This window comes from Silurus meridionalis, chromosome 10 (genome assembly GCF_014805685.1).
Source record: "Silurus meridionalis isolate SWU-2019-XX chromosome 10, ASM1480568v1, whole genome shotgun sequence".
Classification (NCBI taxonomy): Eukaryota; Metazoa; Chordata; class Actinopteri; order Siluriformes; family Siluridae; genus Silurus; species Silurus meridionalis.
In genome coordinates this window covers 12,956,889-13,101,067 of record NC_060893.1, presented here as the reverse complement: position 1 = coordinate 13,101,067, position 144,179 = coordinate 12,956,889, and positions in this window count along the sequence as shown.

The following is a 144,179-nucleotide window of genomic DNA, read 5'->3' as shown; positions in this document are numbered from 1 at the left end:
AACACAAATGCATCACACCAGTAAGTCTAGCACAGTAATGATACAATTTTGTTTTAAGAGCCCAGCACACAAGTGCTTGAAAGAACTGATGTTAAATCTGTCTCTTCTCAAGTTGTCTGACTGCATCAATATGCCCTCTAGTTCAATTACTAACAGAATGTAATTGAATAATGATTCACATGCAGTTGTGCATCTGTGTAGAATGTTTTCTTTAACCTTCCTTCATATATTTTCCTGTCAGTACATGTTGTTATTCTGTCTTATCTATCCTGCTTGAATAGACAGGTGAAATGTGTAGAGCATATGGTTCTAAAACAGAAACAACACACAATCTCTTTCATGCTTAAATGCAGAAAGTCTATATAGAATATTTACAATCCCCAGTTTAAAATTATACAGCCTTCTTCATCGAGAAGGATAAGAGTGATACGTCTGTTCTCTCGGGGCTCCTCCTCATTCTCCTAGGAGCATTTTTGAAGAGTAGAAATTGAAAATGGCTGAATCATCCATCATGATAAGGAGAGATGACATGAGAGAAAAGGGAGGGTGTGTGTTTGTGTGTGCGGATGACCGTGAGTGCGAGAGTGAAAAAGAGAGATGGTTGAGTGAGAGTAGGTGGAAATAGATATTATAAGAAAAGGCAGTTTGGCTGTGAGGTGACAGTATGTGATGGATGATGAGGAGGGTCTGGCCTATTCAAACTAAGGTGTAGGGGCTACTGTCTCCACAGCCACTGAGGCTTAATCAAGCTTGACATCGACTTGTCACAATCACCTGCACATACCATCGTATGCTCACGGCTTCTACCATGTTCATGTTTAAGCCTCAGATCCTCTTGTTTTTAATGATGGAAATTCAAAAGGAACCAGTCAAAGCTTAAGCTCAAATATGTATCGATATCTATCCATTCTCTCTAAAAGCAGTTAGAGGTAGCTCAGTGGTTAAAGTTCTGCACTAGTGATCAGAATGTTGTTATTCCAAATCTGAGAAAGTCTTCTAGGAAATTACGCTTTGCCCTTGAGCAGTGCACTTAGGTGGCATTCCATGTGTTGCCAGTTGTCAGTTGTAAGCAGTTTTGGATAAATTAATATATAAAGACCTTTATTGTCTTGTCTGACAAAATAAAACAAACAAAAAAATTTATTTTAATGTAATTAATGTTCACCAAGTTTGTCTTGAAATAATAAAGGATAATAAATAAACTACTATTTTCATGCACCCAGGGCATTTCCTTTTGTACTATTGGGTTTTTTCATTTGATTCCTTCACGACTACCACTAGCAAAGTCTTCACATCACAACGTCAGCTCAACCAACAGTTGAGGAAGTAAATTATTTTTTAAAAAGACCATGAGAGCAAGATATTGAATATAGTCAAATTAACTTTAATTAAAAATCATTAACTGTATAGTAAAAAACAACAGCTTTGGCACCAGAATAAAGAATAAAATGGTAAATTCCTTTTCTGCGTTGTAAAGAAATCTCCACTGATCAGTCTCATGGAAGAGGATCAATGAATGCCTTTACCACAGTGGAACAAAAGAAGAGCTGGGAGCAGGTATGGGCCAAATGCATTAGCTCTTAGCAGAAATGCAACAGCACAATAAAATAGAGAGCTTGACAGTTCTCGCATAAACAAACAATCACTGAGGTGCTTTCAATCCCCATGGAGTGCTGGAAGCTCATCATTGGAGGGGTTTGATTATCAGAGTGTAAAGCAGAAGCACAGCACAGCAATAGTACTGATTATGCTGCAGAGTGGTGTTAACATTGCTTTGTATCCTCAATACAGCTGGACAAGTGCCTAACCAATTTCATAGCAGATACACTGAAGTGACTGGGCTATGCCACAATGTCATGATTTCATTAATAAGCACCTAAACAATTCATATGGCAACTCTAAAAATACACGTTTAAGCTCAGTGCCACTAGCAAAGAGACCACTCATCACTCTTCTAATACAGATTGCATTTCAAGCCACACTGTGCTGATTTGCAAACCATATAAAACTACATACTTACAAACATATTCGTTCTTGTTGCTCTTGCCTGCAGAAAGACATACTATAGCTAGAAATCTAAAGTGACAGCACTTGGAACCTATAGCACCAAGGTGTTGCAAATCACTGGGGCTGAGAATGCTGATGAGGAGATAAGTTTGCTGGCTCAAATGCCATTTTCAGAGACTGGTAAAAATATGGTGCACAAGCTGCTGCTGGTAACTTTTATAGGTGGTTTCTTGTCGGAATTGAGAATTGTGATCGATCAACTAAAGCATGATTTCACAAAACTGCTTGGGGATCTTGACATTGGTTCTAAAATCATTCAGGTGATATTGGGGTGCTTCTCCATTCATGCTTTTCTATTCTTGATTATTGACATTTTATAACAGAAGATCTAAGACTACTCAACAGACTGAGAATGATTTCATTAATAAGCACCTAAACAATTCATATGGCAACTCTAAAAATACACGTTTAAGCTCAGTGCCACTAGCAAAGAGCAAAGACCCTGTACACAGGGTCGGCATGGCTTTAAGTAGGGAATGTGGAAGGGCAGATGGTGGTAGATTTTGCTAAAATAATGGAAATGGAAGTGGTAAATACTTATTTAAAAAATAATGAGGAGCATAGGGTGACGTATAAGAGTGGAGGAAGGTGCACACAGGTGGACTACATTCTATTCAGGAGATGCAACCTGAAGAAGATTGGAGACTGTAATGTGTTGGCAGGGGACAGTGTAGCTAAACAGCATTAGATGGTGGTCTGTAGGATGGTTTTGGAGGTGAAGAGAAAGAGGAGGAGTGTGAGGACTAAAAAAAGAATAAGATGGTGGAAACTAAATTAAGAATACTGTAGTGTGAAATTCGGGAAAGAGGTCAGACAGGTGCTCGGTTTTGTTGAAGAGGTGCTGGATGATTGGGCTACTTTATTCTTTTTAAGATTTTTAAGAATAAGGAAGATGTGCAGACCTGCAGTAACTACAGGGAAATAATGTTGATAAGTCACACCATGAATTTATGGGAAAGAATATTGGAAGCCAGGCTGAGAGAACAGCTAGCCATCTGTGAGCAACCGTATGGTTTCATGCCGAGGAAGGCACTACAGATGCAATATTTGCATTGGAAATATTGATGTAAAAATATAGAAAAGGTAAAAAGGAGTTGTTTTGTGTGTTTGTGGATCTTGAGAAAGTGTACGGCACGGTGCCGACAGAAGAGTTGTGGTATTGTATGAGGAAGTCAGGTATGGCAGTAAAGTATATGAGGGTGGTGCAGGACATGTATAAGGACAGTGTAACAGCAGCGAAGTGTGCAGTAGAAACGACAGACTGGCTCAGGGTGGAGGTGGTACTGCATCAAGGATCAGCTCTGAGCCCTTTACTGTTTGCAGTGGTGATGGACAGGTTGACAAAGTCAGACAGGAGTCTCCATTAACTATGATGTTTGTGAATGATATTGTTATTTGTGGTGAGAGTAGGGAGCAGGTTGAGAAGAGCCTGGAGAGGTGGAGGTACATGCTGGAGAGAAGGGGAATGTAAGTCAGAAGTAGTAAGACAGAGAACATGTGTGTGAATGAGAGGAAGGGCAGTGAAGTGGTGCGGTTGCATGCAGAAGAGGTGGTGAAGGTGGATGAGTTTAAGTATCTGGTTTCAACGATACAAAGTAATGGAGTTTGTTAAAAAAAGTGAAGAAAAGAGTGCAGGCAGGCTGGAGTGGGTGGAGAAGAGTGGCAGGAGTGATTTGTGATAGAGGGGTATCTGCAGGAATGAAAGAGAAAGTTTATAAGACTGTGGTGAGGCCTGCTATGTTGGAGACAGTGGCATTGAGTAAAAGACAGTAGGTGGAGCTGGAGGTAGCAGAGCTGAAGATGCTGAGATTTAAATTGGGTGTGACGAGGATGGACAGATTTAGAAATGAGTTTATGTAAGGGACTGCTCATGTAGGACGTTTTGGAGACAAGGTGAGGGAGGTGAGATTGAGATGGTTTGGTCATGTGCAGAGGAGGGACATGGGGTATATCGGTAGGAGAATACAGCCAAAAAGGAGCTGCCAGGAAGAAGGAAAAGAGGAAGGCCAAGTAGGAGATTAATAGGTGTGTTGAGGGAAGACATGCAGGTAGTTGGTTTGAAAGAGGCGGATGTAGAGGACAGAGTATTATGGAGACAGATGGTTTGCTGTGGTGACCCCGAATGGGAGCAGCCAAAAGAAGAAGAAGAAAGCTATAGGATTAAAACTTATTTAGTAGAAATGTCAGTTGACAACTGCACACAATGCAGTTTAGGGCTGTGGAGCTCGAGTCACAGACAATGCGAGCCTCTAACACTGAAGTCAGAGTTGTCCTGATAATAAAGGCATACAAAAAAAAAAAAAAATCAATTAGCCACACACAATCTATATGTAGAATTTTTATGCTTAGCAAATGTAGGAAAATCTTTTAAGAATGCCTAAAATGTTTGCATGTATTAGTGCAGAATGCAATGGATACAAGTGGTATTGTACCTCAAACACAAGAATGGCACACAAGCATAATGCTAAAGTTATAAAGCAATTTCTGGATGTGGGTAGATGCACACCCTCTGCTCTGCACATAACCACAGAGGCCTTTTCAGCCCACACTGAGTACTGTATGTTGCTCCACTCAGTCTCCAACAAGGATGTGACTTTACCCTCTGGCACTGCCAAGGTTGTTGCTCCACCACCTGAAATTAGCAAGGTCATCCCTCATCTCTTTTCCTCCTGACTTTATTGATGCCTTCACTTGACTTTGTTAATGATGCCATCTTTCTGTCTCAAGAGAAACATCTGTTGACATCTTTCTATGTCCAAGCTTTGACAACAGCATCTTGACAACATGTTGCCTTTCTGCCACCTGACCAGGACAGCCTTTTTAATATGATAGTGTTTGCCATTGTTTTTGCTAGAGTAAAACCTTAGAGCACACATTTTGTATAATTTTCTCATAAGATTGATTTTGTTGGTTATGTGCATAATGGTGCTGAAAACAGAATTTCTCCATATTAATTTGTACACACTTCCACATTGAATTTTAGCTTTTCTCTTTGTTAACCTGATACCAAAAGTGACTAGTTAAACAAAATAGCTTAACATTTAAATAATGAATTTGCAGGCTTGTATGTGTTTTAAAAAAAACAAACTGAAAAGCTTTTTTGTGTTTTCAAATATGCATTCTGTTCCTTTTGTGCTTGGTTGCTTTTTCTGTTTCTGTGTGGTTTGTTTGCACAGAGCCTGGCTCCAAAATAAAGCCATTGGTTAATCCTCTTCTATTGAGGGAGCAAAAGGATGGAAACAATAAGTAGGGTAAGTGGCATAACCTGCCTTCAGTATTCAGCTCTGTATCCACTCTCAAAACAGCTTATCCATGGCAGGTTTTGCTGCCATGATCTCTTGGACTGAGTTTAGAAAGTATCTGTTCAACTCTAATTATTCTCATATAATAAGTAATAATAAGTAAATAATAAACCATACATATAGAATTTGCGATTAATTAATTTTATATTAAAAATAAAAGTTACTCAGGTTGCCAATCACACACACATAGTTCTGTGTCGCTGGCGCCAGCCAACTAGGAGTCATTTGGATAACGAGATAGTATAAGGGAAAAAAAATCTCTGCTGCTGTGTATATAATATTAATAGACTATGCAGTTAGTCACCTGTGGAAGCAAATTATCCTTGTATTCCTTCATCATACCAAGTTCACCATAATGCTAATGACCCTGCATTCAAGAACATATTGCATCTGCCACTTTTTTGCTTAATGGTAACTCAGCAGAATTTCTTCTGTGTTTACACATTTACAAAGAAAGCTCTGGGGATAATATAAATGTCAGGTAAAATATGGCATACAAGTACTTACATGTTCCCAATTACATTTCCAGTAAGTAAATTTAAAAGAGTAGACACATTAAGGTAGAGTTTGTGTGTGTGTGTGTGTGTGTGTGTGTGTGTGTGTGTGTGTGTGTGTGTGTGTGTGTGTGGTTGGGTTGGGGGGTGATGGGGGGTGTCTTCACAAAACTAAGTGTGTGTAAGAAAGTAAACACAAAAAGTTCTCTATGTGATTAAAAATCACAAAAGTTCAAAACTTGTTTAAAGAGTTGAATAACACGAGAGAAATGCATCTTCATTATGTATTCATCAAGTGAGATGGGAATGAACATGTCCTTCACTAAGAAAAAAAAATTGAAGTGAATGTGTGTTTCTTTTTTAGCAAAATTTTATGAAGGAAACACCTAGGATCAGCAATGAATTGCTGCTGAAAAGTGTTCAAAACTTTCAAAACCTCAAAAACAAGAATTTCAGTATGCTGTCTGTTACTGTACTGCTTCTCTGAAGTGAATGGCAATTATGAATATTGCCAGACAGATATCAGTACTGTTTGTTTTTATGCGCAGTTAATAGATAAGTAGGATTAACAACCAAAGAAAGAAAATAATCCTCACTCACTCCTAACTGAATTTGCCAAAAAAATGTCATTTGTTTGTATTTAAAGTAATGAATTCATGGTAGTGTGACAAACATCAATATTATAAGCAAATCAGGTATTACTTATTCTGAATCTCACTTCACGCAGTGAACAAGACACAATCTGCAACACAATCAAATCATTTTCATAACATGTAGGTTTTTTTAAATGTGTTGGTTGGTGATTATTAATATAGCACTAACAACACTGGCATTTACCATTTGCATATTTAATTACTGTATTTACAATATCTGCTTGTTTGCATGCGTACGTGCATACAGTATGTGTGTTCTGTTCTATTTGCTAGCTACATTGTGCTGCAAAAGGTTTTGACATGATTATTGTTTTAATGACTTAAATGCTGTTCTATGTACCATATAGAGAAGGCATGCATCCACTTTGGACAAGCAAATAATGTTCCATTCAATAGATTTTTTTTCTACTTAAAACCCACCCTGCCCACACTCCCATATACAATCAGAGATACACAGAATGTAGATGGGACTCAATTTATATGAAAAGCCTATTGTCCAATTTGTGTCAATCATTTCTTCCATCCAAATAGTGTACTTGAATCTGCCATAGAAGCCCATAGAATGCCTGAATGAATTACTTTTGGATGTTTGTTGGGGCATTAAAGAGATGTTTGCACAGTTCACATCCTGCAAAAACCCTGAATTAAATAAGCAGACTGCAGTGAGATGTCTGATCATTTGATTTTCTAAAATGTTGAGGAGTAATAAATAATACAGAGACATTAAATTACCACATTATATTACATTTTAGGGGACGCAAGGCTTCCCATGTAGAATTAAAGCAATCACCTGTAGGGAAAACACTGCTGAGGCTAAGCAAAATACAGTCGAATGCAAAGCTGTGATTTAGCTCAGCATGCCGTCACCTTGTTGTTTAAAAGCCCGCAAGGAAAGTAAAACTCCCATAATTTCTATTAAATGCCTAAAGCTAATATATAATGATGGCTTACAATTTAGTGACTGTTTCCCCTGAGGCCCAAGCATATGCATTATCACATATTCTGTCATTTTACTTAGTCAGTATTAATTCACTTAGCTAGTTAACTAGCTTCTTATACATAATTACATTATGTTCTCTGACACTTATCAGCCTGGTCAATTATGTTTCCAGGCAACCAAAGCATGAGCCTGGGCAAGCACTTGCCTGACTAAATTGTGAATTAATAGCCATGTGCACACCTGGATCGAAATAAAAGTTACTCTTCAAAATGAATCGTGTATTAAATGTGATTGCATTCAGGTAGAAACACCAAAAATAATCAATGTAGTAGTTCATTGAAATTCTGTGACTTGATCTGACTGCTGAAATGGCCAGCACATGCTGACTGAAAGAAGCAGATGGTGAAATGCAGTAGGCAGGGAACAGTTTGTCTTAATTAACCTTTCTTTTTGAAGAAGTCTTTAACGTCAGTGGAGCAGTGTTACTTCAGATTGAGAGAAGAAAAGCAAAGCATCCCAGGGTAAAAGAAACAGCAGAGAGATACTGGTGCAGAAAAAAAGATGGGGAAGAGAGTGGCTCAAGCTGCTCATGAGCTGTTTTGTATGTATCATCTGGTGGAGTCAGGATCAAAGTTTACGATCATAATAAAATTTGTGCAATATACAGCCGCAAATCCAGAAAAGTTCGGAAGCTATGTAAAATGTAAATAAAAATTGAATGTAATCTCATAATTCCATATTTTACTCCCAGTAGTACATAGAAAACATATCAAAAGTTCAAACTGAAGAAATGTAGCATTTTACAGAAAACATAAGGTCATTTTGAATTTGATGATGCAACATGTCTCTAAAGAAGTTGTAACACGTTTACCATTGTGTACAGTAGCATCCTCTCTTTATTTAACAACAGTAAACAACATATGTCTGAGAACTGATGAGACCATTTACTGTTGTTAGCATTGTCTTACTGAAATATGTAGGATCTTCCCTAAAAAAAAGACTTTATCTAGATAGAGACATTCATGTTGCTCTAAAACCTGTATATACTTTTCAGCATGAATAGCTTATTTCCAGATATAAAACCAGCACATTCCAAAGACACTGAAGAACCCTCATACCTCATACATTGTAACTCTCTTCTGCAGGGACATGGTTTCCAGAAGTTCACTCCTCGATTTTGATTTGACTGAACACAGAACAGTTTTTCACTTTGCCTCAGTCCATTTTAAGTGACCTTTGGTCCAGACAAGATGGCAGCATTTCTGGATCATGGTCACATATGGCTTTATGTTTGCATGATAGCGCTTGAACCTCCATTTATGGTAGTGGTGCTTTATACTTGTCACTTGTCAATGTACTTTACAACACAGTGAAATTCTTTCTTTGCATATCCCAGCAATATAAGGAGCTAATGTCAGAGCAAGCCTGACATTAGATACAGCCAAGATACAGTGCCCTTGGAGCACTGAGGTTTAAGTGCCTTGCTCAGGGGCCCCAAGAGTAGCAGCTTGGCAATACAGAGGCTTGAACCCTGACCTTCAGATCAGTATTTCAGAGCCTTACCCACTGAGCCACCACCTCCTGGTTGACACAATGTTCACATGATTTTTTGAGTGCATGCAATGATTGATTTTTATTACAGAATAATGCCTGTTTTTTAACCAGTGCCACTTGAGGAGCTGACGATCACAGGCATCCAATGATTTTAATCATTAACTGATTTTGACAAATTTCTTTTCCGCAGACTGGTGAACTTCTGCCCATCATTACTTCTGAGAGACTCTGCTTATCTAAGATAAAACTTTTTATACCCAATCATGTTACTAACTTGTTGTCATTTAACCAAATTAGTTGTAAAATGTTCCTCCAGCTGATTCTTTAGTAATACTTTTGTTGCCCTTCCCAACTTTATTGAGATCAGCTAATGCCATCAAATTTGAAATGACCTTTTTCTACCTTTCTATGTTCTATTGTGATTAAAATATAGGTTTATTAGAATTGCAAATCATTGTGTTCTGTTTTTATTTACAGTTTACACAGTGTACCAACTATACTGTGGTTATTCCCCAAAGTATTGCCAAAAAGTTGGAAATGCACCACTGTATATGAATATATCGATGTGTGATATTAGCTTCCTTCCATTCCTTTCCAGTGGTGCACACTATTAACACACACCATGAATAAAATGCTGCATATGCTTTTGGTGAATAGACTATCACTGAGACGGTATAGTGGAGCAGTACCCCCCTACAAACCCTATAGTCAGTGGATAAACATTATCTCCATACTGGTGTATCATTATCATTGTCATCATCGTCATCATCTTTATTGTAATCATCATCATCATTTGTCATTCCATACTGATCTCTTTAAACAACCAAAATGTGAGCTTAATTGACCATGATGTGGCTGACTGGAGGATAGCATTGCCTAAAGATTAGAGATAATTATTTAGTTAAGCGAAGCATGAATTTAATAACTTAGTGTGAAAGATACAAATGCATAGCAAATAACTGTCAATAATAATAATAATAATGATAATAATAATAATAATAATAATAATAATAATAATAATAATAATAATCATCATCATCATCATCATCATCATCATCATCACCATCATCATCATCATCAACAAAGTGAATTTACGTATACGTTTGTGTGACACATTAGTTGAAATTTAAAAAAAAGGTAACGTTAACCTTATCATTTAATGTACGGTTACCACATTAAAAAAGTGAAGAATAGATAAAAACAGGTTAAAAACTTATTATATCAAATGAACTGGCAAACAAACAATACATAATCCAATCCAATAGACATAAACTTACGTTAATGGTCATAAACCCAAGTATTTTTGTCAACATACAACAATACGTGGGCAAAACAAGAACATGAAACCATGAACATTTTGGTAAATGACAGTGAGCTGAGCAAGTTATCTACTGGAATCATATGGGTTTAAATATACAAATTAATAAACACAGAAGTGGGAAAAACTGTGCATTAAAAGATAAATGATCACAGTGACCAATGAAGAGACAGGGGTATGGAGACATGACACAAATGCTCACGTATGCACGTGGCCATGAATACAGAAGCAGGAATGTGGAAGTCAATAGCAATGTGAGCTGATATGCACTTGTGGCTAGTGTGATGTAAACTCCAGCTGGTCGCACATCATGGGAAGAGTATTTCCTGAAAGGCATAACAAACATTTAGCAAAATGCATCTCTCGGCCAACTAAGTGTACTTGAAACTTTTGACTATTTTGCAATTTCAAGAAAACATTAAAAAGTCAAATAAGAATAATGACCTGGTTATTTGATTTATGACTTCATCGATTATGCCAGTGTTTGCCTGCCATCCTAATTAATTAATGATTTTTGTTGCTTGTATTTTATATTAAACATTGTGTCCCAAGGACACATGTTTTGCCTAATTTGCAATCAACTGAAGTGTGTGATGTTTGAATGATATTAATATGAGCTCCTAGATACAACGATTGAAATTCAGTGGATAAATGATGATCTTTACAGAACACAGTGTAACCTAAGATGCTTAGACCTCCAAGGAAGAACTGTAGAACAGTCTGCTATCAGTTTGATAGATGACCCTATTTACAGAGAAGAACAATAATAAGAGCAAAAAAAAAAAAAAAAAGATCAGAAGCCTCACCTATGATTTATATTTACATAATTGCAAAAGAATGAAGCCTTCATTAGACCTGCAGGTTTAGCTACTCCGACTTTGAAGGCAAATTGAAGAGAACTGGGGCAGATGGGCTGTGTGTGAACTATAAGACCATTTGACAGTAGTAAGCATGTTTAAGATGTGAGAATGATTTGATTTAAATTCAAACAAGCAGACAAAAGTACATTCAAAAAGAAATGAGGCCCTTATGTGTTGAAAAAAGCATCACTTAGAGCATGAATGTACTAATGAATTTCATAATCTTGTCAATACTGTTCAATGTTTCTATGTTAGATTCTTTGGCATATACTGTAGATATGAAGATGCATAGACCAGACCTTCAGAACCAGTGTGTTTAATAAAAACATAAAAACTTCTAGACTACACATTTCTTTTATTGTGAAAATCAGATCACAGTTTATAAGTACCTAATGATAAAACCCAAATAAGACCTCTTCTTCTTCTTTCGGTTGCTCCCATTAGGGGTCGCCACAGCGGATCATCCGTCTCCACACCACCCTGTCCTCTACATCTGCCTCTTTCACACCAACTACCTGCATGTCTTCCCTCACCACATCCATGAACCTCCTCCTTGGCCTTCCTCTTTTCCTCCTACCTGGTGGCTCCATCCTCAGCATTCTAATACCAATATAACTCATGTCCCTCCTCTGCACATGTCCAAACCATCTCAATCTCGCCTCCCTCACCTTGTCACCAAAACATCCTACATGCGCTGTCCCTCTAATAAACTCATTTCTAATCTTGTCCATCCTTGTCACTCCCAACGAAAACCTTAACATCTTCAGCTCTGCTACCTCCAGCTCCTCTTCCTGTCTTTTACTCAATGCCACTGTCTCTAAACCATACAACATCGCAGGTCTCACCACAGTCCTATAAACTTTCCCTTTCATTCTTGCAGATACCCTACTATCACAAATTACTCCTGTCACTCTTCTCCACCCACTCCACCCTGCCTGCACTCTTTTCTTTACTTCTCTAACACAATCTCCATTACTTTGCACTGTTGACCCCAGGTACCTGAACTCCTCCACCTTCTCCAGCTCTTATCCCTGCAACCGCATCACTCCACTGCCCTCCCTCTCATTCACACACATGTATTGTGTCTTACTCCTACTGAGTTTCATTCCCCTTCTCTCCAGCGCATATCTCCACCTCTCCAGGCTCTTCTCAACCTGCTCCTACTCTCACCACAAATCACAATATCATCCAAACATCATAGTCAGGAGACTCCTGTCTGACCTCGTCCGTCAACCTGTCCATCACCACTGCAAACAGGAAAGGACTCAGGGCCGATCCTTGATGCAGTCCAACCTTCACCCTGAACCAGTCTGTCGTACCTACTGCACACTTCACTGCCGTCACACTGTCCTCATACATGTCCTGCACCACCCTCACATACTTCTCTGACACACCTGACTTCCTCATACAATACCACAACTCCTCTCTTGGCACTCTGTCGTACGCTTTCTCTAAATCCACAAATACACAATGCAATTCCTTCTGTCCTTCTCTATACTTCTCCATCAACATCCTCAAAGCAAATAATGCGTCTGTGGTGCTCTTCCTCGGCATGAAACCATACTGTTGCTCACAGATGGTCACCTCTTCTCTCAGCCTGGCTTCCACTACTCTTTCCCATAACTTCATGGTGTGACTGATCAACTTAATTCCCCTGTAGTTACTGCAAGACTGCACATCTCCTTTATGCTTAAAGACCAGTACCAGCACACTTCTTCTCCATTCCTCAGGCATCTTCTCACCTTCCAAAATCCTGTTAAACAATCTGGTCAAAAACTCCACTGCCATCTCTCCTAAACATCTCCACGCTTCCACCGGTATGTCATCTGGTCCAACCGACTTTCCACTCTTCATCCTCTTAATCGCTGCTCTCACTTCCTCCTTACTAATCCTATCTACATCCTGCTTCACCAACTCCACATCATCTAACCTTCTCTCTCTCTGATTTTCCTCATTCATCAGCTGCTCAAAATACTCCCTCCACCTTCTCAACACACTCTCCTCACTAGTCAACACATTTCCCTCTCCATCCTTTACTGCTCTAACTTGCAGCACATCCTTCCCAGCTCGGTCCCTCTGCCTGGCCAATCGGTATAAATCCTTTTCTCCTTCCTTAGTGTCCAACCTCTCATACAGCTCCTCATATGCCTTTTCCTTGGCTTTCGCCACATCCCTCTTTACCTGCTGCTGCATCTCCTTGTACTCCTGCCTACTTTTCTCATCACTCTGTCTATCCCACTTCTGTTTTGCCAACCTCTTTCTCCTTATGCTCTCCTGCACTTCCTCATTCCACCACCACGTCTCCTTGTCTTGCTTTCTATTTCCAGATGTCACACCAAGTACTTTTCTAGCTGCCTCCTCATCACTCCTGCAGTAGTTGCCCAATCATCCAACACCTCTTCAACACCACTGAGCCTCTGTCTGACCTCTTCCCTGAACCTCACACTACACTCTTCCTCCTTCAGTTTCCACCATCTTATTCTTCTTTCAGTCCTCACTCTCCTACTCTTCTTCTTCGCCTCCAAAACCATCCTACAGACCACCATCCGATGCTGTCTAGCTACACTGTCCCCTGCCAACACCTTACAGTCTCCAATCTCCTTCAGGTTGCATCTCCTGCATAGCACATAGTCCACCTGTGTGCACCTTCCTCCACTCTTATACGTCACCCTATGATCCTCCTTCTTCTTAAAATAAGTGTTCACCACTGCCATTTCCATCCTTTTAGCAAAATCTACCACCATCTGCCCTTCCACATTCCTCTCCTTAAAACCATACCTACCCATCACCTCCTCATCACCTCTGTTCCCTTCACCTACATGCCCATTAAAGTCTGCCCCAATCACCAACCGTTCTTTCCTAGGTACACCATCTACCACTTCATCTAATTCACTCCAGAATCTTTCCTTCTCCTCCATCTCACAGCCAACTTGTGGAGCATAGGCACTGATGACATTTATCATCATCCCTTCAACTTCCACCTTCACGATCATCACCCTATCAGAAACTCTTCACCTCCACTACACTCTTACTGTACTCTTCCTTCAGAATCACCCCTACACCATTTCTCTTCCATCCACACCATGATAAAACAGTTTAAACCCACCTCCAATGTTCCTGGCCTTACTCCCTTTCCACTTGGTCTCCTGAACACACAACATATCTACCTTTCTCCTCTCCATCATATCAGCTATCTCTCTCCCTTTACCCGTCATAGTACCAACATTTAAAGTACCAACCCGAACCTCCACTCTCCTGCACTGCTCCTTTTCCTGCCGTCTCTGTAGATGTCTTCCTCCTCTCCTTCTCCTCCTTCGGCCAACAGTAGCCCAATTTCCACCGGTACCCTGTTGGCTAACGATACCTGTGGCGGTCGTTGTTAACCCGGGCCTCGACCGATCCGGTATGAAATTCTTATTTGTGATCCGCATATTTGATTTGGCACATGTTTTTACGCTGGATGCCCTTCCTAACGCAACCCTCCCCATTTACCCGGGCTTGGGACCGGCACTAAGAGTGCACTGGCTTGTGCATCCATAATGGCTGGGTTAAAACCCAAATAAGACCAAAGGGTTTAAATATTTGTATGATCACATGGCTATTGATGTTATTTGTTCACATCTACCTACTACAATGAACACTATATAGGCAATTGTTTGTGGACATCATTTTTAAATTCATGATACACTGAAATTTAATCTGATTCTAATTATTTTGCTTCCAAGTACAATTAACCTCATCCAACACCTTTATTATTAGTTAGAAAGTAAACAGACATTAATCCCTTGTTGTGTTTGTTTAATTTCACCCCAGTAGCATTTATTATAGTTAGTAAGTACACACACACACACACACACACACACACACACACACACACACACATATATATATATATATATATATATATATATATATATATATATATATATATATGTGTGTGTGATATATGATTAGCATCCAAGCTAATCAACAAGGTCAAATACTGTTAAAATTATGTTTCTTGATTGCTACATATCATTGACATTAAACATTTTGTATGTGGGGATTAATGCAACTTGCCTTGGGTAAGATATTAATGTGGGAGTAAATGTTAGGTAGGCTATAGCAACACTTTCTTCTATCTATGAAATTTCAAACATTTTAATTTTATAAATATATTTTTTAGATATATTTAGACATATTGTTTGTTTTCTGAAACTTACTTATATTCAAGTTGAATTATATTTTCTTGTATATATGAGATCTTAAAGTACACATGAAGTGTGTTACACACAATACCATAAGGACTATGTGGGCATGGGTAAATTATGTGCCGTGTATGAGGGGATGTTTTCAGCGTACATAAGGATGTAGAAATAAATTATGTACGCAAATCATTTCTTAACCAGGATGAATGATTTACATATAAGAGCGAACCCAATTATGAAGATTATAGTAGATGTGCATGATAATTGATTCTATTTATTATGTGAACCCTATCGAAACACTATAATTGCTGCTATGAAATGACACCCATCCTAACGGGGTAAGTGGTTATTTTTCCTGGAAATCATTTTAGTTATACTAATTGAAAATGAGGATGGTGATTTAGCTTTGTTCAGTCTTGTTTAATTAAGGAACATATCAATAGACCAAAGGTTGTCTTATCCTATTTTATTTAATAAGTATTTAATTGAATAAAAAAAGACTTAACATTGCTATATTAAATAATGTTGCTTCAGAAATCATGCATACAAAAGCTGATGATGAGAGAATCAAGAATTGGCGCACTCTATATCAACACCTCCATCTTCCTGAAAGGCTTGCGTAAGCTGAATAACAATGACAGGCAACATTCTCACCTCCCACACTTGGTCATGCTGTGCCACACGGAGGTCTCGGACTCACAGCGGTTGATCAGTCCACAGAGCACCACATTCATCTACCGTGACACACTGATTCTCCCTTCAGAGGACAGTGAAGAATCTGGGACAGCATCCAAATAAGAGAAGGAGTGACGATGATGCAAGAGGGAGGTCAGATGGGTTGGGGTTTGTGTCAATGTCTTATATGGATCATAAGCATCGAAACCTGTGTTCACAGAGTATATTTATATACTGTGCCCCTAACTCTGTGAATATTATATATAAATATATATGTATATTGAATGCAGGTTATATTTCACATGACCCAGCTACTGATGTACTCAAGCCAAAAAATATAATAGAGCATACTGCATTCAGCTGTTTAATGGCTGGTAAATAATTATCCAGTTAGGAGCTGCTGTATTTAGGATTTTATGGAGTTGTCTTTTGTTTAATATTATTATAGGTGAAGAATATTCTTAATATTTTATATTTCAAGTATGATTTAGCAAAAATGCTTTTTATTGAACTCTTTTTGGGAGTGAACAGAAATAGAAATTCAGTGTTTTGCAAAGGGAAACAGAAACAGTTGAAATTGCTCTCAAAAACATTGCAAAATGTGTAATTATATAATTTCATGAAATATGTATTGATGTAATAAATATCTGCTTCTGTACCTGCTACATAGGAATACATTGTTTTTTCCTATGCAGTTCAATAGGGTAAGTGTCAGGAATAATACACATGTGGTATGGATTTTCTAGTTTAAGAAATGCTAAATTTGTAGGAGGTTTATACTCACATATGACAGTTATATCTTTGCCTTCCTTGTGCTCAGACATCATTTCATGTCAGTGTGACAGCAGCAGAGCGACAGAGCAAAGCATTCTCTGGAGAGCCTGAACATGCTTTATTCAGCATCAGGTGAGGGGTGGATTTACTACATGTCAAATACTGTCCTGACTCTAACTGCCCCCATGAAATCTTTTGGCTGTGCAAATCATTCTGAAAATGTCTAAGGGATAGTCTATTGGGTTAGGTTAAGTAGTGATTTTGTGGGGTCAGAATGTGTGCTACAGGAACATACTGTAGACTGCAACAATTGGTAAAGTAGCAACATAATTCTATGTAAAAGAGCTGATGGGGATAAATAAGTATAATACTGGAGGGCAGTTGGTAATAGCTAAGCTGAGAAAGTAAGCATAGGTATTGTTTGCAATGTCAGATGTCATATATAACAAATGATTGTTCTTTATAAATTTTATGCTATGCTTTACCATAAGTGGTGACAACAGCTTCACACTCTAGCTCAATGGTTAAGATGTTGGACTTCTGAACTGAAGGTCATGAGTTCAAATCCCACCACCACCACCAAGCTGCCACTGCAGGGCTCTATAGCAAGGCCTTTGACCCTCATCTGCTCAGGTGTATGAATGAGACAATTGTAAATCGCTCTAGATAAGGGTGTCTGCCAAATGCTGTAAATGTAAAAAGAAAAAAGAAAAACTATGAATGCATTATTATTGTTGTTGTTTTTGTTGATATTATTGTTATGGCTTTGTATATATTTAATTATCTCCTTCATTAATGCATCATCCGTGTCTTGAGTGTAAAACAAGATACATGGGAACAATTATCCATTAGCCGGTTTCTTCTTATTATTCACAGCTTGCATTTCATTTTTAGCCCTAACTAATGTCTTTGAAGTTGGAAAGATGCCATCATTTAAATGCATTTTATTTTTGCATAGACAGATGCATGGCTAGTCCATAGATCTAAGGTACTCAGTACATTATCCTTGATGTTTGGCTCAAAGGGAATGCATGTACTTAAGGGCTGCTCTTTTCCCTTTTCCATTACGTGAGTAGCCACAGTAGTGAAACATCTAGAAATAACCTTAAACTGAGACTGTGTCTATATATGGTATACTGCTCATGCATAACACTGCTGACCTTAAAGGCCTCACATGGCCACGGATGCCGAATGGTGCCAATTGGCGGGATAGGAAGGTGTCTAAAATTAGAGTCATTATGTCTTTACAGAACTATCAGCTTAATTGAGCCAGCAGTAAGCTAATGCTTTTTCCAGAACAACGCTGGGAGCATGGTGCTAATAGGTGGAATGCTTGTGTGATTCTGTGCTTTGTGAATGAGCACAGAGGGAAGAACAGTGGAGTCACTTAATGGTCCTGTTTACACCTGCCAAACTGCTTGTTCATCTTTTCCCTCTAAATGTCACTCTGACAGCCATAGAGGTTGAAGCTGCAAATTCTGAATGCCCGGGTGGAGTAGACTACACAAGATTAATAAAGCATGTCCAGTGTCTGAACTGCTAAATGTGTAATGCATCAAGTGAAAAGATATTTGGCAATTTTTGCATAGAGAGCAAAGAAGGCAATATTAGGTATGCAGATGACTAAAGAAAATGGCAATGCACGGTGTGCATGTTGTAATTAAACATACAATGCAAGCGTAATGTTTACTATTTAACAAAAGAATGTAAGATTCGGATGTGCTTTTTGAACATCCAATTCCACATTCAGTCCCCGTTTGCTGTTATACTGTAATAACCTCCACTCTTCTTGGAAGATGCTCCACTAGATTTTGGAGTGTACTTGTGGAGATTTGTGCTCATTCAGCCACAAGACTGAAGGGTGAGGAGGTCTGTTGTGCAGAGAGTGTTCCAGTACTTCCAAAAGGTGTTCAATAGGGTTGAGGTTAGAGCTCTTTATGAGGCCAGTCAAGACCGTTCACTCCAACGTTTGGGTCTCCTAGTTCAAGTTAAGGGAATAATTTTAATAATAATTTTCTCTATCGAAAGACTATGCAGTAACAGTCTGTGGAAGAAACGCATATGGCTGGAGAATTCAGTTGGAGTGTAGTTTTCTTAGGCCTTTTTTCAAGTATTATGTAAGATGTAATTCATTATATATACATTAGAATTTAGGAATATCCAATGCTAAGAAATTCTATTGTAGGTATGAAATAAATTAGTTTAATGACTATACCTGTATTTCAATAATGTTATATATGCAGGTAGCATTTCAATTTTTTTATTATTATTTTTATGTTATTTACAATGAATTATATTTAGATGTAATATTAGCTAATATCTAATCTAACAGTGTATCTAACATCTAATAACTGTTACCAATCAGAATAAATTGTGCTCTCTTGATGTGTCCTTTACTTTAAACTACCTCTGTTTTCTCAATTTTGCATGTAGTGCTGAGTAAGTCTGTGTTAAATAATTTCATCCCCATGGTGAAGTCCCACTGAGTCTGCAGCTCTGACTGAGTGGTAGCTGCTCTTCCATAAAAGAGCAATTAAACGCCAGGCAGCTTATTAATAAACACATCTGTGGGAGGGGTACATTGTGGCAAGGAGCTCTGCCTCCTCACTGCACATCTTGAGGTGCAGAGGGCCTGTCACAAACCGCTGAGACATAAATACACTTAGCTGTCTCTATTATTCACTTGTGCTTGCTGGAAGTTGACCTAATGAATGTGGTTATATTAATTAGCTTAGGTTAGAGCTTGGGAAAAAAATAGACACTGCACCCTGAAGCGCTGTCCACTATATTGTTGCAATATTTATACAAAACGGTCACTGATCTATTCATTTGTAGCATTAAAATCCAATACACCCTTATGTGTTGTTTTTAACTCTTAATTTGGCTAATTTAATTGTCTAGTCATAGTCAATTAGAGTAAACAATAATGTCATCTATTTTAATTTTTTTTTTTTTTTCATTCCACCTTAAATGAATAAATGATCCTTCGCTTGACAAAACATAGGCTTGAAAGGTTTGTCTTTCCTAATTAAATAAGGATTAGTAGCTCTGTGATCCCACTAGCAGTCATAGACAACATTTTTTGGGAATGGTCAAAAAAAAGTTTAATGATAAGTCATCAATCAGGAGGCATGGAGGGGTGTTTTGTCTGACCCAGAAATGTCAAACTCTTTCTCACCTCATAAGTATCAGTAGGGAGTTGAGGCTTTAAAATGTACTGCTGAGGTAATGGGTCTTAATGAGGTGCAGTGTGAACATGTCACTAAATGGATGTAGTACATTGCTTGGGAGAGTGATAAATAATCGCTCACTATTTTGGCTGAGAAAATATCTGACCGGCAAAATAATGAAGGTAGTAATAATGAAAAATAATCGTAGGGCTCTGAACTGGTTCAACGAGTGGGAAAGTAAATTGGAGACAGTAGTCTTTAGGTAGAAAAAAAAGAAGTGTTGAAACTTTTAAAACTGAAGTCTGTTCAACCTGGTTAATCTTTTCATTTCTTTTAGTCTAATAGGTATTTAACATCAACCAAGCTTGTGTCTGAGTGTTAGATTGGCTTTAAGGGCCCAGATAGGACTCCTTAATGGGACCCATAAAAATTGTCCATGGGCACTTTATAAGATCCAGGTATTTTTGCCCAGATCAGTCTCTAGTGAGGCACAGGTTGGCAACAAGCAGTGCCTATGTGGACCACAATTCCGATGTGCATGTATGTAAGACCACTAGTGGGGCCTAGGCAAACTATATGTAAGGCATGGGAAAAGGGTGGAGCCTACATTGGCCTCGTATGAGTCCCATTATGAGGCTCAACAATGTAGCTAAATTAGTAAGTTCTAATTTTCATAAATTTGAAACAATTATTAGATATACTGACTTGAATTGATTAATGAGCTCATGAACTTCTTGTATTCCATCAGGCTTGCAAGTTAAGTGGTAATGCAGCTTGGTAATATGGGTATTTTTAGCACATGATTGTGTTTGCAGAGAGGTTTACAATCAATTACAGTAATATAGTGGTGTAGGTCGCATAGTTAAAACGTGTTGGTTTCATATACAATATCCAAGTGAAAGTTGGATATCCAATGCAATGCTATCACAGAACACCATGTACTCACATTTTCACACACATTTGTTAACACCTACTTATATCTTTTCTTAGTAAATCTACCTACTGGCTTGATTTTTGGAGATGGGTAAAAAATTCAGAATTCAGGGGACAGGAATAAAAATAAACAAATAAATAAACATTAAACAAAATGACCCAAAACAGAGCTTACCAGTACTGTAAGTTATTTTACTCTATGTGGAATCCAGTTGCTCATAATCTCAGTATCCTTAAAGTGGGTTCTCCAAACCAAATATATCTGAAAAAAACAAAATCATCTTTTCAGATTAATTCCAAATCTGCAAACCAGGTGATCCAAGAGTGCAACACGCAGTGCACAGATTTTGATGCGAAGCGGATTGGATCCTAGATAAAAACAGTCCTTTCCAGCTGGCACTTTTATGCACTGTTGGTTTTTATCCAGACTTGTACGTCTCATTTCCCCGTCTGCACATAGCTAACCGTTTTCAATGACTTCTCTGCTATGACAATACTGGGCATGGTAAGTCTGGTATTGGAATGGCTCCAGGCAGTATCAGGAACAAAAACAAGCTGAGAAACCAGTGATGACTAAGAGCTGCCTTCGTGCCATGGAAATGCTCCCTGACCTAAGGCCAGTAGGAATGAGGACCAAATAGTGTTTGGAGTCACATAGGTCTGTGAATGATTAATGGATTTAATCTGTACATGACATGGTACATTTTCAACTACAGGAAATGCTTTGAGGTGTATGATGAGATATTGGGGTTCATTTTTGATACTGGCTTTATAATAAAAGAATGCTGTCTTTATTTTTAAATATTTCATTAAACACGAGTGCTCCTATATAACGCAGCAAGTTTCCAAGTTATTCTTGCAAGTACAGAGATAATTGTGAAACATATCCAATAGCAAATACAATAGCAACTGAGAATCTTTACAATAAGCTTAGCATTCACTTAATTCATAACAGTCAATTTTCCAAGTTTGACACTTTCAAATTTCCTTCTAATGTAAGTAGCATTTTATTTATTTATTTATTTATTTATCTATTTATATTATTAATAAAGCTCAGCTTTTTTTGTCGAGTTTTTAATCCCATACAAATTTAGATCCAATTCAATTGCCTTTTTTTTAAAGGTATATAATTATTTAGTCAAGAAGAAACAAATAAATCTAAAATAATTCCAATCTAATGTTTTCATAGCAGGCCAACACTGCCTCCCAGGGCATGCACTGTAACTACAAGTTGTCTATCACTATGTCTGTTTGTTTGTATCAATATAATCTCTCTGTCTATGCTCAGAGTGTAAGTACAAACACTTAGCTTCTCTAAAATTATGTGAGGATAACAGGAAATTGAGAAAAAGAGGAGAGAGAGAGAGAGAGAGAGAGAGAGAGAGAGAGAGAGAGAGAGAGAGAGAGAGAGCTTAGGCATGAATAAGCATCCATGGCACTCATACAGTACATGTACTTCAGGAAGGGTTCAAAGACACACCACAGGGGAAGCTTCCTAGTTTTCACTGAATCTATGATGTGCTGTGGTGTACTAAATCATATGAAGCTCTGAAACAGTGGGTGTAAACATTGACACTGATAAAGAGATAAAAATAAATAAGTGAAAGACACCCCACTGGCTTCTTCTATGCTTGTTTGTTGACATTTCAAATTAGATATAGAGCAGCATGAAACCTACGGAACTCTTGTCTTTGATTTTTTACAAATAAAAACCCATCAAACTGGAAGCAGCCCTTTCATGTTGGAGAACTGGAAATGTTTCAGTGAACAACTCCGTTAACTACTAAGATATAATGAGGGAAGATTTTGCTGTTGAGAATCAAACCTCCTCGCATTGAACATTATGTGCATATCAATCGGGTTTGAATTTTTCAAAATGTACAAAATTTTATTTTTTTCGTGTACAGCAAGTATAACTTTGCTATAATTGGACAGTTATTATACTGCAAAGCTTAAACAGAATAAATACTGTTGTGGAATAGTCCACATATCACATACCGTGTATGTGAAAAGTATAAAGAGCCTACATTTAATGTGTAAAAAAATTAAGGGGCAGGACACCTATTAGAAAACCATCGAGAACTCATAGTCATTATCCTTAGTGAGGGTTGTAATACAGGCACACGCGGTCACTACAACATCCATAATCAGTAATAGACTAAACAGACAAAGGGGGAAAAAAACGAACACAGGAATACAAGATAGATGAAACAAGGCTCGAGGGTAGTGACACAAAGATGCACGATAAGAATTCACAACATAGAAAGGATACACTGAAGGTAGAAAATACTGAAACTAATTAAGAGATAACAAGAAAAAGGTGTAAACAATGTAGAAAATGATTGGAAACAGGACTATAACAGAATCTACAACAATAATACAAGCACATGGCATTTATCACCATGGGAACCATGAGGCAATCACGAGGGAAGAAACAGTCATGGAGTCTAAGTGGTGAATACTGTTAGACAGGGTTTCTTTAGGCATCATTATCAGAGAAAAAAACATAATAAAGCAACCTTTATACGTGTATATATATACAAATATTTGGACTGTGTGGTACGTATTTATCCCAAAGTTTTTTCAATTGCAATTCTTTTTACAGTATGTGCGAAAAATAAAATCTGAGTTTCTCAGGAACGCATTAAGTGGTGGACTGCAAGCTTTTCTTTAGTTTACACCTCACACTTTGAGAGCATTTTAAATCATTATTATTAAACTTGAAAAAATACACAACAATGCAAGGGGTCTAAAAAAGAAACTAGATTTAGCACAGTGTCACTGTGGCGACTCACTCTGTAACGGAAATACAATTTGTTTTGCGCATGCATAAAAACAGTAAAGAATCTGAAGTACTAGCATTATTTGCTAACACACTTACTGTAACATACACATCTGTGTTACCCAAATGGGGTCTAACCAATGTAAACTATTTAATTTGATTTTAATCAATTAGTTTAATGTGCCTATTAAATTGAGTAATCAATTTATCGGTGACCATCAAAATGTGAACTGTGAATTTTTGTAACCATTTTAAATAAAATGTCTGCTTGTTTAAATAATCTAAAATTATATTTTGTACTAAATTGTATTAAAAATACAAAATATTATTTTAGATTATTTAAACAAGCAGACATTTTATTTAAAATGGTTACAAAAATGTAAACAGTTCACATTTTGATAATCACAAATGTTAATAATAATAAATTGTGTAAATAAAAAGACGTCAAGTAATTTTAGATTTTGCATTTCTTCCCCCTAACCAAGCCGAAATTAACCCAAACCTTGTATTTGGTGTACCGTTACACCCCTACTGTATATATTAGACATCATCTCTAATGTTTATATTTGAGATGAAATCCTCCAGTTTTTTTATGTGTTTGCATTTGTATATACAGTATGTGCATAAATGTGTGTGTTTGCTTCTATATCATGTGAGGGCTTAATTCCTGTTCCAGCTTCTCTTGCTATCTCTGACCTTTAACAATAATCTTTTATCAGAGCTCTGTTTGTCAAAGCTCGCTTTAGGGAGGAATGAAATCAAATTCATTTCCTATAAAATGGCTAAATCTTTTTGCATGTGACAGTGGGGGATTCAACAAATGTCTATATTAGACTCTGTGTAGACAAGTGTCTTTTTTAATTCTAAAATACTAGTAATTCAGAGAAAATCTTATGCAGATGATATATCTCACCTCCCCTACCCAATGTATAAGTTAGTAAAGCAATTATAATAGTACATACAGTATGCTGTATTCAATGTATGTGTACTCCTAGTCCTTAAGGCTGTAATAATGCAACCTCAATCATTTATCTATTCTCCAAGCACGCCACTGCCAGGTCTCTGTTTTCATAGGACATTTTAGAAAGAGTGATTGAGAGGAAAATATATTAAATATAATAAAAAAAAAGGCTTCAGGATTTTGCTTACCTAAATGTGCACATGTACAGATATGTGTACACACATTTTCCAAACCACCTCCCCACCTTCTCACTCACACACATTAGTAGCAGGCAGCAATCTAAGTAAAGGAGGCATGTCAGTCAGACTCTTCAGCCTCCAGTAAAAAGTGCTAAAACCTTCCTCTTTTTCTACCTACATCTCTGTCTGTCTGTTTGTCTGTCTTTCTCCCTAGCTCTCCCTGCTACTCTCTCTTTCTCGCTCTCCCCAACTCCCTCACTTTCACTCTCTCTCTTTCATCTGTCAGTGCTAATGAACAGATGTTACAAGGCTGTTGAACGTGGGATGATGGAGTGTGCCTCTGGCAGTCTGAGCCAAATGGGAAGAGGTTTGGTATGCATGTGTGTGTGTGTGTGTGTGTGTGTGTGTGTGTGTGTATGTGTGTGTGTGTGTGCGTGATATGCCTTTCCAGCCAGCCATTCTGCCTCACATTGCACTTTGATGCTGAGCTTGTAACACACACACACACACACACACACACACACACACACACACACACACGATTTGTGGTGATCGCACCTTATAGGAACATGTGTACACCAGCTTTTTCATGTGGTTATACATTCAGCCAATCATATAGTAGTAGCACAGTGGGGAAATTATAATTTCTTGTGACTGGCCTCATTGATGTGGTTTAAGTATTTTGGAAACTGCTTTTTTTTGGAATCTTTAACACAATGATGTGAAAAACAAAACTCTTCCACTGAGCGACAGTCCTGTGGTAGAACAAGTAGATATACTCTGATTTAGAAGGTCAGGGGAGAAAACCACACTGGTTCCCACTGACAGGGTAAATCAAATAACCATTTTTAACCATGGTAAGCAAAACAGCACCTCAGGACACACATGTCAAATCCTGAGTTTGATAGGCTACAACAGCAGAGGACCAAATTTTATTTTTTTTATTCCTGTCAGCTGAGAATATAAATCTTCGGTGGGCACATGATCAGAAACTATACATTACAAGATTATAGATAGATAGATAGATAGATAGATAGATAGATAGATAGATAGATAGATAGATAGATAGATAGATAGATAGATAGATAGATAGATAGATAGACAGACAGACAGACATCAGTGGCGGGCGGTCAAAGCCTTCATTGCTGGCCCAAACATTATCAGAGGCACTGACCTATATTTATTTAAATTCTAATATTTGTTCTATGAAATTGTATTAATTTATTCCCAACAGTTTATTATCTTCAATTGAAAGTGTTTCTCTTGGCTGCACTGCTTCCAGTACGTGTATGTGGATGTTAGATTTTTTTGTGCAAGCAGATTTCAGCCTCTATGTACTGCCATGTGAATCTAATCTGCCCAGGGCCTTCAAAGTCTGTTCTGCGGGCTTTTTACCATAGTCTCTTTAATAAATAGTTCTGTTTCTTTAACCAGTCAGATTTCATATTCGCCCGGGAAAGGGTTTTTTTTGCCACTTCCAGACCAGTTAATACGAATGGTACCACTGGATTACAGCCTCTAAGGAGCGGTGCAATTTATGAGTACGCATCTCTGGTGAGTAGCTTGTATTTTATTTACATTTGTAATGTTTTTGTCATGTTATTAGACAAATATTGATATTAAATGAATATTGAACTGCTCCAGATAATGGAGGTGGCACAGTTGCATTTGTAGTGTAGAGGTTTGGTGCTTGCTTTAGTAAAATGGTATTCACCCTCCATATGCTAAACACCCCTCTCTTCGTGATGCCACGCATTGTTATATTGCATTTTTGTATTTTATTGATGATTTCTATAATTGCGACGTGATAGTGGTGGTATTAGGAGGTGGATTAAGTCAGGTAATGCTTTACTGAAGGCTCAAATATCAAATGCATGGCCCACCACTGATATACACACACACACACACACACACATAAATACATTATTGGTGAAACCATACATAACATAGAGCATGAAGCCAAAATATTCATGTAAATCATTTAAAGTAATTATGGTATTTTAAATTACGTAAATCATCAGGACACCAAATGGAACTTTTGCTATGTTTTCACACGAACGGTTTTAATTGCTGGATGTGAGCATCATAGTGGAATTTGGTGCTTGATTTAAGACTTGATAAATGATGTTTAATGATTGAAAATTATAATATTTATTAATATTTAATATTTAGAGAAAGGAATCTCTAATCTAAAAGTTTAAATTTGGACTCTTTTATTTTTATTTATATTTTTTTGCACGTTGAAATGCACGTTGCATTAATTGAATTTTGCATTACGCGTTTATTTTTACATATTTTTTATATATAAATCGGCAATGATGTTACATTGAAAGAAATGATAGTAGGAATGATACTCCTTTCTAGTTTGATATGCATGTCACATATTTAATTAAGTGAGACAAAGAAATAAATTCTCTAATTTGCTGCCAGCACACTTTTATTTACCGTAACAACTGAGACGACAAAAGTGTTTGTCATTTTTATGCTTATTTGTTTTCTTTGATCAGTGGAACATTGTTTATGTACTGTAAACAGTTCAGGTCTTTGTGGGTCTTGTAATGAGATGAAATGGTTACAGATTTATCAAATGCATGTGTAGGCCTTCATGTTTAGTGTCATGTATGTATGTATGTGTACACTTTCAAGAGGGTTTTTACAAGATTATAAAGGTTATTTGTACTTAGGTTTGGATTAATAGCCCTGTTTTAAATCATAGGGAACACACATGTAAGAAGTCTAGTAAGACAAAAATAACTTTTCATTCCTACAAAGATGCAATTATCTACCTTTTTATTATAAATTTCTATTATATCCTCATTGTTAAAGAGGTTTTATGAAAATATTAATAGAGTGCCATAATAACTGAATTCTTGTTAAACATTTCAGGCTAGGGTCTTTCACACTTGGTTAGACCACATCTGTGAATACCCACAATTAATTCTAGGCTCATCTGGGTAGAGTGGGTCATCATTGTAAGTCTGGTTCCACACAGACTACTTGCTTCTTAACTGTGGAACAAGTACACCATTTTATGTAACTACATCTGGAAACTGAGAGACCGACTTTTTTGTTTTTAACCCTTATACGAGTAGTGTTAAGAACACATATTAAAGACATATATAAGACATATATGACATGTTCACATCCTCTGAATCACACACAGAATTTTCTCCAGATAAACTGGAAAGATGCTTTGGAAGATGTTTGGAAAACCATCAACCATTCTCAGGTGCAAAAAAGCATCAACCATCTCTCAATATAATGTTCATTATTAACATGGCTGGCTGAGCATGGCCAAATACTTCTAATAATTCAGCTTTAGCCCTAGCTTCTAGACCAGCCTTCCATATGTCATGTGGTTTTCAAGACATATCTGTTTTACTGTGGAAAATAGTATTGAAGTGGTAGTAACTTCAACTTCTTTATAACTTACATTTTTAAGGGGGTTGTTCTTGTTTTTTGTTGATTTTCAACCACCTGAAATAAATACAGGAAGAAAACGAGTTGTTCATCGTGTAAGAATGAGAATAGAATGAGAAAAAAAGAGTACAATCACCAGTGCAAAACTAATTATATAAAAAATAGACACATTTTTCTACACCAGAAGTTTGATGTTATGACATCGATTTACTAAAAGCCTATATAAAAGACAACATGTTTCATATCTTCTGTATCTGTAAAACAATTCTTCTTCTCTGGGTAAAAGGATTGCAACATTAGTAGGGTAATCTACCTGAACTGATATAGTATCTAAATCTTCAAGCTTTTCATCTATTTCCTGCTCTTTTTTCCTTTTAACCATATACTACTTAGCAAGATAGAAGGTATACGACTAGGATAGTTTTTTTTTTCTGTCCCTTATTCCCAATTCAATATGAAATACGATTGCTTTGTTTCACAGCTGAATCCCAATCCACCATAGTTTTCCCCACCTTCTCATCTGAAAGTCTTATCTCAGGCAGATCTCCCACACAACTGGAACAGAGAGAAGAGGAGACAAGGGAATAGAGGGCATCAATGGGGCGCCTTAAGCTAGAGTATGGGTCAGGTGTGTGTAATATACACTGTGTCTCATTGCAACATGGCTTACTCATAAGGGACACCCTGACTCCTGGGAGCTAAGCATATTTGGGCATCTGTTCCACTGCTAGACACAGAGCTGTTGAAGCACATCTTCTTTGACATCAACACATCCATTTAAGCATCTTTGCTTCTGGGAGCCATGTACACTAAGGACACTTGCTCTGAGTTAACACACATTCAAGGCCTTTTTACTTGGAAACCACACAAACTGAGGTGGGATTGAACTCAAACAGCACTTCATGTTCTTGGCATGGCAGGGATACATTTAAATTATTCAGGAACAAAACTGTAATGTGATATAAATTGATACAAATACACACATAAATATGAGGTATGCTGTCCAATTATGGTTGCAGTATTTGTAAGTTAGGCTTCTAGCAGTATTGCAATGTTTAATACATTGGACATATGAATGAAAGATTGTAAGTTTAAATTCCAGCACCACAAAGCTGCTGCTCCGGGGCCCTTGAGCAAGACCCTTAACCTTCAATTGCTCATTTGTATAAATATTTGTACATCACTCTAAGTAAGGGCATCTGCCAAATGCTGTATAGACATTCTAGTTTGTTTATATTTGGGGAAATAAGCACCAAGTAAAAAACTTGCAGACCCTTGAGAAAAATTCTCAGCTATGCTGCTGTATAAATGTGATAAAAGTCTCTTTGCTGAAGCATCTCTGCCATATGCTGTAAATGTTACTTGAGATCCAAATGTTGTCAGGTGCAAAAGAAAAAAAAAAAAGAAAAAATAACTGATCAATAAAATGTAAACATAAGGCTAATTAAAGGCTTGATGTTTGTTTAAATTAAAGTTTAAATTAGACATCTGTAGAGAGTTTATTTAGTATTAATTAGACAGTATTCATAAACACTTGAATAGGTTCATAATTGGTGATCTGTAATGTCAAAAAGAGTGGGCAACTGCGATTAAAAAAACAACAGCAAAAAAAAAACAAAAAAAAAAAACAGCCCTGGGCACATCCGTAATTGGGGCCAATTATGTACTCAAGTGAAGAGGTGAGGGGAATTAAGTGAGCAGAATTCACAGTGACAGTACTGGCATGTGTACCGTTGGGACCTTCTTTCAGCATTTTCTGCTGTTTCTGAGGATATAGTGTAATATTTCTTTTTTTTTTCCATTATGAAAATAACTTCTGGTTTAATTCAGAATACAGAAAGAGATGCATAGCACTAATTAGATGCATACAGCAGCATATGGTGAAAACTCATTTGTAGTCTACATTTTCCTTCACCTTCTCAGTTAATTGATGCTTTACATTGTTTTTTTCCATCCCACTATGATGACACTCATTTTTTATTTTTTTTTTTTTTATTTTTCAAAGACTTACCATATGAAGAAAATTAGGGTTGTACCTTCTCTGCATTTTACTTCCTTTAGTGTGGTGCATAAGACTAAGATTGAGATAATTCATACATTTTTCCAACACACTAAACATTTATATGGATGGTTTCTATATTTGCACTGTTTCCATGGAGAAATCCTGGGAGAAACAAAGAGAAGCTTTGCCATGCATAGCTGTCATTTTCACCTCTATTTCTGCAGGTATGGAGAGCTGTTTGTTTTAGAATGGAACCTGGCCCAGTGCTTGATGACTCTCACTTTTGTTGAGGAGAGTTAAACCAAACTTTAAAGCTCAGAGAGCTCAAAAAAGCTAAATTAACATAAAATATGAACTCACTTTAAGTGGTATATTAACCATGTGGATATACTGTATAGTTCTACACAATTGTTTTTAAACATAAAAAAGTTCTGTATACATTCTAGGCACTGAATCCATGTTGCTGCAAATGGTGATAAATTCAGATGCATTGTTAAGGTCATTATCTTTCTTCATCTTGGGCAGTGAGAAAGGCATAGGCAAATAAATTATAGACAGAAATAGTTTGGCATTTAATTTGCATACTCCTTTTTGTTTGATTACTCTGAAAGGAAAGGCACATTCTTTCTTCAGTTGTTTGTTTAACACGGTCATATATGTAATATATATTTTGGACAATGTTTTTACCCATTTTCTGAAAGGGTGCCAATAATTCTGGAGCTGTATATATATAATTTGCAGACAGATAAGGCCAAGATATAACAGTGTTGAAGTCTTCACAGAGGCTTTATTCACCAACATCTTCATTCCTTGACGGTCTCTTTGATCGCATACTGTGTGGTAGAACTAAGTTCCTAGTTCCTTTTTGTCTTTGTTGGAGAGTGAGTGAGAATTTTTAGCAGCAGCTAGAAGAAGTCCCTGGTGTGTGTATGTGTGTGATGGTCAAAATGAACAAATTAAGTTTCAAGGTCAGACAGCTGGAACTTTAGATTGCTTTCTTATTACTTGTCCCAAAAAATTTGGCACACAATTCAGTAAAATTGATAAAAATCATGTTCGAATTTAAATGGCAAAAAAGTGCTATTAGACTGTTTGAAAACTATGATATGATTCCAATGTTTAAATTGTGGTTGCTTCATTTAAATAAAACTGCAAATCACTGCCGATTGTCCACATTTTATATTAATACTAACTCACTCTCCAGCACTGCATCCAATACTGTTCTTCACATTTTATTTGTCATACTTCCAAAGGGCAAATCAGACAGATAAAAATTTTATGATTTCTAATCCTGAACAAGACTATTCGCAACCCATATATCTATTTTAGACTTGTACCTGATTACCATCAGAACTGCCCATGCAATTGACAATAGGACCTTAAGAGACAGCATTTCCTATTAAAAGACATCTAAGGTTAATTACTGATAAATGCCACACATGTCATTAGAGCTTAGCACAGTGGAAGTGGATAACACTGGAGGGCATTGCATTTTATTCTACAGTAGAGGAAAAGTCACACATGCAATGCATGACATGAAATCACTATAAAAAAAAAACAGAATAAAATATTAAAAAGCCCATACATAATTTGCATGTGAGTGTTTAAACCCTTGCCATAGTCCAGTCTAGTTTTAGATTGCATTATATAACACATAAAAACACAGTTCCTTATTCAGTACATTGTACATATATGTACTCGTGTCCCCTTCTTTGCAAAGACCCAAGTCAAAATAAAAATTTTCTGACCACAAATAAAGGCTTGAATGTCATGTCCTCGTTCCAAAGCTTAATGTTTTGTATGTAAACAATTTATGCCATTCCATTTCAATATGTGCTTTTTCTCTTAAATACTAAAAAAATGACCAGCTTAAACGGCTTAATTCATGACTTAATTAGTGACTAAGTGTGACTGCTAAATGTAAAAAAAAGTAGTTGATGCAGACTAGATGCTGGAAGAATATGCATGTATTAAACAGAATAAACATAAGAGCTGACAAATCTAATTCTATTTCACCAAATGTATTGCATTAAGGTGGATGCCCATGAATACCCACAAAACAACACTAAAAATTGCACAGAAAGGAATTATCTGCAGGCCATCTGCTTATTTCTAGACATGAAATCTATCGGTGAAACCTTATTGTATGCCTTTAGCGGAACACTGCACTGAGCTGCTGTCACAGCAGGTGAGTCGAGACACATACAAATGCAGTGAAAAGTTTTATTGAAATCAAAGCTGCAGACAGATCCAAGACAAAAATCTAAAATCGTAATCAAAACTCATGAAGGGTCAGATGAGGTGCAAGACCACAGAACTGGCAAAAAAAAAAAAAAAAAAAAAACAGGAACAAAAAGATTTTTAATAGCATAGTCAAAACCAGAGTCAGTAACATAGAACTCAAGACCAAGTACAAGTGAGTCTTTTACATATACATAGTGAGTAGTGATTGCTTAAGCAATTAGTGAACAGGAGTGGACAATTTGTAATTGAACATAGAGTCTGTTGCTGGTAAGTAAGGTCTATAGCAGCAATGCATGTATGCTATAATATTTTCTAAAAAAACAGAGTTTTTGGAGGCTGTTGCAAATTATCTGACAGCTGCCAGTCAACAGATGTATTTTAATTGGTATAGAAGGAAATCACTGGATATAACCTTCATTTTATTAGTTTAAGTCATATTTCCTTTAACACATTTGCTGCTCGTTGTCAACAAAGCAACTAGATGAAAATCACTAAAATCATTAGGAATACTTTTATTCATATAAAGTATAACTTCATTTTAAATTTTGTCTTGAATTATTATTACCAATATATGGTCCTATGTTTCCAGTTCAAGCAGTTCCCTGGCTTGTATTGATTTAAACTCAAACAGGGGCACAAAAGCTGACTGATTAATGCTACTAGGTCAGTGTTAAATTTCCTGCACCTACTAAATCCAAATGGTTGTGTGAAAAATAAATTAGTGTAATACATTTAGAACTTCAAATGGTAGGGTTCTAGTGGCACTGCTATTAAGATTTAAATGAGGAAGTACATTTTTATTGTATCCAGCCTCAACTGCATGTTTTTTTTTTTTTTTATTATTATTATAATGACCATTAACACAACATTGGGTTTGCAAACCCATATCAAGCTAGTTATCAAGACTGATGCTTGCTAGCATCTGTTGGTGACTCTATAATTCTGTTGTGGTCTTGTTACATTCTTTATAATTAACAACGTACCAAAGCAAACTCAATGTTTTTAGATCTTCACTCTACGTGTTGTGTTTTTTTTTTAAACACGTTTAACCCAATTCAGTCAGAACAATTAATCTGTCATGTTGTTAAGCTCAGATTCCTAATTAATTATCGTCATGGGAAAAAGAAAATGCTGTGACAGGATCTAAAGAACGTTGTATATAAACAAATCCTTTGAAACATCAATGAACTCAAACAATGCTATAAAAAAGAGTGGGTCGACAGTGACTCCAAAACAATATAAGACGCTGATAAAACCTACAAAAAATAGGTAATGTTGTAAAAAGTGGTTTACAGGACTTTATAAGGTGTACTTATTTTTTTGAGACCTGGTTTCTGAATGTTAATTGTTTGTGAAGGGAAAAACATTTTTTTTCCCATGTGTGTGTAGTAGAATAATAGATGGTCTAAATTTGCAAATAGAGCCCGCTATATATATATATATATATATATATATATATATATATATATATATATATATATATATATATATATATATATATATATATAATGACATAATAACACTTGCCTCAAATCTTTTTAAGTAGCAAAACCAAACCACTGCTATGACAGATTTCCATTTTAACCAAAATGTATGTTGAATACATGTATCAGACTAATCTAACTTAACAATGACATGGAGTGAGTGGGATCATTTCTCTGGGCACTTGCTATTATTATCTTTCCGACTTTTGTAGAATGTTAGGAGCTTGCTGCCTATTGCATCAGATCAGTGCCATCAGAGCGCCAGTGGTCCACTTCACAACAAATTCTGTTTGAAATGGACATTGTACTGTCTCTTCTCTGTGTTATGTTGATTAAAATATTTAAATAGACAAGAAACTATTACATCAAGCAATATTTACGATCACATGCATAGTTGGTAGCTCATGTTTTAGTAGCCACTTGCAAATTAAAATAGTTAAAACTAAAGTTGAAGTTCTATAGAAGTAATTCACAATAATAAGAACCGATTTAATGTATATGGATAAAATGGCTCATGTGCCATTCTATCAGAATTAAGTTCAGATTATGTGTGTTTTGAAATTTAAGGGGAATTGCTTTTGAATAACAAAAGCATTTGATATTCTTATAACAACAACTATGCAAATAATCACAGCAATACATGTGGATATTTCCTAATGTGGCACATGATGTACAATCATTTATGAACAGGTCAAAGTGGATTATAAGTAACAAGACTAATAATATCACATTGATTTTCTAAGTAGTCTTAAATCTGTTAACTGAAACTATTTCAACAATTGGTCTAAGAGGACAATTCGGAAATCTGAATGGGGTTTTAAACTAGTCTTTAACAAAGCAAGAACATTTTAGTGGTATAATCAATATCTATTATGGACATTTAAGCATAATATATAATATTATATATATATATATATATATATATATATATATATATATATATATATATATATATATATATATATATATATATATAAAAGTTTTGTTATACAGTGTACACTAGATGAACACACTTTATTTTATATTCCTAATTAATTGTTATTTATTTGAGAGAAACCTCTGTGGCAAAAGCTGCACAAACAATTTCCTATCTATTTTAGTGTTTCTATTTTAACATACACTTATTTTTTTTTTAGCTAATAAAGATACTTGTTATTTAAAAGAATTATTAAAATCAGGTGTATTATAAACTGGAAAAAAGGCAAATTAAACATTTCAAGACTCGATTGTGTTTTGTATTCCTATGGATACATTGTTACCTATTCACTTGATCTGTAATTTACAATCACTAGTGTGTTTTCCAGACAGTGTAATTTTAATGATGATTTTTTAAATAATACAAATGCTATACGTGAAGATTTTTTGTTGTTATTGATCTAAACAAAACAAAACAGCCAAAAACTAGTAGGTATAAATAGTAGTTAAAAATAAGTAGTTATTACCAGAGTAATTCCTGTTGGTTACCATTGCACGGATTTCTGGACTCTTTTCAATCACAAATAGTACAATCAGTAGTCCTCTGATGAAGCTGAGAACCTTTATTGCCTCCCCTGTAACTACATCATTAAAAGGAGAATTGCTGCCCAGCAACTGAGTAGAACTGCGCCCAAGAATATGGCTTCAATCCAGCACTCCGGGGGCTGGGCAGGATTGATCCACTTCCTCATTATATGCTTGCCAGCTTTGAGGTTTTAGAAACAGGAAGCTTTTCCAAACCCTAGCAGGCCTGCCCCATCATAGAAAATACTTATAGAGTTCTTTTATTGTGGAGAAAAAAAAAATGCTAAAATATAATGTTCTTTCAGATTATAATATGTGCAGGGGTCGTAAATATCTGAGTATTGTATGAGTGTAATCCTAATAATATTTTTAATTATAAAACGTATGTTTTTAAAATTAATTAGCATAAAATATTTGTGCCAATTCATCACCACCGATGGGCTACTCATGTCACACAAAGAAGAGCTATACATTTGCATTTTGGTGTGTTGCTTATTTCTCATCATTGTAGGAAAATAATTTTACTGACAAAATTATGTCAATGACAATGATGGATTAGATTGATAGATTAGGGTCAGGTCTGTATTTTCTAAATGTTTGCTTCGTATCTAAATGATAATTTACTGCATAGGCATTTCACTTTTGTAGTTGTTTCACACAGAAACACACACACACACACACACACACACACACACACACACACACACACACACACACACACACACACACACTATTTTTTCTGCTATTTCTTTATAGAAAAGAAAATTCATCACCACCCATTGGCTTCTAAATCTAAATAAACAAAAAAACTGCAGTGTGAAACCTAAGATTGAATACTCCTGGCCCTTTCAGTGCAATACAGTGAAATGTTTCAATATGCTAGAGTAACTGAAGGCTTCTTTCCCTTCCCTGAAAGCATGAACTGTGATAGGGTAGGTTTTAATAATCTGGAAAATTTATATAAACTAATTATATTTCATTGAATCATCTTAATTTATTTAATTTGTTTTCAATTCAGAATAGTTGCAAAATGTATTTTCAAATGACTGCATAATATTGATGCAATTTCATTATGTAATAATATTAATCCATGTAGGAGACACTCAGTAGCTAGAAAACTAATTTATTAATATTATGTATTACTAATATAATGACACAATGTAATAATAGAAAGCAATAACAATATTATGTAAATGTATTAATATAATCTATTCCAAGTATTTCTGCTAAATAGACAGCAATGTTAGTTGCAACATTTGATGTGCTCTACAACATACTTATTGCTGTTTCCATGGATGTACAGTATATAATATCAATAGTGTTCTTATACTCACGGGGTCAAAAACTTAAGCACTGGTCTAACATTACCCGTCTAGAAACCCCATGTTGTTTTTAAAAAAATAAAACTTCTGGATTCTGTAATGCTTTTACTGACAAAATGATTGGCCTACAATGAAGAAAAATAAAAAGCACACCTTTTTAAAGAGCACAGAACAGAACAATGATGGATTAAACGATTGATAGATTGAGATTAGGGTCAGGTCTGTATTTTGTAAATGTTTGCTTTGTATGAAAACAATAATTTACTGCATAGGCATTCAGTTCTTGTTATTGTTACACACACACACACACACACGATACAGTGTACACAGTACACAATGCAGGCAAATAATTTCAGTGATAGCTGAATGCCTTCAATAGCATGTTGCTGTGGAAGCAGCTGAAAAAGCAGCCAGATTTGTGTAGCAGATAGATGAGTGATGAGACTAATCAGAGGTCAACATCCAGGCCACACAGCTTGACAGCTGGACTCAGTACTCTGCTTGGAAGGATAACAGGGTGAGGGTTTTGATCATCAAATGCACAAGCTGTTGATGCTCTCGATTTCCTGCAATCCACTGTGTGAAATCCTTAAATTAGCTCTCAAAGCTGTCGGGATTTTCTCCTTCATTTCTGATGTCCGAGTTTAGAGTTAGGATTCTTCTGCTGCTGCTTAATATGCAGGTCCATAGTTTCTGACTCAAGAGAATTTATATGGTATGGACAAATATCCAGTTTTGTTGTTTTACTCGGCCTCATTCTGTAGAAAGCACTGGATGACCCTCTGACATAAGTAAAAAAATAACAAACTGAACACTAGGCACACATATTTAGAGACTAAAAGTTCAGGTTTAAGCTCAACCTTGATCCCACCCAATCTTACTGTATTACTATAGCTAGTTATTTCATTTACTATTCATTCCTCCAAAACAATTGTAGTACTCACCATTATTATTTTTTTATACAGTGCCATGATAAATAGTTTTGACTACTTAGAAATGATCAGTGTTACAGTGTCAGTATCAGTTATCCAGTTAATTAAAAGATCTATGACATTATTAATTATTATATATTTTTTAATTAGCTTAGGTAGATGTAGCTTAGCTAACAGTAGACAATTAAGATTACATTTGTAGGTTTTCCTGTATAACAAAGAATGTAATTAAAAGTACCGTAGCCTGCTGTTGATGATGATTAGCTCGTTGAATTGTTGAATAGGGCAATGTTGTACTTGTAGCTGATTAACAAGCAGATTTTATTGATAAAACTACTCAAGATAATGTTATTTTATGTCTGATTTCACTATTAAACAGTTCAAAATTACACATTAGAAAGGGATCAGTGATATACTGTACTGTACTAATCACTCAAAGCCACACACTGTGTCTCTATAAACATATGCCAACTTCATGCCTTAGCATCCCAGAGTGATGCTGAATGCCTCACTGTAGTGGATCCTGAACATTTTCCAGTCGCCAGGGAAAAATAAACTCTATTCTGAACATTGAATATTGTAAAATACAATATTTGTACATGGCAGCAAACACAGCAATTCTATAGTTTGAGATTGCCTCGGGTATATCTGCCATTTTGTCTGCAGGAAGACATAGCCAACTTGAAAACCTGTTAACAAAACTCAACAAGCCATCATCTAGCTTGCCTTCTTCAGTCAGTCACATATTAAGTGAATAAGTGAATCTAAAAGCCTTTAATATTATACAAATATATGCTAATGGTAATAAAAGTACTAGTATACATCTATTATAGTGAAAAATGTAAACTATATTTTAGAAATCTAATTATACAGATCTCTGAAGGCCTGGTTTGTCTGGCCATTTCAGCAGCCTGACACACAAATTGTTGCATGCTGTCCTCTGTCAATGAAAGCAGGGTCATTTTGTTTGTGCTGCAGTTATTCAGCTGCGGAAATATTAGCATATACACTGTATATAGTCAAGCAGAACAAAAGAGAAAAATAAAGGTAAGGGGAAGTGGAAGGGGGGGTCCTTCCAAAAACCATGTGTCCTTTCAGATAGAAAAGAGTGTTGTGTTTGTGCCATGTCAGCATCTTACACTCTGGGTGTTATTCTGTGTAGCTCTGTTCAAGCATGCATTGAAAAACTGGTTAATGTTGTTATTTGAAACTATAAATATACCCCTACTTCTTGTTCCAATTATTGTTTTTTATATCACTCCAGTATTTTGCATGTTTCCACCTTTAAAATATTTCTCACTATTCTACTTTAGTTTCAGCTGAATCTGTGACCCAGGTAGGATATTAATAATATAACTTTAAATCAATGCAATGACTACAACTGTACTGTGTTTTTTCTGCACATGTGCTTTTGTATTCATAATTTTTTTGCTTGCCCAGTTGCATTAGGTTGAAATGTTGAATACCGAAGCGTCTCCAAGTAGAACTGTGTGTTATTACAGCAGAGAAATAAATACAATGCTCCATGTATTTTAATTAATGAATGCGAAGCTTTGAGTCATGTGATCCTTATCTCTACCTTGTAATGCAATGATGCAGGGGATATAAAAAAAATTACCCACTTATTTCGATCAGATTAAACAGGAATTAAAGCCCCAAACTTAACATGCTAGTTACAACATTCAAGAATATTTTATTTAGTTTGCATACAGATGATGCAATAGTAAATAATAAATGTTTTTTTAACAGTAAAATTGACACATCCAAAATTGCTTTTAAAAAGAAACTAGAAAAAGATAATTAATTGTCACACTCCTCCAAAAGTTTTCAGTAAATAACAAAATCCAAATTTAATTTTTAAAGACGTGTTTTAGATATGAAAACAAATAGATCATGAGGCACTCATAATAAATCCATTCACAATTTTTTAAGGACTTAATCAGATACAGTGCAATCTTTATTAACCAACATTTAATGAATCTTATCAACATTGGAGTGTTTCTACAGTGGCAAATTTTATATTTTAACATCAACACCTCTGGATATTACCATCAGGTGAAAGTCTATTGTACCTGCAGCTTTTGTCCAAAATGCACTTCTGTTTTTTCATGTGTAGTTCAATCCATTAAGATGGTGTAAATATCAGATAAATATAAGAAACCACAAATAATAGACATAATTCTTAAAAATAATTTAATATAATAATAATAATAATAATAATAATAATAATAATAATAAACCTTTTTGAAAAAAAAAAAAAAAATATATATATATATATATATATATATATATATATATATATATATATATATATATATATATATATATAATATATATAATATAATAAAGCTGTTCAAACATATATACAGGAGGTAAAATAGTCATTATCACCTATTCTGGCACAGGTTGAGTTATTATTTGATCCATCTCCTGCACTTTAATTACAGTATCTGTGACTCTCTCTTCTCTCAGGGTGTCTCTCCTCTCAGGCTGAATAATATTAAATGCAACCAAATATAAGCAGCCACATGGAACCAAACATTAATTTCTGAACTCGCTCTATGTATAACACTAAAGGCACATGCAATTCACTTGCACTAAAATACTGGTATAAACAATTATAGCAGATTCTGCATTTAAAATATCTGTTGCTCCTCTCTTTCTCTGTCTATCACTTCACACTCTTTATCTTTGTTTTTCTCTTGTTGTCATTCCTCTCATACCTCTCAGTGTCTATTGAACACTTGTGTAAAGATTCTCAGCAGGATGGATGGCACCCAGCCACTATAATGGCAACCTCTACTTGTACCATTCTATCCACACTAAGCATCGCAAAAAGTGGGACAAAAAGAAAGTGAAAAGGTGATACAGCTAAGAGGAAGAATGAAGGAAGGAAAAGGGTCATAGAAATGAAAACCTGCTATATTACTGGCATGAGTCCACTCTCCGGTGGCTGTTGAAAATGTTTTCACAGTTTTTTGGACAACTGACATTAAATGTAGTAAGTTTGAAAGCTTGGTGAAACCTCTGAGTAGTCCAGAAAATTGATCTCTGATGCAGCCTGGCATGAAGGGACTAGGGTTTGCTTTAAATGAATAAAGATTTTACTCAATTGAAAGGCATCAGTGTTTTAATGTTTTATTTATTTTATTTAATGTTTTAAAATAGAAACATTTATAGAAATAGAGAAAATAAATGTAATATGGTTCTGGGTAAAAACAAAGCTGCAACAACGATATCTTCTTACAAAGAGGCTCAGAACTAAAAATAGTTATTTAGGCCCAGTGTGAGAAATCGCTAGTGATCAGGGGACATGTTAGCAGTCTTTGAAATTACACAAAAGCAAAATAAAAAGATGTCTATAGAAGCAGTTTAATGTAAGGGTTTAATGTAAGTTCATATAGAAAGCAGGGTCAATTGTAGGGAAAGTATAGAAAGAAATATTACCGGCAACAGTTAAATTAACTCTCCGAAATTCCTTAAAATACTATCATATATGATGCCTGATAAACCTAGCGTTCAGTCACAAATGCTTAACATATGATAATTAAGATAGTAAAGGACTAGAAAAATAAACCACCTTAAAGAACTAAAGAATCTCATTTTGAAGGCTTGCTTATTTTCAGGTGTTTTTATTTACATAACCTTATATGTTTTTGCATTCTTTATGCTTTACATTTTGCATAGTCTCTAAATTTCTGGCTATATCTCACTATGTTGTATATAGACCATGACTTTGATACTTACTGTTGTATCAAAGTATGTTACAAAAGCAGCATTATGCTAATATTTATGTGTATTGCCTAATTATATCTAGGTTCCCCTTCAGGAACTCGAGCTGCGTCGAAACGCTATGGGAACGCCCCTGCGTGACCGCGCTCTGAACCACGTGTGTAATCTGACCAATAGGCGTTTGGAACGTGACGTCATCAGCGGGCGACGTCGCGTAAACAGGAAGCTACAAATGGCTGCGAGATGGACCAGACGCTAGCTTTCTGCTCGTTCAGGTAAGCGCTGTTTCGCTGTGTTTTTCTGGTCGAGTGATGGCTGGCAGACAGGGTTTCCGTGGCGCGTGCATCCGTGTCCGCGTTTTATTACCGGTAAGGATTCGCATGATCGGTGCGTTGTTTGCCTAGGAGTGGAGCATGCACAATCGGCTCTCGAGGGAGTCGATTGCTCTCATTGTAGCCGCATGGCTATGCGCACGCTTCGCTCCCGGAGAGCGCTCTTTGAGAGGAGCTCTCTCCCTCGCGGCTCCGGTCCCGCTCTCGCCGAGGCAAAGCGGCGCCGGCGCTCGTGGGGCTCGCAGGCCGATTTAGCGGCCGAGTTGGAGTCGGATGAGTCCGCTTCAGCTTCGTCGGCTGAATTGAGCTTCGGCTCTATTGGGGAAGCAGGCCCGATGGCTGCTTCTTCTCCCGGTACGAGCAGCGCGGCATTACATGTCTCTCTCCGAGGAGGGTGAGCTGATGGATGCTAGCGAGCCCGTGGAGCCCTCTCAGCCTGTGCTGTACGAGGAGCTCCTCGAGGTCGTGACACGAGCCGTTGCTAAGCTGGATCTAGCTTGGCCGGTGGAGCAGCAGAGACAGCGCACCCAGTAAGCTGGATGAGCGTTTTCTGCGTCCTGTGTCGCTTCCTCGGCGCCGGGGCCTGCCGTTTTTTCCTGATCTGCACGCCGAGGTGTCCAGTTCTTGGGAAACCCCATACTCAGCGCGTGCTTCGCCACACCACTCCTCGATTTATGCGAATGTGGTTGGGGCTAAGGCATGCGGCTATGGGGTGATGCCGCGTGTCGAAGAGACGCTAGCTAGCTACCTCTCTCCTAGCGTGGCATCGTCGCTAAAGGCTCGGTGTTCCCTACTAAACCGCCACGTGCTACATCGGCTTTAGTGGGGAAGGCTTACGCGGCAGCGGTCAGGCTGCGGGATGTCTCCACACCATGGGTGTGTTGCAGGCATACCAGGCTGACCTGCTGCGTGACTTGGATGAGGGACTTAGCTCCGGGGCCACCGACATTAAGGAGTTACGCCGCTGCCGACCTAACCCTTCGGGCCACGAAGCACACGGCGCGGGCCGTTGGTCGGTCCATGGCGGCCCTGGTAGCCACAGAGCGGCATCTGTGGCTCACCCTGTCCGACCTCCCGGACAAGGATCGAGCTGTGCTCTTGAACGCACCGATGGCTCCTCCTGGTCTGTTTGGTGACGCGTGACGGCGGTCGTGAACAGGTTTCAGGAGTCTAAGAAGCAGTCGGCGTTTCAGCAGTACCTCCTCGCCGGTCACGTGGGGCTGGTCGGCGGCAGCCCCAGCCTGGTCCTTCCGGCACCGCCAAGCTCAGAAACAGAGCGTCGCCACCCGGTCTCCGGGCGGGTCCTAAGGGTCCCAGGCGCCGCCTGGGCCCAAGAAGGAGCGGGCTGACCTGAGGGTCACCCTCGGCTCCAGCAAACGGGCCGTGGTGCGGAAATCCTGACGATTTTCGGTCGAGGGGGCGGAGTTCGCCTCACGCTACGGTGCCCGTCCCTCCCCCGCACCACCAGGAGGCCGGGCCGTGGACTCTGCCACAGGATGTGCTTCAGAGCGCGGCCGCCCTCCAGCGGGTGCCTCCCTCCACCCAAAGTCTCGCACGGATGGGGAGCCCGCGCCTCTTCGAGGTGTCTTCAGCTGCAGGGCCCCGCCCAGCTGCTCTGAGTGGGTCAGAGGCCAGTCCCGAGGGGCTGGTTCCCCTGAGGAACTTTCTGGCAGCTTGGGAGGTGCTGCCAGGAGTCTCCCAGTGGGTCCTGCGGACCGTAGAAGGGGGTTACGCACTGCAGTTCGCGTCCTCTCCTCCCCGTTTCAACGGGGTGTGTCCCACCCTGGTGGGTCCCGAGCAGGCTCTGGTCCTGGAACAGGAAGTGCGCACGCTCCTGGGGAAAGGGGCCATCGAGGTGGTTCCCCCCTCGGTTCGGGAGTCAGGCTTCTACAGCCCGTACTTCGTTGTTCCGAAGAAGGATGGGGGGTTGCGTCCCATTCTGGATCTTCGCTCCTTGAACCGCTCTCAGGAGACTCAGGTTCAGGATGCTCACCCTCAAGGGGGTCGTGACGCTTATCAGGTCCGGGGACTGGTTCGTCACTGTAGATCTGAAGGACGCGTACTTTCACATCTCCATCCTTCCTGCACACAGGAGGTTCCTGAGGTTTGCTTTCGGGGGCGTAGCATACCAATATCGGGTCCTCCCGTTCGGTCTGGCACTCTCTCCCCGCACCTTCACGTTGTGCGTCGATGCTGCACTGGCCCCGCTGCGGCTTCAGGGCATCCGCATTGTGAATTACATCGACGATTGGTTGATCGTGGCTCCCTCGGAGCACCAGGCGGTTCGGCATCGAGATGTCGTCCTCTCCTGCATGAAGGTGCTTGGGTTTCGGCTAAACGCCAGGAAGAGCGTGCTTTCTCCTGCACAGAGAACCACCTTTTTGGGCGTGGTATGGGGCGGCCAGGATGCAGGCACAGTTGTCGCCTGCTCGGGTCAAGTCATCCTTACGGCCGTCAGGAGGGTGCGGGAAGGCCAGCCACTCACTGTACGGCAGTTCCAGAGGCTGCTGGGGCTCATGGCGGCGGCATCCAGCATAGTTCCGCTCGGGCTCCTGCACATGAGGCCCCTCCAGTGGTGGCTCCGGGCAGGGGTTCTCCCTCAGGAAACCCGCATCGCACTATCAAGGTCTCGCGCGTGCCCTTCGAGCCTTGGATGTCTGGAGACCGGACATTCCTGTCCCGTGGCCCGGTGTTGGGGGTTCCGTGTCGTCGCATGACGCTTACGACGGACGCCTCCCTCACAGGGTGGGGAGCGGTCATGGGTGGCCACTCCGCCCAGGGTTTGTGGAGCGCCCACGCCTCGTGGCACATAAATTGCCTGGAGATGATGGCGGTGTTTTTGGGGTTACAACACTTTCTCCCGGACCTGCGAGATCGCCATGTGTTGGTCCGTACGGACAACACAGCGGTAGTCTCCTACATCAACCACCAGGGGGGTCTCCGATCTCGCCCCTTGTACAAGCTAGCACGGGCGGTCCTCTTGTGGTCTCAGGACAGGTTCCTGTCCCTGAGAGCCATTTACATCCCGGGTCGGTTGAATGTCAGAGCAGACGCCCTGTCGAGGCAGGGGCCGAGGCCTGGGAATGGCGTCTCCACCGAGGTGGTGGAGCTGGTATGGCGGAGGTTCTACAGAGCCCAAGTGGATCTTTTTGCGACCCAGGAGACCTCGCACTGTCCCCTCTGGTTCTCTCTCTCACCCAGCCCGTTAGGGCTGGATGCCATGGTGCAGTCGTGGCCGAGGCTACGTCTGTACGCCTTCCCCCCGATCGCTCTGCTCCCAGGAGTTCTGGAAAGGGTTCGCCGGGAGGGAGTCCGTCTCCTCCTGGTGGCGCCTCGATGGCCGAGCAAGCCGTGGTTTGCGGATCTGGTGCCCTACTCGAGGGCCCTCCGTGGGAGATTCCACCCAGGAGGATCTTCTCTCTCAGGCGGGCGGGACCCTGGTTCACCCCGCCCAGAGTTGTGGAGGCTGTGGCTGTGGCCCCTGAAGGCGCGGTTCGTGGCAGCCGGTCTCTCCACCGAGGTGGTAGAGACCCTTCTCCACTCCAGAGCTCCCTCCACGAGGAGGTCGTACGCCACACGCTGGCGACTGTTCACGCCTTGGTGCGAGCACCGTGGCCTGGATCCTGTTAACTGCCGGTTGGGTCCGTTCTGGGGTTCCTACAGGAACAGTTTTCAGCAGGGTTAACCCCCTCGACCCTGAAGGTTTACGTGTCGGCCATCGCGGCATATGGCTCCCCGCCTGCGGGGCAGTCGCTGGGTAGACACCCACTGGTAACACGTTTCCTCCGTGGCACCCGGAGGCTGCGGCCCGGGACGCGACCCAGAGTGCCTGTCTGGGATCTGGCTGTTGTGCTGGCGGCTCTTTCTGAGCCCCCCTTCGAGCCGTTGGCCGATGTGGCCCTTAGGTTTCTGTCGGTTAAGACCACCTTTCTGTTGGCGATTTCCTCCCTGAAGAGGATTGGGGATCTGCAGGCTCTGTCCATGGCCCCGTCTCGCCTGGAGTTTGCCCCTGGCATGGCCAAGGTGTTTCTCTACCGAAACCTGGAGTGCGTGCCTAAGGTGCCTACGGCCCCTCACGCCCTGTCGTGTTGCAGGCATTCTGCCCTCCTCCGTTTACTGCCCCGACCAGGGCGACAGCACCGACTGTGTCCGGTGCGAGCACTGGATACTTACCTCCGCAGGACGAGTCCTTGGAGGAAGTCGAGCAGCTGCTTGTCTGCTATGGCCCTAATAAGAAAGGTTTCCGGCCAATAAGCAGACATTGAGCAGATGGGTTGTGGATGCGATTGTGTCGGCTCACGAGTCCTCTGGCCTCCCCGCACCGCTTGGGGTTCGAGCTCACTCCACCCGGAGTGTGGCGGCCTCTACGGCCTGGTCTGCTGGGGTCCCACTCCAGGACATCTGTGTGTGGCGGGTTGGTCCACCCGCTGACCTTCGTCAGGTTCTCGACCTTGACCTCAGAGCCACCCGGGCTCCTCTGTTTTGCGTGCTGGTGCCGAGGCCCTCACTCTCTAGGCAGGGTCTGGTCAGTGTGGCGTGATTGGACACTCGTTCCCATAGCGTTCGACGCAGCTCGAGTTCCTGAAGGGGCGTCTCTGGGTTCGACCGTAACCCTAGTTCCCCGAGGGCAGGCGCTGCGTCTCCGTGCCACACTTCCTGCATCCCTGCGGCGCTTACCTTCTCTCGCAGGAGCTAGCGTCTGGTCCATCTCGCAGCCATTTGTAGCTTCCTGTTTACGCGGCGTCGCCCGCTGATGGCGTCACGTTCCAAACGCCTATTGGTCAGATTACACACGTGGTTCAGGCGGCGGTCACGCGGGGCGTTCCATAGCGTTTCGACGCAGCGTCTCGTTCCCTCGGGGAACTAGGGTTACGGTCGTAACCTAGAGACGTTCTCCCAGGGTGCAGCTTTCTGTGTAATGATTTGCTGTGGTGTCTAATACTTGCACATTCCTACAACCTTAAGTATATCGTTGTAACCTTGTTGTACTCTCTTGTTGTGTAGGGCTTATTAAATCCTTAATTTCTCAATGCAGTTACTTGTTAGTCCTGTCATTGTCATAGCAACATACTTTAATGAAATGAATTGGTTTATAATTAGAATTGTGCATTTGGCAAACATATATCACAGTTTTAGATTTGCTGTAAATGCATAATCATAGGCATCTATAGGCCTTACAGTAATGCTGAGAGATACGGATTGCTTTATTAACAGATTTTTTCTGGAAACCAATATGTTTTGTTCAGGGTCATGGTAAATCCTAGATCTATCCTGTAAACACTGGTTTTCAGTGGTAACACCTAGTCTATTGCAGTCCATGGCTTCATACATCAGGTCAGATCAGATCAGATTGATTTTTCCTGTAAATGTATAGTGTACATATCAGATGTAAACATAATATGGTAATGTGGCAAAATTCAGTAGTCTAAAGAATTTACACAGTAACATTTATCTGCATTTATTACATGACTTACAAGCCTAAATGTGTGTCAGATGCTGCACACAATACACTGCTGGCAGTTGTTATGATATTCACTGCTGTTTAACAGACTACATTTCACCAAGAGTAAAGTATAAAAAACTTATTTGGATGAAAGACAAATGAAGGGCAAAAACTTTTTTGAACTTGTATGTCAAACAGGAAAACCAATAAAGAATATTTATAAACCGATCAAAAAATAGGTGAAACAAAAAGAGACACATTACACATCCTACCCTGTAGTCTTATTATTCACTGAATGTCTGTTAGTATAGTAATTTAAAATCCTATTTACTTATTTCTTCATTTTTTTAATTTGCTGTATAAAACAACAGTAACACAACATAAAGGCAAGCACCTTATTTAATAACTAAAGCAGCTCCTCTATTTTCTCTTCAACCAAGAACCACAGTCCTGCGTTCATACTATTGACTGGCTCATAAGACCTAATTTTTTGACTATAAAGGTCAAATTCTCCTTTCAGTAAGCACATGCTTACCTAAAGCACTAGACTACTACACATCCCATAGGGTTTCCCATTCAGAAAACAGACTTGTTCTCTGGGTCTATATAATATTTATTATATTTATTATAAGCCCAGCTTGTATATACAGTATAACTGATAAAGCAGAAAATCACTGTTTCTTCTGCACTGGCTAAATGGTAGTTGGCACCATTGCGTACATCATGCATGTGGAGGTGTGAAAAGTTAACAAAAATCTCAGGGGCATTTAAAGATAAGCAGAGAGCACCAGGATTATACATCTGGCTAAGCTGCACGTTTTTAGAAACATGACACTAGTAGGTAGTTTCAGGCAGACTCTGAATTGTATGTGTGTGTGTGTGTGTGTGTGTGTGTGTGTGTGTGTGTGTGTGTGTGTGTGTGTGTGTGTGTGTGTTTGTGTGTGTGTGTGTGTGTGTGTGTGTAGGTGTGTAGGTGGGTGTGTGCAAGCAGCTCATAGAATAGTGACACTGAAGGCAAAACTCGTCCACGCACTTCCAGCAATGTTTGTAAACCAAGGTCAAAGCCGGCATGCATACAACACTGGACAGAAATGATTTATAATCTCACTGTGGGTTAGACTGGAAATGAGAAGACGAGAGCGTGGTTTTCTTTTCTACCTTCACTTTTCAATGGTTTTTTTTTCCCCACACACAAATACACAAGTTCAGTTTTGTGCTTCCCAGCATTTATACACTGGTAATGGCAGCACAAAGAGATAGATATAAGTAAACTGGAATTAATATGACACAGGTGAAAATCATCACGTGTTACCTGTTGCGTTGACATGCCTACTATGTTTGTTTTTTTGTGGTTTAAGCCAGGCTTTTCATGCCTGTGTGCAGTATTACATATCTGAAAATGAATGCTTTGAAGCAATTTATTCTTTCTCAGCATGATTGTCTATACCATATAATTACATATAAGTCTTTTGCAAGTCTTTAAGGCCCTTAGTAGTGTAATAGTGTGTAGTGTAAAAATTACATGATGCATTTGGCTTGGTGTTCACACACTCAGCAGTGTGTTGATCTAATACTTGTTTGAAGGAGAGTTATCGTATCCTGATCTATATGTTTCCATAGAGGAGCACAAAAGAGTCATTATGCATCCAGACTCTGGACATAATGATTCATCTAGTAAGATCAGCAACAACATGATACAGGCAATAATGGCAGGCATATGGCTCAGCACAACCTGTTTGTGATCCATCATATAATCTAGAATGTGTGCGACAGTGACTGGGCATGGTTGAGCTGTGCATTCAAATCTGCTTTTAAAGATGTCATATAAAATCCTTTCAGTGAATTCCATTGCGACTAGCACTGTATAAAAAGGAGCATTTTGTATTAGGTAATGCTATCAAACCTTCCTCAGGCTGTTATTTTTTTCCTCACAATTTTAGAGTGTTTGCCATAGTTTAAAACATTTTAGAGTTGTCTACAAGCTTACAGTATAGAGGCCAACTTATTATTTGCTCTCAAGCTCTCATGAGGCCAAATTTTAACATGGTTCTAGTAGATTATTATCAGACCAGAAGAATCTCTTGGGTATACTGTATAATGTAGCAGAAGTATTTTTACATTGTTCTGATAATTAGATTTAAAGAAAAGCCAGGTCAAAAGCATTCAGAAGAGGTAGACACTTTGTTACAGACACACACCTTGAAGCATAGCTTCATTAACCACTCAGTGTATCAGGTAAGACTGCGGGGTCTATTGTGAACAAAAAACTTCAGATCCCTATCTATAGAAAACAGATGTGTAGTAGTTAAAATTCTGTATAAAGTATATGCACTCTGTCTCTGTCTTGTTCATAAATTACATTGGGTATTGAGTTTACTGTGCTATTTGATCATATATGTATATAGCTTTCAAAGACAAAAAGAATACATTGCCTGCTTCAAGAGCTTAACATAACTTGCAGTGTAATTCTGACTTTAATTTGATATAAAACACTTCTAAGGTCTTGGTGTTGACATTTTTTTGTTGTTGTTTTCTATATCCTATTGCTTTGTTTGAAGGAATCTGCTACTATTTTTGTCTTCTGCATGCATGCTCTTTTCACAAGTGCAGAAACATAAAAAAAAATATATGCAGTATAGCTTATAGTTATTGGAAATTCAGTCAAGACTGGGCCAAATGTGCAGCATTCCCAATTTTGCTACTAGCTTCGCTTCTGATATGATACCTGTCACACTAATTTTATGTCTGCCTTTATGACCATGGGAGCTCTGTCTGGCTTTGAAAGCAACATGTTTTTGGTATTTACAGTTTTTTTTGTTGTTGTTGTTGTTTGCTTTTTTCTAGTTCATAGTCAGTATAGCCATAGTCAGGCTGGCCCTTGTGTTTAGCAATAAACAATGGTACAACTGAAAACAGTACCCTGTGGACAGTGTGCACATTCACCACTGATCTATTGTTATCTCCAAAGCTGTAGTATACAGAAGAGAACCATCCTTGATTTGTTCTGGGTAGGACTGCTTTGAAAAAAAAATGTGTCCTGGTTTGCAGCAATGTGATCATTCCTGCATATATGTCTCTGTATGTGAGGAGGCTGTTCTTCAGTGACATTTTTCCACTTCTGTGTAACAGCTCACTGAAGTCTTTTGCCTGTTTTTTTCTTTTGTTTGCCTTGAATGTTATACTCACTAGACATTGTATTTGGAACACCTATTGTACTCATTCATACAATCATCATATTAGCCTATCTTGTGGCAGCAGTCTAATGCAAATTATTATGCAAATACAGGCAAATGTTAAAAAAACTTCAGATAATGTTCACATGGGCCATCAGAATATATATCAGATGATGTCACAAAAAATTATATAACACAAACTACATTTGGGATTTCTCTAGAGTGTACTTTTAAAGAGGTACAATTAAAAATCATAAACATCCATCAAAAATTTCTGTGCAGAACAACACATTGTTGATGAGAATGGTGAGTCGAGAGTGCAAAATGCCAAGCTGCATTAAGTTGAATGCCAAACTGCATTAAGTTGACAAAAAGACTACAGTAACTTGAGCAGAAAACATCTCAGAGTGCAAGCACAAAACGACCTAGAGGCAGACGGGATGCAACAGCAAAAGACCATGCCGAGATCCACTTCTTTCAACCAAGAATATAAAGCTGAGGCTGCTGTGGGCACAGGATCAACATAACTAGATACTGGAAGATTGGGATAATAATAGCAGTGTCTGATGAATCTTAATTTCTGCTGAGGCACACAAATTATATTGTCATAGTTTGGCAGCAACAAGCTACAGACCCAACCTACCTTGTGTCAACAGCCAATGCTGGTGGAGGTGGTGTAAATGATATATGAAATGTTTTGGCACTCTTTGGGCCTGATCATTCAATCATTTATTGCTTGGAAAGCCTATTTAAATGTTGTTGCTGATCATGTGCATCCTTTCATGGCCACAACACAACACTTGTGGTAGAACAGGAGAGCCTCAGCATGCAACTGCACCTGAAAGATTTGCAGAAATTGTCTGATGCAATCATATCAACATGGAGCAGATTCTGGGAAATAATGTTTCCAACATCTTGAAGAATCCATGCAATAAAGAATTAAAGTTTTGAGAGCAAAAAGAAACTCAACCCAGTGAATTATAGTATTCGTAATAAAGTGCTCAGTGAGTGTATACAGTATCTGCTGTTCTTGTCATTCCTCACTGTGAAAAGTGATGAATAGACAAGACAGTCAAGGGCAATGACATCACAAGTTAGGCTTACTTCTTAGTGTGCAATATGCGTTTTTTGTCATAATCTTCATCTTGTATGAATGTTGATTTTGCACTTATGGCTGTTAAATTACAAGCTATGCTACGGTATAAAGTGTTCTATCAGAATATTAAAGCTTTATGTAGTTTTAAATTATACAATTTTACAGATCATAAGAATGTTGGAATTTATGTACAGATCTATAATCTGCCACATACACTGAACAAAATTCTAATTAATTAGCAAAGCCCCAAATGCCAATATATTTCTAAACCAGCTAAAGTCAAATTAATTCTTTAATATAGTCATTCCTACTGTTGATTGACAAGAAAGTGTTTGGCAGAAACAGCCTTAATAATGGATGTGTGTTGTGCATATTTTATTTCCAGTCAGCAGTAAAATCGCTAGCTAGGCAGAGGTAAACTGAGCGGTGGTAATGCTGTGGGTGATGGATGACTGCTAAGGCTGTTGGGGCACAGCAAGCTACTCTGAGGTGTCATACAGTCTGATAAGCTTAGGCTCATAGGGCCTCTACAGTCAGTTTCAGAGTAATTGGCACCCTTCATAAAAAAGAGCTACACGGACTAACATACACATTAATTACAAAAATGTATTTCGCACACACACACACACACACACACACACACACACATTGTATGTAAATGTGTGCAGCCTTATATGTTTACCCCAAGGAATCAAGAAAAAGTCATAGGCAGCACTACACTTTTAGGAGATTGAGAGCAATTTAAAAGACATTTCTCAAGTATTTCCCTTGAATTTTTTTATACAAACATTTCTGCTGATTATTTCATAATTTTGCCAATATTTCTGAAATTGCCTGTATGCATACATGTTGGATTAAATATATACAGTATGACCACTTACCAATATTATATAATACTCCTACAGGTATGGCATAAGGTAAAATAATAATAATGAAACTAACTTTCTCAACAGCATCTTTTCAGCATTATTATCTGTAACATTGTATTTTCCCCCATTTGTTGGTTTTCTGTTGCAGCTACAGTTAGTATTGGCCAATTTCTTTGTTTTATTCTCTATTTATATGTAGTATGTGTATTTTTTATTACGTCCTCTTAAAGCCTGGCTTCCTTGGCGAGTTCTACAGCATCTGGTTTCACCTTGATAGTAGCTTTAAACTCCAGAATAGCCTAGTACAATGTCCTTCATCAATTACTACCCTGTGTCTCTATAAGACATCAGCCTTGACACTAGCAGCAACAACCCCATCGGCTGCTCCTACAGGAAAAAAAAAAAAAAAAGCTTGTTCTTTTTATTGCTTGATTTTTTTTTAACCTATTCCAGTACTGCAGTCCTACTCCATCACCCGACTCAATCACATATTGCCTGTCAAGCTTTTATTTTATTTGATTTAATTTTGTCAAGAAACATGGAATATAGTTTCTCATATACTGTACAACCTCGATTCTAGACACCTAGCAGCCTCCTTATGTAGCTGAATTTCCACTTTACTTAAAGTTTTAAGTGTTTAAAACTTGTTTAATTTTTTACTCTCTACAGGTCCTTTTTCTTTTTAGTAAACTCAACCCAGTAATACAGTGCCGTATACTTTGTTCAAAATTATTTCTTAATTTATTTTTCTTTATATATTTTTTTTGACAGGACCATTTCCTAAATTGCTTGCAATCTTATTCCAATATAAGTGCTTAATGCTTTTTACATTACTTTCTAAAACAGTCCAAACCAAACAAAGTCTTAAAATGTCTCTGAGGTCAGACATTTGACCCATGTGAAATGGTAGTTTTTTCAGCATCACAATGTAATGCCTTTTGTCATGGTTCTGACTCATCCATTAATTGGTTACTTTTCTGAAAGGAAACTTTTTTTATGGTACAGCAATAGTGTCTCATAATAAGCAAATTTTTAATATTTTGTTTGGCTTTTCTGGGCAATCAATGGGCTTTTGAATGAATAACTAAAGACTTAGCATCTACTTTGATTTCTACTGCTCTAAACATTTCAGGAAAGAGCAAAAGTAATCTTCTTATTCTTTTGTTGCCAGTATGTGGTTGTTATTTTGAATATGTCTTTGTGCAACATTTGTTTTCTCCCTTATCTTTGCTTACTTAAACTCGCATAAACACCTGTTATATAATTATTGGCACCTTTCCAGGCATCTATGGGCAATAACAGTTTATATAATAATTGGAACAAACAATGATGCAAGATTTCTAGAACAGTTCTCTACAAAAAGGTATTACTCATAATAAAACGATTGACATAAACCAAAATGTACATAACTATTTATTTAAAAATCATGCAATATTGTAATGACAAATTCCAAAGCTTCTGGAAAAAAAGACTGGCATAACACGTTTTAATGCATGTTATCTGTTCATATAGAGTTTATATATAAATAATAATAAGTATTTCGTTTTTAAAACATCTTTTTTTATTTTACATAATGCTTTTTATAAACTCTAAAGACCTAAAGGAATGCCACATTTTAACTTGCTTATAATATCCTTCATCAAGTATCATCACTCATACACTCATTAATTATGGAAACCTGATTCATAAAAAATCATGGTACAGAAACCTTTTAAATCAGACAAATTTAAAATACTAGCATTATCTTTGAAAAATATGAAGGGCAATAGTACATTACTTAAAAAATTATAAGAAGATTTTATATCTTCTTCTTCTTCTTTTGGCTGCTCCCATTGGGGGTCGCCACAGCAGATAATCCGTCTCTATACTACTCTGTCCTCTACATCTGCCTCTTTTAAAACAACTACCTGCATGTCTTCCCTCACCACATCCTTAAACCTCCTCCTTGGCCTTCCTTTTTTCCTCCTTCCTAGTTGCTCCATCCTCAGCATTCTCCTACCGATGTATCCCATGTTCCTCCTCTGCACATGTCAAAAGCATCTCAATCATGCCTTCCTCATCTTCTCCAAAACGTCCTACATACATCGTTCCTCTAATAAACTCGTATCTAATCCTGTCCATCCTCATCACTCTCAATAAAAATCATAACATCTTCAGCTCTGCTACCTTCGGCACCACCTCCTGTCTTTAAGTCAATGCCACTGTCTCTAATCCATACAACATAGCAGGTCTTAATTTCTCTTTCATTCTTGCAGGTACTCTTTTATCACAAATCACTCCTGCCACTCTTCTTTACCCCCTACACCCTACCTGCACTCTTTTATTCACTTCTCTAACACACTCTCCATTACTGTGCACTGTTGACCCCAGATACTTAAACTCATCCACCTTTACCACCTCTTCTCCCTGCAACTGCACCACTTCACTGCCCCTTCCTCTCATTCCTACACACATGTACTCTGTTTTACTTCTGAAGACTTTTACTCCCCTTCTCTCCAGCACGTACCTGCACCTCTAGAGGCTCATCTCAACCTGCTCCCTACTTTTGCCATATATCACAATATCTTCCACAAACATCATAGTCCAAGGAGACTCCTGTCTGTCTGTCACCCTGTCCCTCACCACTGCAAGCAGGAAAGGGCTCAGAGCTGATTTTTGATGTAGTCCCACCTCCACCTTGCACCAGTCTGTTGTTCCTACTTTACACTTCTGCTGCCACACTGTCCTCATACATGTCCTGCACCACCCTCACATACTTTTCTGCCAGACATGATTCCTCATACAATACCACAACTCCTCTCTCTGAACCCTGTCTTACGCTTTTCTAGATCTACAAACACACAATGCAACTCCTTCTGCTAATCTCTATACTTCTCCATTAACATTCTCGAAGCAAATATTGCAACTGTAGTGCTCTTCCTTGGCAAGAAACCATACTGTTGCTTACAGATGGTCACCTCTTCTCTCAGCCTGGCTTCCACTACATTTTCCCATAACTTTATGGTGTGACTGATCAACTTAATTCCCCCATAGTTACTGAGACCTGACACATTTCTCTTATTCTTAAAAATCATTACCAGCACACCTTCTCCATTCCTCAGGCATCCTCTCACCTTCCAGAATCTTGTTAAACAATTTTGTTAAAGCTCCACTGCCGTCTCTCCTAAACATTTCCATGCTTCTACTGAAATTTCATTTGGGCCAACCAACTTTCCAATCTTCATCCTCTTAATAGCTGCTCTCACTTCCTTCTTACTCTTAAGTTTCTCTCAAGGTTTCTTCCTCAAAACATCTAAGGGAGTTTTTATGTGCCACAGTCGCCATGGCTTGCTCATCAGGGATAAATGCACACCATTCACCTTAACTCTTAAAATTCTGTAAAGCTGCTTTAAAACAATGTCTGTTGTGAAAATCGCTATAGAAATAAACTTGACTTGACTGGACTTCTTACTAATCCTATCCACCTCCTGCTTTACCATATTCACATCATCCAACCTCTTCTCACTTTCATTAACATTTTCCTCATTCATCAGCTGCTCACTCCCTCCACCTTCTCAACACACTCTCCTTACTTGTCAACACATTTCCATCTCCATCGTTTATTGCTCTAACTTGCAGCACATCCTTCCCAGCTCGGTCCCTCTGCCTGGCCAATCGGTACAAATCCATTTTTCCAACTTCTCATACAGCTCCTCATATGCCTTTTCTTTTTATTTGCCACATCCCTTTTAACCTGCTGCCATATCACCTTGTACTCCTACCTACTTCTCTCATCTCTCTACCAATATGTCTCTTTGTCATCCCTACTCTTTCTAGATGTCTAACTAAGTACCTTTTTAGCTGTCTCCCTTATTATTCTGCAGTAGTTGCTTAATCATCCTGCACCTCCAAGCTTTTGTTTGTCCTTTTCCTTGAATCTCACACTACAGTCTTCCTCCTTCAGTTTCCACCATGATATAATTTTTTTAGTTCCCGCCCTACTCCTCATCTTCTTCAACTCTATAGTCATCCTACAGACCACCATCTGATGCTGTCTAGCTACACTGTCCACTGCCAACACCTTACAGTCTGCAATCTCTTTCAAGTTGCATCCCATAAATAAAATATAATCCACCTGTGTGCACCTTCCTCCACTCTTATACGTCACCTTATGCTCCTCCTTCTTTGTAAAATAAGTATTCACCACTGTAATTTCCATCCTTTCAGCAAAATCTACCACCATCTGCCCTTTCACATTCCTCTCCTTAAAGCCAAACTCATCAGCTCCTCATCACCTTTGTTCCTTTCACCAACATGGTCACTGAAATCTGCTCCAATCACCAATCTTTCATTCTTAGGTACACCTACTACCTCACTCCAGAATAAATCGATTTTTATATATATATTACATATGTAAAGTCATTGCACATTTTAATTTTATTTATTTATTTAATTCCTCACTAATTCAGCAAATCATCATGGTAACAATCTGTGATATTTCCTTGATATTTTCACCCACGTTTCCAGATCGTTTTGCCTTTAAGGCTATGGACACTGCAGAAAGAATCCAATTCGACTTCCCTTCAGTTTGCACTCTGGCATTTTCTTATTAGGAGTGGCAAGGTAACTGAATTGTGCTTGAACCTAAAGTTACACCTGAGCCTCATTTTCCCCTTTCCTCCTCCCAAGCTTTACTTATTACCTGGGCCACATTGTCTCCTGTGAACTTCAATCAGATTTTTAAAAAAAAGTCTCCAGGGGTCAGATCTGAAATATAGCCTAGATTGATACTGTAGGACTGAGCTCATTTGGTATTTTGAAAGCCAACCACAGATTGACATTTATTTGAGAGAAGACTTGATTAAAGCTTTGTGTGTGTGGCCTATGTTGCATTGTCTATGTATTCGCTATTTTTTTAATGCTGTGCATTACTGTATATTCCATTAGCCTTATATGAGTCAAAGGGGTGAGCCTGACATTTCAACACACTGTAAGAAAAGATTAAATAATATATGATAAAAACACCACAAACAGTCTGTTGTTGTTTGTTTAAAAGCATGTACAGCTGTAGCTGTGGGATAGGATATTGGAATTTGAAATTGAAATTGCTGTGTGTTTATATCCTGTGGGGGATTTTAGAGCCTGGCTGAAGGTCTTTGTACATATGCACTCAGAGAGAGGAAGCAATATAATAGCATATAAAGTCACCACATGCCAATGAAGCCCCTCGGGGATAAAGCTGAGGCAGGAAAGCCCACTATGCTTATAGCTTATTTCATCTACTGCTGATCATCCCTCCATCTCTCTCTCTCTCTCTCTCTCTCTCTCTCTCTCTCTCTCTCCTTTTCCGATTTTCATCCCAACACTTCCCTCTGCACAAATAATTTAGAACCAAGCCCTAACCCCCACCTCACCTTCCACCTCTACCACATACACATACATGCCAGCACTATCACCGTCATCAAAATCCTCTATTTCATCTGCACTGCACGCAGGTGCCTGAACTCATTCCACACAGAGGAGATGCAGTACATTCCCTGCTTCTCCATGTCAGTCTCACCGTGATAGGCTTTAAGACGAGGGCTTATCACCACACCTATTTTCTCATCTCCACCCTCCCTGTACAGCGATTTCTGCAGGCACTACCTATAATGAAGTACCTCTTTTTAAACTGCAGTATGCCTGGAAATCTTTAGGAAAAGTGATTGGAAGTTGAAACAAAGGAATTAGAATTTTAATTAACAGAATACAAAGACATGTACTGTACATACTTCAATCATGCTTTGTGCATCATTATCATTATTGTGGTCAGATTTCAGGATGAATTTTACAAGTGGTAACAAGGATCCTGGTTGAGTTCACCTGAGCGTAGTAAGGGTAAGGGGATTTTGATTTCCTATTGTTTATAGAATATTGTTACTATTCAAAGAAAACCGAATGGAATTGAAGTTGAATAACAGCGTTTGACACCAGCATCATCTCAACACTGAAATCAGAATGAGATTCCAATTCCCAGAATACAGTGCAGCCTACAAACACAAACAATACTCACAATAACACACACTTGTGAAGTATACATTCTTTGTGTTTCATTTTTTGTTTCCAATAAGTATTGCAAAGCTGGCATTCTGGTTTTGATCTCTGTTCTGTTTTTTCCTATAGATAATGTTGTTTTTGATCATCAGACCTTTGCTCGCAACATGACCTTGTTCTTGGATTACATCTCTGTTTTGATTGCTAAGCAGAAGTCTATTAGACCTGCACTTGTGTCCATAACTGCCTGCAATAATGGCAATAATTTGTTTTCATTTGATGTCTCATCACCTCATCTAAAACAGATTACTACATTGAGCACAGGTATAGAATCTGCATATGGGAATCTCTCTCAATTGAGAATGATCATACATGAACAGTAACAAACTCCAAACAGATTTTTTTTTACATTTGTACTGCAGTACCCTCATTGTAGGATGTGTAACACTATAATAAAATAATCAACTTACAATGTGATCCTGAATTGAAATACACAGATCTTAATTGCCTTAACATTCCTCAAGCTCAGGAAAATGCAACAGTTTGAACATTCAGCATACAATGACATGAAAATAAAAATATTACATAGCCAACCACTTCAAATATTGTCTTATTTCTAAATATCTAAAAATACAGTATCTTTAATAAATTGTTCACCTACAGTGAAACTAACAGGAGCATATCTAATTTCAAGAGTGGAAATCTGCAAAAAATATATATTCTTTGAAGTGGAAAAAGTTTGTTTCTGCTTTAAAACTTTAAAAACATGCATAAAAACAAAGAGAAGTGAGTTTAATACTCATCAATGCCAATTTTAGACAAACTCTAAACAAGTTGGGTAAGTTTAGTGTTAATACTGTTATAAGTCTTAGACTTTGTTTTTTTAACTAATGGGACTGAATTAGGAATAAAAACATTATGTCAGGGGTGCGAGAGGTAGGACGCAGGACGCAGGAGAAATTCAAAAGGGAGTCTTTAATTAGGGAAAAAACAAAGAGGCAATACAAACTGTCCGAAAACTAACGCGCTTTCCTTAAAAGAGCATAAAAAAAAAAACAAAGAGCAGAAAAAGGGCAAAAAAAACAAAAACAACAAACCAGGAGCAGGGCAGAAGAGACCGGAAGAACTCAGAAAACAATAACAAACAAACATCCAAAAACAGGCAGAAAATCAAAAACTGCCGGCAGAAAAACGGGGGGAAAAAGAGAGATTCAAAGTGAAAGCAAAAATAATCCACAGAGAAAAAAAAACGGCAAGAAAGTCCCAAAAAACTTACACGGAGCCAAAAGACAATCTGGCAAGGGATAACAGGAGCCGGCATCTATTTAAACACACAAAAGATGGCCGCCGCTTCGTTGTGCCGGCACCGCACCGGAAGCGGAAGTTGGACTACCGGAAGTTGGAAGTGCGTGCGCCGTCGGCTGACAGTACCCCCCTCCCTTCAGATGACCCTCCAGGCTGCTTAGGATGGTCCCGATGAAACTGAGAAATAAAGCGTCAGGAGCGCTCCTCCGGGCCATAACCTTCCCAGTCCAATAGATATTGGAGGCCTCTACCCCGACGGTGGGAGCGGAGCAAACGACGCACTGTATAGGCGGGGCCCCCATCAATGACCCGGGCGGGCGGTGGGGCCCTGACAGGTCGGAGTGGGAAACGTGAAATGTAGGAAGGATCTGAAGGGCACTGGGCAGTCTGAGGCGCACAGCAACCGAGTTAATGACCTTGGAGATGGGGAACGGTCCCAGAAATCGTGGGGGCGAGCTTGCGACACACAGCTTTGAGAGGAAGGTCCCGAGTGGAAAGCCACGCCTTTTGACCAACCCGGTAATGGGGTGCAGGACGGCGCCTCCGGTTGGCCCAGCGAGTAAGCTCTGGGAAGCTCTAAGAAGTGCTGTGCGGGCCCTCCTCCAACTGAGTCTACAGCGCCAAAACTGAGCCAATGCAGATGGGACGGAAGCCTCAGCCTCCTGGGTAGAAAACAGAGGGAGTTGATAACCATAAACAGTCTGAAAGGGAGGTAATCCAGTGGCAGCAGTAGGTAATGAATTATTGGCGTACTCCACCCACAACAGCTTGGAGGACCATGAGGAGTCATCTTGGGCGCAAAGGACACATTGAGCCTCTCAGTTTGGCCATTGGTTTGTGGGTGGAACCCAAAGGAGAGGCTGATCGAGACCCCTAGGAGGCGAAAAAAATCTGGCTGTGAATTGAGGGCCCCGGTCAGAGAGGATGTTACAAGGAAGACCGTGCAGGCGGAAAACGTGCAGGAGAAGGAGCGCAGTGGTCTCCTTAGCAGAAGGCAGTTTGGCCAGGGGAATAAAATGTACCATTTTCAAGAAGCGGTCCACCACGGTAAGAATGACTGTGCTTCCGGCGGAGGGGGGGAGACCGGTAACAAAATCACAAAATCCAGGGCAATGTGAGACCAGGGGCGTTTAGGCACAGGAAGCGGACGTAGCAACCCCACTGAACGGCTCTTCGGATTCTTGTGTTGCATGCAGGCGGGACAGGCGGCAACAAATTCACGAACATCTTTCCGGACAGTGGGCCACCAGAACCGCTGCCGGAGGACAGACAGAGTTCGGGGAAACCCGGGATGGCAAAACAGAGGTGAGCCGTGACACCACTGGAGGACTTGGGACCACAGCTGCTCGGGAACAAAGAGTCTGTCAGTAGGGCAACCCTCGGGAACCGGCTGGTCCATAGTGGCAAGTTTAACCCTAGCCTCGAGGTCAAGGTCCAGGGCACGCACGGTAACTGAAGAAGGAAATATGGACGTGAAGGTGGGATCTTCTTCCTCCACAGGGGAGTGTAACCTGGGAAGAGCATCAGGCTTTCCATTCTTAGATCCCGGGCAGTAGGAGAGAGAGAAATTGAACCTGCCGAAAAAAAGTCCCCAGTGAGCCTGGCAAGGATTGGGGCGCTTGGTGGTGCATAGATACTCCAGGTTGCGGTGATCAGTCCAGACCAAGAAAGGGGTCTCAGCCCCCTCTAACCAGTGACACCATTCTTCCAGGGCAAGCTTGACGGCAAGGAGCTCCCGCTCACCAATGGGGTAATTACGTTGAGCTTGGTTAAGACGGCGGGAGAAGAAGGCGTGAAGGGTGCAACTTGTTATCAGTAGCGCCCCTCTGGGACAGTACCTTCCACGATGAACTGGCAAGAGGGATCGGGAAAAACCAGGACTGGGGCAGAGGTGAAGAGGTCTTTGAGTCTGATGAAAGCTCGCTACGCCTCGGGAGGCCATGAAAAGGACCGGCGGGAGGAGGTCAGTTGGTGAAGAGGGGCAGCAACCGAACTGTAGCCTCTAATAAACCTCCGGAAAAAGTTGGAGAACCCCAGGAACCTCTGCAGCTGCTTCCTAGAGGAGGGTGTGGGACATTCCTTGACAGCTCTAATCCTGGCAGGATACATACTTATGCTCCCCGCGGCAAGAGTGAATCCAAGGAAGGAGGTGCTAGAGACATGGAACTCACATTTCTCCGCTTTGACGTACAGACCATTCTGGAGGAGGCGCTGGAGTACCAAACAAACGTGGCCAACATGCTCATCCAGAGATCAGGAGAACACCAAGATGTCATCCAGATATACAAAAACGTAACGGTTCAACGGTTCAACGCTGGCGCGTTGGCCAAACAGCATGACCAAATACTCATAGTGACCCGACAGGGTGTTGAAAGCCGTCTTCCACTCATCCCCTTCCCGGATGTGAATCAGATGGTACGCTTTCCTAAGGTTTCCAGTTTAGTGAAAATGGAAGCTCCTTGGAGCTGTTCGAACGCCGTGTCCATTAAGGGTTCTTGATAGTGATGCTATTGAGACCACGATAATCGATGCAGGGGCGTAAAGTCCCATCCTTCTTCTTAACGAAAAAGAACCCCGCACCGGCAGGGGAGGAGGAAGGGCGAATAAGGCCAGTAGCAAGTGAGTCCTGAATGTACTGCATCATGGCTTTTTGCTTGGGGCCCAACAGGTGATACAAATGGCCCCGGGGGGGCGAGGACCCGGGTAGGAGGTCGATGGCGCAGTCATATGGCCGATGAGCAGGTAAGGAGAAAGCTCGGGCCTTACTAAATACCTGACCTAGGTCATGATACACAGAGGGAATTGAGTCAAGGTCCAAGGTCTCAAAAGAACCAGAGGCTGATGGCTGAACTAAACAGTGGGAATGGCAGAAGGTTCCCCACTCTAAGACTTCACCCGTGGACCAATCCAGGCGGGGGTTGTGTTAAGCCCATGGGTAGAAAAGAAAGGTGAGACAGTGAGACTTTCATTGTCAACTAGAAGCCCAGCTAGTCTGAACACCCTGAAACACATTGGAATCAATGCATCGGCACAAGTTCTTGTACAGATGTTTATTGCGTCTTAGTATTTTTGTTTTAATGTGTTTATTCTCTTAAATGAAGGAGTTAAAAATGTATATTACCAAATATGAGCTCTACAGGCAAAAAAAAAAAACAGGCATGCTTTAAAAGTAAATAACATTTCTGTATGATTTTGAAAGTAAAATATGTTTTTTAAAATGCACATAAAAGAATTGTTAATATAATCCATAAATAATAGGCCACTGCTACTTAAAATAATAAGTATAAACTATATAAAATATAAAATATATAAAGATATATGTGAAAAAAGTGTATATACAAGGATGTGTATAACAGTAAGCAGTTAAATTTAGGGTGATTGTCCTTAAATTGTCTGTGTGCAGTATGGTGTAGTATAAAGTGCACTGTGCTTTGCAAGTCCAGAGTGAAAATGACTGTCCAGAGATTAAAGTGTCATAGTGCAAAAAGAAAAACTGTGCAGAAAAAGTGTGAAGATGAAGAGCTTGGTGTTGTTCCCGAACCAGGAAGTGATGCTACCCGTCAGAATGCTCTTAATGGTGCAAGTGTCTTTAGCACCTGAGAGGGAAGTTTAAAGTCCCTTAAGCGTCTCAGATGGTACAGACGCTGCCGGGCCTTCTTCACCAGGGTGTTGATGTGACAGGACCAAGACAGGTCCTGTGTGATGTGAACACCTAAGTACCGGAAACTGTCCACTCTCTCCACTGGGGTCCCGTTGATGTTTAGTGTTTGGTATGACAGCTCCTTCTTCATGCTGAAGTCCACTATCAACTCCTTAGTCTTGCTCACATTCAGGAAAAGATTGTTCTCCTGGCACCATCTCTCCAGGTTTTTAACCTCCTGTAGGTAGGCCTCATAGGTCTCGTAGTTGTTGGAGATCAGGCCCACCACAACAGTGTCGTCAGCAAACTTGATGATGGTGGTGGAGTTGGAAGTGGCCACACAGTCATATGTGTACAGTGAGTTTCTTCCTCATAACATCTAAGGAAATTTTTCCTTGCCACAGTCACCACGGCTTGCTCATTAGGGATAAATGCACACCATTCACCTTGACTGTTGATTTCTGTAAAGCTGCTTTGAGACAATGTCTGTTGTGAAAAGCGCTATAAAAACAAACTTGACTTGACTTGACTTGACTCCAGTGTTCTGTCCATGCGGTAAACCGAGAAAAACTTGGCCGGTTGGATGGCGTGGTCTGGTACCGCTGGATTCATCCATGTCTCGGTAAAGCAGAAAAGGTTGCAGTCCCGAATGTCCCTCTGGAACTTGACCCTTGCCCTGAGGTTGTCGAGCTTGTTTTCCAGTGACTGGACAGTTGGCTAACAGGATATTAGGTAAGGGGGCGCGGTGTGCACATGCCCTTAGCCTGTTCCTGCCGCCGGCTTGTTTCCCCCCGCAGATCTCGCTCGGCCAGCATGGGTCCGGGTTTAAAAACGGCCAAAGGTGAGTGTATTGTACACCAATAGATATAAGAGTGGTGCTGTCATATCTAATAATGTCCATCTTGTGTAAATGGAACGGTAAATAGGTGAACAAAAATATATAAAATAAAAATAAAAAAACCAATGCGTAACTGGAGCAGTCCTGGTGGCAGCCGACCTCATCGGCGCAATCTTGACATGTCATATGTAGACTTTATTATTTTACAAGTCCAGTTTGTTTGGACTCAAGCACAATTGTCTACTAAAGAATGCACACCCTTTTTCACTTGTATGGTTTTAAGTATCAGGACATAATAAAACTATTTTGCTCCTAATCAGGTCTTAGAATTAAGTAAATAATACAACCTTAAATGAATAGATGACATTTTACACCATGTCATTATATATTTTTACAAAAAGAAAACCAAAATGAGGAAATCATGTGAAAATTGTACACCTTATAATTCAATAGCATGTAGAACCCTTTTAGCAGCCATAACTTGAACTAATCATGTTCCTTTTGACTTTATCAAAACTCACATCATTCTGGAGGAATTTTGGCTTACTCTTTTCGTGAGTTTGTGTATAATCAGTCCAATGAAAATTGCAGCGCCACCGGTGGAATGACGTCACGACCAGGAAGCTTAAAAGCACATGGAGTAAAACCAGCGGCAGCTTCTAAAAAGGGGCTGCAGGAATGCAGGCAGTGCGGCATAGAGACGCAGCAATTCATTCCCCTTTGGGGAAACATGGTTACAAACGTAACCTGGAGACATTCCCCTTCAGAAATTTGAGCTGTGTCAGAAATGCTTGGGGAACGAGAGTACAAGCAGGAAACACAGTCTTAACTGTGAGGAACCTCAAAAGCACCTCGGTCAAGTCTCATGCAAGGAGGCCTCAGCCTCCGGGTGCCACTGAGAAAGCATGTCACCAACGGGTTCTTACCTAGCGACTGCCCCGCAAAAGGGGGGCATGACAGGCCGCAATGTAAACCTGTAGTGTGGAAGGAGCCAACCCTTTGGCAAACTGTTCTTGAAGGAATTCCAGCACTAAACCGACTGGGCTGTTAACTGGAACTAAGTGGTAAAAAGGGCAGACCCCGGTGTGGAGGCAGTGACATGGGTTGCAGAAAGCACACATCAAACCTACTGGACAGGCAAGCTTTCTGCTGATTGGCTGGCCAATCTAGCTTAAGCTTGACTATGGCACGGGTTACCACCTCTAAAAGCTCCTTGAAAAGGACTGGCAGGGGGTTGTCTCTGAGGGCTCGCAGACCTCCATCTCCCACTCCTCAGAGGAAGAGAGGCGGAGCTGTACGCTCTCATCGCAAGGGGAAGAAACTGCAATAAGGCATGCTTCCGAACCTAGCGACATTAGGCTGGACCCGGCAGGTGAGGTGGGAGAAAGGGACAAGCCCATCGTCAGACCCTCTGCCAGGTCCATTTGCAAGCCCCAGGTCCTCGAACGCTGTTTTGCATAAGTAAAAGCGGAGCCAGAACCATGAGGGAGGGAGGATTGCACAGACGAAAGCAATGCTTCATCTTCTTAGTCGCTTTAATTTTTTTTATTTACCACTTTCCATTAAAAACAAACACACAGAGAGCGCTTTCTGAACAAACAGAAGCTAGCGCTGGTTTCACTCCATGTGTTTTTATAGCTTCCTAGTCATGATGTCACCCCGCCGTTGATGTAACGCTTTTTATTGGACTGATTACACCCGAGATTCAGAGCTTGGTCAACGCGGAAGCGTTCCAAAAACATTGTTGATGCAGCACGAGTTCCTGAGGAGGAACATTGTAAACCTAAGCAGTGCTGCTATTATTTATTTATTTAATTTTTGTGTTTGAGAAAATGCTAATTTGCAAAGCTATTTGAGGCTTGTGAAGTATATATATATATGAGATGTAATGCTTCTGCTTTTTTTGTAATTTCTCTGAGCATTGCACAGTCTGACCTTGTGGTGAATTTGCTGGGATATCCACTCCTGGGAAGATTGACAGCTGACTTTAATGTTCTGCACTTTTGAATAATGTTCCTCACTGTAAAATGATGGACTTTAAATTGTTTAAAAATGGCCTTATAACTCTTCTCAGATTAATGGGCAGCAACAATTGCTTTTTTAAGATCACTGGTGATGTCTTTTTTTTCTTGGCAACACACACCTGACAGCTCCAGACGAGCAAACAGACAGAATTTTGGCTTTTTTAGCTGTGGTTACATTTGCTGATGATCAATTAGTCATGGAAGCCATAAAGGTATACTTAGTTTTTTACACATGGCTTTTCCATTTTGGCTTCACTTTTGTAAAATAAATAATGAATTGTAATATGTCATGTGTTGTTTATTAAGGTTCTACATACTGTACCTGTTAAGGACAAGATGATTTGTATTATGTCCTGATACATAAAACAATAAAATATGTACTTATATTTTCACATGACTATAGATAAACAGCTGTGGACATGTTGTTGCGAATCAGTTTATTTTATGATTTAAAAAATCTATGGGCGATTTGTAGCGTCTTCATGTTTGACTATTCAAATATTGCTCTGCAATCAGTTCTAATTGTGTAATTAGATGTCTTTTATCACATATAATTGTTCTCTTGCTATCAATTTGCCAATTCTTCAGATACATTCTGTGAATACTTAAATATTTATTATACACCCAGAGTAGACCTCAGGCTCATTAACTGGCCAGAGTTATTTTATATATTTGCCACCCTATATCCTTTACCTTTGCTTTGACCTTTGTTCCATCATTGTGGAAGCAAGGTAAGAATGTGTCTCTAGGGATGTAACCCAAGGTGAAACATATGACTCCCCTTACCCTACAGTTCAAGGAAAATACTAAATTTAATATAATTGTATTTCTCTCTTCATCTTAAATTATTCGCCCTTTCTCCCTCTGGAAGTTTTTCAACTAGGTCAAGGGTAGAGGTAGAAATTTAAGTTGCCTTGACATCTCTTGCTAGCTATTCTTTAACTAGTACAAATTATTATCATGAGAATGTGATTCATAATATAACCACTTGAAGTCTTGTACCCTTATCTAAGATTTTCCCCAAATTCTTAATGGCTTTATATAATATATATATTTAAAATGAAAATTAAAGTATACTAAAACGCCTGTACTGTTCGTGATGTTTTTAAAACATTCTCTTACTATTTATTTATCTTCTTAAGCCCTTTATCGCTAATTAACAAATTTTCCCCATTAAATTATGCTGATTTTTTACACAATTCAAGCCATCGTTCTTGTAAAGAAGTAAAAGCACCCTGCATTTTTAGATTCAGAGCATGAGCATAGTGTGAGTGAGAGAGAGCGAGAGAGAGAGAGAGAGAGAGAGAGAGAGAGAGAGAGAGAGAGAGAGATGATGAGGACTAGGTAAAAGAGATATATCCTTAATGGTCTGGTCTGCCAGGGTAGGCTGACTTGACTTTACATGAAAAAGGCTCCTTATCTGTATTCAGGATCACATCAAGCCTGTTTTTAAGGGCAGATCTTCAAGGTGTTTGTCAAATGAAGTTTAGAGTAATTGCAGTTGAGTCAGATGCTGCACTTGTTCTCAGCTGCTTTGTGCTTTTGAGTTAGGCTTTCAGTAGAACTTCCAGGCAAAATAAAGATGCCAATAAAGGGCCATCCAAGTTTATTTTCTGTGTGTGCATACATTATGTTTGTTTTTCTGTTCACTGAAGAGTAGTTAAATTGAGGGTAACTACAGTAAGTTGAATTCTAGCTACAGTAGGCCATCTAGCATGGCCAACTTACTGCTTTAACATTAAGCACTGATGATTTGTGCATAATAATATTCATGGCAACTCCAAAATCTTTTGTGCTGTATTATTAAGACCATTTTTATTCATGATATCTCTCCAAATTGTCCTTGGGAGTGAAAGAAGATTACTGCAGAATACTGACCCATAGCTGGTGAATAAACATGGGAAAAAACAATCATAGTCCCATTTAAAAAACGCAAAGCACACTGACTCAGAAAGGCCCAAGGGCCTCACCCCCAGTAATGGACCTGTTAAAAATGAAGTGAAATAAAAAAAAAAATGACACTTTTAAAGTTTCATTCATCTGTATTCATCAGTTAAACTATTATGACATTGGCTATATATATATATATATATATATATATATATATATATATATATATATATATATATATATATATATATATATTTGTCTTAGCATTTTTTAATCAGTTATGTCGATTCTTTTATTTCGACAAACCCTAATATCTCGAGCACAAGGGGAGGCAAATTTGCCACTTAACGTCGTTTTTTGCCACGTCACCATCTCACTACCGTATTTTCACGTATATAAGACGTGTCTTATAGAATGTTTTACATACCCCTCACCCAGGGTGCATCTTATATACGTTAAAATAAGTTAGTGAGACGGCACTGTGCAGCCAGAAGAACTCGCGGAAGTGGCTACTTACAAATGCTACAGGTGTAGGATACTTTTCAGAGCTGTGTGTCAGAGTGAAATGACTCGAGAATTTAATTTTGACACTGGTTAGCTTTTTGTAAAAATGAACTAGACCCCGCACATTTTGTGTGATTTTGTGAGCGATCTTTGTGTTTGCAATGTTGGAGAATATAATAAAGGTTTGTTTTGAGAATTGACAGTGGTTTGTATTGTATACTGGTAAATCTCTGCTGTTAGTTGGTGTACATAGGCCTTTTGGTGTAAACAAACATGTATGTACATTTTTATAGCATGCCTTCATCAAACAAATCGCGGCAACGCTGTTGTGTAAAAAAAAACTCCAAAAACACATGCGTGCACATTCTCATTTATTAACGCACATCATATACATAAAGAAATTTCATGCACGTTAATATATTGCCGCCATATTGGTTTTCGTTTATCTCGATCATCGGTTATCTCGACGCTTTTTGGCACACCCCTACGCCGGCGACATAACTGGGTTCCACTGTGTATATATATATATATATATATATATATATATATATATATATATATATATATATATATATATATAAAAGAAAATTTATATTTATTTTTTATTTTATTTATTATATTTTTTTCTCCATACAGTGTAAACAACCGAATTCTTGATGCATGATGTTGTGAATGTCGAAAAAGATGACATTACCATGCACTTGGTCAACCAGTGGACCTGCCTTGCCTTTTTCATTCGTGGAGATGAGGCTCTTCCACTGTGAGGACTGTCGCTTTGTCTCAGCGTTGTACCCATTCACCCAAGTTTTGTCACCGGTAACAGCCCTTGACATGAAGGACGGGTCATCCAGCGTACAATGACAGAGTTCTTGACAGATTAAGGCCGGGTGTTAGTTTTGCTCCTAAGACAGCAGTCTGGTAAAGAATTTGGCAGCAACATGTTCAAATCACACTTTAGGCTTGCCTGGACTGTTCTGTATGACACACTGACAATGGCAGCAATGTTGGGGATTTTTCCCAACAATCATCATGCACAAGTTGCTAAATAGTCACAAGGTTCTTGGGGTGGAGCTTGTTTGAGGTCTGATCTCTTGCCATCTTCCTGTGATGTTTTTCTGCACTTATGTGTGCCATTCTAAACACCCAAAAAATACTTATTGCAGCATTGCTGTATGCCAAGCTTATGTCATGTTAAACGTCTTTGTGGCATTGTCTTTGTTCTAACTTGCTGTCCATGATGAAGTCACAGATGTGGTAACACGTGGTCAGAATAGAACCAGTTGCATAGCTCCCAATGTGTCTACAGGGCGATGTCTTTTGGCACACTGACTTATGAAAGTCTGTGCTGCCTGTGACTGTGCATGCATTTGTTGGCATGTTACAAAACTAGTCTTGAAATGTTTTTGCTTTTTAAACATAAGAAATGCTTACTGTACATGGCTGACCTGCTCAGAACTGTGTAGGCTTTTTTATGCTGCTACAGTAACTTATTAAAATGTATTGTTCTTAGTATTTATTGTCTTGTGTAAGTATTGTATACATAACACTGTCATGTTTTTCCTGTCTGTCAAGGCCGGCATGTAGTGCTTTGGCATTACTGTTTGTGTCTCACCATCATCAGGAGGAAATTACATTTCAATACAGTGTATATAGAAATGACAATAAAAATCCATTTGATTTATTGTCAGATTGATGTCACAGGAATATGTGCACTATATTGTACCAAAAAAAAATCAACGTTTTACACAATTTAGTTTACTTAAATACTTTTTAGTATGTGTCCATATTGTATGTTAAATTACATATGTAACTTGAATATGACAAATATCCTTAGTGCTTAAAAAATAAATTGCATAGTGGCATGGTACTGTACTGTAATGTACTAAAATTTATAATGTATGACTGCAGTTTGCTCATATTTACTTGTAGATTTGTCACTTCCATCTAATTTACAAAGCTACACTAGCATCATATTGCAACAGTGCAACAGCAATACACTTAATTGTGCTAGATTTAATATGAGCTAACTGGTCTCACATTTAACTGCCCACTCACACACAGATGGTGGGCTTAATTAATTCACCAATGCTTCATCTTTTATATGAGAGTATGATGCATATTTAAAAACACATTTATTTACATTCATACAACTAGCATACCCTAAGTTGCTAGTTCTAGGTATTATTTGGATGTGTGTTACAGTAAAACCCTGTTGTACGACCTGTTGAAATTTCGAAGGCACGAGCAAACCAACGCTGCCGGTTCTCCGTTTTCGGCGGAGGGTAGCATCAGTCACTTAGTTGATGACGTATCGCTTGGTCGCTCTCGTTGTTCAGTGCAGCAAAAACATAACTTTTTTTAGCGTTATATTTTTATTTCACTAGAAATCTTGAAAAATGTCTCCCAAGAAAATCAGTGATGGTGCTGTGAAAACGAAAGTAAATAGATTTACCATAGAAACCAAGTAGGTTATGAGCGTGGTGTGCGTCTCACTCGCAATTAACCACTATTACATGGGTAAGTGTTAAATTATGTTTACATTACGGTAATTTGCGGTGTATTTGTTTGTTAAAATAGGCTACAAATACTTTTTAAGTGCAGAAATAAGCGATCGAATGAGGTTTCGGGAACAGATTAAATCGCTTTTACATTCATTCCTATGGGGAAAATTAGTTCGAACGTAGGAGCAAATGGACCTACGAGCAATTTTCAAGAACAAATTATGCTCGTCCAACGGAGTTTTACTGTACACACTATTTTTTCTTTACAACAGAATGGATTTGGAGCAAGAACACTATGGTGCTTCCTGAGATGTTTTGGGTCCCCTCGCCTAAAATGTGTTTGGAAAACAAATCTGATTTGAGTGGGAAAGCCCTGCTGTCTGTTTGCTTGCACAATGTTTACTATTCTAATTTGACCTCTATGATTTGTTAGTCATACCACAGACAGGTGTCTTATGGCTACTGTGATAACATAACATGCTACCAGTGCATTTGACTAGATAGTAGAATAAATCGATTTTATAAGGTGCATCAAGTATTCTTATCTGCTTAGTATATGCAAAAAGCTAATGTGACTTGAAAGTAGACTCTAATTTCTTCAGGAAAGCAATTCAGTTGTATATGCTGCCTCACATAATAGGGAAAGAGAGAGAGAGAGAGAGAGAGAGAGAGAGAGAGAGATGAAGTTGGTGTGAGATTTACAGGCTACATGTCATAATCCTCAGATTAGCACATTTGTCACTAGACGGCATGAACATTTATAAAGGTGTATTTCACAATACATTATTTAAAGAGTCGGTGTAACTGAGTTAGGTCATTTATGTTGTTATATTCATTTTGTTGTTCTTTGTATGATTTTAGGAATGACTTTGGCAAAGCAATTGGAGACTGAAATGGACTGTTTCTCTTGTCCTTCATCACATTAAACCTTTTAGGCTTCGTTGTTCCGTTGTTGTGAGTGCAAACGATAGCCCATTGTTCTCATGTGTTAATGATAAGCAATAGATTAAATAAAAAGGGAGAAGAGTAACCATGACTAACTATACATCATTCTAAAGCTCCAAGTCTCAAGCAGCGATTTCAGATCACTATTTATTTTTAATGGAAAACGTATAGCGAAGGTGTGTAAGCAGTACACAGCAACAACATGCATTAAAAATGCACTACTACGTTATTATTGTAATAACGAGTCACAAACTCATCCGCTGCTGCTAATCCCGGTTTATTAGGAAAGATAAGGGTCCACTGAACCACATGCTGTAAAGCATTTTTGCTCCAAACAAACAACAGTGCTGTAATTTAGATGTTTATTCCTTTGTTTACGTCACAGAACTTTTTGTGTTTGTGTATATATTACTGAATAACTTTCGCATAAAAACGACATCTTGCTTGCAAAAGACACTAAATGCAATATGTTGCGCTTCTATTTAGAGCATAGCGGTATTTTGGGAATAGCATGCCACTGCATTCCTCCGGTATTGCTGCGTGTGGAGACTGAGGATTATGTCCTTTTTATTTTCTGATGCTGTTGCCAAAAAAAATAAAAAAGCACGAGTTTTGGAAACCTGTCTGTGCTTATATTATTTCTGTTGCAACTGGAGTTAGCGAGCTCTCCCTTCACCCAGACTCAACGTGTTACATCGGCTTGTATCTAAACAGTAGCCTACCAAGTAAGTCATTGTTCACTGTCTTCCTCCTTCCTTTCACAACTACAGTGGTACCTTGACCTACGAGTGCATTAATGTACAATTTTTCCGAGGTACGAGCGGTCACTCGGTCGACTTTTTTGCTTTGTTACACGAGCAAAAAATTGAGGTACGAGCTCGAGATGCCGCTGCTAGATGGCGAAGCGAAGCCGGAAAGCGAAGATTGTGACGAAAATTAAGATAAGCAAAGAAGAAAAAGTAAAAATTTTAAAGTTTAGGGATACATAGTGTACAGGAGTGATAGTAAAAAACAAGTTTTCCCTCCGCCTCCGCTTATCGCCTCTACCCCCCCTCCACACACACACACACCACCGGCGTTTTCGTTAGCTCAAGTCGTCTCATCTCCAAGGAAAATACACTGAATAAAACCTTATTATATCTTTACATACTCTTTCTATTATGGTTTTATACAACATTTGTTATTTAGAAATGTATTTTTCAATTTAATAACATGAAACATAAAAACGAGGTGTCATTTTGGGGGGGTGGAACAGATTAATGCTATTTTAAGTATTTTCAGTATGGATTTGATGTGCGAGCAAATTGAGATACGAGCTCATCCACGGAACGAATTAAACTCGTAGGTAAGGGTACCACTGTATTTCTCTGGGGAGTTTATCTTTTGTCATCGTCGTGCGCCACCGGTGAAAGTTTTTCTCCCGATGCCGTGCAGCTCAGAACACAGGTGAAGTGTTCAGTTTTTTGGCTTGAAGTTTGTGAAACCGGGAAAAACCCAGGAAAAATCCATAAAAAAGCTGCTTCGTTGTTTAAGCCGCGGGGTTGAAAACGTGGGAAAAAAGTAGCGGCTTATAGTCCGAAAAATACAGTAATATGGCTGGTAGAATATCGTGTTACAAAACGCTTGAAACCACACAAAAAAAATTAAATAAAATGTAGAAGAGACGGAATATTTGGATGAGTCTCTACTCTATAGGCAGGTGTCGTCAAGTTTTTTTATGCACCACCTATCATTTCAAACCTTTTATTTCCAGCCAGTAGCAACAGCCACAAAACGAAACGACTAATGGACAAAGTAGCCAATTAGTGCAGGATTCTTTTCGATATATGGGAGGATTTTATTCCACACGTGTGTGAGTCTTAGTTTTATTACTCTTTACAAACTCTTACTGGCCAAAGCAGCACGTGCTGTGACGAACCAGGAAGCTCTCATGTCAACACAAACAGCTGTTTATAGCTCGTGCTAACTGGACATTTACCAAAAAAAAAAAAAAAGGAAAATGGACAATAAAAAAGTTGTTTTATCGTTAATTCGCAAAAAAAAAGCAGCGATGTGGAAAATATTTTTGGGGGCAGAGTAACAACAGAGACATGGAGATCTACATCTGTTATAAAATATCTTTCTTTTTAGTTTTATACGATTTTATTGGTTTTATAATGTTTGTTTATAAGAGAAATGCTTGAAAAGTAAGTGTGTGTGTGTTGAGATTCGTATGGCCACACATCAATATGAATGGCTATGACTGTAGAACAATAGCTTGTCTGGCTACCTGGTCATCAATATGAATGCCAAATTAATAACAATAGCCCCAAACATGTATAACAAAATCACTTAATGGTCAGCCATTCATTTATATGCAGACTGTATGAATAGAGTATGAATGATCACCTGAGTTTAGCAGGTGTCTCTCAAACAGGGGGAGGGGAAAAAAGGATCAGACATAGGCTCAGATAAATGTTTGTAGGAATCTCATTTGTTATGAAAATCTTCATAAAACTTTAAATATATGATCATGAGACATGTGGCTTTCAACCCAGTACTTTTCTGGATTGCTCCAGGACTGATTTCATGGATTTATATATGAAAAATATTGTTCAAGTGTCTTCTTTCAAAATATATTTAAATTGTGTATGTAGCACATTTTTATCAGGAACTGTCAACATTTAAATTTAGGTAGGTGTTTTCAGCTGTGAGTCCTAACATTTGGGTGGGGAGGGGCGAACCAGACAGTCTTAGATAAATGTTTGTAGGATTCTCATTTTTCATGATATCTTCATTCAATTAAAAATATGAACTCATGATACATGTGACTTTAACCCATTACTTTTCTGGATTGCTCCAGGACTGATTTCATGTATTTAGATATGAAGGAAAAAAAATCAATTAGAGATTTTTTTTTTACAGTACTTAATCATCTATAACTTATTATAAATTTGAGCAATATCAACTTTAAATAATGGACAGTAAAGCTCAAAGTGTCTTCTTTTCTTAAAGATATTTAAATTGTGTATGTAGCCCACTTTTATCAGGAACCGTTAACATTTAATGTTAGGTAGGGCATTTCAGCTGTGAGTCCCAAAATCTGTGTCAAAGGCTGTAGTATTTATACACAAGTTTTCCCTGTATAAAAACTATTTTTAACACACACACACACACACACACACACACACACACACACACACACACACACACAAAAATAATGTTTTAGTTTACTGGATAATTATTTTACAATATATATATATATATATATATATATATATATATATATATATATATATATATATATATAAAATGTATGTTTATCAAGAAAGAATTATAGTGTACTTTATAAGTACCACCATTAATTAAAGGGTTACCTATTTTTTTCTATGATTTGCTGTAATGATTACAGAATCCATAAAGATCCATAAATATAATGCCACCCTTGATGGTAATGATAGTCGTAATTAATCATACTTGGTCTAGATCATTAAAAATAATTGCAATAAGAAGCGTGAGTCTTTTGAATCCTCCTTTATTGACTGCTCCCTCTTTAACAAGAGGTACATAGCCTTCATCAAAGATACAAGAACTATTAGTATATCTTTTTTCACTTTGTGTCCTTGAGGAGCGCACTAATACTTCAGCACTGAATATAAAATATCTAGTAAACGAGGAAAAAAGTTTTAAACAAAAACATATCAGATCCTAAACCACCAACAATAGCATGAAAAATGCTGTTTCTGACTAAGCAAGGTTTGCCTAATCTTGTTTTTTTTTTCTACAGAATGTTTTTGAATATCTGTAAATAAATATCACAAAGGTAAGACAAAAGAGTTAATTTGCTATCTGCTTCTATTAATTCATCATACCCTGACACATTTGCTGACACTTTGAATGTGGACAATAGAACAGACCTTGCAGGAAGAACAGTTTAGAAGATCAGATCATTAATTTATGCCAGTAATCAACTTTAGCTACAGCTAACACAGAACATGATGACCTTGTTAGCCATGTAGAGATAAGCATGGACATGGAGAGACAAAGATATAGAGCGATAGAGAGAGAGAGAGAGAGAGAGAGAGAGAGAGAGAGAGAGAGAGAGAGAGATTATAGATGTTTTTGCCAAAAAAGTTGTTTCAATGATACAAACTTATTAGGGCATTCATATATAGGGGCTTTTTGTAAAGGTCAAACTCTCCAGAAGACTAAAAGTAAAATTTAATTTAATGCTGATTGAGACTAACCTTTGAAAACTTTGTTTAAATGCAAATTATGTTTTAGATTTTGTTTCTAAAGATTAATTTCACAGAAAAAATAATACAATTTAAGAAAGAAAACTGCCCATAATCAGTGACTGAAGTACACATGCATGAACTTCCTTCTAATACTAATTAATTTAAGGCAGCCAACCAGGCTGTGAATATTAGATGCTCTTTGTAAGGGCTTAATTTGTCATTTGTGAGGCCCTGGGACAACAAAGGGGCAGTGATCCAGCAAGTCAGCAGGGAGGGAAACTGGAGATCCTGGAGCTGTGAGGCAGCAAGTCTACAATGTCAGAAAAATTGGATCTAAACTATATCGTTTCTTGTCAATGGGCTGCTCCCTCAAGGGTACACCTTTTCTACATTTAGTATCTGTTACATGAATATGTGAATGTAGCTTTCCTTTTTAAAATCATTAAGGTCTTTTTTAATTGCACCATAAGTACCACTCTTGTATGTTTAATTTGATTTTAGAATAATAAGTTATAAAGGTGTAAAATAGTGTTTAAACTCTCTGGGAGCATTTTAGCTGTATCAATACCTCACACTCCAACAATATGTATAAAACAAGACAAAAAAGCTTGTTAAGTAAGAGAAAATCAAAAAACATTAAATCTTGTCTAATTATAAAAAATAATCAAGTTATTTTTGATTGCTTCATTAAGAAATTAAAGTTTAAAATCAACAGATTATTCCCTTCCATTTTTAGACTCCTTTGTTGATGCATACTTTATCATTTTGTCAGTGGCAGCCTGATTTATATTTTTCATTTAGAAGGAAAACATACTGTCACTGGAACAGAAATGCTACTGTACATAAGCAATTCAAATGTATTATTTACATTGTGATGCCAAGGTAGAGATGTCTGTGCAAAACCATCAAAAATACAAGTGGTCTAAATTAATTCATTCATATTCAATAAACAATAAGAGTCATGGTAGGTCTGGAGACTATATTGGGTATGAAGTAGGAGTACACCCTGGATGGGAGGCAGTCTATTGCATGGTATCGTGCATGCTAAAATTCACATAAATATATTTATCAGCATGTTATAGGTGCAAGGAAAACTGAGCAAAATGCAAAGCAAATCAGCATGAAAACAATAGAGACATGCTACATTCCATACAGACAGTAACCCCAACTCAGATTTGAACTTGGGATTCTATCACTGTGATGTAGCACCACTGTCTGATGTACCACCATACCTCTAAAGGGCTCTCATTCTGAATTTACAGAAAGAAATTCACGATTCAAAAGCTAAAACTAATGTGTAATTACTAGATAAAGATGGATGCCCACATGGTACTCAAATGGACAGTATTAGCAACATGTGCAGCTGAGTGTGAACAGTTGGCACATCTTTCGCTTCTGATAAAAAGCTGTTGGTTTAAAGACGATCTATTGGTCGCCTAACAAAGACAGCAGAGATAAATTGGATCTGTCGCCTTCGTTTTCTTACCTCGCATAGCTGTGAAAAATGGAACAAATGCAGAGGATTTCTAAGCCATTCAAGAGCAGGCAGGGTGACAAGTGCTGATGAAGCCATGTTTAAAAACATGTACTGTAGCATTTAACTCAGAAATACAGCTTGTATGAAAGTATGGAGGTATTTTTTCCATTTGGAATATTAATTCATTCAAAATCTGGAAAACATATTTAGTAAAATGCTTCTTTTGACAAACATTGCTGCACCCTATCATTAGCGAGCGAGGTGACAGGAAGTCAGTTGCTATTTGTTTGTGCATAGAATCAGTGATGTGAAATCATTATCATAATCTGTTCTGGATAAACACAACTGCACATTTATTTAAACCAGCACCTGCTACCTTCTCTATGTATTTTGCATTTAACTATGGTATTGTGTGTGTGTGTGTGTGTTTCAGCTCATGGTCCAATTCACCTTTTTTCCCCTTCTCTCTATTTCATTTGTCCCCTTCGGTAATGTGAGAAAAACGACAGCTTGGGGGTCTGATCAAATTGACCTTGATGTTAATGAGCTTCTCTCAGATGGAGTATGTTCTCTTTTCTTCTCTCTCTCTCTCTCTCTCTCTCTCTCTCTCTCTCTCTCTCTCACGCACACACACACACACACACACACACACACACACACACACGATTTACCCACTGTAATTGACACTGCTGCCCTGTTAATGCAGTGTCACTTACCTCTCTGTCAATCTTCAGGAGACTTTTTAGCCTGCACTTGTCATATCCATTAGACCAATCGGGTATACCCGCAGCCCAGGTTGTTTCTCTGAGCCCCCCTATCATACTCTACCTATATAGGATGTCACACAGGTGACCAAATACATATCAGGATGCATTACTTTTTATAATAACATATCTCGCTGCTCACTTCTTGCACTTCATACATTGCATAATATTATGCATCCAGAGGCTTTCTGTTTATAGATCGCTGATATGTCCTAGTTTAAAATCTCAGGCAAAACAACTCAAACAAAAAAGCAACAATAAAGCTCAACTAATAACATTAGTTATAATTAAAATCAAATATGAGTCATTCAAAATTTTGATTCTTCTCTAAAGCAAACTGATATTGAGACAAGCGGGTTATATCTTTTTGCTATAAACTTTTTTTTATCTAACATCATCTAAAAGTCCAACTTTCTATGATCTAATAGTTACAGAGCGAAAGTTTGCACTTTTCTTCTGAATGTAAAAATCTGAAATATAAACCTAATACAGTTAAAAATTGGACATACTGAGCACTTTATTAGGAACACTCAGTAGTGGGTTGCCAGGGCGAGCACAGCCTTTTCTGCTGGCCCAAACTTTATCAGAATTATTGACTTATGTTGTAATAAATCTTTGGGTGAAAAAAATACAAAATGGGAGAAGAATTTGATTTAGTCGCAGATACACTTACAAAGACATTTACGAGACAGGCTTTTCAAGAAAAGATGGACATTGTGAAGAAAGGTCAATTGCTGAGCTTTTCGTAAACCATTTAGACTTTTGCTTGTTTTCTTAATGCCAGTTTTAACAAAAACCCACAATTTGACTTCATTTCGAATCCCCAGGAAAATTGAATGTGTAGAAAATAATTCACAGAAATGCACAAAAATGCACTTTATGAAGTTGATGAAGATGATGTATGAGGTTGGTGCAGTGAAAGGAGCTTTTCTGAATTGTGTTACTCAGGTTTCTTTCTTTAGTAATGGCTTTTATTCTCACTGCGTGAGATACCTTTCTTTAAAGTAGTGCTCTGTTATACTGTGTTTCTGTATAATACTGATAGTTTCTATAGCCGTGCTGCCATAACGATGGTATTAAAAGGTGGATTGATTCATGTAGGACACTACTGAAGGCCTAGGTGTGAAATGCATGGCCTGCAATTGGAAACACTATACAGTACTATATTCACATTGCCCTGTCACTCCTTTGTGGCATGGATTCCACAAGATGTTGGAAATATTCTCTTAAGATTCTGGACAATGTGAACATTATTATACCCTGTATACTATACTGTACCTAGGATTGGTGTAGTGTTTCTAATAAAGTGCTCAAATAATGTATATAGTGCAAGAATGTGCATACAATGTGTGTATAATTATATTTGTGCTATTTTGTCCATGCCACCATCCTACTTTAAAATAAGTATACTGTATACATATTGTTGGGTTTGCCTGCAATATCTTTGTTAAGTCTAAGGTAGTGAATATAATGTGTTTGTGACCCAAATACTCTGAGAGGAAGTTGGTACAAGCGAGATCTACAGTACATAGCAAAAGCAGGCCATTTAAAAACAAACTAAAAGCAGAACAGTTTAAAATGATCTTCAGATCAAGTTAAGTCAAGTAAGCTTTTATTGTCATTATAACTGTATACAGTTTCTACAGTACACAGTGAAATGAAACAACACAAAATTAAATCAAATTTTATGAAATTAGCACAAAATGACAAAACTAAACAAGACAAACAAACTTATTTACACGACTATGTAAAGTGCATGTGAGCAAACAACATTGTATGCAAACACAATACAGTACATTGAGACATTAACACAACAACAGTGCAGCACTGACACATACACAGAAGTGATTGTGTATTATTACAGATTTTGTGATAAATATAATGTGTGTGATCATGAACAGAAACAGCATACAATACACCAGCATTTAAAGAGTGGCCCAATTATTGAGGGCAAACCACACAACTGCCAACACATCCTACACCACTCTGAGCAACACTCATCACACCAGGTTTTAAGTGGTAGACAAAATCATGCACTAAATCGTACTGCTTCTGTAATTGCCTGAAAAAAATCAAACTGAATCCGAAATTTATTTTATTTACATTGCAGCTTTTTTTTTTAACTGACCTCATACTTTCTGCTTGATTTCCTATTATATATATATATATATATATATATATATATATATATATATATATATATATATATATATATATTTGAGGAAGAAAAGTGCACTGTGCTTGTTGCTTTAATCGCATCTCTAGGCTCATACACCATTAATGGCAAATAATGTTTTTATTTTAATTTTTTTGTTTGTTTGTTTTTTAGAGCTCACAGGCCTACAAATATTTGAAAACCTGCAAGTTTTCAAGAACAAGTGGCTTCACATTGAACTATAACATTTGTTTTCACTGTATACATTTCTCTCTGTTCTCCCATGTGTCTGACAAATGTGTCTGTAAATATTTTGACAGGAAAAAAAAAACCCAAAAAAATACATTTGTGTGTTTGCTAAAACATGTATACTTTGATATATTTAGATAAATAGTATGTGTATATTTTCACATATATATATTTGGAACACAGTTTAGTCTGACAGATATTACAATTAAATCTACATTTATGGCAATTGGCAGATGCCCTTATCCAGATTGCCTTACACGTATCTAAGTTATATAACCTAGCAGTTTAAGGTTAAGGGCCTCACTCAAAAGCACAGCAGTGACAGCTTGGCAGTGCTAGGATTTGAACCCATGACCTTCTGATCAGTTTTTTAGTATCCTAAATGCCTAGCTGCCATTTCTGTATTTAGGAATGTTCATAATTGAAAAGAAGAAAAGCACATTCATTTGTTCTTTTATTTTCCTTCAATTTTTAATTATTCTGTGGTATTGACTGATGGGGTCAATTATAAAATGAAAAGGAAAAAAAAATTATCCAATTTATAGATTGGACGTAAATAAATATCATTAAATAAAGTGTTTCAGGATTATAAACAGGGACTACATTTCCCATAAGCCATTGCATCTAAATGACCTATGGGACTTATTCATTATAATTAGCCTCACCGTTCATGGCACTTCTTCTCTGTCTTATATTTTCTTTCATGATTTTTGATGTATAAATGCCTATGCAATTCATTCATTTTTTTTTAACACCAGTAATGTTTGTTGTTTCTTTTTCTCATCTTTTGGTGAATATTTTCAAAGTAGTTTGCTAGTTCATTTGCATATATGAATATATGCAGCCTGCTTCCTTAATCTTCAAATTACAAGTCGGTATGCTGAATGCCCTGATGATACATACTGTATATCCTAGTGTATCACTTTTTTTTTTGTGTTTCATAATTCTATTGTAATACTTTATATTCTACTGCTTTCAATATAATAATAGATCAAAGAAGCAACAAGAGAGAGAGAGAGAGAGAGAGAGAGAGAGAGAGAGAGAGAGAGAGAGTAAACATTGCTACATATGGTTGTTTAAATATTTAATATGTTCAGTCTGAACAATGACAAAAAAATGTTTTAAGACCTTAAATTTTTTTGTAAAACACTGGCTAAATATTGCTTAAACCATGGAATCACATTTCTATTTTGTTTTTCTTTTATTCAAATCACATTGGGCTGTTTGGCATTTTTGGTGGCTTAAAGAAATAGAACAGAGAATGAGAGTGCAAACTGGACAACTATAATTTATGCTTGATGGATAAACGTAGCCAAGTGTGTAAAGTTCAGGAGAAACATCAAAAAAAAAATTAACTGAATCCATGACATTCCAGTCTGAATGGTTCTCTTCGATGTAAAAATAGTGCTGTTGTTGACAGAGGCGTGTAATTGATTTTGCAGTGTTACACTACATAACCTGAACCGCTCATTGTTCCAGAGAAGATAGATGAACTTTTGTTTGTTTAGATGAAGGTCAAAGAAAAGCCTGTGTGGTAAAAGTCATGGGAAATGTCATGAGTAAGAGAGGCCTGCTATAAGATAGTATATAGCTGTAGCTGTTTTATAATAAAAATACGATTCAATATTTTGTTCCAAAAAAATAAATATACCATTGATAAACTTCAACCATATTCCTCTTCTCTCCTCCATCACTTGCTTTTCTTTCTCTAATCTTCCTTTCTCAGTTTCAGTGGACAGTCTGAGCAGATGACTCTGTAAACGTCAGGCAACTTGCCCACTTCTTGGCCCATGCTTTGAACATCAATCACTGGTTCTCAAAGGGGTTGCATGCCTGCACTTTCCATCATTTCTCTATCTCCCTAATGCCCGTCCTGCTCAGTAGCAGGACATTTTAATGCACTCTCAATGTCAGACATTTCAAAACTACAGAAAGTGAGCACAAGAGAGGAAAGGCAAGGTGGAAAGGGACAGAGAAGGAGAGATTATGTATTAAAGAAATGTCATATTTCCACTTAAACTGACAACATATTTTTTTTATAAAAGCTTTTGCTTAGTGCAGTGCACCATTTTATTTAAATGTAAAATACATGAAGGGCTAAACCTGAAATACCAAAAAAGAAAAGATTAGCCTTTATAGCAAGCTGGTCCCCAACATTTAGGAAAAAATAAGGTGAAAAAAAATGGTTGCCTTACCCTAGTCCTTGTGACTATAATATGAGAAGGTTCTGAAACATGATTTTAAACTAACAGCATACTCTCTAAACAGTGGAAATTAGTTAACCATTACTTAATGTGATGTAAAATGAATATATTATTCTATAATGACTCATAACATATCATAAAAAAATATATGCTTAAAAAAACATTTCATTTAAGCACATTTATAAAAATATTCTAACATTCAACAAAAAAAAAATCTGAAAGTACCATGGCTGGAAAAGTCAGAAAATCTGTTATTTTTGTGTTTACACTGTATATATTGCTTGAGGAAAAATGTGGATATGGTGAAAGTCTGACATTTTCAAATAAATGCAATTCTGAGAGTAATTGGTTTCATTTACAAGTAGTAACATTGAAACTTTTAGTTTCATAAACAAAGAAAAAAATGTCTACATTTAACTTTGTTTGTTAATAAAAATTAATGAATTAATAAAATACAATGTATTTATTCTAAGTGTTGTATATCAGGTGATTAGATTAGACACTAATGCTGTTAACATTAGGTGTCATCTAATCACCTGATGTAAAAGTAATTTACAGAATTATCTTGAAAAAAATTTGGATGCTGGCACTGGCTTTTCCACCAAGTAACAAATCTGTATTGGTTATTTATAGTTAAATCTAGTTTAAAAGTCTACAAGGTTTTATGCAGTTTGTAAAATAAGTTTTCTAGAATTTTTGATCATTCCACAAGGCATTTTTATTGTTTTGTCCTTTTCACTGGACCCTGCCATTCTACATTTCCCAGCTCCTGTCTGTCATAAACGCATCTGCTCATAAACCTGTCTCTTTGAAAGCCTCTTACTTTATTTCTGTATTTCATGTTATCAGGCTTTGGTTGTGTGAAAATGATTGTTTGCTCTGTCCAGTGTTGAATATCTCTCACCACTACGAATGTAAAGCAAGTAATGCTGCTGAGGGTGGGAGTATATGTGTGTGTATGCGTTTGTGTGAATGTAAGGAAATGGAAATTCCTGTCTCAGTCCACTTTTGACCCTGATTAGCTCAGGTAATGAATCTGTGCCATTATAGCGCTAATAAAAAGGAGTAGGGTGGAAGAGGTAACACGGATAATGGGGTCCCGACTCACTGTCTAAATAAACTCTACACTGACATGCTCTTGAGAGGAGCAGCACCAGTGAAAGCACCGCCGTGGGAACTTTTCTTCAATCTAGCTAAATGCAATAGACTTTCAGGGTTATTCTATTAAGCTGGAAAGCTCATGGTAGTTTTAACTGTTTCACTACAGCGCAGAAGGATAGGACAACGCCTCAACATTTATGAGACAGTATTAAAAAAAACATCCCTCTACTTTCTTTTTTTCAATAAGAACAGATATGCAATATGTATTCAACAGAATTTTTCCTCTTCATCACACATACATAATACCAATGCTTTATTGGAAAAATACAATTGGGCCTTTTAACAACACACAATCAAATGTTTTACCATCAATTTATGTTTGTTAAAACTCATGAACTAACATTAAAGTTACAGTATGTGCATTATTTGAACAGAAGAAGAAATTATCATTATGGGTGTTCTGTGTTCTGTGAAAAACACTTTTGTTTGTATTTATACTCACCATCCACTTTGACAGGAAGATGTGTAGCTCTGTTTATTCATGCAATTGTCCAGTCATCCGATTATGTGTCCGCAGCACAATAAATGGAATCATACCGATCAAGAGCTTCAGATAATGCTTACATCTGACATAAGAATGGAGGAAAAAGGAAAATCAGTGTCTTTCAGGAACTGATAGGATTTTCACACACAGCAATCTATTTTGTCTACACAGAATGATGGGAATGTGTAAAAAAGTAAAAAAAAAAATTTAATAAAAATACAAATAAAACATTGATTCCAGCAGTTCCAGCAGTCTTTGGTTCTGTGTTTAGGCAGACTCATTATAATTTAATATCCTTGCCCTTTTCCTGACTTAAGTTGCCGTGTCACACCTAATTGTTGAAGTTCTTCAAATTAATTTAACATAAGATAAAGACAACCTGAGTTAATGTAAAATACATTAATTCATTCATGATTAATTGAAAAAACTTATCCAATATCAGCTGTCCATGTCTGGAAAAAATGCTTCTTTCCCATTAGTTCCATAATCAAAAGAGTGACTCAAATGTAAATATGTAACCATACATTGGGTTCAGTTGGATTGGATTTCATGCCATGCCATGGAGAACGTCATGTGTGGCATTCCATGCCATGCCATGTGTGCTTTAGCTCTATCTTGAATCTACTCTCTTCTGGTAAGGTAGGATTCTAACTTTGTATATCTATCTAACTCAGTTGATTCTAGAGTGTTGGTCTGTGCTTATTAGTTCTGTCAGGTGATTAATCAAGGGTAGTTTCAGTCTCACTTGAGGTGGGAATTGTGGGCAAGGCTTACTCACTTATATTGAAGGTGTAGGTAGGCCCCCTAAGGCTAGTAACGCTTAGTGTTTATTTAGGATTTCTTATTTTACTTTTTCTTTTTAAAACACATTGATCTCAAATTGGGAGATTAATCATGTGCCTCGAACCCATCTCTGTAGTCATCTATTACAGACACAGACGTTCCCATCCACAGAACAGATGTCACATTGCCAGTTACCTCATCTACTTTCCCCTGTTGTCTCAATCTCAAACAGTGGTGGTAGGTGGGCTCTGGAATTGCCAGTCTGATGTAAGGAAAGCTGACTTTATCTCCGGCTTGGCTTTCCACTACACCTTAGATTTTTCTGGCACTTACTGAGACCTGGATATCTCCACAGAACACTGCTTTACCAGCTGCTCTGTCTGCTTTCTCTCACTCACCAAGAGAAACCCGTAGTGGTGGTGGCACAGGTCTACTTTTATCACGGAGATGATGTTTCACACCTCTCCCTTTGTCTCATCTAACCATGTCTTCTTTTGAATTCCATGCAGTTTCAGTTACCTCTCCAATCAACCTCTTCATCATTGTCATCTACCGCCCTCCTGGTCCCCTTGGAGACTTCCTAGAAGGGATGGACACACTCCTTAGTACTTTCCCTTCTGACAGCACCCCTCTGACAGTTCTTGGTGACTTCAATCTCCCATCCGACAAACTTCAGTCATCTTGCCTCTTGCCTTTTCTAAATACCTTCTCCTTGACATTTAACAGCTGCCCTCCAACACACAGGGGAGGAAATGTCCTGGACCTGGTTTTCACCCGCCCTACCCCAGCTACAGACATGACTGCCACTCCACTTCCGAACTCTGATCATCACCTGGTTTCTATTTTAATCACTCTTCCTATTCAACCTAAAAATAATTTACATGTCTCTCTTATCCATTCTAACCTTTACTCCATCTCTCCCTCATCTGTAGCTTCCTGTACTCTTTCATCTCTTCCAGACCGTGACTCCTTTTTCTCTCTACCCTTGGATGTTGCTACCGGCTCCTTCCTCTCATCTCTTTTCTAAACCATGGACCTCCTTTGCCCCTTGACTACAAAACCCAAGAAGACTTCTCGCCCCACACTGTGACTGTCAGAAGTTTTACGCAGCAATTGACGAGAACTCAGATCTGCAGAAGGAAGTGGAAAAAAATCACAACTCGATGTAGACCCCGCATCTTACCGCGCACTCCTGGCCAAATTTTCTAAAACTGCCTTCTTCAAGGAAAAGCTCGAGGCCTCTGCACAAGATCCTCGTAAGTTCCACAACATCTTCTCTTCACTACTCAAACCCCCTGCCACACCTGCTCCATCCTTCGTTACTGCTAATGACTTTGCCTCCTTCTATGATGAAAAGATTAAGAAAATCTGCCAGACCTTTACTTCCTCCCCAACAATGACTACACAACACAGCCAGCAATCCACTACGTCTCTGTCAAGCTTCTCAACCTTAACAGAAGATAAAATACTGCAAGTCATCCAATCTTGCAATCCCACCACCTGTCCTCTGGATCCAATCCCTTCAAATATGCTTCAGACCATTACACAAGATCTCCTGCCCTTCATCTCCACAATCATCAATGGGTCATTAACATCTGGCTATGTACCAACTACCTTCAAGCAAGCAAGGGTCATTCCCATCTTGAAGAGACCTGCTGTGGACCCATTAGACATCAACAACTACAGACTGGTATCACTTCTCTACTTTTTTTTCTTAATCTCTGGAATGCACCGTTTTTAACCAACTGTCTGTCTATCTCTCACAGAACAACCTCCATGATCCGAACCAGTCTGGGTTCAAAGCGACACATTCCACAGAGATGGCCCTTTTGGCTGTTTCTGAGAAACTGCATGCTGTTTGGTCAGCCAAGCTGTCATCTGTACTTATCTTTCTGGACCTTTCAGTAGCATTTGACACAGTCATTCACACAACTCTTTTGTCAACCCTCAAGCTTTGGTATCCGTGGAACAGAATGGGAATGGTTTGCTTCCTACCTGGAAGGTCGCTTATACCAGTTAACATAGAGGGGATCCACATCTGCCCCATGCTGACTTACCACTGGTGTCCCACAAGTACCCTCGGTACTTGGTCCCCTCCTTTTCTCCCTCTATACCCACTCCATCGGTGAAGTCATATCCTCACATGGGTTTTCTTACCACTGCTATGCAGATGACACGCAACTAATCTTTTCTTTCCCTCTATCAGATACCACAACTTCCATTTCTGTCCATGCAGGCTGCCCAGGTGCTAGTTCAGTCTCTTGTCATTTCAAGACTTGACTACTGCAACTCTCTGCTGGCAGGTCCCCTGAACGCTATTCGTCTACTGCAAATGATCCTAAACGCAGCTTTATGTCTTATTTTAAATCTGCCCAAGTTCTCCCACACCATCCCACTGCTGCGCTCCCTTCACTGGCTTCCAGTAGCTGCATGTATCAGATTCAAAACACTGATGCTTGCCTACATAGCCAAAAATAGACCAGCACTATCTTACCTCAGAGACCTCGTCACATCTCACACTGCACCATGTTGTCTGAGATCCTCCAGCACTGCTCGACCCGTACTACCTTCTTTTAGAATGAGAGGTAAGTATACTTTAAGGCTCTTTTCTGTTCTGGCACCGAGGTGGTGGAATGAACTTCCTCTAGATGTCCGTACAGCGGAGTCCCTGACTATCTTCAAGCAACGATTGAAGACCTACCTCTTCCTGAAACACTTAAATTAGCACTTTCCAAGTTTGCTTTGTAGAATTCAAGTTATATTTATATTAAGTTTGTAATCTTGCGTACCAGTGTACATTTATTCAATGCCTGCGACTAAAAGCACTTTTGTACATCGCTCTGGATATGGGCGTCTGCTAAATGCCGCAAATGTAAATCAAACTGTTTTATTAATGTGAATAGGCTAAATACACACAACAGCATACTCTACCACAACTTAAAACTGTTTAGAAAGCCATTTCTAAGGCTGTGGCACTTCAGGCAACCACAGCAAGTATCTTCAAAGTAAGGAAACTTGGATCAGTAGTGAATCTTTCCAAAAGTGGTTGGCCTACCAAAATTCTTATAGAATGTATTGCCAACTCATCCAAGAGGTTTCTAAGGAACTACCCCCTAAGGAGCTCAATCAAAGTGAGACAATTGGGTTCTTGCTCACCTCCTTTAGTAAAACCCTTCTACCTCGCATGCACAGTTTGTCCAGGCTACCAGCTCTTGGAAGATTCCTGGTTGTGCCATACTTTTCCATTTAAGAACTATGGAGGCCAATGTGCTCTTGGAAATCTTCAATGCAGCAGCAATTCTTTTAGCCTTTTATATTTCTGAGCTCTGTAGTCAGTTTCTTTGACTTTATGGCTTTGTTTTGCATATGCATTGTCATGCATTGTCAGCTGTGAGGCTTTCTATAGCCTTATAATCATGTTCAATCAATAAACTTTTCCACAGGTAGACTACAGTCAAGGTATAGATACATCTCAGTGATGATCAAGAGAAATGAGAGGCACCTGAGCTAATTTTTAAGTGCTGTTGCAAAAAACAATTACAGACATTTCTAAAATTCTGTTTTTACTTTTTCATTATGGGGTACTGTAATCTACTGTGTAGATTGAATATTTTATGAATACACTGTGTGTGTGTGTGTGTGTGTGTGTGTGTGTGTGTGTGTGTGTGTGTGTGTGTGTGTGTGTGTGTGTGTGTGTGTGTGTGTGTGTGTGTTACATATGCATTAAATGTAAATATATCTTATACACACACACACACACACACACACACACACACACACACACACAGGTTTTGAGTCAGGTTAAAGTGAGAGTACCAGATTTATGGATATCTCTAAAAATCAATATGTATTAACTATACATGGGTCAGCTGCATTTAGATGCCATTCTGATATTATTTTTTAGTGGGTTTACATGGCTGTTGCTCTTTCCATTAACAACCCTAGGTTAAGGTACTGCAGCACTACGTGTGATTGAACTGTCTAGATCAGAACACTTACCGCTTTTCGCACTTGGGTTTTAGGCCTTGCTTATACAGTCTAATGTAGCATGAAATGTTACAAAATGTCACCACGCAGCATAAGATAACAGAATTTATTTTTACATTTGATCAAGAAGGTATTGTTTCCACCCAACTGAACAATGGAGGTGTGCAAAGAGACCGTTTTTGTAGACAGACTAATTCCTGGCTTTAATTAAAGCAGGCAAAGGGCTCTTGATGCTGCCTGAACTCTGAAGTGTTTTGATGACAACACCAATTACACCATCCTTCCCAGAACCGCATGAATGCCATTTTGATTGGAGAGCAAAACCTCTGAAGTACTGACAACATTTCATTTCTGAGCTGCCTGCCATTTTCTCAAGCATCATGATTTTTCTTTAAATCATAGCAAAAAAGTGAGGTGTGTGTCTGGGTGAAAACAGTTATTTATCACAAGAGTCACATGTCCAACCCCTTTTGTGCTCGAATTTAAAACATCTACAATACAGAAAAGACCCATATCAAATAAAATTTGCCAAAATATAAAAAACATAATATAATTACTTATTTTCAAGTTTATATATATATATATATATATATATATATATATATATATATATATATATATATACACACATAAATGATTAAGCACAGATTAGTGATTGTTTCTCTGTGATTGTATTAATCGTATAAGAGAATTGTCTTGAATTGATAGCTTTGGGGCTGCTCTTTATAGCACAACCAACTTCTGACCTAAAAATCAAAAAGTAAATTTAAAAAAGATACTAATCACATCTTTTAAATATTAGCTTTGGATATCTGTGACAAGATGTAATTTAAAGCAAGCCTCAACACAGCAAAAATTCTAAACTATTTGGCAAGATGGAAGACATGATCAGCATAACAGGCTTCTACTGGTTAGGGCAGCTTTTTCTATTTACCCTGTGCACATTTTTACAGTAGAAATAAAGGCAGTAACAAGTTTAATATAGGTTGCATTTCAGGTTTAAAAAATAAAGAATAAAGTTTGACTTTGATAGTAAATTCAGTTGTTACTTGTTAAATGTGCATTCTAAATTAAATAAGTTAAAACTAACTCTTTAAGCAATATCAATGCCTGAAGCCCAGTCCAATGCTACATTGTAAACAAATAAATCAGTCATTACAATGCCTTTATATGTAAATCTACATTTTGCGTTGGCAAAGCTGTGTATTTAATTAATTCTTTAATTCCCTCAACAGTGATAGTGTTTGGGGTTTCTCATTTTAATTAGCAAGTCTCAAGTGCCGGGGCATCACGTTACAATTATACACTTAATGAAATTCAATAATCATAGAACAATTACCACTTTGGTGCAGCTCTTAACTGAAACCAATTAGGCTCATGACATCAGTAAAGAGCAGGTTTTTTTAATCATAGACTGCAGGAAGTCATAGAACAAGACCTCACACTTCAATTGCTTTTCTAGCTGGAACTGACATCTCCTGCTTACTGCATTAGAATAAGGCTTGCTCCTCACTGGGCTCTTCTGATTTTTGCATTTACAAATCTGCAAAATTGCAAATTACAAATCTGCAAATTAGCCAAGTAAAAATAGGATAATTACTAAATGTGCATGAGGATACTTGGTTCACTTTCAGGAACTCAAGGTGCATCAACAACGCTTATGGGAATGCTCTGAATCACGTGTGTAATCTGTGCAGCAGAAAGACGGGACATAACTGGCAGGGATACACACAGGTTGTGTGGGGCTTTCTTAGGAGCAGAGCATGGTCAGTCAGCTCTTGAGGGATCCGGCTGCCCACATTGCGACTGCAGACCGAGAGTGCTCCTCGAGGAGGGCGCTTCCACTCCAAGCAGTTCTGGCCCTGCGACTGAGGTCATGGGGTCGCAAATGGGCCTGGCAAAAGGATTGAAGATAAGCCTGTGCCTTTCTACATCCTCCCCTGCCGGGTGCAGCGCTCTCTCCTGAGGTTCGGAAGCACGCTTTTCTCCAGTTTCTTCCCCCCTCTTATCCTTCGAGGAGGGGGAGGGGATGGACACCAGCAGTCCTGTTCAGGGAGCTGCTGGAGGTAGTTACGTGCTGTTGCCAAGCTGGATATTGCCTGGCCACCCGATAAACAAAAACTACGGTTCCTGAGTAAGCTGAATGAACATTTCTTGTAACCTACATCACTACCTCCACACCAGGGTCTGCCTTTCATCCTTGACCTGCACACTGAGGTAAACGCGAAATTAAATAGCCTTTATTCGGCCCGGTGAAGGAGTGCGGTTGTTCCTTAAGTAATTTGATAGTTTATTTGGGTTTAAATTAGGTTTCCTAATGAGGGGCCTTCATAACTGCCAATGTCTCTAGGTTACGTATGTAAACTTAGTTTCCTGAGGGAGGAGTTATGTGTGAAATACGGCCAACGGCAAAGTTAAAAAATGCACATGCAGTGAAGCCGACGCTAGCTTCTGCAAATGAGAAGGAAAGCTAGCATCTCTACCACCTGTGGCATCGTCCCATAGCTGCACTCCTTCGTCCCCACGACATATGCATACAGTGAGGTTTGTGGGGTGAAGAGGGGGGCCGCATATGGGCTATGCCAGGACCTGGACACCTCAGTTTGCATATCTGGGGAAAAAAGTCAGACTTTGGCGTGAAGGCTGTGACGAAGGGCGCAGGAAGAGCTCATCCAGCTTGCTGGGTGTGTTCTGCTTCTGTTTCACATCCGGACAAGTTAACTCGAGCTTGGACATGGCCTGCGTCACTACCTCTAGGAGCCTCTCATACAGCACAGGCTGGGAGGAGTCCATGGGCTCGCTAGCCTCCATAATCTCTCCCTCCACGGAGGAGAAATATGGAGTGCCACGCAGTGAATACAAGCGGTACCACGGGCTTACAGCCTCTGAGGAGTGGTGCAAATTATGAGTATGAGTATCTCTAGTGAGTAGGTTGTATTTTATTTACGTTATGTTTTTTGTCATTATTAGACAAATATTGATTCTGAACTGCTTCAGATGATGTAGGTGGCACAGTTGCCGTTGTAGTCTGGAGGTTTAGAGTTGTCTTAACTAGGTTTCTTGCTTTAGTAAAATGGTATTCACCCTCCATATGCAAAATGCCTCACTCTCGGCAATGCCACACGTTGTTATATTGCGTTTTTGTACAGTATTGATGGTTTTTATAATTGCTACATGATAGTGGTGGTATTAAGAGGTGGATTAAGTCTGGTAAGTTCCCACTGAATGCCCAGGTACCAAATGCACGGCCCGCAACTGGAAATCAGCAAAAGTGGTAAACAGGGTTAACAAGCTACAGGCACAACAATTCAGGAAGACAATTATTTAAGGAGGAAAAAAAAAAAACTGTAAAGTTTAAAGTATCAAAGCGCCGAACGAAATACAAATCCGTAATGGATCCAAGATGGCGGCGTGGCAGTAGCTCGCAGCGGCCGCTCCGGACCCAAAATGGTGCTACTTTCAGTTTGTAGCCCGCTTACGCAACACATAGATGTCGGAGCAACCGGCGTCCCTGTGTACAACCGAAAATCCCTGAAAGAACTCAGAAATAACCCAGACAACAGACAACTTCAGACCCCGGCGTCGCCTGCGGCGGATGGACGAAGGAGGGGGAATCGAAAGCGCTGCGTGAGGAAACATAAGCGTGGAAAGTGAGCGGGTGCTAATGCTAGGCTAAAAGCTAACCCTAGCCGGCCCGCTATACCATCTCTACTGCTGGCAAATGTCTGCTCCCTGGACAATAAATTAGACTACATCAGACTCCAACAAGCTACTCGGCGTGAGTACAGACACTGCTGTGTTTTTGTGTTCACTAAGACGACAGAGTTGGCTAAGTGACAGAGTTCTGCATGCCGCCATTCAGCTGGACGGGCTAGCCGCGCTTCGTGCCGACAGAAATGCAGCTCTGTGCGGTAAGACTCGAGGCGGCGGTCTGTGTGTTTACATAAACACGGAATGGTGTAGGAACTCTGTGCTTGTTTCTACCTACTGCTCATCGCTGCTGGAGTTTATTGTTGTGAGATGTAGACCTTTTTATTTATCCCGGGTATTCACCACCGCTTTGGTGCTCTGAGTGTACGTACCACCCAGAGCTAATGCTAAGGAAGCGCTCAGTGTACTCTAGGGGACCATTAGAAAACTTCAAAACACACACCCTGACGGATTGTTTATAGTCGCCGGAGATTTTAATCATGCAAATCTCAGAACTGTGCTTCCCAAATTTCATCAAAATGTGGACTTTGCAACCAGAGGAGAAAACACACTGGATGTTGTTTACATAAACATCCGAGGCACATACCGGGCGAAGCCCCGCCCCCACCTCGGGTACTCAGACCACATCTCTGTTATGTTGATCCCAGCATACAGACCACTCAACAGGCATTCAAGACCAGCTCGGAAGCAAGTGAGAACCTGGCCAGCAGGATCCAGGACTGTTTTAAATGCACTGATTGGGACATGTTCAGGGAAGCTGTAACCAATGGCGATTTTATTTTGGAGGAGTACACGTGACTAGCTACATCGGCAAGTGCATTGATGACATGACCATCTCCAAGACCATCACTACACGCTCCAACCAGAAGCTGTGGATGACCGCCAAGGTGCGTGCGCTGCTAAAAACAAGAGACTCTGCCTTCAGAGCAGGGGACAAGGCGGCCTTTAAAACAGCAAGGGCCAAACTGTCCTGTGCCATCAGAGAGGCGAAGCCAAGAGAATCCACGGCCACTTCCAGGACAGTGGAGACACCCGGCGCATGTGGCAGGGCATCCAGGCGATCACAAATTACAAGATAACATCACCTGCTTGTGACCGTGATGCCTCCCTCCCAGATGCGCTGAACAACTTCTACGCCCGGTTCGAGGTGCAGAACAACATGGTGGCAAGGAAGACCATGCCTCCTCCCAGTGACCAGGTGTTCTGTCTAACCACAGCTGAAGTGAGGAAAACTCTATGCAGAGTTAACCCACAGAAGTCTGCTGGACCAGACAACATTCCTGGCAGAGTGCTCAGGGAATGTGCACAACAGCTAGCAAATGTCTTCACTGATATCTTCAACATCTCCCTGAGCAGCACCATCGTTCCTACATGTCTCAAGACAACGACCATCATTCCCGTGCCGAAAAAGTCTACTGTCTCCTGCCTCAATGACTATCGTCTCGTTGCACTCACACCCATCATGATGAAGTGCTTCAAGAGGCTCGTCATGAGGCACATCAAGACCCAGCTTCCACCCGCACTGGACCCCATGCAGCTTGCGTATCATCCAAACCGTTTCACGGACGATGCTATTTCCACAACCCTTCATCTGGCCCTCAACCACCTAGACAACAAGGACTCTTGTGTAAGGATGCTGTTCATAGACTTCAGTTAAGCATTCAACACAATCATTCCTCATCACCTGATCGAGAAGTTGAGCCTACTGGGCCTGAACACCTCCCTCTGTAACTGGATCCTGGACTTCCTGACTGGAAGACCTCAGTCAGTCCGGATTGGAAACAGCATCTCCAGCACCACCACATCAGTGGTCTCTTATGTCGAACAACAGGGGGGTCTGCAATCTCTCCTTGAAAGCTGGTCCTCCTGTGGGCCCAAGGAAAGCTGCTCTCATTGAGAGCACTACACATCCCAGGGTGGTTGAGCAGATGCCTTTTCAAGGCAAAGGCTGAGGCCCGGGGAATTAAGGCTCCACACGGAAGTGGTGGAGCAAATATGGAGAAGATTTTACAGAGCACAAGATAGATAGATTGATAAATACAACCTGTTTGCGATTCACACAGCCCCTCTTGGGCTAGATGCCATGGTACAGCTGTGGCTGAGGCTCCGCCTTTATGCTTTTCCCCCTGTTCCAGGGAGTTCTGAAGAGAGTTCTCTTGGTAGCCCCATGCTGGCCAGGCCGGCCATGGTTCGCCAACCCTGTAAACCTTTTTAAACACCTTCCGTAGATTCCTCTCAAGAGGGACCTTCTCTTTCCAGCAGGGAGGCTTGGCTTCACCCTCACCCTGATCTGTGGAGGCTGTGGCTGTGACCCCTGAGGGGACACACCTTTTAGCCACTTGTCTTTCGGCCGAGGTCATAGAGAGCATTCTCCAATCCAGAGCTCTTTTCACAAGGAGGTCATATGCCGCAAAGTGGCGCCTGTTTACTACATCATGCGAAGGTCACAGTTAGACCCAGTTAACTGCTCAGTTGGCCCAGTGCTGGAATTCCTTTGCCAAAGGGTTGTCTCCGTCCACCCTAAAGGTTTACCCGTCCACTATTGCCTTCTTGTCTGTCCCATTTCCTCCAGGCATTCTATCTTCCTCCTTTTTAGGCCCCCAAACAGGAGAATCTTAACCGGTTGTGCCTGGTGCATGCACTGGACACATACGTCAACAGAACTGCTATGTAAAGAAAGTTGGGCCAGCTGTTTGCTATGGTTCGTATAGGAGGGGTCTCCCTACGAATAAGCAGACCCTCAGCGGGTGGATTCAGGATGCTATCCACTCCTCTTATGAGTCCTCTGGTCTCCCTGCTCATTTTAGGGTCAGAGCATACTCCACCCGGAGTGTGGCGGCCTCTAAGGCCTTGTCCTTTGGGTATCTTTCCAAGACATTTGCAACGCTGCAGGCTGGTCCACCTCACTGACCTTTGTGAGGTCTTACAGCTTTGACCTTAGTGTCATATGTGCCACATACGTAACCTAAAGACAATTTTTCTGTGAGGCTTCAAGAAGACTTGTGCATATGCATATAAATGCATGTGCATATAAATGTGCACCAAATGTTGTCCCTGTATGACCAGTGACATTTAATCTAATTGTACTTTACCTACATGTGGTTATAAGGATGGCATTTAAACCTCTGTATGTGTAATGGAATAACCATCAATGCTAAGGCAAGACAGAATCAACTTATACATTTATAAATTAAAAATAAAAACTTTTTGAAAGATAGACCATGTCAACAAATCACATACAAATTTGCAATTAAAATTGTCTGCAAATGGGAGAAAAAGAACTGCCAATTTTTTATGCAATAAAATAATTTAAAAAGAACACTGAATGCATGCAGGGATTTCAGTTTGACGCCGGCCGACTGCCGACTGGAAATTGGCCACTGACCCCTGAGACAGGTCAGTCCCAATTCACAGATAGCAAATTGTGTGGAAGGCATTGATTAATGGGGAAGACAGTCGTTATAGCCGGCAGTGTCATCCTGGCTTCTTCTAGATCCCAAGCTTGCCTCTGTCCCCCCCTATCAGCACAATCAAGCGGGCAGATAAAACCACAATCCAACAATTCATCCCCACCCCAGCAATTAATCACCTCCTTTCCAGTGTAAATTGTTGAGGCAAAATAACACTATTACTGCTACAGCCAAGCAAATGGAAATAAGAACAGGAAAGAATATTGTTTATCACCTCTGGAGTGCATGAATAATTTAAACTGATCGTTAATCAAAACTAATTGAGGGTTTTATACACAGTGGCACTTAATATAGAGTAATATACTAAAGAATTTATGATTAGAAAAATGTTGCACAAAAATAAATGACTGTCCATTTTTAATAGACTAACAAATAATATCTATAATATAACTTGCACAGTTTAGCTGCTTGAAACCCTCATATAACTGGTTCATAAACGTAATCACTTGATAAATATAAGCTATATTACTTACCTGGTAGAAATTGTGAATGTGCAAAATCTTTCGATGCAGTTGTTTATTATAGCAAATCTCTTTGGTGATATTATAGTTATTACCTTCACTTATTACTGCTCATAAGTGAAATGTGGGGTTGTGTAACAACATTTATATTTATTTTGGTAAAAAAAAAAAAAACACCTTGCTTGGAATACCAGTCCTTTACAGTGTGATTGGTGAACAATCACATGTACACACTCATTTATATCTACTGGAATGTTTTTTTGGAGATGGGGAAAATAGAGAACACAAAGAAAACCCACAGGGAGAACATGCAAAACTCCTCACAGACAGGAAGAAGACTTAAGTACATACAAACAGACTGAATACATTTAGTAAACAAGAAAACAAAAATGTGTTTTTGATAAAACAAAGACCTTGGGACAAACATGATGTTTTTTTAACAACAAGCAAAAGAAATGAGATAAACATGAACAACAGATTAACCAGAATGCTTAGTTGTAAAGCATGGTGTAGATAAGGACAATATTAAACCCAGCATACAAAATAACTTTAACTAGGAGAATATAAAAGAAAATTACTTAAACAGATAAAATACACAACATAACTATGAATTATTATGGGCACCATGCAATCTCCAATTTTTAACCACTGCTCAACTTGTCAAACAATCTCTCAGGGTACAAGAAAAGATAGCAATCTTCAAAAGATGTCTTGAGACCTACATTTGAGAACTTCTTGGATTTAAATATTTTAATATTTTCTCTCCCAACAGAGTTTTAGATAGATGTTATGCCTAGTTTGTGCCCTAATGGAAAAGTATTAGAATTAATTTCTTGATTAGGGACTCAAAAAAAACCTCTTTGTCAGTCACAATAGACAATGGTCATAAATGCCATAAGTGTAAATGTATATTATCATGGAAGGGAAAAGAGGATAGTTGTGCAAGAGACTATGTAATGTTGAATTATCAATGAAGTGTGTTTAAAAAGATGTATCTAATTAGGGCAGGGGATATAGAGGTATGCTATGAGTTCGTTACAGAAATCTCAAAACAATGGATATATAATATTTATATATAATATAAACAAATTAAACACATTATTAATTATTTTTTTCAATATTGAGGGGTTATAGATACAGATGCCAGATTTCAGTACCTATTCATGAGTTAATATATTAGCTGCAGTAAATACAAAGAGAAATGAAAGATATTTTCTTTAGAGACTACATGAGCCTATGCCAATATGTGGCATTACTCTAATGTGTTACAATTGTAGACTTGTATCAAATGCCAGGAATTAAACTACCTTAACTACACAGAATGTGTTGGTTTAGGGTCATACTACTTACAGCAAGAACAACCAAATTTTTGTCAACAGACAATTATGTTAAGAACTCCGACATTCTTAAGTTGAAACATGATTGAAATTGTTGCAAAATGCCAGTTATGCATCTGATGAATGAGAGTACTACTACTATCATTTAATATGTAAAACATTTAAAGCATTATCATATTTAATAATTGCAAATAAAAGCAATAGTGAAAATATTTCCATTACTAATATTATTGCAGTACAGTAAATTAAAAGCAATTTTGAATTTGCCATTTTCCAGGGAAAAAAAAGAATATGTTGGAAAGAAATTGTTCATTTAAAACATGCATTACTCTACTGGCTGCTTGTTTATGGTTTGTCTTAAATATTTTATTACTTGTATATACTATCATAATTTTAATACTAAATAACTTTAATACATTTCTGAATGCCTGATAAACTATTGACCAAATTGTTTTTTAAAGTTATTTAGTGCTAGCCCACTTCATATCCCACATACTGAAACATATAAAGAGTAGTGAATCAGCATTTTATTTCAATATACCAAAGATCTGGAGCACAACCATTATAAGCTTTCATCAATCTTAGCTTTTAAAAAAATATTTTAATAATTTATTTGCATGTTACTAATAGAATATAAATATCCTATCTTAACTTTTTTTAATCACGATTATTTACTTTTTCTTATTATAATTATTTATTTGCATTGTTATTAATTGCTATGTTAATAAAGATGTTTAATTATTGATGATCCATATTTTATAATGATCTTATAATTAGGTCCATAAAATATTTTCTGTGAATCAACCCACATGAATATATTTTATATATTTAAAAAATGATGGGCTTTTAGTACATTAATTCTCATTCCATCAGCCATAACTAATGATGATTTAAATCTCTGCCGAGATAACGTCAGGCTCCAAGAGCAGCTCAGAAACCAATGAGCCTTGCAAGTTTAAAAACACTAAAGGATTTACAGGGAAATTTGCTAGCTTATTATAATAGGATTAAGTGTCAGTTTGTTCTTATGTCATTTTAATACACTCCATGTCATTAATCATATCCTACATTTTTGTTAAATGTTGTTTGGCTTTATTGTTTGTCATGCAAAGACTCTAAGAAAAATTTTAAACATATCGGGGTTCTTGTGGCAACCTCTCAGTCACTAGTACATAACTTGACCCATCCTTTACCCACCAACGTTGCTGCAATAAGACTTTTGCTGTTTTACTGTGTGCCTTTAAAACAGGTTCCCTTTCAGGAACTCGAGCTGTGTCAAAATGCTTTGGGAATGCCTCGCATTGTCCACGCTCTAAATCATGTGTAAAATCCAGCCAATAGGCAAGTCAAGACGTCATCTGCAGGCAATGTCATGTAAACCAGGAAGCTACCAAACGGCTGAGCAACAGTAGCAACATTAGCTTCTGTTGTTCAGGTAACCACTTTTTAGTGCTTTGTCGGCTTTCGAAAGAGTCAACTGTTAGCATTTTTAGCCGTGTGGCTATGCACTCTCGGAGAGCGTTCTCTGAGGTAAGAGCTCTCTCTTGCGGTTCAGGTCCCGTTTTAGCTGAGGCGGGGTGGCACCAAATGTCGCAGGGCTCGCAGGCCAAACGAGCAGAAGGCATGAGAATGGATGAGTCCTCTCCAGCCTCTCCTGCTAGGCCGAGCTCCCATTACCTGGGGAAAGCACCGATTTGTTGGTTCCTTCATGGTTCCTTCGCGGTGCTCTGCATCGCCTCCTCCTCCGAGGGACATTTTTCAGATGCTTGCAAGCCCACAGACTCCTCACAGCCTGTGCTGTTCGAGGAGCTCCTGGAGGTAGTGACATGGGCTATCACTGAGCTAGAGATAGGTTGGCCTGATGAGTAGCGGAAGCAACGCGTTCCCAGCAGGCTGAATGAGCGTTTCCTGCATCCCGTAGCACAGCCTCCGCCCCGGGGCCTACTGTTTTTTCCTGACCTACACACAGAGGTGTCTAAGTCCTGGGGGACCCCATATGTGGCCCTTACCTTTCCCCGAATAGCTGTACGTGACTATAGTAGGGTTCAGGTAGTGCGGCTATCGGGAACTTCCCAGGGTTGAAGACGCTAGCAAATCTCTATCTCTCCCCAGGTGATGCATCGCAAAACACTCTGGTATTGCCTACAAAAGCCACTTTGGCTCTAGTAGGTAGGGCTTACACGGCGTCAGGTCAGGCCAGGGGTTGCTTCCACATGTTGCAGGCATACCAGGCTGACCTGCTATGAGAAATGGACGAGGGATTTGGCTCTGTGGCTGACGATTAGGAGTTATGCCACGCTGCACAAGGTACGGCGCGGGCCCTGGGTCGGTCCTTGTCAGCTCTTGTGTCTTTGTGAGCGGAGATACCGACAGGGACAGGGCTTTCCTTCTGAATGCCCCGGCCACTGTGGCATTTCGGGTGGTACTTCTCAGCTGCTCTCACCCAAGGGCCCCAGGCGACGCTCTAGGCCTAAATCAGCCAGCCTGAGGGTGGTTCTCTCCTTGAACAAACGGGCGATGGTGAAGCACAGATGAAGGAGACCCTCCACCTCTCAGGAGGCCTCAACAGCTGCAGGGCACTGCTCCAGTCACTCTGAGAAGGTCTGGGGTCAGCCCCGAGAGGGTTGGTTCCCCGATCGGATGCCTTGGCACAGGAGGCCTCGCTGTTAGCCCTGCCACAGGATGTGCTTTGGGGCGCAGCCTCCCTCCAGCGGATGAAGGAGACCCGCCACCTCTCAGGAGGTTCCAACGGCTGCAGGGCACTGCTCCAGCCGCTCTGTGAGGGTCAGAGGGTCAGTATCCAATTCCTGAAAGGGAACGTCTCTAGGTTACGTATGTAACCCTAGTTCCCTGAGGGAACGAGACGCTGCATCCCGAGCCATACCCCCTGCATCCCTGAAAGCGCTTACCTTCTCTTTCCTCAGAAGCTAATGTCACTACCATTGCTCAGCCGTTTTGTCATGACTTGCCTTTTGGCTGGATTTTACACGTGATTCAGAGCATGGACAACACGGGGCGTTCCAAAAGCGTTTTGATGCAGCATCTCGTTCCCTCAGGGAACTAGGGTTACATACGTAACCTAGAGACGTTACATTTGAGATCTTAAAGCTCACATAACATTTCAGGGGAAATCTACTGTTTTATTAGTGAGTAAGTAGATGCACACAAATTATAGTGTGATCAACAGTTAGTTGTGTATATATTAGCCTGCAAATGCTTAATCAGCTTTTACATTTTTTTTTTTTTACGTAAAAATGCTTTTGTGTAAAAATGGATGGTTAAATGCTATAACTGACATATACTGACTGATATATAGTATCTTATGATTAATAGCTAAATAGAAGGTGACAAGCTATATGTTTTAAATATTCTATTGAAGCAGGCACAGAAAGTTGTGCCACCAGTGGTAGAATCACGGCATGTTTTCACAGCATGTGCTGTTTCAGATTACTGTACTAACAAAAAAACATGATTGTCTTGTGCTGCAGTTGTCAGCATGTTAGCTACAGTATGTACAGGATTCTATCAGAACTGAAACATGTACCTGTCCACATGTCATCTGTCATGAGATGTTTTTATTCATTCTTCAATAAAGCACATAATAGCCATATTTTCCCCAATGTTTTTCTCATTGCCAAATAACACTTTAATATTGACAAATGCCTATTTTAAGATGTTGAAGCTACAGCAGTTCTGCAATGTCCCTAGTTTTTGCACTTATGATCGGGTTAAAGAGTTGACTTTATTATAAATGGCCTTATTCACTACTGTCCAGGAGAGCAGTGACCAAAGACACATATTCAAAGTGAAATATGACAGGCGACAAATTACAGCCTCATTCATCATGCACAGGCTCCTACTAGAAGCTGAGACCTCCTGTAGTGTTCTGGAAATTAAAATAGGCAGCATGCCGAAGTGTTTGAAAAAAGAACAAAAAAAAAAAAAAATGGAATAACCTGTGGAATATGAATATAAATATACATGAATGGTATTTTTAATAAACAGTAGTGGAATCTATTAGGTAGTAAATATTTTTTGTATAAAACCAGGAAAAAATAACACATACCACAAGCCCATCTTTATACCTTCTTTATCAGTTTTTGTTTGTTTGTTTTTAAAATTGCACAGAAATATGAGTGCAATTCTCAAAGTCTCTATTGACATTCTTTTCCTGCCTCACTTCCTGCATTTTGCCTGCTTGATCGCTCAGCCGCACATTTGCATGCACTATTTACTTTCCTGCTGTGATGATTTCCAGCCTCCTCTAAGCCCACCTGGATGTTCAAAACATCACCTTTAATTTAGCATCCTACTGACAAGCAACAAATCCTAACCTTCCTGTGCACATTTTCCTAGAGCAGTCAATACAGTATATTTTACATTTATTGCACAACATTTCACATTCATATAGTTTATTAATCAGTATTTATGGCAGTGCTTAAAATCCTGCAGATAGCAGTCATAGGCTGCAAATAATGTTCATAACAAACATCAGAAAAGGGGAAAAGATATTCTTAGTGACTTTGACCATAGTATAGATGTTTGTGTCTTACTGACTGGTTTGAGTATTTCAAAGATGACTGATCCTCTGGGATTTTCAGAGGCTCTTGTTAATGAAAATAATAAGCACCAGGTGAGCAAAAACAATCTTAGAATACATAAGACATCTAGTCTTGAGCCAGAGGGGCTAAAATAAACCATATCAGGTTTTAGTCCTGCCGGCCAATTACAGGAATTACAGAAAGTGCAAAGCCTCATCAGAAATGGAACATGTAATGTAGATAGAAAAAAAAAAGTCAAGTCAGTGCTTTTACAGTCTTCAGCTGTTCAGTTTTTGTAAACTGTGAACACTGAAACTTCCAACAAACCTCAGATTCCTTGTACAATCAAATATTATTATAATTTAAATGCTTGGTGAAGAGGTGGGTCTTTAGTCTTTGTTTGAAGGCAGTCAGTGACTCATTTGTTGAACCTGGCAAAGTGAAGTTCATTTTCTTTTTCAAGATACATAGAAGAGACTTGGTGTACATTTTCAAGTCAAGCCATGCAAAAGACTTGAAGGGAACATAGTACTGAGCAGAGATTGATAAGTAACTTTAAGCAGGTGGGCTCTGGCCCATTTTTTAACCAAAAGTGCTGCATAAATCAAAGGCTCCATCCAACATCCATCTATATGAACATTATTTCTGTATTGTCCATGCTCCTATAAATCTTTAGATTGTTAAAAATGTTTTATACAGTGCATAAATTTATGTCCTAAGACTTCGAAGATCTCTATCTTTAAAGAAAGGTTGAGCCTGAGCTGTTCATGTCAGAAGTCTCGGGTGAGTGGAAGAACGCAAATGCAGGATGCGAACAGAGAGTTTAAGAATAACAGTCTTTAATAAGAAAGAGGCAGGGGGGAAAACACAGGTCAAAAACAGTCCAAAGTCCAAGAGCCAGAGAAAGAGCAATGCAGGAAAACCAAATCAGAAATCCAAAACAGTCCAAAATCCACAAGTCCAAACCAGAAACAGAGCCAGAGCAGGGGTCAGGGTCAGAGTCAGGACACCGGAAAGTGTGCACCGCAAAATACGGAAGGTTCTGACAGTTCAGCTTCAAGATGAAGTTGCTTTTAATAAAATGGCCATCCAGAATAATTCACATTTACAAAAATGTATCCCATTTTTTTACATGTGAGCTCCACAGGACAATCAACAATATTGTACCCGTGATCATTAAGGGCACAATGACAATTAGAAAGTGCTGTATATAACAACAGAATTGAAAGCCATAATTGCCCCAAAAGATCTTACACATATTACTATTATTAATATTATTATTATTACTTACATGAAACTAGTGAAGTAGCATGTAGCTCAGCCATGAATTAACTCCGTCATTAAGCACTCACTTAATACGAAGAACTTGGCTCCTAATCTGATTCAAGTCTGATACACATGACGTGGTGAACACGGGGCCATGCTGTAAACGCTATAATATACAATACATGCTTGTATGTTGTAGAGTAAGCTGACTTCTCCAGAACCTGTTATCACTAGCATGGGGGGTGGTGCTGTGATTGGACTATCCATAATCCACCTAGGATGACATGAAATTGCACTCTGCACACCACACTGCTTTTACACTGGCCATTTATTTCTGAACAGCCAGTGCACATTTAAAATGTAATCCTATGATAACACATAACTACAGACAAGCATGGCCACCAGCATCTTTCCTGCCACAGCAGAGTGCTTCCACAAGATAAAAAAGCTCAATATTTAAGAAACATGCAGACTAACATCAGTAGGTTTTTCCAATGCTGACCTACTAGGTTGCAGGTTAGGGGGAAAGTTAAGAAAAAACAACAAGCAGTTCAAGTATTGGTACAAAAAGTTATCTCAGTTAGTAATTTTTAAATGTCAATATATCCATCTTTTAAGGTGACTAAAGACGGGCATTTTGTCACTAGTATTCTATGTAACAGACTATTCTCACTTTAGTGATATTGTTGTTTACTTGCAGAAGCATTGTTCTCTTAATAGTCTGTCTACAATGCCAAATTTCAACAAGCCACTTTCTTACAATAATTAGGCTAAATCTCAACTAAAAAATAACTTTGGTGTTTTTTAATCACCAAAGTAAACAAAAGAATGCTTGTGAAAGCAGACGTATACCTATAAGGCATTTTTTTTGTCGAGGGAATTTTTGTTAAAACCTGGCAACTTGCTAATGAAGGTCAGCTTTATATTCATCATGTTTTCCACTCTCCATGTGAAAGTCAAACCTTGCATTCACACACCTTTTTTTTTTGCAGCCTCATTGTGAAGTCTCAATGTGAAGCTTAAAAAAACCCACAAAAAAAATGCGTAATGCAATCTATTCAGTATTTGTTTTCAGCCAGAACACATTGCATGTTCCAATACAAATGTATTTATATTTGGATGCATCCTTAGTGTATACAGCTCACTTTATTTTAAACTGATTTTAATTGCTAATGAGTACCATTTGCCGTAGTCCTAAAAAATCAAATGCATCATCCCGGTAGGTCTGTAAAATGTAATTTAGCCCTTATTGTATACACAAAATTGTATGTTGTATAGGCACTTTAATACAGGAGAACAGAATTAGTATGGTGAGCTAGGCTTCCAGCACTTGGCAGAAGAAATGCAAAATATTTCAGCATGCATTTAGATTACGTCTTGTGCTTTTGAACATGCCATAAACCTCATGGATTTTTTTTTTTTTATATTTGCCCAAAGCTAGAGGTATGCGCAGTAATACTGCAGGTTTATGAAATTGTTAAGGCCCAAATCTACTCTATGCAATAAAATATGTTGAAATAAATATTCAGGTAAACCTGAAAATGTAGCTTCTGGTACTTGGCCTTGGCCACCAAAAGGAAGGTGAAAAAAAGAGAAGAAAAAAAAATATTGGCTCCAGATTGTAAACTGAGCTCATATTGCAGTGTGGCCCTAGTGTCAAATCCATTTCATTACTGTTTAAAAGTTGGATGGGGATGGACCAGAGAAAGAATAAATCCTCTTCATCTGCTGGGGAGAGAGAGAGAGCCCGGAATTCATGGTGTCATGAAGAGAGGAAAGCATATCCTGTCAAACGAATGAGGTTCTAGAGGGCCGTGCTTCATTGCAGAGAAGCTTCAATCAGTCTTATATTTAGTGTCAGAGATTTTTATCTTCTAATTGTGTTTGTGTGAGTGTGTCTGTGTGTTTGTGTGTCTGTCCTTGCCTGTGTCCTTTGTTGTCTGTGTATTTACTCTAATTTAATCCAATAATGTGCATCTTCTTATAATGCAGAGGCCCATTGGGAAAAGAAAGAGGCAACAGCATATTGGGAAGCAACAACTCAAAATTATACTTCATGATGACTTCATTACAGTGTGAATTGAAGCAGCAATATGACACCTCTATATCTTCTAAAAATTGTACTAAAACAGACACACTGCTTTGCCATGTTTTTTTTTCCATTTAAGTCTCAACATCATACACGGGAGAGACATTTGCTGCTCTGTCAACTTTCACCAGTGACATTAGATCTTTCCTGAAATTAAATCCACAATGTTTGCTTTCCATCAGCATTACTTTGGGAGAAGTAGCCAGGCAATATTGCTAACCAATTTCTCATGCTGTGCAATAATGGATCCTCCACAAAAAAGAAATTAAATATTCATCACCTGGTGTTAACTTTGAATCTGAGTGAAAATCTAAACAAACATTAATCAGTTGCAATGCTGTTATTAAAAGTAAAGTCCAGAGTTCAGTCATGGAGAACCTAAAAAAAAAAACCACATTTTTTCTCTGTTAACTTTCATATTTTTATATTTAAATTCAAAGGACATTTCTAATTCACTTTTTCCATTAATTGACACTACAAATACACAACGTGTATTAAACCACACCAGCTACCAATATATATATATATATATATATATATATATATATATATATATATATATATATATATATATATATATATATATATGTGTGTGTGTGTGTGTGTTAATCTAAATGTATCTGAAATATAATTATATATAATAATTACATTATATTTATATATTATTATACTAATAATTATGAATTATATTTAAGTTTATCAGTATATGAGTTTAAAATTACTATAACTGTCAAAAGACAGAACACAAAACTTAAGCTTGAAATGTGCAGATATGTTTCCAGAAACTGTAACCCTGAAAGGTGTCCACTGCACAGCCATTAGTGCTTATAGATAAAAATTAGCAATTAAATTAAACTTTTGCTTCTCTTTCTGCTTTCTGTGAATTCTCACACATTTGTGTATTTGTGAACCTTTATCATAAACAAGACCTTTATGATATCCTGATTCTGTGTATTGTTATTTTTAAACGAGTACAGTATAGCAACACATCAATTCTTCTCCTCCTCTTCTTCTTCTTTTTCTTTTTCTTTATTTTCTTATTAGTATTATTATTACAATTTAATGTAATTATTAAAAAAAACTTAATTTTTGCCTACAGTTTTTTTAAGTTAAATAAACCAATCCACCTCTAACTTGTCAGGTCTGATCCCATGAAGTGCATAGATTTATTTTATTTTTTTTATATATATATTCACCTATTCTCCTGCTACACTTATTTTTCAAGTTAAGTCAAAAGTCAAGAAGCTTTTATTGTCTTTTTAACCATATATAGCTGACGCAGTACACAGTGAAATGAGACAACATTCCTTCAGAACCCTGTTGCTACATAAAACAACATAAAGCTACATCACAGAAAACACAGAGCTAAGGACTGGTAGGCCACGTTAAGTGCATCGTGTGCAACCTAGTGCAAACAGTGTAAGGCGAATATTATTATATTAGTCAATTTAATTAATGTTTCAACCAGGTCTAGGCTATAATTTTAAACAGAATTGTGTTAAAAAGTTAGTGTTATCAAAGACATTCTTCTTAAAACTTGTTGAAACTTTTTGTATGTTAAAACTTTTATGTATCATTTTAGTCAGAGCTGGTATTCTACATATAAAGGTTGTCCAAAGGTAGAAAAATATTTAATTTAGTATGTCAAAATATAAGCAGTTTTTTTTTTTTTTTTTTGCTTGTCTTAGAAAACCATGACCTTAATGTCTTATACACAACAGTGCCTGTAAAGACATGTCTCAATAATCCTTGATACTGGTGATTCTATGTTTCTTAGTGGGGTCATATGTCCGTTTCATTTGTGAGATGTTAGGAAAGTGTTGTCCCACTTAACCACACTGGCTTTAGGCTGTCCTCATAAACAATATATATATTGTACCTGTGTCTACTGTAGGTGAAAATTACATTTGCTCGGTTCCTTCATTTCATTTATTTTCTCCTATTTGTGCAAGAGATGGAGTCAGCATATGTAATTAACACTGGCATTCTTTTGCCATGTAAAAAGTTCAACAGCTGTGTGCTTGTGCTGGTCTGAGCAATGCAGGTAAGAACAGGTGTCCGAGGCGGCCAACCAGAAATATATCTGTCTGTTTACAATCCTTATGCCTCAGGAGAAATTGTGTAGCATCTGCTGAACAGTTCAAAATTGGATTGTTTGGTCTACCCACAGTTCTTCTCTCTTCCTAGTGTGAGTAAATAAATAGCTTGCCCTAATGGTGTGAATGCTATTTGAAAGCACACAATAAGCTTTAATATGGCAGTTAATAGATTCAATAATCAATTTTTTTTTTTTACTTCTGCTAGAGAATCTGACACAAAATACAATTCATGAATGTTAAAGAACTGTCAGAAAAAATGAAGGCAAAATGGTAAAGTTGAAATAGATAAGGTGAAACGATTAAATGCTAAGAAAGGAAGTAATATTCACCAGTAATAACATAAAGCTAATTTAAATGTCTGTCAGAGGACCAGTGGGTCTGTTTTGTAAACCTGGCTTCCTCGCTGCAGGCTGAAGTGTATTGATTTCGGCACTTTTTTTAACAGTCCTTTGCGATTTCATTCTCCTTTGCTTTGATTCCCCAGCAATCTGTTTTTTGCAACGCCTTGCATGCCTCGCTGGTCCAGCAAGACTCCAGGCTCTGAGCAAACAGCATGACCCAGGCGAATCGGTGTCTTGCTTATAAATTTGTCTTTGTCTTTGTTTTTTTTTTTGTTTTTTTCCTGTCTGATGCTCTCACACATTCTCCCAGCTCACAGATATGGATTTGGATAAAATAGAGGGGGGACAGACTGCTGGGCCATGAAGAGCTTCAGTTAAGCTTCACTCTTACTGTTGTGTCAATAGCAATTACCTCGCAGAGCTTTTCTTGAGCCACTGTGCTACATGCCTCTAACAGAAACCATCAGTCTTAGCTTGAGGTTTTGGAACTCGGCAGTACATACATGAACTTCATATTTGAGATTAAAAAAAAGTAGAGGATCACATCCCCATTGGCTTTGATTTACAGTAGTACAGACAGAATTTTCACCTCACTGTGTACCACTCACAGTGGTAGAAATGATTAAATGCTATAAGCAAGTTGAATAATCAAAGACATTCAAATACACCCATCTGGGTTGTTGTCAGCAGCCACAGTCAGAAATGTAGAAGCAAAAATATTGGTTGACCTGGAGAAGAAACTCAGTGTGTGCCTGTCAGCACCTTAAGGGGTATAAGATGTTGTAAATGTATAATTACAGAAACTCACTTTGACTTCTGGCACCTCCATGGGGAACACATTACTCCCACAGATCAATATTTTCAACCCTGTGTATTAGTAGCACAGCTCCATTCATCAGCTAGCTTCTGGGTTTAAAATCCATCAATATCTAATCGTCAACCCAAATAATGAAAACAATTAAAATGCTAATACAGAAATGACCCAGTCGAATTTATTATTCGTTTAAATTTGGTGACAGGCACTGCATAACACAATTGAAATATGTTAAACTAAATATTTATGCTTGGCCAGTGTCAAGCATCTTGTATCTGCATTGTATCCTGATTAGACTTTAACCACATGAACATGTCAAATGTATCTTAAGTTGGACTGCAATCTGGTCTCTGTGTGGTGCATTAAAATGCAAATGAGCTCAGTTCATTTATACTCCAGCTTCCATTGATGTTCCACACTTTTAGTGGCTTTGTGAAACTTCAGCATTCACAGAGCATGTGTGTCACTTATTGGGAAATATTTTGGTTATCAAATGTGGCTTAGAGTGCCATATTCTATGTTTGCACTTAACTTGTGAATCAAATGCATTTCACTGGTTTAGTGGTTTAAGTAATCTGGATGAATCTGGTTCAGATAAATCCTGGGTGAATTTATATTTTCTTTTTTATGTGCATATTCACAAGAGACATGAAACATTCAAGTGTAAAAGGCATCTGTGTGTGGGTTGTTAATCATCTCAGTTGGTCTTTAGAATGACTAAATTAAAAAACTGCACTGTTTTAAGTCTGTTGTTTTTTATTTTGAAATAAGTAAAAAAAAAAATTATATATATATATATATATATATTTATGAATTTTTCCTGGGTTTTTCCCGGTTTCACAAACTTCAAGCCAAAAAACTGAGCGACATAACATTAGACCAATTAAATTTCCGAACGTAAACGAAAAAACGCAACTCACCTCTGTTCTGAGCTGCACGGCATCGAGAGAAAAAACGTTTTTTTTAAAACGCACGACAATGCCAAAAGATAAACTCCGGAGAGAAATAGTTGTGAAATGAAGGAGGAAGACAATGACTTTCTTGGTAGGCTACTGTTTAGAAACAAGCCGTTGTAACGCGTTGAGTCTGGGTCATGGGAAAGCTCGCTAACTCCAGTTGCAACAGAAATCATATAAGCACAGACAGGTTTCCAAAACTCATACTTTTTTATTTTTCGGCAACAGCGTTACGGGTTAGTGAAAGACTGACTTCTGACTTCTAATATGGAAAAATGGCTACAGGCATTGAAGATCATTAATTAATTATTTTTTTCAACAAAATACAGGTTTTGTTATGTTTTTGTTAAATGATCATTAAAAAAACATGATATATGTTCTTATCTAGTTATAATTTAATTTCCAAATAATCTCAATTTATGGCCTCTGCAATATTTTTTCGATTTATTTTCTAACCTCACTTGTTTTGCTTGGTTAATCTCTCTCTCTCTCTCTCTCTCTCTCTCTCTCTCTCTCTCTCTCTTTGCTTTATCTCTCTTGCTCTTCGACTCTCTCCTTTTTGTCCTCTTGTCCCTGGGAGTAGCCCGATGCATGAAGCAGGAGGCAATAAGCCTGATATGATGAGTGAGCATGAACAGAACGTGAAGGGACTGATTACCATCCGACTCAATAACCCCTATCTTAGCAGCCAGCATTGTGAAACTGATGAGCTATGTCCGTAATCACTCATATGATTGGCCTAAAGTGGGTTGAGCTTGGGCAGCCCGGTGAAAACAGTTGGTGCTCTAATGCCTGTTTTCTTAGGGGAGTAGGGGTAGGCGTTACAATAGAATGCTCTAACTGCTTTAAGGCTCATTATTAAGCTTATTTGCATTTTATTTGTGTGCGTGTGTGTGTGTGTGTGTGTGTGTTGTTAATGTTGTTGCCTTCCTTATGCTTATGATGTGATTTTACATGCAATACCTTGCTTACTCTGATGATCATGTCAGCGATTGCAATGGAATGAATGTTTATTAGGTAGCTTTTATATCACCTCACTCAAATATTCAGATAATAACTCAAATAATAAATAAATATACTTTGTTTCCTGTTTTTTTCTCCACATGTAATTTTTCCCTGCCACACATAAAAACATGACCTCAGCCTTCAGCCACCTCACCAGACTGATCATTATCGCAATATTATTATTTGCACCTGGCATTTTTTAACTCTATTTAAAGTTGATCCTCAGTCTCATACAAGCAGGAGACCTTAAAGGAGAAATAGCAATAGAAATGGCATTTATTTTTTTTTAAATAAATGCCATTTCTATTGCCATTTCTCCTTCAAGGTGAAAAAAGCAATATTTACTTCTAAACAGCCATTACTGAACAGAAACTGATTTGACACTTTGCTTGACATTGAGGCTTGACATTGATGCTTATTTATCATTCTTTTTGTGACTTTGTGTAAATGTTTTTGTAGTTCAGATTAGATTGTAGATTCAAAGACATTTTGACACTGCTGAATTTCTTTATGATCAGGCAAACTATATTGATAAATGCCAATTACCTTTAAAGGACCGAGTACTGATGCTCACAACTACCTTAAATGCAACATTTACAGAGACCTCATGCTATAACAAAAAAGAGCCCAATTAAGGTGTGATAAAACCTACAAAAACTGCAATACAGCTACAGTAGCACTGGCATACCTTTTTCTTTTATAAGGCACAATGCTTTTGTCCTTCTTCAATGTCTAGCTCTTTTAGTTTTTGTTTAAGCATTTTACCAATGATTCAAATTAAAGCCTAATACTCAAGGTTTACATTATTGAGTCTCTTTATATGTACATACATACATTTCCAGGAGCTTTTTTCCAGAACTAACTGGATATTTCAGAAATACCAAATTTCTAGTGTAAATTCATCCCCAACAATTTACAAATAAATCTGTTCACATCCGTCTTGATGGTACTGGTAAAAAGAAAAAAAAATATGGCTGTAGCAGCCTATATTGTTTATCTCAAGGTCAAATACAAAGATATTTACAACCTTACTTTTTGTAACAGCAGATCTGAGTTATAACTAGCGGTGACAAACCAGGTAGAAGTAAATGTTTATCATTTCCACAGATAACATTCCAGGGAGTATTTTGCTGTATTTGTTTGTGTAATTGTATTTGTTAAATGTATTGTAATGTGTAAATTGTAAATGTGTGAACTTTTTTGTTGTTCTGTTAGTCTGTTTATTCCTAATGAACGATACTTGTTTACACAAGTATGAGTCTTCAAAAGTAAAATGTTGACTTTGGTTCCAAAAGATGGCATTGAAGTAAATTCCAAATGGATGTTAAGTTAACTACAGAATAGCCCACAGTCTAAAAACATCTTTTCATTCATTGTGATGTTTCATCAGAAAATGCTTTCTATTTTACTTGGTTTATTCGGCTCTGGACTGCTTTGTAACATTTCATTGGGCTTTTTTGTTAAATGCCTTAATTGGTAATAAGCATTGTGTTCACTGATTGACTCTGTTTGGTAACCAACCTGTTTAGTATTTTGTATGAATTTAAAAGAAAGAGTCAGGTCATTCAAAGAATTTAATTTAATTACATAAAAAAAATACCTGCATATTTACTATATCTAACTCTGTACTGTATATAACTATTTTATATTTTGTGTATTCACTGAAAAATACTGACAGGATTTTTAATCCTTCTCTTTTACTGTACGTCATTTCATGCTCAATAACAATGTAATTTATTGTATATAAGAGAGCAAACAACATTTGTTGATGCAGAATCATTGTATTTACACACTTGCTCTCTTGAGCAAACCTTCACTTAGGTGATCAATGTTTGGTCATATTTTGTTAAAGTTTCTTAAGTTTTGTATGGATTCGTAGTTTGTTGAACTAGTGTCATCCAATGTCATCTTTGTAAGAAAAGATGTAACTAGTAAGAATTAAGTATATATTGGGAAATAAAAATAAAAACAAAAGTAAGAAAGAAACCAAAGCATATTTTGTTAAAATATATGTGTGGTTTCTAAAAGCAAAGGAGTAAAAATATGTTTGCCAGATTTCAGCCACAGAGACTTCTGATGGCAGCTACACAAATGTGAATTGACAGGAAGGAGAACTCTGTCCAGTATTACCAATATTACTTTTACTAAGATTCAGTACTCCTGTCCAGTGTTGAGTGTGAATCTGGGTGTGTGGTCCATTAACTACAGGAGACAGCAACATCCACACTGTGTCCAGCTGGCCCCTTGCACAATAAAAAAGGCTAATGACCTCCCTACTGCCTTACTCTTTTAGTTTCATTTATCAATCTCACATCCACAAGCCTGTGGGACAGCAAGGAACAGAGACAGAGGGTCAGACAGACTGATGGCATTTAAAAAGATTAGAAGAAAAAATCATCTGTGATGATTTAGAATTTAATTTATTATAGATTGCAATAATATTTTGTTTAATTTAAAGCAAAAGGCCATAGCAGTTTTTGTACAAAAAAAAAAAAAAAAGTTTTATAATGTTTTGCTGTTTTTTGTGATTTTGCCTTATCTTTTGATTTTCTGTTTGTCAGTAATGTGCAAAGCCTTTTCTGCTGGCCTAAACACTATCAAAAGCACTGACCTACATTTACAACCTAAATTCTAATATTTGTTCCATGAAATGTTATTAATTCATTCCCAAAAGTTTATTTTCTTCATTTTATAGCGTTTCTCTTGGCTGCACTGCTTCCAGTACGTGTATGTGGATGTTAGATTTTTTGTTCCATCAGATTTCAGCCTCTATGTGCTGCCATGTCAATCTAATCTGCCCAGGGCCTTCAAAGTCTGTTCTGCTGGCCTTTTTATCTTAGTCTCTATAATCGATGGATCTGTTCCTTTAACCAGATTTTTTGAATTTGAATCAGATTTCAAATTCGCCTCACAGGGCAGCTAGCTGGCCCAAAATAGCGTCAACATTTTTTCGCCTTCTGATTGGTTGGTCAGAGGGAAACTGTTACAGCAGAGTTCGACTAGCAAAACACATCTGTAGCACTCTGCACACATTAATACATCTAAGTTAGACTTGTAAAGCCTACGGAGGAAGAGAAAATTATTTGGTCTCTGATTTGGCTAGACATTCGAGGAAAGGTCGGCCAACCACTAAGCTAGCTAGCTTGTCTCAGCCCGGGAAAGAGTTTGTTCGCCACTTTCAGACCAGTGAATATGAGGGGTACCACTGGCTTACAGCCTCTGAGGAGCGGTGCAAATTATGAGGATGAATCTCTGGTGAGTAGGTTGTATTTAATTTACATTTTTATGTTTTTGTCATGTTATTAGACAAATATTGATTTGGAACTGCTCCAGATGATGTAGGTGCACAGTTGCGGTTGTAGTGTAGAGGTTTAGAGTTGTATTAACTGGGATTTTTTGCTTTAGTAAAATGGTGTTCACCCTCCATATGCGAAATGCCTCTCTCTCTGTAATGCCACGCGTTGTTATATCGCGTTTTTGTATAGTATTGTTGTTTCAATAATTGTGACGTGATAGTGGTGGTATTAAGAGGTGGATTAAGTCAGGTAAGTCCCCACTGAAGGCCCAGTTACCAAATGCACGGCCCGCCAATGCTGTTTTTGAATTGCCTGACCCACTTCCTGTCCTTTGCCATGTTCAGCCCAAGACTTTCTCAGATTTATTTGTTGTTTGCCGAATTTAATAAAAGCAATATCTACTTAATAACTGCAGCCATATCTGACACGTGGCATAATGCTCAGTGAGGATTTTTTATATATATATTTATCCAGTTCCAAACATGTTTTAGTGATAAAGAGACGTCGAGATATAACATATAGAGATAATATTGGCTAAACTAATTGGTTGTTGTTGGTTTTTTTTGTATTTCTATGTGTCTTTTCATCACAACCCTTTCATTCCCAACTCATGTTCTTTACTCATGGTTTTAAATGTGAGGTAACCTCTAGGCAGAATTAACCCACAGAAAGCTTAAGACAGGCTTAAGAACAGACAACATTCTTGACAGAGTACTCAGCGTATGTGCAGACCAGGTGGCAGATGTTCTCACTGACATGTTGAACATCTCTCTAAACACAGCTGATGTTCCAACGTGCTTTCAGGCCACCGGCATTGTCCCAGTGTGTCATGCCTCAATGACTACAGTCCCTTCACACTCACACCTATCACCTTAAACTGCTTGGAGAGGCTTATCATGAGGAACTTTAAGACCCTTCTGCCCCCTCACTGGCTCCACTGCAGTTTGCGTATAGTTCTAACCAGTGGTGGATAAAATACTGTACGCAGACCAGGTTCTTGTGTAAAAGTAGAGATACAGTAGGTAAGATATTACTCCAGTAAAAGTAAAAGTGCTCCCTTGGAACTTTTACTTAAGCAAAAGTATTATATATATATATATATATATATATACAGTACAGACCAAAAGTTTGGACACACCTTCTCATTCAAAGAGTTTTCTTTATTTTCATGACTATGACAATTGTAGATTCACACTGAAGGCATCAAAACTATGAATTAACACATGTGGAATTATATATGGAATTATATACATAACAAAAAAGTGTGAAACAACTGAAAAATGTCATATTCTAGGTTCTTCAAAGTAGCCACCTTTTGCTTTGATTACTGCTTTGCACACTCTTGGCATTGTCTTGATGAGCTTCAAGAGGTAGTCACCTGAAATGGTCTTCCAACAGTCTTGAAGGAGTTCCCCGAGAGATGCTTGGCACTTGTTGGCCCTTTTGCCTTCACTCTGCGGTCCAGCTCACCCCTAAACCATCTCGATTGGGTTCAGGTCTGGTGACTGTGGAGGCCAGGTCATCTGGCAGCACCCCATCACTCTCCTTCTTGGTCAAATAGCCCTTGATGCCTTCAGTGTGACTCTACAATTTTCATAATCATGAAAATAAAGAAGACTCTTTGAATGAAAAGGTGTGTCCAAACTTTTGGTCTGTACTGTATATATATATATATATATATATATATATATATATATATATATATATATATATATATATATATATATTTTTTTTTTTTTGTTTTGTTTTTTTTCTTACTTCAAATGTACTTACTGTAAGTATCTGTAAGTACTATGATTTATTATGGCTATAATGTTTCTATTATCATGTTTATCACAAGAATCTTTGCTTAATCAACTCTAAACTAATCAACTACTCTAATAGACTCTAATGTTATTCTTAGCACACCAATATGTTAATAGAATGATATTAATGATTTAAACACTGATTCATAGAATGATATTAATGAGTTAAACACTGATTATATCTAATAAATTACCATAAGCCCAAAACCTTCGTTTCAACGACTTAAAAAAAAAAGTTTATCATTTATTCCTCTCAAAATGTTCTGCTTGATGTTGAACTGAAGTTGAACTGTATGTTCGTGTTAAATAGATACCACCAAGCGACAATGGTGGTTCTAGATTGAATGAGGCCCTGGGTGAACCACGTCATGACCCCCATTGATTAGTTTCAGCTTTGAAAAGATCCTCTCTGCTTCAGCTATTAGAGCAGTGCACAAATCTGGATACATTTGTGAGCGCTCCATTTCATGTAGAAATATCACCCCATTTATTGCACAATTAAATACACATAATTTTGCACTATTTATCAAACTCTCCAAACCAAGAACAATTAAACTCCTTGGCTATTTGGCACAAAATACATCAAAACAGTACCTTTTTGAGTTTGTGAGTGAGGGAACTTCTCCGGGCAGTGAATGCAAACTCAAGAGTCCCGACCAGGTTCACTGACCATGACATGATATATATATATATATATATGATTGACGTGACCATGCAAAAGAGAGGTAAAAATAAATACATACATACATACATACATACATAAATATGAATAAATTACAATAGATTTTTTTGGAAACCCCGTGGCACCCTACAGCTTAAATCCATCACAATCAAAACCAGTTTAAAACGGAGCACCTGCTCGACCCTAATTGGTCTGCGTGCTTGACCAGTTAAGTTTTTATCAACTTATAAATAAAAAAAGGAACGACTGATTTTCCAAATTGTAGTTAAGTAAAACGTAAGATATTTGGTTTTGAAATGTAGTGAAGTAAAGGTAAAAGTCTCCCCAAATGAAAATTCATGAGTAAAGTACAAATACGTGAAAAAACAACTAAAGTACATTAACAAATTAGATTTACTTCATTACTGTCCACCACTGGATGCCATCTCCACCACACTTCACCTGGCTTTCACTATTCTAAAGGACACATACCAATGAATGCCGTTTATTGACTTAACCTCAGCATTCAACACCATCATTTCTCAACATCCGATCGGGAAGCTGAGCCTGTTGGGCCTGAACAACTCCCTCTGCAGCTGAATCCTGGACTTTTTGACCTCAGGCATTGCAGATTGCAAACAGCACCTCCAGCACCATCACAGTGACCTTTAAGCTTCTAGCATTGTGGCTGATCCTACACACCCTTCACACATACACTTCACTCTCCTGCTGTCTGGGAAAAGGTGCCAAAGCATTCGGGCCCTAACATCCAGACTGTGTAACATTTGACTAATTAACAGAAAGGGACTGGACTAGCACTCACTTTAATAATGTTACAATAATGTTACAAAAGCTGTTCAGGTTAGTTACAATTAACTAGTGATGTACGGCTTCACAGCTGCTAGCACAATATTTAGGCTAACTAATACTAAATGCTTTGACAGCATGCACCTCTTTTTCCAGAGGAAAAAAAAAATATTTCTTCTAGAAATCTTACCAACTTTTGTAAACTTTCTGAATTTTACTCACTGATACACAACCCAGCTCAATAGGTACTAATGCTACCCCAATACTTTATAATTTGTTTTTACCTTTTCCCTTAGGCATAAATAATTTTGGCTAATATGCCAAATAGAAAACTGAGCATTTAATAGAACAATATATGCAAGATGATAATTTAACAAAACAATAGTTCTGGAACAGTTTTGCATTCAGTTGTCCATCAGTAAACTATCAACCACAACATTTATGGAACTATAATGAAGAGACATTCTGTGTCACCCCGATCTGGTGAAATCTATGTCCTCGGCTTATAGGGACTTATCTATGATGCAAATATTTATAGTCACATTCTATTTAATTCTGCAAAGCTGCTTTGGAACAATGTCCATTGTTAAAAGTGCTGTACAAAAAAAAATTAAATTAAATTGCATTGATATTGGAAAACCCTGAAAAACCTTTGAATTGATAATGGTAACATATATTGATAAGTTTATCGCAACAATGGAAAATATACAAAATATAATTGAAAAAGTTTAAAGCACACGACTAAGCTCAAACTTAGGAGCGCAGGCTCTCTGTATTCATGAAAATAAATAGCCTCTAGGCAGCACAAGGACTAACCATTTCTCTAGAGAATGCATGTAAAAGGATAAAAGTAAAAAAGCTGCATTTATTTATGGAGTGACCTCGACATTGCTGAGCTATTAAAGCAGGAGTAAATAGTTCGGTAAAGATGAATAGTAGGGATAGGCCATTTCTCCTTACAGATCTCTTGAGAAATGCACCAAAGAGTTTGGGAAAAGTGCCAGAGCTGGGATTTAATCCTTTATTTTTCTAATGTGCATTGGGGATTTTTTCGTGTATTTAGAACATTCTGTTCATGATCAAGCATAGCAGAACTCATATGGGGAAAATTGCAATCCGCAATTCTGCTTAACATCAAAATATCATCTCCCGAATCACTGGCTGCCCGACTTATAATACTGACTGACAGTTTCAGAATGGAGATTTTACCTCAATTATATTCTGAAACATTTTAAGCATGTTATTACACTCAGACAGATGGAAAGGTAAGACGTGTGTTTTGCCAGTACAAAGACTAGAGTAATTATTATTCCACCACAGAAGCTATTTATAATAAAGGCTATGGTCAATACAAGGGTCTACCATTTTGGCTTTGTCTTTATGGCCCCATAATTCCTCATCTCATCTCGGTAGTCAGAATATCCATCATCTGAAATCATGGCCTCTGCACTGCAAAGTCTTTAATTAATCCTTGATCATCCTGTCCTCCTGTCTTGACATTAGTGTGTTTAATTTCCTGCCTTCCAATCTAGAACACTTTCAGATATTATTAATGAGGTTTTGTCTCACAGCTATGTTCATGCTTTTGTTCTATCAGTATGAAAGAAATGAATAGCAACACAGTTCCAGTCAGTGATCTGGTCATTTAGCATAGCTTTAGGTGATGTAACTCTAAGAACACATGGGATCAAATAGTAATACCTAGATAGGGTATTATGGCAGATTTATTTGGCTTTAAAGCCAAATATAGCACTGGTGATAAATGGGCCTACATAATCAGTGTGCTTGAGGGATTTCAATGGGAATAGTTCCCTTGAATATTGAAGAGTCTGATGATTTATGCATTATAGTTAGCAGTGATGGATTGTGATATTAGCCTTAGTGGGTCATATACTTTATAACTAATTAGCACAACCCTCTGCTTGGGGATTTTGCATTTCCTCTAATTCTCATTAAGTTTTATTGACACTGTGGGGAAATAGCCACCATTATTTTTGCAGCACAGAAGGGATTGTTTAGGGATTTGTATTGTATTTGTAAAGCAGGAGGAGAAAAGACAGGATAGTAAGGTCTTACGAGGAAAATGCATTGTTCCCAAACTCCTTTATATAATTATTGGCACTGAAGATGTCACACTCAGATGCATATTGTGTTTTAAGTGGTAGTAAACCTTCAGTCACAAGTTGCAATCAGCCTCATTTTTGCTTTGTATGAATGAGGAACCCGACAAAGCCTCATGCAAAGTCTGAACAGATTCTTAAAGGTGCTCTTTCAATCAAAATTTGTTGTTCTCCAGTGGTGAAAAAACACCCTGTACTGATAACTAAATTCAGGACATTGTGAGTGATGGCAGCTCTCTGGTTAGTGTGTCATTCCAATTTCACAGCTGAGCTGTCATCTATGACGTCCCTCCTGCTGCTCTCTTGATTTGCTGACTTGCTGTTTGACTGACACTGAAAAGCTGTGGACCAGGTAGCAATTGCATGGATGCATATATATATATTTTTTTATTCATTTGTTTATGTAGTTTGTCTGACATTTTCTGCCTTACTTGTTTGTGCTCCTCAGCAATTTTTATTATCTCTGAGACACCCTCATCCATCATTACAAAGTGACAAGTCATAATATAATTTGTGCCATGTTTAAGTTGGATATTGTAGATAGATAGATAGATAGATAGATAGATAGATAGATAGATAGATAGATAGATAGATAGATAGATAGATAGATAGATAGATAGATAGATAGATAGATAGATAGATAGATCTGGGGCCTTTGCTGGGTTAAAATGTTGTGAAAAGTGTTAAAAAGACATGAAAGTATTGCATAAAGGATTACATAGTGTATCAGTAGAAAAGCCATCCTAGTTTAAAGATTAAATATTTTATGCTTTTGAAAACTGAGAAGAAAGCAATGCCTTTTTTGTATAAAATTGTATTAATTCATTCCCAACAGTTTATTCTCTTTATTTCATATCGTTTCTCTTGGCTGCACTGCTTCCAGTATGTGTTTGTGGAGGTTAGATTTTTTGTCCAATGAGATTTCGGCCTCTATGTGCTGCCATGTCAATCTAATTTGCCCAGGGCCTTCAAAGTCTGTTCTGCTGGCTTTTAACCATAGTCTCCTTAAGAAAAAGCTCTGTTTCTTTAACCAATCAGATTTCATATACACCTCACAGAGCCAGCTAGCTGGCACAGTATAACGTCAGAATTTGGTTTTGATGAACTAGTGCCTTTGTAAAAGTTAAAATATTGCATTTGGACTCTTTCTAAGCTGCTACACATGGCTAAAAGCCTATTTCTCATTAGACATCTTCTTACAGGTTCTGCATTTGAGAAAGAATTTGACTGGATTTTTATTTGTCCCTAAAGGGAAGGATTGTCAACATTTGTGTGGTTATATGCAGACAGTCTTTGGCTCTTTTACTGTATGTTCAGCATAACTTGTACATTTTTTGTCTTATGAACATCATATTTAGAAAATCTAATTTTTGTTGAAAACCCTATCCTTATTGAATTAAGACTAGGATAATGTATACTGAATTGGTTTAGCAAATTTTCACTTGTTAAAGCATGGGAATATGTTTTGTTCTTAATACCTTCTCAGTGCCATTAGCAAGCAAGAAAACTGTATAAGTATAAGAATATAAGCTACTTAGACAAGATCCAAATTGTGACAGCTAGAATACTGAGAACATCTCAAAAACTGCAGATCTTGTAAGGTGTCCCCTTTATACATTGATTTGTGCCAGGCCAAAAGTAGTACAAGGCAGGACAACTTTTAACAGGGTCATGGGTGACCAAGCCTCATATTTGCATGTCGGTAAGAAGGGCTAGCCTGTCTGATCCAATTCCACAGTAGAGCTACTGTAAAAGAAATGGCTGACAAAGTTATTTGCTATGATAGTAGGGTGTCAGAACACACAGTGCATCACAGCATTCTATGCAGGAGGTGTAGTTGCACAGCAGTCAAAGAACCCATGTTGATCCTTGTCTACAGTGGAAGTATGTACAATGAGCATGTGAGCCTCAGAACTAGACCCCGTAGAGTAATGGAAGAAGGTGACCTTTCGTTTGGACAGCTGGGTGCATGAGTGTTGTTCACCTGGCGAAGAAACGGCACCCTGGGAAGATTGCAAGCCAGCAATGGTAGTGTGATGCTCTGGGCAATGTTTAGCTGTGAAACCTTGGGTCTGGCTATTTAGGTTGTTGTTACTTTGACCTACCTAAACAAACAAAGTGCATTGTTTAAAACATGGCAAATATATTTTAGTAAAAATGCAGATCCTAGCCTTGTTGCGTAACAGTTGCTTGTTAACAGCTCGCTTGACCGCTACGTCACTAATTAAATCTTAGCTAAATGGTGAGGCTATAGCTTAAGTGCTGGGTAAATGATAGGGATTGTGTTTTATCAAATTAAATTGTTAAAGTTCACTGCATTATCTGATCATTTCAAAATGATCTAGAAATTCAGTGCTTATCTTGAGTTTTTATGTTGATAACTGACTTCAGCCATTCGTGTAAATTGAGATCAGCACTGGCTTCGGACAACAGCATTCACAACAGCATGAACACAACACAGAATGCAGAATGCAAGTGAATACCCTAATTTCTCCTTGTCTTTTTTCAGCTTTTATCAACGATGCAAAGAAAGTGTGCCTGGATTTGTTGGATGTGAACAATAGCTTTTGTGAACTAAGCATTAAACTATAGTGATAGATATCCAGTGTTCTCTTAACATGGTTTTCATTCTATCCCTTTATCATGTTATTACAATGACAGTGGCCTTTTTCTTTACAATGACCAGTTCTCCCCTATCAGTCTGTACCCCTGTGGTGTGCTGACAGAAGCCCAGCCATAGTCTGCCGGCACTTTTTTTGCTAGACCTCTGGTACTACCAGGACTCTCTGCAATCCTTCATAGAGCAGCTGCTTTGACACCCTTATATATAAAGGCAATGCATCATGGGCAGGAAAGGGCTGAGTTAAAAGGGCTGAAGTAAAAGAGAATGTGGGTAATGAGTCAGAATAAGAGAAAGCTCTGTAGACATTAGGGTAGCTACAAACTGTGCAGCAGTGCATTGTAATGGGAAGAAATTATAAATCATTTAGACACATCTCTGTGCAGAAATAAACTTAGGAAAAAGTAATTTTACGTCATTGATCTGTCCCCTGTAGCATAAACCCAATGCTCCACATCCCAGCTTACTAACTTTTACAGTGCATAATCACCCACATTATGTACCGATTAAATAACCTTTTACAAGCACTCAGAACTTTCATGTTTTCTCATTTACAACTTTCTGACATTTACAGTTATATCTTAATCATGCTATGCCTATTACTGTCTTCCAGTGCTTTTTTTGGTTAAACTTGTTTGATTATGTTTCTAGATGTCTACGTCTTTTTCTTCTCCTTTTTCTTCTTCTTTCGGCTTCTCCTGTTAGGGGTCGCCACAGCAGATCATCTGTCTCCATACCCCCCTGTCCTCTACATCTGCCTCTTTCAACCCAACTACCTGCATGTCTTCCCTTACCACATAGATGTTATTGTATAGGAAGAACATTCTACACAATGATTGCACTTATTTGGGAGGATTATCACATGACTTGTCAAACAACTACCTATCTCTAAAATTACTACCTGCATCCAAACTACTGCATCCACTTGTAGCGAGCTTGGAAACGACCGCACCATGGCGAATTGGTTTACATGCCACATTTGGTAATTTGCACACCCACCTGCACTTCAGAGCAGCACAATTACAGGATGTCTCAGAGGCCAGTGGCATCTTCACTCCTTACTGGCAGACTGACACGCTGTTCACCAGCCCATCCAGTCTGGGCAGCCAGGCCATGAAATGGATGTTAATTTTCACTACTATCTGTCTCATGCAGACTGTTCTAAAACATTTCTCTATCTCTCTCCCTCTCCCTCTCTCTTTCTCTCTCTCTCTCTCTCTCTCTCTCTCTCTCTCTCTCTCTCTCTCACACACACACACACACACACACACACACACACACACACACACACATATATATATATATATATATATATATATATATATATATATATATATATATATATATATATATATATATATATATATATATATATTGGTCTATGTGTGTAAACGATACTGTACTGTAGATAGATAGATAGATAGATAGATAGATAGATAGATAGATAGATAGATAGAGATAGATAGATAGATAGATAGATAGATAGATAGATAGATAGATAGAGAGATAGATAGAGAGAGAGAGAGAGAGGAGGAGAGAAAATAGAAAGAGAATAGAATAGAAACAAAAATTAAGGAAATATTAGAAAAACGTAAAAAACATACCTATGAAATGCAAAAGAGAGATTTCAGACTTCATCATTGTGAAGATTAATTCCAGATTAAAGTAAAAAATAGGTTAAGAGACCTCTGTATTTACATGTAAAACAGCATATGTTGTGTATTTAAAACTCAGAAATCATAAAAAGGTGTCACCTGTTCTAACCCAGGATGTGATATAACTCACGATATAGTGATTTCGCTACTCTTATTCCTGCATTAGTGATGTAAGCATCTAGCTGATACTAGAGGTGTGCATTAGAACTCGGTTCCAATAAAATGTAATGAAAAAGGAAAAATCATGCAAGCGGGAGCTCTTTTGCAGTCTTGTGCAAGTGCTCAGATATGAAGCTTGTGGGACAAACAAAGACCACATCTTGTGATGCAGTTACATCATATAATTAGTTATGGTGCACTAACAGTGCTGGAATTTGTACCACTTGGGGTTTTCTAGTGTTTCATTGTGTTTTTATGGATATAACATTAGCATTTTTATTTTATAAAACAAAAACCTGGTCTAGGCCACATCCACTTTGGGTTTAATTTCTAATACAGATTCAAGTATTTGGAGCACAAAAAAAAAAAAAAAAGAAGAAAACGGCACTGTGTTATACTCCTTGTCCACAGAATAAATGTGCAATACTACCACATCTGAAGGAGGGTTTTTTTTTACCCAAGTTCACTAAGATTTTGGGATATTTGGTGTAGTGTACTAGTCAAATTTCTACTCCACCTGAAAATGATCTGGAGTTCACCTGAAATGAAATTGTCTGGAGATCACATTATATTTAAAAGCTATTTGCTCTCACAACTTGGCATTGAATACTGGGTTCTGCAGAAGACATGGAATTCTTTCCATATCAGATGCTCTCAAACTTTTTTGTAGCCCTTTAGCACTAAAATAAATTCCATCAATCCACAGATATTTTAGATCCACAACCAATAACTTAGCTCTTTAAATTGTTAGAACATTAATTAAACAAGTTATATTTGTCCTAGTTCTAGATATATGAACTAAAGAAGGCATGCTTATGTCAATAACTATACCTATTACTGCCCAAGTTACATTCATAGCTAAAGTGATTTATAAAATAAGCCAAATTCTTTTTTTTATTGGAACAAAATGATCCCCTGTGTGAAAATAATCCCTCAGTAAAATATATTATCACTAGCTCCAGATGTGGTGCCCTGGTGTAGGATAAAATAATAGCTTAATTTGACTGCAGGGGTTACTGTCCCCAAGACTGTTAATACTTTCATTGATTCCTTTATTACACTTTAGGAAGATTTATTTTTTATCTATTCAGTGTCTACATTGGAAAGAAAATTTTCATTTTGTAGCTATTCTTCCTGAAAAATACACGCAAAGCTTTTTTAAACTTAATATTTCATACATATTCAATACACATTCACTCCCACTGCATCTAGTTTTATTATTAGATTCAGTAACCATGAAGTCTGTTGCTTGCGTTTCCTTTGCAGAAGTCATCTCTGTTAACATACCTACAGCATATACTGTATATTACTTGTTGTTTGTACCAGTGGATAATAGATGATAGCGTGAAAGGCCAAAGAAATGACACATTAGTTCACAGCAGAACCATGCATATGACCATGTTGATATGATATCGATTGGCATCTGTCGTAACATGTTAGCTATCCAAGGTGGTGGCCAAACAGGTCTTCAGGAATATTTAAGTTTAAAGTGGCATGACAGTGCCTGGAAAGCTGATAAGAATTGTCTTTCTCCTACACACACACACACACACACACACACACACACACACACACACATCAACTCTGCTACTGCCAGATGGGACTCTCTTCCAGCTGCATGGCAGGCACATCAGCATGAAATAGTTTGTAAGTACTCCCTTGTTACACAGAGCACTGGTGCATATTCAATGTAAATGTGCAAGAATGAGGTGTGCTGTGGCAGTGAAGGAAATGGCAAAGCCCTGCTGCTACTCAAGAAGGATGATACAACACAGACTTTGACAGTGAATCTGGGAATTATAATCTCATGGGTATGATTATACACAATTTCCTGTGTGAATCATATTGTCTCATATGATTCGAGAGATGAAAACGACTCAGCTGACCTTCCCGTCCCCAACCAATCTAGTTTCCTCTTCATATGCACCTCACTTACATATCTTAGCAAACATATTAATAAAAGCCAGGCAGTAAAAGCAAAAGTCAGGTAGGCACAATAGAGGGATAGAGGGACTACATGCAGGCACATATACTTTGCCGGTCAGATGATCATGTACACTTGACCGTATAGTGTGTATATGCTACAAGGACTCTAAAAGATCAATAATTTTTCATGCTGCAACAATTTCCACTGCTAAAAATGACCTCAACTAACGAACCATTCTCTGTATTATTATTCTCTTATCTACCTTATCCAACGCTCCCAAAGGATGAGATATGAACACAGTTTTGAAAATGCATACTATGCTCCAGAGTCCTATTGCTACATATAATGTAATCTAAATTGATCATCTGACAGAGACAGGAAACGTACACGAGATAGGACCCCTTACTAAGCAGAGAGAACTAAGCATCACTCTGCTTCCTCCCACTCCAGGTCACAATAATGCTTTGACATTCAAGCAATATATTTTTTTTTCATGAGCTGTCTTTTAACATTTAAATGGTTAAGTGCTAATATTTGACATGGTTGAACTTCTAACTGTACATATTTGTGACACAAATCTACTTTTGCAATTGTCCTGGTTTTACTCCTGCCCTAACTCTGCTCTGTTATCCATTTATTTTCAACTCTTTCCTATTAGCCTTTAATTAGTTTCTCCATGTTAACCATGCTGTTACTGCATTGCATTTGCTGAGTGTAAGCCAGTGCCTGGGTCTCACTTTCTCATGTCCTTTGCTTTATAAATATGGATTATCCTAGCTTGTTCTTTTCTACTTGTATGTTGACCCACTGTTTAGTCTATATAACTATTCTTAGCATGTCCATAATACAGCACTTGTTGAGTTTAAGTGCTTGTATTCTCCACTTACTTACTTCAGACCACAGTTTAAGAGCAGACTGTTGTGTGTATATTTTAATGAATTCATCGATCTACATTCATATTGAAGTGAACATGTCTGCCAACATGTAAAATTTGTAGCACAAGGTGTGGGATGATAGAACGTTTTCTGCAATATAAGTGCTGCAGACGATCATTTAGTAGTACTGAAGTAATGCATTATCAGTGAACAGAGGGATGGTTGTTAATTCTTATTGATTTTTATATCACAAGGTTTCTAAGTGACTTGTGCCAGACAGGTTTAAAATTGTGCAAAGGTCAGATTGGACAGAGGCGGCATAAATTCTCGGGAATATTAAAAAAATGACAAGGCTATATTTCAGCATTTAACGTATGTAGGTTTCTCAAATCATGTTTATATCCCATAAGGTTGTTGTTTCCAGTAGGCAACCTATAATGGATGTTAGTGTTAACAGTGCAGCAGCAGATCTGATTTATTCGAAGTTCAGGCAGAAAGTGTTTGTGTGAACTTCTTAACATTTAATTAGTTCTTCACAAATATAACTTTTTGCTCTTTGAATGGATCCACAACCCCCATCGGGTGAAGTTTGGACTGCATCTCTCTGTGGGAAAAAGGTCAGGCAGGTTGCCCCCTTGATCTTCCACATTTCAGTGCCTGTGAGAGCTTGGCTGCTAAAAGCTGTAACTCTGTTTCTGCCTTTCAGTTTGAGTTTGAGCATTTCTTTCATTCCACTTTCAGGGTTCACCAATGGTAGCCCATCTGCATCACTGAACATAGAGCCATGTGAAAATATGATTTCTGTTAACACTGCCACTTACCCAGAGATCACTTGTGAAAGCGTGTCTCCTGACACTCACAGTAATGTCAGCAGTCACGTCTGGGCCTGTGTTACATTCTTCATACAATCCTTAATTAATGCCTTGTGGCCAGTTTTTTGGCTAATCACAAATACACATTGAGGAAAGGAAAGATAATAGCAAATGGAGCTATCTTTTTGTGTGGTAAAATCTAAATGAACCTGTCATCAATACTCACAGCAAAAACACCCTTGAAGATCTAGTGTATCATAAGCAAAGTTGCTTGCTGAAGTGGAGAGAGACATACATATAATTAGACATTAATGAGCTAATAGGGAGGATGGAAAGTGAGCACAAGCTCCAATAGGGATTTGAATTGTTGTTTTCTGATAAGCTCCTCAGTCTCCCTTTTGTCTTTCCATTTGCACTCCCTTTTATTTTGTCTTCTAAAAAAAAAACTAAACAGGGGTGCGCTATTAAAAAGCATGATGGAACCATCCTTGTGAAACACGTACTATGGTGGAAGATCAGGAATAATCTAAGTCCATCAGGATTTGAACTCCTACTGTAAGATAAATGTGGAAATACTGTAATGATCAGAGTTTAAAGAGAGGATGGTAGTATAAAGCAATGAAGGTTGTTTGAACCATGGAATAGAAATGACCATTATATTTCAGAATCACTAGAAGGTGAATTCTGTGGGTTCACAGGAGGAGTTTCCTGAAGCAATCAGGATCGTTCACTCCCAGTTAAAATGCAGTTGTATTAACCTGAAATCTGTGCAGTGTAAGGCATGAAGAAAACTATGAAGAAAGAATAATAACTGTGGTATATGTGTGGGTCCTACAACAATGTGTATTCAATCAACTGATGCAGCTAGTGGGTGTGCATATTACAAACCTATGCTAAAAATAATACAGTAATATATGTTAATTTCATAGTGCTGTGATTGGCCAAGTATAAACAACAGTATTCGATTTATTCTATTATCTTTTTTTTTTACTCCATGCTTTTTTGTGAGCCAAATTTAGAACAAGTGCCAATTTGGCATGTATGCTGTCCAACCATTTCTTTATAGGCAGAACAGCTTTGGATGAGCAGCAATTCTCAGTTTATGTTCTAAGATGTAATTTGGAGGACATTAAATTCTATGAGAAGTTGTACACTATAGATGGGCATCAGACGCAGTGTGAAAGGCAACAACGAGGTACTAGAAACACAGTGTGAAAATCACCATGTGTGCAGACTGTGGAAAGGATTAGCACTAGTTATGAGGGCAACAGCTGTGAGATCAATATGGCCAACCCAGCACCACCTAGTGAGCTGAAGAGATTATGTCTTCGCTTTGATTTTCTCGATATGAATTCAGCTAACAAAACACAGTGTGAATGAGCGCCGAGACTTCCAGAATAGAAGGTGTACATGTTAATCAGCTACATAAGCAGAAATCCAAAACGTGAACACCTCCCTCACCACCACTATCGAAATCACAATGTCGGCATTACCATTGTAACTCGCATGGTGTTTTCCCTCTGATGATCAAGGATTTACTGGATAAAATCTTTTTTGTACAGTTAATGATCATGCAGTTGCTTTGCTTGAAACGTTAATTGCTGAGATATATTGGTCCCCCATGGTTTGAACGCAAATCTAATATACAAGCGAGTCATGCCGTATCAAATTGATAAATGTAAATGGTTTATTTATTCCAGCATTCTACAGTAACACCTTTATCAACTGTTCAACCAATAGATTTATAGACTGTTACAAATAAATATTTTATTCGTAATGTATATATTTAGAAGTCTATTGATTATCTACTAAAAATGATCAACATGCATAAAGTGTACTTACCCTATATAAATGATCACAAATGTTCTATAGATTCTCCTGGAAGGGGAAAAAAAAAATAAGAAGTAAAAAAAGCTTTTCAGTTTGTAAAGACAATCTTTTGAAGTTCACATAAGTCACTGCTTCTTCACCCAGCATTAGCAGGTCATGTTGTTGACTGATTTGTTGGGAAAAAAGGTTCTGAAATGAAATTGTGGGGTAAAAAAGGTGTAGATCTCCATCGTTCTTTAGCTTTTTCAATCTTTTTTCTCACTTGGTTTCTCTCATATTGCCACTCCCCATTTATTCACAATGCAGTGAAATATTAACTTGTCACATTTGGAGTTCTGGTAAATTACATACGCCATGTGCACAAAAGGCAGGGTAAAACTGTCATTACCTCAACCGCGCCATTTCCTCTGCTGCTGCTCTGATCTCTCTTTGACGAAAGCGAGCCCCATACTTATTCACAAAGCTCCAAATCAAGGAACATCTGAAATGAAAATTCGTAGGGTGCAGCACAAGGATGACGACTGAAGTTTCAAGCCTTTTATATCCACTATCATCAAACCTTTACTGATGTAGCTGTCTAGAGCTGCTGGTCAAACAGACATCTAGCTGTTGAGAGAATTGTTTTGCTTCAAATGATTTAAGGTTTAATAGCAGTCTGTACTACAGTAGTTTAACAGCTTATGTAAAAATGTGGGATTTGATCTAAATAAGTATACAGATAATACGCATTGTGTTTAGAGAGTTTCTTTCATTACGCTATGCAATTACAATTGTAATGAAAAGTTTTGTTGTGATTTATGTGCAGCCCTGTGTACCGGTAGCTAAACTAAAATTACTTTCTGCAGCAAGTACATTTGAATATAATAGTTTTGACTCTTGTTTTTGTAGTAGATCATCTACAGCAGGGTTCTTCATTTTACATTTACATTGATGGCATTTAGCAGACAGCCTTGTCCAGAGCAGCAAACAAAAGTGCTTCGAGTCTCTATCAATAAGTAAATATACACTGGTACTCTAGATTACCAACTTAAGATAAATCAGCCTACAACTCTGTTGAGAGGATTTTTTTTTTTTGTACTTAAATTTTTTTCTTTAATCTTCTCAGGAAAAGACTTTTGTGGATAAAAACATGAATTCCTACTATGTAGGACCCACACCTGATTCTACTTGTTTATTCAGTTCAAGTCTCTAATTAGCTATAAAATATATATTCTATTTGTCAAGAATGAAAGCCTGTAGCTGCACTGGCTCAGTGGATATAAGACTGAAGACCCCTGGAGCTTTACAATCATCTTTATCATCACTGAACTCTTCACTATAGTCCTATTAGAATTTCAAATTCAGTTCATGCGTGGTGAACTGAGTGGTAAAACAGGAAAGCAGAAAAATGCTTGGTCTATCATCAGGAGATTGCAATAATAATAATTTCCAGGCCACAGGCAGCCATGACATGCTCCATAGGGGTGCTCTATAGGAATGATGGCATACTCTCTTTCCCCTGTTAATCACAGGAAGGAAACTTGATAGGGCAGATGAAAGACACATCATGCTTACTTCTCATTAATATCAGAAGATGTCCAGCATTGCCATCATCAAAGAACTGCTGGAAACCAGTGGGACCCAGGTACAGCAATCTACTGTAAAAGTCTAGACAGTAGTGGTCTTCATGGAAGAGCTGAAGGCAAAAAGCCATAGCTTGAACGTGGAAACAAGGCTACTCAGGCAACTCAGTTATGCACAAAAACATACGGACGGTGGTGCAGAAATATTTAAGTTGGTTCTCTGGTCTGAAAAATGTGGCTGTATGTAGCCGGTGACGCTATTAATATGTATGGACCAGATTGTTAGGTTTGCTAAAGAGGGCAAGGAAAAGAGAATGCACATTAACAAATCAGACAGACCAGGAGAATGACTTTCACCAAGATTGTTTTGATTTACTTATTATTATAAAAAAAAAGGTTTAAAAGAATGTAAATGTGAAATATAAACAAATAAATCAAATGATAAAATGACAAATGACAAATATAGTATGACACAAAAAAAAATGTTTTTTCCCTTCTTTTCATTAAAAAAACTTTAAAGATCTTGAGCTCCTTTGTAGTTACTTGATCTAATTATATTATGTTTTCTTTATATTCATATTATATTTGCTACTTTGATTTATGAATCTTCCCTTTTTGTATATCAATTTGCGTTTAAATCGATTCAAACTTGACGTTTCTTTATAATCTCTTATTTTTTTGGAGCTTTCTTTCTTATCAAATTGGTTAAATTAGAACCTTTAACCCACAAAGAAATATACAATTTCCAATAAACAGAATACATCAAGGAAAATAAAAATAGACATGAAAATAATTCAAAACTTGTCAATAATGTACCCTAGATGAATACTGCCCATAAAACAAATATATACGTACAGTATGTGTGTAAGAAAAATAGTGACGAATTCAATAAATGCAAAAGTCTTGGTATGATGTGTGCAATTGTTTTGTGGTGTAAGTGTTCAATAGTGCATCAATCAGTTCTGTGCAATGAAGTAGTCAATGAGAAATACCAACAAAGCTGGATGAATACCACTTGTAAAAGCAGATAAGGCACGGATCACTTGATGAATCTGAATTCTCTTTTTTTTTGTCTCTTTTAGGGTTTTCACACTGGGAGGCTCGCCATCTCAGGATCACAGCTTTTACTAACTCTTACAAAAAAACCTGACCTGTTCATACAAACAGCGCCATGAACATCATAGACAATTAATATATTTTATACTCAACATATCGTAAATACATTAACCCAGCTGGGTGAAAAATACTCAATACATAAGCAATCATATACATAAATGATAATCTTTTGAAAAGCATTTTAAAGCTCTTCAGAAATGCAATGCATACAGTTACAATACATTACACATTCCAACTAGACAAACAAATGCATATAAACTCCCATAAAACACTTTTAAACATGAATAAACTCATAAACACTTCATTTCAGAGAACTGAACATCATATTATTTTGAAACCCACCAAATCTGGGGTATTTAATGCATTTTTTATGCATATTAAACAAGGATGATTGTCATATTTGCCTTTTAATCTGCTTTGAAAATACCCGCGATCTGCGAAGGGCGTGCTCTCCATGTGATTACTTCGTCTCACGTCTGTGACATCATGCACGGCGCCCGTCATATAATAAAATATCACGTTAGCGGGTTTTTTTTTTACTCTATTTCTTTGTTCATAGTACAGCAGAACAACTTTAATAACACATTATATTACTCTTGTTAGTGTTTTATGTGAAAATATAATTATTGCAAATTACATTTTATTTTCGCATCAGCTCAATTCTGACCTGTGTTAAAGGCCTGACAGCGGTACAATAATTAGTGTCTGCAGGCAACAGTGAAGCATGGTGGTGGTTCTTTGCAAGTTATGGGCTGCAATTCTGCAAATAGAATTAAAGATTTAGTCAAAATTAATGGTGAACTCAATGCTGAGAAATACATTCAGATATTTATTCATCATTCAATACCATCAGGGAGGCATCTGATTGGCCTCAGTTTTTTTCTGCAGCAGTACAACGACCCCAAACAAAAAGCCAATGTCATTAAGAACTAGCTTTGGTGTTGAAAAGAAGTCCTGAGTCCTGGAAGCGATGGTTTGGCCCCCACAGAGCCCTAATCTCAACATCATCAAGTCTGTCTGGGATTACATAAAGAGACAGATGGATTTGAGCAGCCTACATCCACAGAAGATCTGTGGTTAGTTCTCCAAGATGTTTGGAACAACCTACCTACAAGTTCCTTTAAAAAAATGTGTGCAAATATATCTAGAAGAATTGATGTTGTTTAGCAGACAGTATGGTCACACCAAATATACATTTTATTTGGATTTCTTTTCTGCTCATTTACTTATAATTGTGTAAAATAATAAAAAATAAACTATTAACTCTTATTTTGTTCAAACCATTCTTACTTTAAAGTATTTTGATACCTGCCTAAAACGTCTGTACATCAGTGTATCTCATGAATCTTCAGCAAGAGAATCAAGCATAACAATAACATCTTAAATGTTCTGAAACCCTAAAATAATTATATTCTAACAAAAGATGCCATATAATTAGTTAAATAGACATGGCTTAAAGCATGACATAATCGAAAAAGTACCAATCAGGGTTTACTTATTACTAAAAATATTGAACATCCTGCATAAAATTATTAAAAGAGCTGAAAAGAGCCATAGATTAGATGTTAAATTATTGATAGGACAGCCATGGTCCAGACAATCCACAAAACTGTTTTTGGAGTAGTCAACCTGCTTAGAGCTTGTCAAAAAGCAGAGTAGAGACATGGATATTTGCAAATAAAATGGGAAATTAAAATGAAATCTTTGCCTGGTTTGGCGCCAACCACTGCATTCAGCAAAAACTCAATACTGTTGATCAGCCTGAGAACATTATTCACACATGGTGGTGGTATCATCACGTTCAGTCATGCTTGGTTTTTTTTTGTGTGTGTTTTTTTTGGGGACATTTCTATTGCCCTTTATCTTTCAATACTAATTTCACATCATACAATATAAAGTCTGTTTAACTCCTGGCTATAACACTACAAAATGCAGAAAGGTAAAAAAAGTTTAAAAATCAAGTACTGCATAATATTGAACTGCATAAAACGGGTCAATTGTATATTTTACGAATCGTATCAAGTCCACTGTCCTTATTTGGTACAGTTAAATTTGGTGCCTTTTATACCTAGAAGTTGGCAGAAGAATTCCTTTCACATTGACATGTTTTTACACTGCACATGAAGTCATGAATCCATTTTAGACTTGTCTCTGTGCTAAGAGGGTTTCTAAGTGGCAGTCTCATCTTATTAAACAACAACAAAAAAATCCACAGCTTCTTCAGCACACCTGGTGCAAACAGACAAGAATTTCTATTTCTTACATCGTGACAAAAAAAAAATAGGAATTTTTTCACAACCAATTTACAACCAAATACACTATTAAGGGAAACTTTTTTTTTTGTAGCAGTGAAATCACAAAGCAGAAATGTGTTTTATTGTATTGGTTTTTACTAAGTGTGGATATCAGAGCATGAGGGTGTGAAAAATATGAAGCAGATGTGTGAAGCATTGGTGTGTGATGCTGAGATTTGAAACATGCATATCATACATTCAATCTCGAAGCAAGGCAGAATGGGATGTCACAGAAAACTGTTTGGCGTTGTGCTACTTTCTTCACTTGACTGTCTCTTGTGTTTTCATGGTTGTTTCAAAACCTCTTAAAGTGCAGAGAGCCAGGGAGAAAGACAATGAGAAGGAGCAGAGAAGACTACATAAACATTAAGACTGCACTCTGTGTGTGTGTGTGTGTGTGTGTGTGTGTGTGTGTGTGTGTGTGTGTGTGTGTGTGTGTGTGTGTGTGTGTGTGTGTGACTGGAAGAGGAAAGCTTTGGGACACCATACAGATGGCACATGGTGACCGCAGAGAGAGGATGAAAGAACGAGATTATGGATAGCTTCAGAGATCCTGCTGGGCGCTGGGAGGTCTCACTCCTACTCTTTCCCATTCCTTCTCCTCTCTATTTCTGTCTTTTTTTCTCTCTGTCTGCCTCCCGTTCCCCAGCAAATGTTGCAGCATGTAAAGGAAGACTCCAGCTCCCATCTCTCAAGCTAATTTGCTGGCATTCTACACCTCATTTGAGTCCGAGCATACAGCACACCAGCACAAACTCTCAGCTTCCTCTGACCCACTTTATGCTATAGTAGCCCAGCTCTGTTTGTCCAGATATGCCAGCAGAACAAACACATGTTGGATTTCGTCACTGTTTGACACGATACTCTCCATTGGCCAAAAAAGCCATCAAGATGCAAGCACTATCTGTCATGCACACATTTGCTCCCACCGGTGCATTAAAAAAAGAATGTCCCAACTGGGTCGCCTTGTTATCCTGGCCTTATATCCTGGGCATCTGGATATTTCACACAGAATAAAGTGGTACATTGCACAGCCAAGCGTAACCAAAACCACATCTTTCATCCTCACTCACTCTCTCTCTCTTTTTCTTTCTCTCACTTTCTTTCTCACTCTTTCACTTTCTTTGTGTTTGTCTCTTGATATATTTTTTTATTCTCTTTCTCTCCCATTTGTGTCATGTTGTTCTGTCAGTGGGCCTCGCCATGCTGTTATTTTCCCAAACAGAGACAATATTTCTTTTGCATTTTCTCTGCTCTTCCTCTGCAACACAACACATGCCCTCGAGCCTCTGTTGCACTTCATAGTCTGACTGAAGGGGATTCTCAGTGATAGCAAAGATGAAATGATTTTCTGTCTTCCCTTTTCTGCTCCTCGCTTTTCTTTTCTGATGGGATCTCCTGCTGCTCCATGGGCCTGTGGTTGGAGTGTGAAGAGTAACATATTTCTTCAGATTTTTTTAATTCTTCTCTTTAATTATTCTTTCTGTTTGCTGGCTTTGGGTTATTGGGCATACTGTAAATAATTTAGGAGCTTCACTTTAATCACATAAAATATTAAATATACATTAAAATAATATCAGTTTTAAGTAGATACTGATTAGTGTTCTGTCGTATCCCAAATCCAATGCATGCTTCACTGGGGCTTCTTCCATTGATGTAGTAAACAAGATAAATATCATTTGTACATTTGAACTTGTCTTTACATGAGAGGACGACCAAAGAGAAAGAATTATTGAGCAAATAAATTAATGCAAAATGTTTTTGGCCCTACACTGAGTGCTTAGCAACTGGTACAAGTTAACAGCTAAAATCATGTTCTATAAACAATTTAAAATCTTACTGAGGATTTTTCCATTAACTTAAAAAAGAAAAAAAAAGATTTTTTGCTTTGTAGCACTTTGTTATATGAAATAAATACCCATACACAAAACTGCATGACTCATGCAAACTCATAGCAATTACTCAATTTAAAATTCAGTCTTCATTTACTAAATTTATACAAACTCGGCTGGATATAAAAGTGTTTCAAAACAAAGAGATTTGCATGAAGATCGTATTTCTTGAGTTCCTGTTTCTGTAAACAGTTTTATTCAGTTTGATAAATAAAGCCTATATTAAACATAAAAGTACAAAATAAATGACTGATTCAACATTTATTTTTCAGATGCTTGACCTATATAGAAAGACTGTCCAGGCATGGGAGTGGTCAGTTTTGATTGTTATATGTGTGAAATTTCTGTTGGCTATACTTTCATCGCAGATTTTTCGCAGGTATGAGAAGCAACTCAGTGTGAGGTTTAACATCTGTGTGTGCAAGGAACAGCAGGTGGTTGAGACATAGTGCAGGTCATTCGAAGTCCCAGCACGAAGGCTGTTACACAGTAGGATCTATTGCATCCTCATTATTGCGCATGTACACACAGGTGCAATTCAACTTGATTTCACGGCACATGCACACACTGAAGCAAAATAACACAAGCAGCTGAGGATGAAATATCTAGATGAGAATTTATGGGGTGGCATGCAATCGTATCCCCAATTACAGTTTCATTTCAATGACTCACTCCCTCATCATTCCATTCTGCTTGTAAATTTTTGACACCAGACTGTGTGTGAAGTATACACACCTTCAAAAGAAGTCTGCTCTCAAATGAGCTCGGACTGCTTGGAGGTATGTTTTGTTTTATTTGTATTTTTTTAGACACACATGCACATATACATCCATGCAAACACACACACACACACACACACACACACACACACATACACACACACACACACACACACACACACACACACACACACACACACACACATGCACCATAGTTATATCCTCTCATTATTTTTTGGAGAGGGCACATTAAAAATTCATCCGTACGGCTCGAGCTCAAAGCCGAGCTGTGACCCCAGCAAACGCTGCTGAATTATGGAGGCCACTAATAAAGGTACTTTGATCTGATTCCGAATCTTTGTCTCCTTCCACCACATAACACTGCCTTTCTGTCTTAAGCCTTTTACAGTCTTAGAAAAACAATCTTAGAAATGTTTTTTTATAGTTGAGAATTTTAGCTGGATTCTTTTCAGGTCGTCTTAGCGTTTTGCTTTGCAACTCTCACCTCTAGTTCATGTTTTAGCAATCAAAATTTTACCTCCACATTCCTGTAAAGCTGCTTTGTGACTATGTCTCCTGTTAAACACACTATACAAATAAAATTAGATTGAATAGCTCTCTAAAGTGGTTCTTTTCAAAATGCTCTTGAGAGGCAGAGCACGATAACAGAGGGTATCCCATTATAAATAAAATGTTATATTGAGAGTGTAATGCTACACCATATTGTATCATTCAGTAGAAAACTGAATATTTCTGTATATTTAACAATACATTCAACAGACTGCAATAAAGTCGACTGTTCATAATAAATACCCATATAAAAACATTTAAACTTATTTACTCTCCTTACTCTGATAACACAAAGCTGTCTAAGCCCTTGTGTGGACATCAGCTTTCTGTGTCACAACTCATACACACACACACACACACACACACACACACACACACATATATATATATATATATATATATATATATATATATATATATATATATATATATATATATATATATGCATGCAAATAAAAGGGCTACAGAAGACAATATGACTTTGACAGTGGTGTTTCATTACTGAAGAGGCATTGTGTCTTTGTTTCATATATTTATTTTTTTTCAAAAATCTTTTTGTCACAGAGCGGGTCAGCAGATGCTCAGACGCATAGTGCACAAAGGTCGCCAACTTTCTGCAAAGTCAATAGCTACAGACTTCAAAACTTCATGTGGCCTTCAGAGTAGCTTAAGAACAGTGTGTAGTGAGCTTCAAGGCATGGGTTTCTATGGTCAAGCAGCTCCATCCAAGCCTTACATCACTAAGCGCAATGTAAACCATTGGATGCAGTGGTGTAAAGCTCGCCCCCACTGGACTTTAGAGGAGTGGAGACATGTTCTCTGGATTGACGAATCAAGCATCACTGTCTGGTAATCCGATGGATGAGTCTGGGTTTGGTGGTTGCCAGGAGAACAGTACTTGTCTGACTGCATTGTGCCAAGTGTAAAGTTTGGTGGAGGGGGATTATGAGGTGGGGTTGTTTTTAAAGAGTTAAGCTTGGCCCCTTAGTTCCAGTGAAAGAAACGTTTAATGCTTCAGCATACCAGGACATTTTGGACAATTTCATGCTCCCAACTTTGTGGGAACAGTTTTGGGGTGACTCATTCCTGTTCCAACATGAATGCACACCAGTAAACAAAGCAAGATCCATAAAGACCCTAACCCTAACCCTAACCATAGATGAATTTGGTGTGGAAGAACTTGACTGGCCTAACCCCCAATAAAACACCTTTGGGATGAATTAAAGCATAGCCTGCAATCCAGGCCTTCTTGTCCTACATCGGTGTCTGATCTCACAAATGCGCATCTGGAAGAATGGTTAAACATTCCTATTAACACATTCCTAAACCTTGTGGAAAACCTTTCCAGATTAGTTAAAGCTGTTATAGCTGATTAACTATATATTGCATTGAAACCAGATGATACAGCTCAATTGGTTAACTGAGTGTATTACTAGGTGAAACCAGGTGAAACCAGAAACCTGACTGATCTAGAGAAGATCTGTGTGGAGGAGTGGGCCAAAATCCCTCCTGCAGTGTGTGCAAACCTGGTGAAAAACTACAGGAAACGTTTGACCTCTGTAATTGCAAACAAAGGCTACTGTACCAAATATTAACATTGACTTTCTCAGGTGTTCAAATACTTATTTGCAGCTGTATAATACAAATAAATAGTTTAAATATCATATATTGTGATTTCTGGATTTTTTTTTTTTAGATTATGTCTCTCACAGTGGACATGCACCTACGACGATGACAATTTCAGACTCCTCCATGATTTCTAAGTGGGAGAACTTGCAAAATAGCAGGGTGTTCAAATACTTATTTTCCTCACTGTATATATATATATATATATATATATATATATATATATATATATATATATATATATATATATATACACATACATACACGCTGTATCAATCATGTGTTAATAAAATTTGTACTGTGAAAATGAATTTGCATTAAGGGTGTTACTAATACACGGATATATATGCATTCCATTTCAGGCAGCAAATACAGATGCAGTTGCTGATGTATGCACTAATTCATGCAGTAAACAAACTTTTACTAGGTAAAAAATTGTGCTGAAAACAGGTTCAGGTTAAGGTAAATAAACAGAGTAGACAGTGCAATCAATAAACATGAGCAATCAATAAACATAAATCAAAGATGGAATATATAATCTAAAAAAATGTTTACTTTATTATTTTAAAATTGGAATAAACAGTGCAATTAAGATTAATTCTGAAGAAAAGGAAGTGTATACCAACTTAACTATTCAGTATTCAAGATGTATACTGTATTTAAAATGTGAGCAAATTTGGTACATTTACCATGTTGACTACAAAAGGTCAGTCTTAACCCTTTTCAATGCCAGTTGATGTAACATGGTCCCAATTTACACAAACTTGAGTCTCGATCAGTTGGATTGTGCACTGTCATGTCAGACAAATTAAATCCTAAAATGTATGTAAATATACACACATGGTTGGGGCTGGTACCATAAGAAAAACCTAATAAACATTTTTATGATAAATTGATAAAGAATAAACATGAGTAAAACAGAAACATTTTCATTAGTGTTCTCAGACTTTTTACTTTACTACTTTTTTGTTTGTTTGTTTTTACTTGGGGGAAAATAAGGGAGTATTTTTAGTTTTGCCCCTCTGGGGGAAACTATGATAGTGGTATGTAGGCTTTTAAGAAGAACCCCCTGCAGAGAGCAAGAACTGTTAACTGCCAAGAGAACCCTAAACCTAATTACAAGAAAATAAACCAAGACTGAGATACATAGTAATGCACAGACTATAGTGTGTGTATGTGATTATGTGTGTGTGTGTGTGTGTGTGTGTGTGTGTGTGTGTGTGTTTGTGTGTTCACACACTTTTTTTACACTGTCCTCTTTTGTTACCACTTTTTCTTTCTGCTATCCTTGAGTGTGTCAAAAGGGAATAAGTATCTTTCCTCATTCGAGTGTGCAAGTTTAATGCTTATGGAGAAAAATGTGCCACTGGAAAATAGTCCTAATTTGTCAGGCATTAATAATGCACTGGAGATGTGCGGTATGCTTCGCTGTGTCACCACTTCTCTACTCTATTGCTCTCTTTTTTGTGGTCCTGTTTCTTTTCACCCAGCCTCTGTGGTCTCAATTGCCATTACACTAGGAAGCAATGCTGACTTTCTTAGCATACGGGTGAGTAACCGCTTATAAGACCAGATTACTATTTTTTTGTCCTTATTGTATTGGGCAGAAACAGATACAAAAAAATAAGGAAGAGCCATATAGCAGCTATAGCAGAAGCAATTCCCAGCTTCAGAGTTAAGTTTCAGAGATGTGTATGACTGTCCTTGAACGTCAAGGAGTTTATAACACAACTGACTGACCTACTTTGAGTTCTGTTGTGACGTGTTATTTTTTGTTACTGCTGCCCTGTGTTTGCTTCTGTGCTTTGCTTGTTTGTGTGTGTGCCTCTGCAGCATTGTATAGAAAATTCCATGCACTTCAGGTCAGGCACTTCAGCCCTATGAGAGAGGAAAAAATGGATACCCTATACACCTACTTGTGTGTGTATGTGTGTATGTGTGTGTGTGTGTGTGTGTGTGTGTGTGTGTGTGTGTGTGTGTGTGTGTGTGTGCTGTGCTTGTGTGTGAGTGTGCGTGGCTGCACTCTTTCTATATAACAAAACCAAAACGTTTGACCTCGGAACAGTTTCTTTGCACTGCTGCTGTGTGTGTGTGTGTGTATAAACATATAGTCTCTCTCTCTCTCTCTCGCTCTCGCTCTCTCTCTCTCTCTCTCTCTCTCTCTCTCTCTTTCTTTTAATTAACAAAATTAATGTTTACTGGTAGCAATGTCTTTAACTGACATCATATCTCTTTTGTTCTTCCCCAAAAAGACTTTAAATGGTATTTACAGAGATTATATGTTTTATTAATTAACAGCCTGTAAATAATCAAATTGCATTTCATAGTTTCAAGGTGACAAGTTGTGGTTACAAAATGCTGTTAAATTGTAATGCTGAAAAAAACAAAACCTTAAGTTTAGGGTGGGTTTTGTGCACTACAAGACACTGCAAATCTGCTCCTTCTCATAATGTCACCTGTTAATACTAAGGTCATAATTTAAAAATAAAATCCGTTTACCCATATATTACACTATGGAAAGGTTAATATATGATCCATGCATTTAACATGATGTTTACTGGGCTGCCTAGCACTGATTATTTCTTCGATTGTCTATCAGTTTGTTTATGCATGTCGTAAAGAGCGTAGTCTGAGTGAACAGTGAACACCTAATGTAATTGAAGTGGAGGCGGAAGTGCAGATAAATAGCTGACGGGAAAGGAGGATGCCTGCTTTATGCTAGTAATAAATAAACACACCTCTCTTCTCTGCTTTATAGGAAATCATGGCTCTATGGACGGATGGTGCTACATTTACTACAGGGTGTGACAGAGTGAGAAATTGAAGAAGATGTCGCTGCAGTGTCACACTGAAGGATGTTGGAGTCCTTTATGCTAATTGTGTTGAAGGTCATTTCTGGGACGGTGTATAAATGCATGAAGAATTATTAATTTGATGGAGTATGTAATTTCAATTAAACTCTTGCACATGCCCAATTGTCAAATTGCTAGATCTGGTAAGACATGTGTATGTCTGCCCAAGGTGTAGAGGATTGATTGTGGGACCTGGTCAGGTTTCAAGTCTTCTGTGCTTTTGGCTATGATTGTATCTGTGTCACTCTTCTCACTCTTGCTCTAAAACCGTCCATTCATTTGAAGCCTAATCTCACTGAGACACAAAGTGCATATTTTTCATTAGATTACTGGAGCCACTGAGAGAGATGGGTCCCTGTGATAGCGCCCCCGCCAGGGCGATAGCATCATCCTCCACAACAATGGCACCATCTCCAAGCTAAACTGGATTTGGATCTGCTTTAGTCAGGTCTGGAGGGGTAGCAGATAGAACCACACAGAAAAAGTGTTTGCCCATGCACTTAAAACTGAAGCCGAAGAGCAGCTTGGGCCAACACGTTCATGGAAACAGGACACTAAATATGTTAACACTCACATCTATATTCAGACTGAGGTCAGAGCACAGTCGTAGCGTACCAGCCCAAAGGGCACTAGCTGCAGGTTGTTTATGGGACCCATGAGTCTTTTTGGATGGTTACTGGCCTAGAGCCTGACTCGAATCACTGTGCTGCTGCCCCAGTTAGCACAGCTCATTCAAATCATGTTATAAATATGATTCTCCTAGCAGACTGACCAGGATGGAGTTGCATAATTCATGCCAAACCCATGACATCTGCACCATTACCTGATAAGCCTATTTGTCTGTTAAAACACTCCAAACCCTACAACCTTGATAAGATGCTGGATAATTCTGCTCCCCAGGACATAATAAAAGGGTTTACAGCATTTCGGGGGCCTACAGGGTACTCAGCATTGCCCTTTAGCTGCTGCCTTTTACACTAATACACAGCTTTCCCCAATTATATTTATATTCCTCTCCCTAACGAGCTAACCTTTCCAGATAGCCACTAATAATATTACCTTTCCTCTTCCTAGGCCACAAGAGTGGCTTCACAGAGCCAGGAGGCTGAACTGCGACAGGCACTGAAACTCTTTATATGAGTGAGGACCACACACACACACACACACACACACACACACACACACACACACACACACACAAACACTATCCTTGTAACAGTCTTGGGTTAACAGTAGTGTATTAAATAGTGTATTTTTTTGTGTGAAGCCGTGATTATTATTTTATTTTTTTAGAACTTCATCACCTTATTTTAATGTAAAGTAACTTCTAGAGGTTCATACATAAATAAAGCA